At 43.7% G+C, this 135,707-nt stretch overlaps 2 long non-coding RNA genes and 1 pseudogene across 2 annotated transcripts; 1 reads left to right on the forward strand and 2 right to left on the reverse strand.

The window, feature by feature from the left end:
- Positions 1-8,675: 8,675 nt before the first annotated feature.
- Positions 8,676-102,446, reverse strand: LOC100976407 (uncharacterized). Its single transcript, XR_010112192.1, has 7 exons — positions 102,028-102,446; positions 78,788-78,910; positions 77,775-77,984; positions 25,607-25,794; positions 21,893-22,175; positions 19,897-20,394; positions 8,676-8,786 (listed from the first exon to the last, which is right to left on the reverse strand). It is a non-coding gene; the product is annotated as an uncharacterized LOC100976407 (long non-coding RNA).
- LOC112439908 (U6 spliceosomal RNA) lies at positions 48,489-48,583 on the forward strand (annotated as a pseudogene).
- Positions 65,732-75,691, reverse strand: LOC134728379 (uncharacterized). Its single transcript, XR_004671546.3, has 3 exons — positions 74,906-75,691; positions 69,327-69,400; positions 65,732-66,912 (listed from the first exon to the last, which is right to left on the reverse strand). It is a non-coding gene; the product is annotated as an uncharacterized LOC134728379 (long non-coding RNA).
- Positions 102,447-135,707: the final 33,261 nt, after the last annotated feature.

The following is a 135,707-nucleotide window of genomic DNA, read 5'->3' on the forward strand; positions in this document are numbered from 1 at the left end:
GCATTCCAGGGGAAACCCTTGACCAATAGATGCCAGAAGCCAGGAAATGTTCCTCTCTTCTGTCCTTTGGGAGGACAGTCCTAAGATATAATCTCTATAGTTCCTCAGAGAGCCAAGCAGGATGGAGGCCCACTTACCACAATAGGGACCAGTTCAATGGAGTGCCTTCCCTCCTCTTTGATATCTGTCAGTCTCCCATTCCTGCTGCATCTATTTCCCAAAACAAACCACCTGCATTCATGTACTTTTACCAGGCTCTGCTTTCTGGAAAACTAAGGCCAAGACACTATCTCTCTTGTGCTTATTCATAAAGCATGCTTTTTCTGTAAAGTGAGAAGTCTGTGTGTTATAGTTCAAGAAATTACTCACATAGGCACCAAAGGGGTGTGTGTGTGTGTGTGTGTGTGTGCATGTGTATTTAGGTAACAAGGTTCCCGCCTAGGTACTGTGGAGGCTTTGAAAGGATTCTGCTCATGGCTGTGGCACCCATCCCACTGGTCTTCAGGTAGGTTGTGCAGGTGCTGCCCTGCCCAACCAGGCTTGGCTGAAGAGTAAGTGAGGGCTTCATTCACCAAGCAGAGCACTCTGGCACAAGCTGCCTCTACACAGAGGAAGGGTGTCTGTTCCTAATTTATAAAAGGAACTGTCAGCTCACTAAGCCCTGTGCCCTAGAGGTACTTCCGCCCAAGGAGGACATATTTTCTTTTCTTTTCTTTTTTTTTTTTAATTATTTTAAGTTCTGGGATACATGTACAGGATATGCAGGATTGTTACGTAGGTAAAAGTGTGCCATGGTGGTTTGTTACACCCATCAACCCATCACCTAGGTATTAAGCCAGCATGCATTAGCTATTTATCCTGATGCTCTCCCTCCCCCTGCCCCCACCCCACAGGCCCCAGGATGTGTTGTTCCCCTCCCTGTGTCTATATGTTCACATTGTTCAGCTCCCACTTATAAATGAGAACCTACAGAGTTTGGTTTTCTGTTCCTGTGTTAGTTTGCTGAGGATAATGGCTTCAGCTCAATCCATGTCCCTGCAGAAGACATAATCTCATTCCTTTTTATGGCTGCATAGTATTCCATGGTGTATATGTACTACATTTTCTTTATCCAGTCTATCATTGGTGGGCATTTGGGTTGATTCCATGCCTTTGCTATTATGAATAGTGCCGCAATCAACATATGCATGCATGTACCTTTATAATAGAATGATTTATATTCCTTTGAGGATGAGTTCGTGTCCTTTGTAGCGACATGGTTCAAGCTGGAAACCATCATTCTGAGCAAACTATCGCAAGGACAGAAAACCAAACACCGCATGTTGTCACTCATAGGTGGGAATTGAACAATGACAACACTTGGACACAGGGCAGGGAACATCACACACTGGGGCCTGTCATGGGGTGGGGGGATGGGGGAGGGATAGCATTAGGAGAAATACCTAATGTAAATGACGAGTTAATGGGTGCAGCAAACCAACATGGCACATGTATACATATGTAACAAACCTGCACGTTGTGCACATGTACCCTAGAACTTAAAGTATAATAATAATAAAAAAAGAATGATTTATATTCCTTTGAGTATATACCCAGTAATGGGATTACTAGGTCAGATGGTATTTCTAGTTCCAGGTCTTTGAGAAATCGCCACACTGTCTTCCAGGATGGTTGAACTAATTTACATTCCCACCAACAATATAAAGGTCTTCTTATTTCTCCACAGCCTCACCAGCATCTGTTGTTTCTTGATTTTTTAATAATCTCCATCCTGACTGGCATGAGATGGTATCTCACTATGGTTTTGATTTGCATTTCTCTAATGATTAGTGATGTTGAGCTTTTTTTCATATGTTTGTTGGCCACATAATGTCTTCCTTTGAGAAGTGTCTGTTCGTGTCCTTTGCTCACTTTTTAATGGTGCTGTTTATTGTTTTTTTTTTGTAAATTTGCTTAAGTTCCTTGTAGATTCTGAATATTAGACCTTTGTCAAGTGGGTAGACTGCAAAAATTTTCTCCCATTCTGCAGGTTGTCTGTTCACTGTCATGATAGTCTCTTTTGCTGTACAGAAGCTCTTTAGTTTAATTAGATCCCATTTGTCAATTTTTGCTTTGGTTGCAATTGTTTTTGGTGTTTTTGTCATGAAACCTTTGCTCATGCCTGTATCCTGAATGGTGTTGCCTAGATTTTCTTCTAGGGTTCTTACAGTTTTGGGTTTTACATTTAAGTTATAATTCACCTTGAGTTAATTTTTGTATAAGATGTAAGGAAGGGGTCCAGTTTCAATTTTCTGCATATGGCTAGCCATTTCTCCCAGCACCATTTATTAAATAGGGAATCCTTTCCCCATTGGTTGTTTTTGTCAGGTTTGTCAAAGATCAGATGGCTGTAGATGTGTAGTCTTATTTCTGAGTTCTCTATTCTGTTCCATTGGTTTATATGTCTGTTTTTGTACCAGTACCATGCTGTTTTAGTTACTGTAGCCTTGTAGTATAGTTTGAAGTTGGGTAGCATGATGCCTCCAACTTTGTGCTTTTTGATTAGGATTGTCTTTGCTATTCAGGCTTTTTTGTTGTTGTTCCATATGAATTTTAAAACAGTTTTTTTCTGATTCTGTGAAGAATGTCAATGGTAGTTTAATGGGAATAGCATTGAATCTATAAAATACTTTGGACAGTATGGCCATTTTCACAATATTGATTCTACCTATCCATGAGCATGGAATGTTTTTCCATTTGTTTGTTTCCTCCCTGATTTCCTTGAGCAGTGGTTTGTAGTCCTCCTTGAAGAGGTCCTTCACTTCCCTTGTTAGCTCTATTCCTTGTAGTCCTCCTTGAAGAGGTCCTTCACTTCCCTTGTTAGCTCTATTCCTAGGTATTTTATTCTCTTTGTAGCAATTGTGAATGGGAGTTCACTCATGATTTGGCTCACTGCTTGTCTGTTGTTGGTGTATAGGAATGCTTGTGATTTTTGCACATTGATTTTGTATCCTGAGACTTTGCCGAAGTTGCTTATCAGCTTAAGAAGCTTTTGGGCTGAGACAATGGGTTTTTCTAGATATAGAATCATGTCATTTGCAAACAGAGACAATTTGACTTTCTGTCTTCCTATTCGAATACCCTTTATTTCTTTCTCTTGCCTGATTGAGGGCACATTTTCTAATCACCAGAAAATCCTACTATGGGCAGCAAAGGCCCAGCATCCACCTACTCTCCTGTCTCTGCTACTCACATCTTGATGCCCCTACACTCGGTTCAAAGCTAAGAGCATTTTCTGAATTAATTAAAAACTCAGAACATAGCTCAGGTCCAGAGCTAGAGAGAAAACCATATGTTTTTTTGGTTGAAAGAAACCTTACATATTATTTAAGGTTAGCCTATCCCTTTCATTTGACAGATAAGGAAACTGTCTACAGAGCCTCTTCTGTATTGCCTCCTACTCTCACCAGGCCAGATGCCAGGCTCCAGCCAGGGCACCACTCAGCAGTATGTGTGACCCAGCTCAGTTTCAGTGAAGAACTATTATAATTGACTAAATGACTCCTTTCCTAAAAGCAACTTTATGAAGATGAGTAAAATGAGAAAATGAAGCACCAACCAACATTTTGCAAACTTATATACTTTTCACTGGTGCATGATGTTTTTGGAAGAGTTTCTGTTTTCTATGAACACTAGGCAATCTCTTTTGACTTTGGTCACTAGGCACCTGTGAAATTGAGGACATCTTGTTGCATTCATATTATTTCAATGTACATTGAATACCAGGCCAGAAAAAAAGAAAGAAGAAAAGAATGGAAGGAAAAGAGATTTGTTGAATGGCCACTTGATTGTTGTGTTTTCAACAAGTCATGGACATTACATTGAGGACTTTTTACTCACTGGTAACACAGCTTTCAGTGTGTTCTGTTGTCATTGGTAATTGATCATATTTCACTCTGAAATGAAAGATGAGACTGACAAAAAATCTTGTTATAAAGCCCCTGGCTAAGAGGAAGGCAAGAAAGAAATACAGGTAAGCTAGTTTTCAAGAAATGAAATAAAGAACACGAGAGATCATGCTGTGGCCCAGGCTTAAAGAATTCTTCAATTCCCATCTGAGTTCTGTCAGTTACCTTGATGTTTCATGTTGGTTTTTCCTCATTATTTTACCCAGGTGACTGCTCCTGACCGTACATAGGTTAGGGGATTAACTGATGATGGTGACGTGCTTGGCATTCTCCATGCAAGGAAGGAGGCTGCCCCATCCCCTATTTTGGCCAAGAGCAGATAGCTGAGCTGGAGTGTGCTTTAGTCATGACTCTCCATGGTGTATATTTTGGAAACTGAAGACCCACCTGCTGACCTGGACCTTGAAAACCTCACAATTCCAGCCTCCGTTTTGTCTGATCCCAAGGAAGATGAGACAAAAAAGCCACTACACCCCTGCCCCCATCTGCTGCTGACCATTGCTGGGGATCTGCACTCTTCCTTCTGCCTGGAGCAAGTGGGAAGTGACCCTGGAGGAGTATGGTTTGAAGCATTGATGAGATTTCTGCAGATCTTCATCTGGGCAGTGGGGAGCGTGTTCCAAAATGTGAGAGACTCATTTAGGCAGTTAGTGAGGGTGATCCCATTCTCTCTGCTCAAAGTAGCAGGGAGGGAATGGGAAAGGCCCTTTTATGCAATACTGGATAGTGGTTCAGAGCCCACATGAAGGAAGGAACCCCACTTCCTGGTCAGAGTCCAGGTCTGCTGTTTATCAACCCTGTGATTTGAGGCAAGTATCTTAACATCTCTATGCCTCAGTTTCCTTATGTGGGAACTGGAGACTTAGGCTTGCTATGTGAAGCCCAGTTCAGAACACTTTACTCATATTTCTCCAATTAATCCTCACAACCATCCCAGTAGGTAGACACTATTATTATCCCCATTTACAGATGAGAAAACTGAGTCACAGAGCTGGGAAATGGCAGAGGCAGCATTCAAATCTAAGCAGCCTGGCTCCATTATCAATGTTCTTAGCTGCTCAGTAGATTGGGGAACAATGTCACTTTCTTCATAGGGTTGTTGTGAGAATTAAATGAGTTAATCATGTTGAGTGCCTACCACAAACAGTGCCTCCCCCACTGCTTGCTTTAAGCAAGTGCTCACTAGATGCATGCTACCTCTTGTTAAGCTATAATGTGGGCCTGGTGACAAAGACACTGAAGTGAGAGAGACCATAGGAATAAAGATGGTACAGCAGGTAGCAGTGAGGTACATCTGAGATGACTTCGGTCTTCCTTTCCCTGGCAGTCCCCTCTTCTCTTCAAGCAGCAAGGATGATATTATTGGGGTCCAAAGGTACACAGTTTTATCTCTGCATAAAATTCCATAAAAAAATTTTGTTCTCAGTTTGCATTAGGTGATCTGTGATCCCATTCCCACACGTTTGAAGCTCTGAGCACAGGCAAAAAGATCAAATTACTCAGGCCATCCTGCCCCAACAGGCTCTTCCTTTCTGTTTCAGCTTCCTAAGAAACACCCTTTTCTCTCAGGGACTGACCTGTGTTCTGCTCCCTGTGTTTGCTGCACAGCCCCCATGGCCAGACCCATTTTTTGCCCTGCTTTGCCCCTTGCTATGCACCAGGAGGCTGACTCTAGGAATCTCCTGCCAGCTGGCTTCCCATAGGGCTTGGTCAGCAGAAGGCACCGGCAGGAAATACAGGAGGAAAGAGGTCAGGGCACTTCTTCCTGTCTTCACTGGTGTCTGACAAAACCTGTGATGCTTTGCTGTTGTAGCTCCCATGGAATGAGGGGAGTTCGTTCACAACTCCTGTCCCCAGGGCTCTGGTAACTTGGTAACTCTATTTCCTCCTTTTGTCCTTTTGGCCCTAGGAGTGATCGTGGCTTCCCAGTGTTGCTGGTGTCTGGTGCCTTGTCACCCTTGTTTGCTCCTTATCCCTTTGCACAGCACTGTAAGACACACCTGATCCACACTCAATTTGTGCCATCTAGTTGAACTCAGGGCCCTGCCACAACCATGGCTGACACATCTACATGCCCAGGATCACTTTACCTGTGAGGCCCAGAGGTGGAGCCATATATTTTCCATTAACTTTCATTGTAAAAGTTAATCTCGCTGAAAATGTCAGATAGTACATTTTTAATATTTATTGACACTAAAATTAGAATTGATAGGTGAGCATGAAAAAGAAAACAAGTATCATACATATTCACCGCACACAAAGATAACCACTATTTTACTGTGTGCATTTTTTCCTATTACAAAAAAAATGCATATACTATTGTTTATTGGCTGAAATATTGTGAACAATTTCCTTCATCAATAAATATACTTCAACATCAATACATTTCTTTCTAATACCTCATCAAAATTCTTAATGACTACAGAGTCATATCTAAGCTTGTACCATAGTTTAATCAGTCCCCTATTAGCAAGCATTTGAGTAGGTTCCAATTTTTCCTTGTTATAAACAGTGCTGCAATAAACATCCTTGTACGATATAAAATACTTGAAAATACAACACAATCAACTTAGTCTTCCTAAACCAAAAGCCACACATATACAGCAGCAGCAGCAGGGTCACTCCCTCTCAAGAGATAATAATATCTGCCTCCCCTGCCTCCCACTGATGTTGTGAGGTTCAACTGAGAAAATGTATATGTAAGTTCTTCATAAACTGTAAAGCGTATGGGGTGGTTATTACAGTATGAGCTTATTCTTTCATAATAACCTTGTAAGACAGCACCATGGATATATCCTCAAGGCACATTGTACTGACAATTTTGCCAGACATAAAGAATTGAAAGCTTACTTTTAGGCTTTTATATATTTATTTCTCTTTAACACAACAAAGAATTGTGTGTTAGAAAAGCAGCCTTCCTGTACAAGAGTAAACTACCAGCTGGCAGTGCATTCTATCTGTTCTGGTGCATGTCAGCTCATTACATCCCCTCGAGAGGACCACTGCAAACAATTGAAGGAATTTGAGTTGCCTAAAAGGTCCCCATGGCTCTGAAAGTCCCTCCTGTAATACTGGTTACCCCAACTCCTAAAGCAGATTAGTCGTAATGACTACTTTCCATTCCTTTCCTAATAGTCTCTTCTAAAAAGCACTTTAGGTAACTCTGCTTGATGAAAAAAAATTGAGCAGCAGTTCCGTTTTTTTTAATGGGAACTTTTATGTCAAGTATAGAAGCTGCACTGACATCTCACATGAAAACCATCCCATCACTCAGCAAGAGGCACTCCATTTTGGATGGATTCTTGATTTACTTTCTGTGAATCTAAGTTCATGGATTTTCTGCTCTTGCTAACGCAATACTATTAAAATGTCAGAACACAGTTTCCCGGAGCAAGAGTCTTATATAGTTTTCAACTCTTAATGAGAGGCATCAGCCAAGTTTTTAAAATCTTGACTTGAATCATGCTTAATGCTATTTGTTAACTAGTGTGAAAAGGTTTCTATGTGTTAAAGTGGTAACGTTCTACCAAGGTAAATGATGTTCTGGGGCATGATATTCTATCTGGTTGCTTGCTTTCTATCCCTATTCGACTTTTTTACAAAAATTCAATGGAGGTGACATAGTCCTACTTTATAATGTTAAGAAGCATTTTTACTTTAAGTTCGCTCAAATTAAGAAAAGACACAGGGCCGGGTGCTGTGGCTTATGCCTGTAATCCCAGCACTTTGGGAGGCTGAAGCGGGTGGATCATGAGGTCAGGAGATCAAGACCATCCTGGCTAACACAGTGAAACCCCGTCTCTACTAAAAATACAAAAATTAGCTGGGCGTGCTGGCAGGCACCTGTAAACCCAGCTACTCAGGAGGCTGAGGCAGGAGAATCACTTGAACTCGGGAGGCAAAGGCTGCAGTGAGCCGAGATAATGCCACTGCACTCCAGCCTGGGCAACAGAGTGAGACTCCGTTTCAAAAAAAAAAAAAAAAAGGAAAGAAAAGAAAGAAAAGATACAAAGCCTCCTCTTGAACTGTTTTCTCAACTACTTGATCATCTGTGATCTGTGTCTCTTCTGGGAAGGACGGACAGGCAAAGCAGGGTCCAGTGTTCATGTGCTGAACATAACTTGCCCTAACAGCACAAGAAGCCCAAGGGCTTGTTTTCTGTGTGAGTCAAGGAAACACCTGCTACCTCCTGAGACAAGCCCAATCCACGGGTATTGGCAAGGAAAGGTATGCAGGCCTTGCACAGAGATACTGAAATTGCTTTTGTTTCCTTCCTTCCTAATTTTGTCTCTCTAGATGTCTCACTGTTTCCATGGGTTTATTCATTTCTATCACCACCACTACCCCCACTTTTTTTTACAGTTGTGTATTCAAGCAGAGAAAATGAGTTTAAAAAAACAATTATGATAGTGAAAAAAAGAACAGATTCAAAACTGCCATATATGTGAGGCCCATGGGAGTCCCTGATTAATTTTCATTTTTATCATTTAGTTCTGAGATTGGCCTATTTTGGTAAATGTGAGAGCAAGTGTGGTTATGGACTTGATTACCTTGCAACCTTAAAAACAAATAAACCAGCTTGAGTCTTTTTCTTACCATGGTGGGTTCCTGTTAGGCAAGAACTGTAACTCCATGAGCAAGTTGTCCCAACACCACAGGGGCAGACCTTCATCACATAGCAGCTCCCAAAATGGGAATTGGAGTGGATTTTAGAACACAGTCAGCTAACATTGAGAACATCATGGTTGTAGGCAAAATTTTCCGTTCCTCTATTTGTCTCTCTGCTCCGTCCTTGGGTCCATATTCTCCTACACATTTTGGATGCTTGAAATACTGATTCTGAAAGAATAATCAATTAGCAAATAGTTACAAGGAGTAGGACACTCAAGGAGTCTAGTTGAAAACAAAGGACCAGCATGATAATTGTACAAAAAGTACTTGTAGAAATTCAAAAGTGGAGAAAACGCTATATATTGGGAATGATTAGGAAAAGTTACACATAGAACAGCAAGGTGAGCTGAGCCTTAAGTAGGTAGGAAGGTTGGATGAGACTCAGCAGGGTAGATGGGAGAAGCCATGGCATTTGTGGAGTACAAGTTGACAGAGGCAAGGAGGTAGGTTTGGTCAGGTGTGTTAAGGAGACAGTGAGTCTGGTCAGAAAGGAGTTTTCAGGGAGTGGAAATGGCACCTAAGGGCAGCATATTGTTAGGAACCAGCTTATTGAAAGAAAGCCTCCAAGTGCAGTGGCTCCCGCCTGTAATCCCAGCAATTTGGGAGGCCAAGGTGGGCAAATCACTTGAGCTCAAGAGTTTGAGACCAGCCTGGGCAACACAGCAAAACCCCATCTCTACAAAAAGTACAAAAATTAGCCACACGTAGTGACATGCACCTGTAGTTACTTAGGGGGTTGAGGCAGGAGGATCGTTTGCACCCAGGAGGTTGAAGTTGCAGTGAGCCATGATTGTGCCACTGCACTCCAGCTTGGGTGACAAAATGAAAAAGAGAAAGAAAGAAGGAAGGAAGGAAGGAAAGAAAGAAAGAAAGAGAGAGAGAGAAAGAGAGAGAGAGAGAAAGAAAGAAAAAAGAAAAGAAAGAAAGAGAAAGAGAGAGAAAAAAGAAAGCCTAGGGGATTTGGATTTCATCCTATAGGCAATAGAAAGTCACGGACATTTTTGGGCAGGAGACAGGCATGGAGGAAGAGAGCTCTAAAGATGACTAATCTGATGCTAATCACCAAAACCAGTGTCAGGAGGCTCCCACACAGTCCAGCTGTGAGGCCATGAAGCCTGAGAGACTGGGATCTGCCCACTGCCAAGAATTCTGGAGGCTGCCCAGGGTCCCCTTGGGAAACACCTTGCAGAGAAAGCCTTTCCCTTTCTCTAAAAATCTCCAAATTCTAATCCCTTACTTTGCCCTTGACAGTCTGGTCGACTATGCTGTACTAAGATGTTAAGAGTAGATTATAACTTAAAGTAGGTACAAGAGAACACAAAATTGCACAGGGATGAGAAATATTAAGAAGCAGGCTCACTATGAGAAATAACTTTTCATAGAAGCCTTCAGAACATATCTAGTAACATCTAGTTTTCAATAGCAAGAAACAAAAAAACAATTCGAGTGTTCTGGGATGGGGGAAGTTTCACAAGATGCCATTTACTTCAAATTTTTCTTCAAGTGGTGTCATTGGGTTGTGGTTGGTGGCTATGACACCAAGAGAAAGCAAGTTAACTTGGATTAAGTCTCTTTTCTGCTTTCCAAATTACATAGATTTCTCAGGGTCTTTGCCTTCCCCACATCTGGACTCCAGGAATGAGTCATTTAAGGAGGCATCCCCAGACAGGAGTTTCTGTTCTCTACAGTTGTTCTAATGTGCACTCTGTACTTCGACTGCCTGTCAGACAAATCAGGGAAGAAAGCAGGAGTCTCTAAAGCAGTCATGCAAATTTCCCCAGGCTTACAGTCTCAAAGAAATTGGGCCTGGCCAAAATGACCTCAGGCATCCACTGAGGAGAAGAACTTGCTTCTAAGAACTTCTCTCCAGCCTTCCATGTTTCCTTCCATGACAGGCATCTGTGGGGTGACAATTAGGTGTGGTGGGTGGGCATTTCTGTGGGCTGGCAGCCTATTTTAACTTCCAACTGTGGGAGTAAGCTTTAACTCTGTGCTAAAATTAGGGGAATCCAGCAACTCCTGTGGTTATTTCAATCAGTTCCCACTTATTGAGTAGCAGCGGCACAGTTAAGTAATAACATGGTAACCTTGCCAAGACATAAATGAAATGCTGAGTGTTGCCCAGTTGGAGCTGAAATCACTTCAATGATCTAAGCTGAGAGCCAAACCAACAAAAGGGCTGCTGGCCTCTGGGGGTGGGGGAAACTGGGGACATGGAACAGAATTCCCAGAGCAGCTCCTCAGATGCTGGGGGCAGATTTAAGGGAGTGGGCACTGATTGGCCTGGCAATCCAAACTTCACTACAGAAATGCCAACAGCCCCAGGGGTCAGAAAGGCTCAGTTTGCTCTCCCTCCAAGAGAAGGCACGTGGGCTCTGCCAGAGGAGCCCACTGCCAGACCCAGGGCTCCTGGAAAGACCTTGGCCCCTGGTGCTTGAGTTCACACCGTGGCAATGAATATAATCATGATCCAGAGAAGCAGCTCCTAAGCCACACTATGGAGAACATTGTTCTGATTGGCTCTGCTATGAGAGGATGGTTTTCTCTAGCTGAGAGAGACAGAGGTGCCATGCCAGCTCCCAGTTCAGACTGGCAGGTGTGGTCAAGAGAAGATCAAAAGAAGGAGAAGGGCAGAACCTTGAAGAAAGGTTTTATCCAGGATGCTTAGGGTACCAAATGGCCAGCAAGCCCTAGGTCATCCCCCTTGGGTTGGGGTTAGAGCTGGGGGAGGGACCTGCAGTGACGGAGGTCATTGATAACTGTAGATTGAGCATGCAAGTTTTCAGTTCATGCAGGACTCTTTAGCTCCCCTTCCCCACTCTTCTGAAAGTCTTAGCCATTTTACTCTGATGGTTAAGTGGACCTGAGTTCAAGTCCAGTGTGCACTCCAGGAGTCAGGGCCTACATAAGGCCAGGAATGCCAGGAGACAGGATTGTTGGTGACCATCTCAGAAGTCTGCCTGCCACACATTATGATCATTTAGCCCAGGGGTAGCCAATCTTTTGGCTCCCCCTGGGCCACATTGGAAGAAGAATTCTCTTGGGCCACACATAAAATACACTAACACCAATGAAAGCTGATAAGCTAATAAAAAAAATGATGGAAAAATCTCATTATGTTTTAAGAAAGTTTATGAATTTGTGTTGGGCCGCATTCAAAGCTGTCCTGGGCTGCCTGCGGGCTTTGGGCCATGGCTTGGCCAAGCTTGATTCAGCCTGAGAACCGAGTGAGCATCAGAGGAGAAGGAAAAAGGAAACCTGTCCACAGCACTACCTGTTTTACAGTGGCTGTCAACTCTGGCTGCACTTTAGAATTACTTAGGAGCTTTTTAAAAATACCTGTATCTGGGCCCCACACCACATATTCTAATTTAACTAGTCTCAAGTGGGTGCTAGGCTCCCTCCCCATGTGATTCCAATGAGCAGCAGGCCAGGCAAATACTGATTTCATCTTTCTAGCAAAGGTTAGGTAAGGAAGGGGATTTAAGCTTTGACTAACACAAAGGATGAACATAAACTCTGAGGGGTTTCCAGGTGGAAAGGCATGTTAAAAGTCACCAGACAGATCCTGCTCCTCTTGACCTGAGAACACCATCCCTGACACCATCACCTCCACACCATCCCCGACAAGGAGAGACACCTTGACCTCTGCACCCCCTTCTCCCCCACGCACACTCGTGGCCAGGCAGTTCACAGTGGGACACAGCTGACTGCTCAAAGGTTACCTTATGTTGAGCTGATTTCAATGATCTCTTCTATTCTTATTCCCATCCTTTGAGTTTTAGTAGAAAGACATAAAGAAAATTCCACATGATGTTGTTTTAAAAAAAAATCTGAGCACCAGCTGTGTTACTGGATTGAAGGTTTGGCCCTGTTGTACTTTCAAATAACGATGATGCCTGCCCAAGTCAGAGGGACAGGTCTCAGCAGCTGTGAAGCTCATCTCCTCTCTCTGCCCCTGGAAACTCACCTGCCCGGTGTCCTAACTTGTCTACACTACAACATCTCTCATCTTCTAACAGTACCAGGGGGTTAAGAGCTTAACAGGTTTCCTTGACTTTTGTTTTAACAATTACCTTCACTGCCTTACACTAAACTTGAGGCTATATAAAAAAGTCGCTTTTATATCATTAATTAAGTAATGTTTTCATTTTACAATTTTTTTTTTTTTGAGATGGAGTCTTGCTCTGTTGCCCAGGCTGGAATGCAGTGGCGTGATCTCGGCTCACTGCAAACTCTGCCTCCCAGGTTCACACCATTCTCCTGCCTCAGCCTCCCGAGTAGCTGGGACTATAGGCGCCCGCCACCACCCCCAGCTAACTTTTTATATTTTTAGTAGAGACGGGGTTTCACCGTGTTAGCCAGGATGGTCTCGATCTCCTGACCTCGTGATCTGCCCACCTCGGCCTCCCAAACTGCTGGGATTACAGGCGTGAGCCACCGCACCTGGCCTTACAAATATTTTTTTAAAGCCTATTCTGTTTGCAGAAGTGCTAGTTTACAGAGAAGTTAATGGTGAAGTAAAGGCAGACCCAGTTCCCTCTCATGGGAGCGTTAACTATATAATCACACAAACACATGTTAGGCCACACCTGGGATCTGGGGTGTACATCAGAGGTGCCTGGTGATTTGAAGGCACATCACCCTTGCCTGAGTGTCAGGGAGGGCTTCCCTTGAAGATCTGAGGCTTTAGCGGAGATGGGGAGGGTGAGGAGGAGTTAACTCTGGGGAGGGTGGGGGCCAGAGCATCCAGACAGAGGAAGTCTTGCAGGCAGAGGCCCTGGACTGGGAGGGAACACGAGTAGGAGAAATTGAAAGGAGAGTTGTGTGACTGAGACCCAGAGCAAGGGAAAGTGGGCTGACAAAGGGGCAGGAGCCATCTTAAAGTGCATTATGACCCTAAGAACAATGGGAAGACATCAAAAAGTCTTTACTAGGCAGGGGAAAATGTTTAAATGTTAGCAGTAAACTTCACATAAGATAATTCCTCACTGGCCAATTCATACCATTATTCTGCATTTAGGTTTTAAAACATGGAAAGTTCCTTTTAAAAGCCAAAACATCCTTTTTAAATATCCAAAGGCCTCTATCATTTATTCATTCATTCTACAACTATTCTTGAGCACCCACTATGCACTGGGCCCTGCCTCTCGGTCACCGCCAATATCGAGCTTACATGCGGGTGAGAGAGACAGACAAGGAACAACAGCGGCATGGCCAGGGGTCTCTCCAGGGCTCTTGGTACTCCAGTGCCTCCCTGCACCCAGCCATCCTCAAAGCAACATTGGTATGAATGAGGCTGAGACTCACAGAGAAAGACAATAGTGGACAAAACAAAGTCGTGGCTCCCTGCAGGCTGACAGCCTAGTACAGGGAGCTAAGAACACACAACAGATGAATAGCTATACACACACCAGGTAGTTATAAATGCCATGAAAAATAAGACAGATAAGAGGAGTACAGAATGATGAAGGGCTTGCTATTTTATATACGATGGTCAAGAAAGTCTCTGGTTAAGTGTCATTTGAGCAGAGAATGTGCTAGGAAGCTCTATGGAGGAACAGCATTCCAGGGAGATGGAATCACAAATGCAAAGATTCCGAGGTGGAAGCATGCTTGCTTTGTTCCGGGAACACAAGGAAGTCAGTGTGTCTAGAGGGGTGCACAGGGAGTGGCACGGCAAAGGGAATTGCCCCTCAGGAGCAGAGGGTTATGTCAGAGGGGAGGCGCGAACCAGGTCGCATAGCACTTTCTAGGACGTAATGAGTGTGGATTCTATGTTGCCATGGGAAGCCAGCATCCTTGCACGAGGTGGTTAAGTGCTGAGAGAAGATAAATCAGATTAAGGGGCTAGAGAGAGACTGGAAGCCTGGGGAAGCTATTTGAAACAAATGGGCAGAGGAGCTCTCTCTGAGGAAGTGACTTTAGGGCTGAGTCTTGAAATATCTGAAGTAGCGACCATGCAGATTTCTGGGATAAGCCAGTTCCAGGCAGAAAAAATAGCACTGAAGTGGGAATAAGCATCACATATCCTGGAAAGAGCAAGAAGGTCAGCGTGGCCAGGGCACAATACCAGAGGAAGCAGGGGGAGGAGGCCAGCCCTGTGGAGGCCGTGGGACGGTACTTGGCTTTTATTCTAAATACACTGGGAAGATTTTCGAGGACTGTAAGTAGAAATGACATGGTATGTGTTTTTGTGAGATTACTCTGATTGCTGCATTGGGAATAGACAATAGCAGGGAAGAGGTGGAAGCAGGGAGACAAGATAGAACCCTGTTGCAGTAGCTAAGGCCTAAGATGGCAATGGCCTGGACAGAGGTGGCTGCAGGGATTAGGTTCAGGACCTATTTTGAAAGCAGAACTGGCAATACTCACTAATAAATAGGATATGGAGGTAGAAGAAAGAGAAATCAAAGATGACTTCTGTTTTTGTTGTAGCTTGCTTGTTTTTCGAGGGAACTGGCTGAAAACCCAGTAGATTTTGGTGGCTGTTCTTGACTAAGAAGAGTGTGGAACAAAGTCACAGAGCCACGGCCCCAGACAAGACCTGGATGAAGCGCTACAGCCTGGTAGTGCCAAGACTGGGAGGGAAAGAGAAGAGCACTATGAGACAGAATCCAGAAGCAAGGAGAGGAAGGAAAGGCCTTGGACCCCCTAAGGAGAAGGAGGTTGGGAGGACCTATTAGGGAACACTTCACAGCTAGGCTCCCTAGATTACTTTTGTGATCATTATAGAGTAAAACTGACTTTGTGTCTGTATATATTTACAGGTCTATGAATTTCAGTCATTGTATAATATACATATAAAACCACTACCACAATCAGGATACAGAACAATTCCATTGCCCTAAAAAACTCCCTCATGGCATCCCGTGTGTTTGTTTGTTTGTTTGTTTGTTTTTGAGATGGAGTCTCACTCTGTCACCCAGGCTGGAGTGCAGTGGCGTGATCTCAGCTCACTGCAACCTCTGCCTCCCACGTTCAAGCAATTCTTCTGCCTCGGCCTCCTGAGTAGCTGGGACTTCAGGCATGTGCCCCCACACCTGGCTAGTTTTTGTGTTTTTAGTAGAGATGAGGTGTCTCCAGTGTTGGCCAGGCTGGTCTTGAACTCCTCATCTCAAGTGATCTGCCTTCCTCAGCCTCCCAAACTGCTGGCATTACAGGCGGGAGCCACTGCACCTGGCCCATGGTACCCCTTTGATCTGTTCTCCATTCATCGTGTCTTTTTGAGGCTGCCATAGAAATTGAATCATATAATATACAATCTTTTGAGACTGGATTCTTTTTTTTTTTTGAGATGGAGTCTCGCTCTTTCGCCCAGGCCGGACTGTAGTGGCACTATCTCGGCTCACTGCAAGCTCCGCCTCCCGGGTTCACGCCATTCTCCTGCCTCAGCCTCCTGAGTAGCTGGGACTACAGGCGCCTGCCACTGCGCCCAGCTAATTTTTTGTATTTTTAGTAGAGACGGGGTTTCACCGTGTGAGCCAAGATGGTCTCAATCTCCTGACCTCGTGATCCGCCTGCCTTGGCCTCCCAAAGTGCTGGGATTACAGGCGTGAGCCAGCACGCCCAGCCGAGACTGGATTCTTCCATGCATAATGCCTTTCAAAGGCCTCTGAGATTCATCCACTTGTTGCTTTTTATTGCTGAGTAAATATATCAATGTATGGATGTACCACAGTTTGTTTGTCCATTCATCCATTGAAGCACACTCACAGTATTTCCAGATTGGAGCAATTAGGATGAAAGCTTTTGGCAGGCACGGTGACTCATGCCTATAAGGCCAAGGTGAGAGGATCAGTTGAGCCCAGGAGTTTGAGGCCAGCCTGGGCAACATGGTGAAATCCCGTCTTTACAAAAAATACAAAAATTAGCCAGGTGTGCACTTGAGCCATGGAGGTGGAGGCTGCAGTGAGACATGACCATGACACTGCACTCCAGCCTGGGTAACAAAGTGAGAAGACTTGGCCTCAAAAAAAAAAGCTGCTAAAAACATTCATGTGTAGGCTTTCACAAAAACATAAGTTTTCATTTCTCTAGGGTAAACACCCAGGAGCAGGATTGCTGGGTCATATGGTAAGTGCATGTTTAACTTTGTAAGAAACTTCCAAACTGTTTTCCAGGATGGGTCCTGCATTTTGCATCCCCACCTACAATGTGTGAGAGTTTCATTTGCTCTGCATCTTCACCAGCACTTTGTGTTGTCAACATTTTTCTTTTACTTCAATAGATAGAAGTTAAAACTACAATTAGCTATCACTACATTTGTGGTGGTAACTTAGCCTCTTAAGTTTTTAAGTGCACTGCATTTGTAGTGGTAGCTAATTGTGGTTTTAATTTATATTTCCCTTATGACTAATGATATTGAACATCTACTTAAGTGTTTATTTGCCTTCCTTATGTCCTCACTGGTGATGTGTTCAAAACCTTCACCCATTTTTTAGTGGGTTAACTGTTTTCTTCATGTTAAGTTTTGAATAATCTTTACATATTCTAGATACAAGTCCTTGGCCAGATAGGTAATTCGAAAATGTATTTTCCCAGTGTGTGTATTGACTTTTCATTCTCCAAGATAGATCTCTCACAGAGTAAAAGTTCTTAATTTTGATAAAGTCCATTTGTCAATTTTTAAAAATAAATTGTGCTTTTGGAGTCATGTCTAAGAACTCTGCATAATAACAGATAATAAGATTTTTTTCTAGGTTTTTTTCTAAAAGATTTATAGTTTTACCTATTATATTTAAGTCTATAATCCATTTGGAGTTAATTTTTGTATGAAGTATGAGGTTTAAGTCAGGGTTCTTTTTTTGCATATAGGTTTTCAACTGTTTTAATACCATTTGTTGACAACATTATTCTTTCTCCATTGAACTGTTTGTGCACCTTTGTCAGAAATCAATTGGCTGTCTGTTTTGGGGTCTATTTTTAGACTCTATTCTGTTCCAACAATCCTGAACCTTTTCCTTTGTCAATACCATACTGTCTTAATTACTCTAGCTTCATAATTAGTCTTATTGTCGGGTGGTGTGATTCCTCCAGTCTTATTCTGTTTTCAAATACTAAAATAATTGCTTTGAATTTTCATATAAACTTTTTATGACTTTACTTTTTGTTTTTTAAATGTTTATAACAGATGTATTATTTTTTTCACTGTTGTAAGGACACTTAACATGTCAACATATCTACCCTTTTAAGTTTTTAAGTGCACAATATTAATTGTAGGCACAATATTGTACAGTAGATCTCTAGAACATGTTTGTCTTGCATAACTGAAACTTCATACCCATTGAAGACGAATCCCTCATTGCCCTCTTCTCTTTATCCCTGGCAACTACAGTCCTACTCTCTTATTTTATGTATTTGGCTATTTTAGATATCTCTTATAAGTGAAATCATACAGCCATTTGTTTTTATGTGATTGGCTTCTTTCACTTAGCATAATGTCCTCCAGGTTCATTCATGTTGTCACATATGGCAGGATTTACTTCTATTTTAAGGCTAAATAGTGTTCCGTTGTGTATAAATACCACCTTTTATTTATCCATTCATCTGTTGATAGACACTTAGGTTGATTCCATATCTTGGCTATTATGAATAATGCTGCAACAAACATGGAAATGCAGATATCTCTGTATATGTTCTTAGGAGGTATGTCTATTCAAGGTTCTTTGCCAATTTTTTAGTTGGGTTATTTTATTTTTATGCTATTCAGCTGAAGGTGTTTTTAAATCTTATTTTAGATACTAAACTCTTATCAGAATATGGTATACAAATATTTTCTCCCAGTCTGTTGATTGTTTCCTTTGTTATACAGTATCTTTTCAGTTTGATGTAGTCCCACTTGTCTATTTTTGCTTCTGTTGCTTGTGATTTTGATGTCATATCCAAGAAATCATTGCCAAGACCAATGTCATGAAGCTTTTCCTCAATGTTTGCTTCTAGGAGTTTTAAAGTTTCAGGTCTTATGTTTAAATCTTTAACCAATTTTGCATTGATTTATATGTATGGTGTCAGATAAGGGTACAATTTCATTCTTTCACATGTATACATACAGTCTTCTTAATAAATTTAAAAGGCCATATACCATGATGAAGTAGGATTTATCCCTGGGATGCAAGGATGGTTCAACATATGCAAAGCAATTAAAGTAATACAGGACATTTAAAAAGGATTCAAAATTACATGATCATCCCAAAAGATGTAGAAAACGCATTTAACAAAATTAAAAATCCTTTCATGAAAAAAAAGAAACCCTCAACAAACTAGGTATAGAAGGAATTTACCTTAACACAATAAAGGCTGTATATTAAAAGCTCACAGTGATGTCAGACTCAATGGTAAAATAACAAAAGCTTTTCCTGTAAGATCAGCAAGGCAAGGATGCTCACTCTCAACATAGCACTGAAAGTATTTCTATGCAACATAGTACAGGAAGTCCTAGCCAGGCCAGAAAAAGAAATAAAAGTCATCCATATCAGATAGGAAGAAATAAAATTACCTCTTTACAGATGGCATGATCTTATGTGTAGAAAGCCATGAAGACTCCACAAAAACCTATTAGAACTAATAAATGAATTCAATAAAGTTGCAGGTACAAAAATCAGTTGCATTTCTATAGGCTAATAATGAACTATCCAAAAAGGAAATTAAGAAACAATTCCATTTACAGTAACATCAATATTTAAAATACTTAGGAATAGGCAACCAAGGAGATGAAAGAGTTATATACTGAAAACTATAAAGCATTGATGAAAGAAAGAAATACATAAATAAATTGAAAGATATTATGTATTCATGGATCAGAAGACTTAATATTGTTAAAATGTCCCTATTACCAAAAGTGGCCTATAGAGTCAATGTAATCCGTATCAAAATCCCAAATGGCATTTTTTACAAAAATAGAAAAAACAATTTTAAAATTCACATGAAGCCACAAAAGACTCCAAATAGCCAAATCAGTCTTGAGAAAGAAGCACAAAGCTGGAGACATCACACTTCCTGATTGAAAAATATATTGCAAAGCTACAATAATTAAAACAGTATAGTATTGGCATAAAAACAGGTATATAGATCAATGGAACAGAAGTGAGGGTTGAGAAATAGATCCACATATATACAGTCATCTGATCTTCAACAACAGTGCCAAAAATGCACAATGGAGAATGGATAGTCTCCATATAAATTTTAGAATCAACTTGTCTCTACTTACAAAAATGCCAGGTAGGATATTTTGATTGGAATTGTGTTAAATCTACAGATCAGTCTGAGGCTAACTGACCTCTTTACAACTTTGAGTTTTTCAATCCACGAATGGGGTATGCCTCTTCATTTATTTAGGTCTTTCTTGATTCCTGTAATTATCATTTTGTAGTTTTTTGCACAGATCCTGTGGGTGTTTTGTTATATTTATAGCTAAATATCTCACTTTTCAAAGCTACTATAAATTTTTAAAATTTGTTTTCTAATTATACATTGCTATTACATAAAAATATTATTAATTCTTCTGTACTTACCTTGTATCCTGCAATCTCATTAAACTCACTTCTTTGTTCTAGGAGACTTTTTTGTAGATCCCTTGGAATTGTCTTCATAGACATATATGACACTTGGTGAATAGGGATAGTATTATTTCCTCCTTTCCAATATATATGACTCACTTATTTTGCCTTTTTTATCTGTTGTCTTTCTTGTCTTTTATGTTCAACACTGTGCTTGCTTGAACTCCCAGCACAATGTTGAGTAGGAGTAGTGAGTATGGAGATTATTGTCTTGTTCCCTATTTTAGAAGCAAAGTACATAATCTTTTATCATTAAGCATCATGTCAGCTAGTTTTTTATATGTGCTATTTATTGTTTGAGGAAGTCCCCTTCAATTTCCAATTTTCTAAGAGTTTTTATCATGAATAGATGTTGAATTTTGTCATGTGATTCTTCCGCAGCAAATCAAATGAATGTGTGATTTGGGTTCTTAAACTGTTAATATAGTGGATTACACTTGGTCATGGTATGATAATTCTTTTTATGTATAGCTTGATTTGACTTGCTAATATGTTGAAGAGTTTTTTGTGTTTATGTTAATCAGGAATACTGCTCCATAGGTTTTTTTTTGTTATCTTTGTGTTTTTATTATCTTTGTGTTTATTATCTTTTTTTGTATGTATCTTTATAAGATGCAGATGCAGGTAAAGCAGTGATTAGAGGAAAATTTCTACATTAAATGCTTATTTAAAACGTTTAATAATGCTAGGAAAAAAGAAAGGATTTAAGTCAACAATGTAAGCTTTCACCTGAAGAAACTAGAAAGAGAAAAACCCAAAGCAAGCAGGAGGAAAAAAGCAATAAAAAATAGAGCAAAAATCAATGAGACAAAACATATGTGTTTGATATCAGGTTAATGCTGGCTTCATAATATGAGTTAGGAGTGTTTTCTTCCATTTTCTAGAAGAGATTGTGTAGAGCTGATCTCATTTCTCTTTAAATTTTAGAAGAATTAATCAGTGAAATCATCTGTACCCTGTAGATTTTTTTTCAGAAGAATTTTAACGACAAATTCCATTTGTTAATAGTTATAGAACTATTTAGGTTATCTATTTTATCTTGAGAATCCTGATAGTTTGGGCTTTTCAAGGAATTGGTATATTTCTTCTCAGTTGTTGAATTTATGTGCATAGAGTTATTTGTAGTATTCCCTGATGCTTTCTTTTTTATTGAGTTGTTTGTAGTATTCCCTGATGCTTGTTTTTTTATTGTGGTATATAGGATCTATAGCAGTATCTTCTCTTTCATTCTTGATATCAATAATACTAGTCTTTCTCTCTCTCTCTCTCTCTCTCTCTCTCTCCCTCTCCCTCTCCCTCCTCCTCCTCTTCCTTTTTCTCCTCCTCCTCCTCATCCTCCTCTCTCCCCTGCCCCACTTCATCTTATTGAAGGCCTATCAGTTTCAACAGTTTTAATGATCTTTGCAAAGAACCAACTTTTGGGTTCTTTGTTTATCCTCTATTATTTTTCTGTTTTCAATTTCATTGTCTGTTCTTCATTGCTTCCTTTGTTCCTATTACTTCCATTAAGAGATTGCTTGGGGGCTGGGGTATGAGAGAACAGAGAAAATACAAAAGTATTAATGGAGTTTTGCCCTCTTTCTGAGAGTTAGAATCTCCTGCTCCTTGAACCAGCTTCTCCTGGAGTTCTCTCTGCTCCCTGGTGCCCACTTCTGGCTTTCAGGCCACGTTGTGTTCAGAATAGGAGATATCAGAGAGGAAAAATAATAAACTCACCATAAATTCAGTGATACTCCAAATTCTGGCCTTTTTCCATAATTTGCTTGCTACTATTTAATTTTTGTGTTCCTTATACATTCTGTCCAGGTTCTATAGTTTCCTTAGAGCAACGAGGTGGAGTGTGTTTCTTTCATCTGACCCCATATTCTTTGAGCCAATTCAAAGAAGGGCATAGGACCTGATATATGGAACCATCTTATCTTCCACCATCACTATCATTCCATCTCCATGAGCTTATCTTCCACCACCACTCCATCTCCATGAGTTCCATAGAGATCCCCTGCAGGTGAGATTAAGAGGACTTCAAAGATTGGCACCCTCATGACTAGACAGATCCTGGAGAGTTTAAAAGTATTTTTTCCCTTTAGAAATCAATTCCTACTACATAAGAATGGGTAGTTTTCCCCAAAGGGGATATTTAGTGAATACCATCTTGGGGAACTATGTTCAATTGTGGTATAGGTTTCCCTGAAGGCTATGGTTGGTTTCATGAAATTATCTTCCAAGCCAGACTGACAGTTTTCGAGATGACTGGATTTTTCTTCAAGGAAAAGCAAGCTTACCTGTTCTCCAGGATCATGCATACTCCCTGTGGTCTTTTCTGATGCTAGGTAAATTTGTTCCAAGTTTCCCATGCTCTACTAAGAGTACAGGATCAACCAGAGCTGGGCATCCACATCATCCTCGTAAAGTGGAGTACCAATTCTCCTAGTGCAATTAGAGAGGAAAGCCCCAGTGGCAATACTCTTGCAGGCTTTATGGAAAGGTAAGTGTGGAGGAAGCCTAACACTAAATGAGAAATCCATACCTTTCCTACATGCCTGCCTGAACCAAATAAACCTTGTGTTACTATACAAGGACTTGTCTTTTTAATATATTTTAAAATTAAAGTCAACATGGACATAGGGTGGGTGGCTCAAATTGAATGGTCATTGTGCACCAGGCTGGTTATCTCACTGTTAGTTACACAATAAAAGAGAATCTGATAAACACAGACATAACCTCTGCCTCCACTGATAATGTAAATCATCCCTTGTATCATTTGTCTTTCCTTCAGGCTGGATACAAAAGGCATAGAAATGAACAATTCATGCCTAAACATAGAAGAGCTTGAAAGCTAGTGTATGTCAGATGTTTATTCTAGGTCATCATTAAGGGGTTGAGTGGATTTGCTTATAAACACAGGCTATTCTGTCAGTGGGGAGTGGGAGAGATAGAGTGTGTTTTGCAGTTGGAGGCAGCTCTTTTAAAGCCATATTGCAACTTTTCTGCCATGCACAGTAAGTTATACAGATAATTCTTTTTATAGGTTATGAAATGTTGTTCCCTGAGCAGTGGAAAGTATAATATGCTATAGAAACAATGCTTGTTCTCTCCACTTTGTGCAAATGCCATTTTTCATTACCCACTGAGTGAGAGCTTGCTAGAGATTGAAATGAGAGCAGGGTTGCCCTCCCGCTAATGGTCAGGCACTTCATGACACACACTCAGCAACGACCTCCATGGGAACCCGAGGAGGTCTCCCCAAGCAGCTTCCCCCAAAATGAAGTCTGAAGTGCCAAGCCCTTGAAGGATGTCACATCTTTTCATGTTACCCATTTCCACCAGCCTCATTCTCTGCCTAGGGTTTTGTGGGTTGTTGTTGTTTTTCCCACCCAGTCCAACCAAAGCAGCTAAAGAGAAAGTACCAAGACAAACAGAATGAGAACCTTGGGGACCCCGTAATGGGTACAGAGCATGAGTGTGGTAATCATTCTTTTGATTTGTGCTCAGATATGTTTTCTATTTGCTTTTGCACAGAATGCACATTTTTCCCCCTGGATTGCAAATAATCTGAACCAGGGTAAAACCATTACAAAGTGGCCTTCAAACATCATGTCTGTATTGGAACTGAATGATTGATCAGACATTTAAATACGGAAACTGGGAATTCAGGTAAATGGCACTGATAGGGTTTTGTTTTTTGTCTTTTGCTTTTTGCTTTTTTTTTTTTAAAGCATGCTCCAAGTTGTTCAAATAATCTTTGTTTGCTTGGGTTCTCTCTCTTTTTTGTTTTCTTTCTCTATCTTCATCTACCTTTTTAAAAAAAGAATTCTGCATTTTTCCCTTTTAATTATGCTCTCATTTCAGTGATTTGGTTTTATCCACAAAGCCAAAAATGAAGAAATGATTTTTATATCATTCCTAACAATTAAAACAGGGAGAAAAGATAGAATTCTCAACACCTCCCATGTCTGGTCATCTCTGCTCTTTTTCTGGGGCCATACTTCCCGGGACAATCTTCATCTTCTTACATTGTCATTGGTGTCTCCCGACCAGCCTCTTTTGAAGTTGATCGCAAGCAAAGAAAAAGTACACATAGAATGACTTCTTCAGCTGACTGTCCTCCATTCTCACCCAGAAGAGAGGGGAAGAGGAAAAGCCCGGTTGGGAAATAAAGATGAATGTGCTCCCACGGTGCTGGGCGGGGCTGTTTTGTGCTGGAGCAGGCAGGCAAAGGAATCCCACCATGGGGCTCTTGAGTCCCAGGTTAATGTCAAGTGCTGGGTTTTCTTTTAGTTACTCAAGGATCAAAGGGAAATTATTCAATAAAAAGGAACTTAAAGGGGACTTCTGTGCCCACATAAACCTTAATCAAAAACACTTGTTCAAATGTAGCTTCCTTGACCTGCCTTTTCATATTGTCTTTTCAGCTCTTATACATACACATTTGTGATTAAAATAAAGATTTTCTCCATCACCATTCAACATTTCCTTTTCCTCTCAGCTGACCAGAATTTCACCAGGGTGACATGACAGTTTGTTGCTAAGGAACTGAAGACTATGTCATAAGTGAGCATTCTGATGAAGAGGAGTGAACAGTTTGCAGCAGATTGGATATTAAGTATAAATCAGCTCTCTGTGTATGTCCCTGTGTGGTGGTATAACTGACAACAGGTGAGAAAAAGAAGGCTCAGGGCATTCCTGCTTGAAATGTGGATTCTTAGCCACCTCCTCTGTAAAAGCTACTACTCATCCCCTCAATTGCCTCTTGCTTTTAAGAATGTCCTCATGCATTCGAACTTTTCACTTCAGCTTGTTTTGCTTCTCTCTGCTCAGATCCATATTCCTCCACACAGTCGTGTCAGAGATTTATCACACTATGACCTCAGTCATATCCTCCTTTAAAAGGAGTCAAGCACAAACTTCACAAAGCCTCTAATATTCTAGGTGTTCAGCAGGAAGACTGGAACATGAAATTCCTCCCACTTGGAGCACACCCACATAAATGTTTCTCTAAAATCTATTTATCTTAGTCACGACCTATGAACACGAATAGAATGTAGTGAATGTTCCCTGTCTCTCGTGTGCCTGAGCACTGGGAAAAGTTAGAATTTATACAGTTGTAATTTCCAGGGAGGAGTGCAACAACTTCACATTTTTTTAAACAGAATCATTTAAGAAGGAGAGCATTTTAAATGTGTCCCTTCTCTTTCGCACCATTTAAAAAGATCTCTGCATCTCAATGTGGTTCTTCTGCTATCAGATATGTGGCTGATTTTGTGATTGTTAGATTAAGAAAAATGGAAAATCTGACAGCAGATGATTCCACAAATGAATGATACACATACAATAATAGGTAAGTACTCACCATGAGTAAAACAAACAAATATATACAGAAAAGGAAACAGTGATCCTTTGAGGACTGAAGATAAGAGCTTCATTACTTACATAGAAAACTGCAGGAAGATGTGATCTCGATTTGATTGAAGGGAAGTAAACTTCAGTGGTCAAATCCTTGGGTGGTGGGCCAACATTCTGCTTGAACTCTGTCTCTATCGCAGTGCGGGGCAATTTGGAGTAATGCATGTTTGTTCTGCCTAATTGAGGAGGTTGGAAGCTAATGAGTTTTCTGAACACTGCAAAGAAGAATGTTGCATATGAAAGAGAAGCCAAGGGGTACATGGAAATGAAAATTAAAATGAAAAAAAAAATGTCCTGAGAACATGGGAGAGTTCATTGTGTTGGGCTGGGAGAAGTCCAAACAAAATAGGTTTCAGAAAGAGGTGAAGCAGTTAAAAGACACTCACCCGAGCTAGAACAAAGCTATAAATGTGGAGTTTGACCCTGACCTCCCATAAATGATGCAGGCATGTGTTGACAAGCAAACAGACCTACAGCATGCCATTTGATTCTGCCCATTATTTATCCCATTACATGGGAATTTCTTTCTGTTCCCCTTGGGGTTTTTTTCCCAACCACCCCAAATGTTTAAAGTCTATATGCAATCTGAGAAGAAAAAGTAAAAGCTACCTCAATTTACCTAATTTAATCTAAATACCTAATTGAAAATGTGTAATTGGACAGACAAGCCTTTGATTAGTGCCAATATAAATTTGGATTAAAGAGATTAGGGTTATTTAGCCTCAAGACAACAGTATTTAGGAGTCTCAACACAGATTGAATTGTTTCTATTCAGGGCTCTGCCAAAATGTAGAGGGATTCAAAAAAAAAAAAAAAAGAAGGAGCAAGAAATAGGCCCTGCCCTTGGGGATTTGGGACACAACAGTCTAAAACATATCAAAGAGACACACAAGATTGCCCAAGCTAAGGGTTCCAAGAGTAGCTTTGGCCAAACACGCTGCAGAAGAGAAGAGAAATCAGAAAAGCCTCGCAGAAAGGGAGATTCTTGTCCTGATCATCAAAAGATATAGAGGTGAGAAGAAGGAAGAGGGTGTCCTTGGGCTAGAGAATAATATACAGAAATGGAAGGAGGCTGAAATACCTCTGAGATGACTAGGAATATTCTGGTTCTTTGTTGATGTGTGACAAACTACCTCAAAACTACGTGGATTAAAACAAAAATTTTATCTTTCTCACAATTTTTGTGTCGCAGTCATTCAGGAAAGGCTCAGCTGGGTGGCCTATCTCTGCTCTACATGGCACTAGGGTCCATTTCCAACATGGCTTCTTCACTCATACGTTTGGTGCTTGGAGTCTGTGGTCTCTTTCTCTCTCTCTCTCCCTATCTCCCCCTTCCTCACTCCCTATTATTTGCCCCTTGTCTAGGGCTTCTCACAATATGGCAACTTCAGGGTAGTAGGATTTCTTACAAGGCAGCAGAGCTTCCAAGAGATTGTTCCCAGAGACACAGCCAGAAGTTGCAAGGCTTCTTGTGATTTAGCCTTAGAAGACCCAAACATCATGTCTACCACATTCGAATGTTTAAGCAGGTCTTGAAGGCCAGCCTGTATTCAAGGGAATGGGAATTAGACTGTATCTCTCAATGGGAAAAATAGCCAAAAGAAAAAGTGTTGCCAACTTTTATCTACCAGAGGGAACAATTAATAAAGCAGATGGTTTAAGTGAGTGGTCAGAGCCACAGCAGGACAATCATCAGAGCGAGAGGTGGAGGATGAGTGCCAAGGACTTTGAAGGTGAAGTTGAGAGATTTGAACACTTAAAGAATAATACCTTCTTCTCCCAGCATAGTCTCTCTTGTGAAACTGCACTCAGCTGAATGGAAGAGAACACATGATCTCCTAGAGTTTCCAGACACTCAACTAGGGCGATGAAGGAGACTGAAATTCCCCATCTGAATCTCTCTAACAGGAGACTTTCTAGACAAAGCATATTTGGTTGTGAAGAATAGAAACTCATTCAAGCCAGTTTAAGAAAAGCAAGGACCAATTCAAAAGCACTGCAGGCAAGCGTAAGAGCATTCCAGGACAAGAGCTAGGGGATCTGGGCCACAGGAATTCTGACAAGTCTGATACTGCAAAACCCAGAGCCAGGGTTACTCTTCTGTTCCTGACAGGGGCCTGAAGTCTCTCATCTCTTTGCCAGCTTTGATCTCTTTCTTGACTTCATGGACAAGCTTTCTCCATTGACTGACTCATCAGAGTACACATGGCCAAAAATGGCTGACTCAGGCCTGGGTGATCTTTGATTCCTCCAGGACCAATATGCCTTTGATTCCAAGCACCCAACAGTATCTGACTCCAGGTTGTGTATCTCTTGACTTGAATTCTGGAGATGAGGCATCTAGTTGGATTAGACCAGTCCATGGATTGGTTCCCCTTGAGAGAAATGTCCACTTTTGGTTCAATCAACAATGGCTGTAGAGCAGGCTTAGGTGTTTAAAGACAAGTAATATGAAAGCATCATTGCCTAGCTCCCCTCTCCATATCAGTGAGAGGGCATAGGTAGGAAGCAATTTGAGAGAAAAGGTGTAGGATAGCTAAATGACAAGAAAGAAGGACCAGGTGGAAAACATGCGTGGGGCTGGGGCTAGGATAAAGACAGAACAGGCTGGTCTCCAAGCCATTCTTCATTCAAATTCCAAACCCCTTCCCTGATGGAGTCAGACCAATTCCCTGTTGAACTTGTCCTGGCAGCCTTGATGTATGAAGCAGTAAAGTAATAGACAGTAATGGATGGTATCAAAGAAGGTGCCTTCTTATCTGGCTCTCACAGAGGATTTTACAGTGGTATTGGGGGGTATTGGCCCTCTCTTTCTGCATTATTCTCCAGCATACATATCTATGCTCAGGTCATAAGGGAAAGACTGATAGTGTAAGTGCTTTAATAATTGTAATGAAAATTATTAGGTTTTACTTAACATGATTTACTTATAGGCCACCTGCCTGCACATAGCTCCCATGTAGAGATGGCAGAGATCCCTGCAGCAGGGATAACCCCAGGATTAGGAACGGAGGGAGGGAGGGAGGGATGGAGGAAGGAAGGAAGGAAGAAAGGAAGGAAGGAAGGGAGGAAGGAAGGAAGGGAGGAAGGAAGGAAGGGAGGAAGGGAGGAAGGAAGGAAGGAAGGAAGGGAGAGAGGGAGGTGGGGAGAGAGGGAAGGAAGGAAGGAAGGAAGGAAGGAAGGAAGGAAGGAAGGAAAAAATAACATGCACCAGGTAAAGAGGCTGGAAAGCAGGGTACTTCTGGACAGAAAATAATTAGGGTTTTTTTTTAAGAATCTTATAAAATAAGTATTGCTTAACATAAGAAGTGTAGGAAAGGGAAGAAAATTAAATGAGGGATTTAGATCCATGGAGTGCAAGTGAGCTACAAATTTGGTGAAAATTTCATTTGTTTTGAAATTTTAAAGATAATAATTTGTAAAATTTAGAAATAAACATCGATTTGGCATCTTTGAAAAAGAAATTAAGTTTTAAAAAATGAGTAAGAAAACAAATCCAGTTGGAGAAAAGTAGTAATGGCACTGCATACTGTCATAGAAGAATGCAAATCAGTATTTTCCTTTCCCCTAATTAGCAGACATAAATCAGGATAAATTTTAAATTGATGAGAGCTCTTTCAACACAGGAGAAAGACATTGACCTTCTTATCGTAAAGGTAAGTACGAAGTACATTAAAATCACCATTTTTGCAGTAATCCAGTTTACCTCTACGATAACTTTGGACTATGACACCCCTTCAGAAATGCTGTCTGCTCAAAATTCTCCAAACACAGCACTGAATGGAATTCTGCTGTGGTAGAAGAATCATGACTGGGCAGTCAAAATCAATTTGTTCCTGTGATTGACATCAGGGCCTGTGTGTCAGCCAAGCTCTCTCATACCATCTGTGCTCTGATTATGATCAATAGGTTTTTGTGATATGCCCGGGAAATGTGCTGTTTGATTACTTTTACATGGGAGAAAAGACAAAAACGTCTCAACCTGGAGTCTACTGATGTGGATGTAGAAGCTGGTTGATGAATTATTAGAATATAGAGTTTGCACTGATAAACTTTTGAACTTTCATTGAACTTGTAGATTAAGAATAGGCAGTTTTTCCAAGAGGAAAATTCACCAGACAACCAACAATTTTTCTTTCACATATTTAAGCAAGATGTTCGATCTGGTAAGGAAATAATAGTAATTTATGTCTTTGATAATTGAGAAGGATTATAGTTCTACACACAGAAAAAGCAACCATCACCCGAGCCCTGTGAGTCACAAAGCCATTAAAGAAGAAGCTTCCAGCTTAAAAGCAGATGAAACCTCCAGATTTGGAGGGTGATGTTCTTCAAGAGAGACTTAAGAGAGGGGAAAGAAATCCCCATGTGCTTGTAAAATTAGGGCCCCCTCTCTGCCTCCCTTCTGAACAAGTAAAATGACACTTCAAAGGTTCAGCTTGATAACCCACACTAAAAGAAAAGCATGCATACACAAAACCATTTCCCTTAGTGCACATAGCTCCCCTGCATATACCACCAGGCCCACACAAGCACAGACCCACACTGACCTTCAGTGGGAGGCAACCCTCCAAATAGTAGCAATGAAGCTGCCTCCTTCAACCTGCAGAGACCCATAATTCTCAAAACGTCATTTGTCCGGTAATCTGTAGGAACAGCCTGGAGCAGATTAAAGGTTAAGAAGGAAGATTGCTGACCAGCTGGAAACATGTGTTTGGTACATCCAACTAACTATAAGACATTATTTTCCTGATAAAATAGCATCAGCTGAGATCAGGTTTCTGAGAGATGGGTATTATTAATTTTGCTGCTACGACATCGAACAGCTTGCATTAAAAATACACGCTAGATTGTGGCTCTTTGGCTTGATTGGTACAACGCACCAGAGATTTCAAAAAAACGCTGACCACTCCACAGTTCAGTTGGCCTTATTAATGATAAATCCTATCACCTCCCTTTACTTTAATGCTTTGCTTCCCTAGAATTCAATTTGAATCAATCCTATGATTATTTCTAAGCATGCACCTTGCTAGTGCTCAAAAAATGAGAGGACACAATCTTATTACTATTTGTTAGTAGCTGGGGTTTATAGCATCACAGGTGTTATAATGTAAGCCTGGGAAACAGTCAACAAGAATGAGGACCACAGTCTCAAAGAGAAGGCCAGGGATGGAGCCAGCTCCACCTGGGGATCTAAACTAGGGTATCTTGGCTGCCAGTAATGGACATTTATGTAATTTTTCTCAAGTAATGGGGATTAGAAGATGTTATTATAAGAACCTATGACCTGGTAGAGAAAAGTCATCATGAACTTGGACAGATCTGTGAACCCATTTTTCTCTCCATCTCCTCTGTCTTTCTCTTATGGCATATCTACCATGTCCACATGTTTGCTCCATCCTCCTGTCTTTACCAACTTGGCTACTCAAAGTTTCTGTTTCCTCATAACTGTAGTTTGCACATAACCTCTCATGACCTTGACTCTGTCTCCTGGTGTTTAGTGTTAGTAATTACTGCTTTATTTAAATTCTAAAATGGAGAGAAAATTTTATTTTCACTACTCACATTTCATGTGACCACATTCTGGGTTACTGGGTGGCCTCTAGCTGAACTGCTCTAATGTTGATTATCCAACATGGACCAACTCCCTATGGCCAAAAGGACCAAGTCAAGAGGTATAATAAAACTACCCTTTCATCAGGAGGAAGTTCAGTTTATAAAGGGCAGAGTAGGCATTCTGAAGATCAGTCTGCCTTGTCCATGGGATAATGGGGAAAGGTTCTGTGGATGAGATAACATTTGAGATGATCATAAAAGGGTCCCATGTGTGGATAGGCAAAGATGATGTAAAAGTGGATATAGTAGCATAGGGAAAAACCAGAAATAGGAAAGAAAATATTTGTTAAGTATTTTAGTTTGGCTAGAGCACTTCTCAAGCTTTCTGTGCATATGAATCACCTGGGGATCTTGATAAAATGCAGATTCCTATTCAATGGGTCTAAGATGGGACCTGGGATTCTGCAACTTTAAACTAGTTCCCGGGTGATGCTGATGTGCTGCTTCACTCTGAGAAGTACAGCTAGAAGAAAGAGCCTTGAATGCCAAGCTAAGAAAGTGCTACTTACTCTACTTCAGTAAGTAATGAGAAGCCTTGAAGGATTTGGGAGAGAAGGATGATATAATCAGAGTGGTGTTAAAGGACAATTGATTTGGCAGTGCTTTGTGGGATAACTCAGAAGAGAACTGGAAGATCAGCTATTTAGCAATTGTAAAGGCCAGGAAAGGTAATAAGGACTAAATCAGTATGATCACAGTGGAGGGGAAGAAGGGCTATACAAAATCAGCTATACAGCCAATTGAACATGCCCTTCCCACTGTCCTTACCCAGTCTTGCTTTAGTTGACAAGAGAAGCAGCTTCTTCAGGCATCATCTGGTGACATCTTTGTCCTTTCTGGGGTGTCTGCTTTTCATTTCAAATCACATCTAAAGATACATCCTCTCTTTTACCTCTAACCCTTAATTTCATTCTCTCTGCCTAACTGCATTTTCTATTGTGTGCAACTTGCTGCATGATTTAACTATATTATAACCATGTAACTATGTTATTGCACTGTTATTTCATTGTGTACCAGTAACCAAATTCAGTAACTATATTTGTTCTGCTGAGGAGTTTTGTAGGAAGCATATCTGAAGGGCACCAGGCAATGAAGTAAAGTCTATTACCACCTTATCACCATCAGGAAAATGATCTGTTTGTTTGCAGTTCACTGAAGTACATAGCTAAAGAAATTGAAAGAGAGTTTAGGCAGTGTCTGAGTGAAGTCCAGATATGGAGACAGACGGATACCCTGAATACTAGGCTGTGGTTCAAGATCCAAAAAATGGCTATGACACTGTGCAGAAGAGAAGTTTCCAAATGATGTTATAGACAGGGAAGAAGAGCTTGGAGAGACAGACCTTATACTGTAATTCAGAGCTTCTGTTACTACCTGGCTTACACTGTCCCTACTATCCATTTAAAGCCAAGCCAAAGATAAGCTTGCTGTTAAATACAAATCCCAACTGAAATTTTCCTAAGGCCAAAGGCTTCATCATATCCCGTGATTATGGATATAAATGAAGAAACCTGGTGCTTGCCTATTGGATTGTTCATGCCATTTTGAGGTCAACCCCTGAATGCTGAACTTTGGTTTTCTAAGGCCCCTGTGCATTAAATAATCTATACAACAAGCAGGACTTTAAATCCAATCCTTTTCTTCCTAATAGGATGGGATTTTGTGCACATGTATATACTAATAGCTAAAAAATCAAACAGTTGTCACTGATCAAAACAACAATAATTTGTCCTGTGGGGAAAAAAAGAGTGAGAGAGAGAGAAAGAATAGAAAAGAAAGAAAGAAAAAGGAACTGTCCAGCCCTGGAAACTAGAGCTATTTTGATCGCACAAGAACATAATCAGAGTCAGGAACACAGTGGAGGAAATATTCCCAAAGGAAATCAAGATTAAGATGCACACTTCGGCCTCTTCCTACAAGCACCAACCTCCCAAGCCCACAGGTCATTTTGTTTGACAATGTCACATCGATTTACATTTCACAATGCACTTTTAACTTTAGAATGTTAATGTGCTGGCTGGAATTAGCTGTATCTTTAGAGAAGAGTCTGATCTTGACCATGTTCTCCTTTACAGAGACTTCCTAGTTGGTTTGTTATTTTGGTAAATGAGAACCCAGGAAGAAATTAAATCAATTTTATAGATGTGTGTGTGTGTGTGTGTGTGTGTGATGAAAGTGTCCCTGCAGGACAGACACTGGGAAACTGTGCTTTGAAGAGAACAAAGCCTTTCAGGAAAAGGGTTCCATGTTCAAAAGAAAATGAGGAAATGTGACTTCTAGCCCAGATATTGCCAGGCCCACTTCCATCCTTGGTTTTGCTCCATGTTGGAGCTCAGGATTCTGGATGTATTTCCTCTGAGTGCCCTGATGGTGGCGGAGGGCAGGGTGGGGTAGAGCAAGGCACAGCCTTCCATGCGGGGAATCTGTGCTGTCTCAGGGCTTTCCTCCAGAGGCAGTCCAGAGGGAGATATGCCAGCGTCATAAACCCTGCTTCCTCCTTCCTTCTGTGCCACCCATTTTCCTAGTCCCACTACTTCACAAGTAAATAACCATCTTCATTGGAAGTAACCTTCTTCCCTAGAGAGGTGAAGTGACTGGTCTATGGTCACACAGCTATTAAGAGCCTGTGACAGAAAGAAATCCAGCCTCTTCAGTTTCAGGTCATTGCATGTTCTTTCCTCCTACCTTGTAAGCAGCTTCAATCTTTGATGTGGGCCCTGTGTCCTGGGCCACAGGACAGACTTAGGGCTCAAACCTCCCTGGGCCTCACCTGGCACTTCCCTGCCAAGGTTGCATCCTGCCTCTCTCTGAAGAGTCACCCTCTAGCCTAGTCATTGTGGAACCTACTCCTCAGTCCCAACATCACCACAAACACCCACTGTCCCTACAAGGGACAGGAGGGCTGAGATTTAGGGACCCAAGTTTAGATGCAAATTAGAATCTTTTTAATGTTATGAGAATGATGGTGAAAAATCCTTGAGGACAAGAGTTATATTTAGTCTGCAAATATGTATTGAGAAGAATCCCCCAAAAAGTTACTATTAAAGAATAATGATAAAGATTCATGCACTTTAGTGGGGGGCAGAGTTTAGGGGTGGCATTATGAAAAGCTGTGGGAGTTTTGAAGCAGCCTTTACTCAAGAGATGGTTGTGTGCTGAGGGAGAGAAGATTTGGAGCTATTACTCACAATGCACCAGCAGAAGATTCCAAGTTGGAGAGCCTAGGCAGAGAAGTTCCATGGGGTGTGGGAAGGTGGGGGTATGGTAAGAGGCAGCATAAGAATGGCTGAGCTGAGGCTGGGCATGGTGGCTCATGCTTGTTATGCCCAGCACTTTAGGAGACCAAGGCAGGTAGATTGCTTGAGCTCAGAAGTTTGAGAGCAGCCTAGGCAATATGATGAAACACCGTCTCTACAAAAAATACAAAAAAAAAAAAAATAGCCAGATGTGGTGGTATGCACCTGTGGTGCCAGCTACTTGGGAGGCTGAGGTGGGAGGATCGCTTGAGCCTGGGAGGTCAAGGCTGCAGTGAGCTGAGATTGCACCACTGCACTCCAGCCTGGGCAACAGAGTGAGACCCTATCAAAAAAAAGAAAAGAAAAGAAAAGAAAAGAAAAGAATAGCTGGGCTGGACACACTTCACTACAGAGACAGTCATTCTCTCCAGAAGCCAGCATGAGGCAGAACCTGGCTGCCAGACAGGGGAGGTTCTTCCCCATCTAGAGACCAAAACGTCAAGTGTAGAAACTCGGTTGGGTAGATGTGAAGGATGCTGTAGGCCAGCTGGCTCAGCCTCCATTCCTAACTTCCTCAGGAAACCAGTCTATACTGTAGACACCAGAAAATGAAAAACTAATTTTCTCTTCCTCCTTTGCAGGTAGGGTTCCTGATGGGATTGGGTTCCACCAATCAGAGCCACTTGCATGAGACCTCAACTGAGAGCCAGGTCAGTGGGATGGGAGGCACAGCACGAGGCCTTTACTTTGCTAGCTCAGATCATGGCAAAATGGTGGGCTCTGCCACGGACAGTGGGGGATGCAGTTTCCCTCAATCATATCAGAGCATCATCTGGGGAACTGGAATTGTTTCTGAAAGCTCCAACCAGAATCTGCTTGTTCAGCACTTCCAAAATGTTCATAGGCCAATTAATACCTGATTATTAATGCTCTCCTATTTCAATAAACTGGAACAATTTCTGTCATCTGCATCACCATGGACAGTGGCCAAGATAACATATCTGACTCCCCAAACTGATCATTTTTTAGTACCCTCCTCTATGGGACAAAATTATTTTCAGTGAGAATCATGTAATAATCATTAATTATTATTACTCTCATGATTCATTCATTAGCTTTAAAACAATAATTTAAACAGAATAAATTTTAATTTTCAAGATATTATTCAAATCCAGTCAAATATCTCGTGTATGAACTAAAATTTGCATTTACTAAACTTTAAACACAAATTAAAATTCCAAGTGGTTGTGCAGAATGACAGAATTAAATTAACTCAGGTTTTGTGTCTTGGCTTTGCAATTACTGTGCTATCATCCTTTATCGATTATTTAAATGCAGGCATACTTAGTACAACAGGGGCTGGAGACACAAACTGTGCCTGAAGCCAGTTCGAACCATCTTGAACTGTTCTTTCTTACTGGAAGTTCTCCTAAGTAACTTTCACATAGACTATAATATTAGTAAAAGGATAAGTAATTAACTATGCTAATTTGAAGCATATATATGTATGTGTGTATATATATGGGTATATATGTATACACACACACATACACACAGATGTATATGAGTGTATAGAATTAAAATTCAATAGTCACCACAGCAATTGTTTAGAAAATGGACAAACAAAAGATTTGTGGGAGGATTATTTTATCACTGACATTGTTTAGAATTACTGGCCTAGGGATAATAAAAAGCAAACTGACTCACAGTCGATTTTATTATTGGTTTTAAATTATCTGCAGACAATGCAGCTGTGTGCATCTTGAGGGCGGGTTCACCCGCCCCTGGTTGGCAGGTGGGGCTGAGCCTGAAAAAGCCTGATCCCAAGCCTGAGGGCTCCAGAGGGTTGGGGGCTTGAGGGGAAGTGGCGTGGCAAGGGGGGATTCCCAGACCCCAGCACCCTCCCCACCAGATACCTCCTGCATACCAGGAGACCCAGCCTGAGCCGCTCATGACTCCCCAGATTCTCAAATACTGCTGAAACATAAAGATCCCCCACAAATTGCCTTTGGTGGTGAGGAACCAAGAGCCCAAAACTGCTGAAACCCTGGTACCCAGTTCTCAGTAGTGAAGAGACCCACCCACCCCATGTGATGGAAATGTGTGCCTCAGCACAATTAAACCTCATCTCCTGCCACGGGCCCTTGAGGGCACACACAAGTTGTTGAATGTATGAATGTTAACTCTGCCAATGCCGAAATTCCACTTTAACCTATACCTGGAATGCCTTCGTTCGCTGGCAGGTGAGCTGCACCTCAGGTGTCTGCAGGGGACAGGGTGAGTGAAAGCCCCACAGAGCTCTCAGCCTGAGAAGGCCCTGAGCCAGGGCACTGCCTTTAATGAGAGAAGTTTCTCTTTTCCCCTCCAAGTGGTGGCCGCACTGAGAGACATCTAAAGTTCTCTGAGAGCAGAGACGGAGTTTATTTCCGGTGTCCTTCGCGGTCCCCAGCAGTACAACTCTCATAAAAGGTTAACTTCCTAGTTCTGGGGAGAGTAAAGCTTGTCTTTTCTCCACTAGTTGAGGGACCTTTAGCATAAAGGTCCAGCCTCACAGAAGATGACTAAACACACAAGCCAATTTTAATGCTGTGTCCTGAGACCCCAAGGGAGTCCAGGGGAGACCATCTCCCTAGACAAAGGAAAGAGGCAGGTGGACAAGATGCAGGTGCACAGTGCCAGATATCCAAGGACCCTTGGAAGGCTGTGACCTTTCTGCTCTGAGCAGTAGTAGTAAGCCAGATGTCCACTAGCAGGTCCCAGAGATGCGGCCACAGCAGTAAAGCTGCATAACAGTCTACTTGCCTGGCACTGCCCAGGAGAGTGCCACTAGCCCCCATCCTGTAGGACCAGTGGGTGCTGTCCTCCTCTATGCAGAGTGGCCAGGGAGGAGGGGCAGGGCCATCTAGCCATGTGGTTCATGCCTAGGTGTCTGGGAGCAGGAAGACATGCATTTCCAATCTAGCATTGGCACCCAAACTCACATTGCTGTATTCCTGTCAAGCAGTGTTAGCCAGCCTTATATCTAAGGACTACAGGCTTTAATTACTCCAGGGAACAGCCTGGTGGCCAAACAAAGAAAGGCTTGTTACAAAGGCCCCTTTGTTGAAAGGGCTTTTGTCCCAGCAAGAGGATTGCTCCAGGCACCCCTTATAGGCCACCAGCCCAGAGCAGGGAAGTAATACTTGTCCAACTAACCCTCGGGTGTTTCAGAAGACCTGGACTCAAGTCCCCACAGCCCAGGTTTGCTGGCAACATAGTCTGCTGTAAGTCACACATCCTTTTTAAGCCCCAGTTTTCTTACCTATCAAAAAGCAATCATCAATGTGAATTTCACCCTCTTTTCTCCAGTCCCGGAGGCTGAGTGCCCCAGGCTGCTGGAGGTGCTGAGAATACCTGGACCCTACTAGCAATGCAGAGAAGTGTTTACACCCCTCTCTGGCAGGTGATGTTCGATGTGTCTTTAACCGTGTCCCTACCCTCTGTCATCCCACACACAACAAACACATATATAAGAAGAAAAGGAACGTGTTTGTAGTGGATATTTCTCCTCTTTCCTACTGAGGATCCAAGCAGCCTCCCTAAGCTGAGGTGAGGGGCAGCAGCCACTTCCTCTCTGGAGAGCCAGGAAGGACACCTCCTCTCACTCCCTGGAAACAGAATAGCAGGCTGCTGACCTTCACCCGGCCACCAGTGCTCCACCCTGAACTCAAGATTCCAGGATGCAAGACAGAGGCTTCAGGAGGAGAGAGATTTCTCCTTGGAAAGCTGGAAGAGCTGAAAGGAGAGTAGGAGGTAGTGAGGAGGGGCCTGCAGCAGGTCTCAGGGACTCTACAGGGCGTGGACCTGTGCTGTACTTTTGCCCCCTGACCCTCGTTCCTGATGCTTTTCTGAGCTTGGTTCTCCAGCCTTCTGATAATTCCATAGGCTGCTGGATAGATAGCCTTCCAACAAATTCCCTTTCTGCCTAAGTTAACCAGATTTGGGGTCTGTTGTTTGTAACCAAGAGTCCTACCTGATACTGTGTAAGATATAGCCAGAGAGGAAATTACCCCAAAAATCTATTTTTTTAAATCTGCCTGTACAAATATACTAACCACAGCATTATTTAAAACTGTGCAGATGGAAACCACTGGACAGTAGTGACATGGTTAAGTGGAGTCTGAGCCATTCTCTTGGAAAAACAAGCAATCATCAGAATAATGGGTATGAAGACAATGCAATGACAAGGGAAGTGCTGCTGAGATTGACTGACAAATGACAACAGGATAAGAAACTGAATGCAAGATGTGCCCCTCTCCCCCTACCAAGAATAGAAGCTCCTAGGAGCGAGACTTTTGATCTATTTTGTTCAGGGTCCTATCCCCAGCAAGTGGCAATGGTAGGCACTCAACTAACACTTACAGAATGAATGAATGAATGAACTATTTGCACAGGGGAGGGGTGGGTAAAAACACCTTCAAATGTTATTAGTGATTATTACAGGTTACTCAGATTTTTTAAAGCTGTTGTTCCCTTTCCTCTATTTCTAGCATTTTCCATCATGTGGTTTTATTCATTTTCCTGAGAAGAAAAAAATGTTTTCTTAGCCCAAACCACCGGTAGGTGACCCAACTTCCCTAATATTTATGTTCCCTCTTGAGAGGCCTAAGCTGCAACTAAGCAGGGTGGCAAGGGCAAAGGAACAGTTGCTCTCCTTTCCAAGTAGAAATGCTCAGCTGAAGCAGTCATTAAGGAGCCTGGCTCTGCTGCCCAAGGAAACACTTCCTTCCCATGGGCGGCGAGCGCCGGGTGACCTTCACAGCCCCTGGGCTGGATCTTGGAGCAGGAGAGTCTGTCTGGGGCAATAAAGCGTCGCCAGGTGTCCAGGCCAAGTCAAAGGCCTTCCTGCCCTCCCCTGTTCCCCTCCGGTTGTCATCTCTTGCTTCCTCACCCGGGCTTTGTCACCAGTCCATGCACACTGCAGGGTCTGAACAATGGCAGACTCAATAGCCAGAGGGAGTTCAAAGGGGTTGATCGCCCCTTCAGATTGGCATTCAGCAGAAGCAGCCACTAGCTTAGCAAGTGGGATCCTGTTCCACCTCAGAGTGACTAAGCAGGGAAGTGGAGGAGTCAGCACTCCGCAGAAGCCAGGAGGTTGGCTTCAGGCTGGCCATGAATTCTCACAGCAGGAAAGGGCAAAAGGAGATCAACCAGCCAGATGAGCTACGAGGAAATGAAATCTGCTGCAGATCGCTGGGCAGGGCCAGCTGTGCACACCTGCTAAGATCACCATCTTATGACCACCACTGGCTTGCACTCACTATGATATTCTCTCTCTCTCTCTCTCTCTCTCACACACACACACACACACACACGCAAGCATTTTCAGCATGAAAGAATGAGAATAAAATCATGCAAAGGAAAATGCCGAACACAGAGAAAAGACACACGTAAATGTACACACTTGCAAAGGCTCTGATTCACTAACTTCATGCCCCTTTTTTACCTCCCCATATCAAAACATGCTTCATCCTGGTTGGATCCAACAAAAGACCACAAGCCCCAGGTTCCAAGGCACATCCTGCAGGCATTTTTTTCCATTTTATCCATAGTGCTGCAGTGTTTAGTGGGTTGCTTACAGTTCAGGACCACCTGGGAGGAAGCCCCACTCTACATTCTGGGTCCCAGCTCTGCCAAGTCTCTTCTCCAAATTCCAAGGGTACAAAACCAGTTGGGCAGTGTCCCCTCTTAAGAGCTCTGAGTCCCAGCTCTATGTGATCCCTCCTCAAGCTGCTGACGGTCCGCATCAGCCTGGGAACACCCTCCACCAGAGACCTGTGTTCCAGCTTTGCTGGGCCCTTCCCCTAAGCATCTAGGTTCTATTAACCCCAGTCTCTTGCTTTGTTTCCTCAGCCCTTGGGATGGTAGCTGCTCCCTGCAGTTACCGTCACTGAGATGCCTCAAGCTTCCTTTTTTGCCTTTTCAGTCCTAATACTAGCCTAATAATCCCCTTTATTAAATTATCTCTGTTAAAATAACTATGGTGATCAACTCCTTACTTAAATAATGTTTACATGATCAAAAGACTTTCTGTAGTAGTATTAACAGTTTTGGTTTCCTTGGTTATTTTAACTTTATTCAATTTAAATTCATTGAATTTTTTCCAATTATGCTTTCATTTTATAGTCATTAAAAAATAAAAAAAACTGGCCAGGCATGGTGGCTAACACCTGTAATCCTAGCACTTTGGGAGGCCAAGGCGGGTGGATCACTTGAGGTCAGGAGTTTGAAACCAGCCTGGCCAACATGGTGAAACCCTTTCTCTACTAAAAATCCAAAAATTTAGCTGGGCGTGGTGGTGGCTGCCTGTAATCCCAGCTACTTGGGAGGCTGAGGCAGGAGAATTGTTTGAACTCAGAAGGCAGAGGTTGCAGTGAGCCAAGATTGTGCCACTGCACTCCAACCTGGGTAACAAAGCAAGTCTCCATATCAAAAATAAAATAAAATAAAATAATTTAAAAAGATGGTGCTTTCCTGATTGGACTTTTACTGATATAGGAGAAAAGCTAGTAGGAAAAAATTAAACCTGCTAGTGAAGACAGGTTTCTGGGTGCTTTGATGGAGTGATCCATCTCCTCGTCACCAGGGATGGGAAGAAGAGCTTTACATCTGTTATGTTTAAATGATATTCCTCAAGGAACAGTGTTCAAGAGCTACTTGATGGTTACCATCCACTGAGCTGTTCAAGTTATTGACCATTTCTTACTTAGATTCTGAGAAGTTTTAGATACAGTTAAACAGTGGAGGAATATATGGCCTTTAAATAGCCAGGAGTTCCAGAAGAAAATAAATAAATTCTGAAGAAACAGGGTCTAAGTAGGGAAAAGAATACCCAACTGGAAAGAGAATGCTGTAGAATAAATATACAGAAGGAGTTAAGCAATTTAACTATTCAAAAAGACCAAAGGGAGGCCACCACACTACAAGTTTGTGGGGGGGAGGGGTGGCGGGGGCAGCGACTATTAAAATCACAGGTGGTTGCAATAACCACACATACATTCAGTGCTGAATTTCCAATCCCTATCTCCTTACTTTGGGAGCAATTAGTCTCGGGTGAAAAATTGCACTTGTAGCTAATTGCACCTGCAATTACCTACTTCCGGGTGCAATTAGCCACTTGAACCTAATTCTGAGTGTGCAAGTGTTTAATTGCATATGTGAGGAGGTGATTCCAGACACAGTTAGTTGTGCCCTCAGTCTTTGCACCTGCAACTAATTGTGACTCATAAAACAAGTCTTCATACAAGTCAGGTTGAAGGTACATATGGTGACCCTGTTTGGGGAACCAAGAATTGGATTGGTTGGGCTAATAGAAGTACAAGTGCACTAAAGAGAATAAAGGGACAAATTATTTAGAAACTGTCATTCTTTGGATCTACGGTTACATTATCCATGTCCTTTCCTGCAATCATGCTCTTCCCAGACTACAGAACATAAAGTCAGCTGATTAAAGGCAAGAATCATGCCTTGGCTGACACAGTTCTTTGTAAAGATAGCAGTAATTCTTCTGCTGACATTGAGGAACATCCATAAAGTGCAGGTCAGAACTATGTTCCAGCCAGTTCTCCATTATTTGTGTTAATTCTGATGAGGTTATTCAAAACACTGGGCAACAGGTATTTATTGAACTAAGTCATATCATGAATCCAGAAATTAACAGACATGGCTCCTGCCTTCAATTTCATGTCAGTTCTACAAATAATTATTAAGTGTCTACTGTCTGCTTGGAAGTCGAGGTACTCATTTACTTATTAGGAACATTCCTTTGTTCTGTCTTTCTACAAATGCCTATTGATATGGTTTGGTTATTTGTCCCCTCCAAATCTCAAGTTGAAATGTGATTCCCAGTGTAAGAGGTTGGGCCTGGTGGGAGGTGATTGGATCATGATGGCAGATCTCTCATTAATAATTTAGCACTATCCCTTTGGGGATAAGTGAGTTCTCACTCAAGTTAGTTCATGAGGGACCTGGTTGTTTAAAACTCTGGGACCTCCCCCTTTTCTCTCTCTTGTTTCTGCTCTCACCATGTGACATGCTGGCTTCTCGTTGCCTTTTGCCATGATTGTAAGCTTCCTGAAGCCTCACCAGAGACAGATGTTGCAACCATGCTTGTATAGCCTGCAGAATTGTGAGCCAATTAAACCTCTTTTCTTTACCCAGCCTTGGGTATTTCTTTACAGCAATGCAAAAACAGCCTAATATACCAATTTATCAAGCCCTCTTGGAACTCACATTCAAGTAGGAAAGATAGACGCTAAACAACTGTTTATACAATTAATGTCTTCATTACAGGGGCTGGGAGAGTGCACAACTAGGGCCTGCCCTGGTAAGAGTTTATGATAGGGTGTTCTGAAGAATTGACGCTTGAGTCAAGATTTTAAAAATCACTAGGGGCTACTCAGAAAGGAGAGGGAGAGCAGGCTCTGGGCAGGGAGAATGAAAATGCCAAGGCTCTGAGGCTGAACGGAACTTCCCAGACTGAGAATAGAAAGAAGGCCAGCGTGGCTGGAGTGGAGTAAGGGAGAGAAGTGGTTGAAGGTTATGTGATGAGTGGGAGGAGTTTCCTCTAGGTTGCCAAAAATGTGCCTCATGAAAGAACCCTGCTGGAATGAAGGGCATCACAGGGCCTGTCAACCACAGCAAAGGCAGAATCCTGATGTGAGATGTTGTTTTTCGTCCCTCTTCCTCTAATCTCACCAATACCAGCCTGGATCCTGGAAGAGCCAGAAGAGAGATGAGGTAGAGAGAGAATAAAATTGCCAATCAACCCCTCCTTCCCAACTGCATGAGCCTGAGCTTCAGCCGATATCACTAACTTTGATATGGAGGTGAGATTGAAGTTTGACGTTAAGCTGAACTGGACCTTTAACACTGAAAAGAAATCTCATTATCAGAATTGAGGCTTTTCTAGTAGTTGGAAGTAATCCAGAAAGCCAAGGCATCTGCATGAGATGTCTCTAAAGCACAGGAAGTAGGGACCTGCCTGAGCATATCTGAAGCTAGGTAGAAGAAATGTACAGCCTCTTTGTGACTGTACCCCCCTTGAGCCAGCCTATTCCACCAGTAGTACATAGGAACAATGCACATGACCCCCCAGAGCTGAGGCTCCACAAGGCGGTGAAGTTCCACAAAGATAAGAAGGACTCATAGATTTGGATGGAGAGGAGGGACCAGGCATTGCAAGAGAAGAATGATGAGAACACAGGGGAATGAAGTCCATTCTCTATTGGATGGGAAGCCTCAAGAAGTCTGGCCTGGCTAGAGCAGATGTTCTGAGATGTGAGAAGCAGCGTTGGATAGAACATGAGCTAAAGACAGATGGAAGGAAGTCTTTAATGCCAGGCAATAGGAGTTAGGAGCCTCTTGCATCAAGCCTGGCTCTTCCTCCAGATTCTGAACAAGCAGCAAAATAACTTGGTTTGAGCTTAAAGTGAGAGGTTCATCTTCCTGAGCTCCCTTCCAGGGCTGAAATGGTGACCTTTTCCCCAGTCTTTCTTCTCTGTGTACTGTCTAGTGGAGATGATGAGAAGTCATCACTGTGAGGACATTACCTCCCCATCCAAACCCCTTCACCAGCACTCCTGGCCAAGATGGTACATGTGCAGTGCAAGTCTTCAAGGATTTGGGGAGAGCAGTAGAATCCCTTCTTTTATGCCTTTTTCTCTTTTGGCAAAGGCTGACTCCATGCTCACCAATTAGATTAGAGTCATGTCACTGGATTCTAGTCAGGCAGCCTGTACAGGGCTGGCCTCTAAAACATTCAACACAATCTTCCACTCATTCTCCCCTTCCAATTCATGAGACTGAAAGTAAAGGACCCTGCGATGGTGGAGACACATGATGGCAAGAATCTGTATCCCTACTCAGAGAGGAGCATCAGACTGGCGTCAGACCATAACACGAGCAAGAAACATGTGCTTGGTTAAGCCACTGAGATAGGGTGTTTACTCATCACTGAAGTGCAGCCTAGTCTGTTGTAACAGATCTATCCACCTCCCACCCCAGTGTTCCCCATCCTCCGATTTCTCTCCCTTCTGTACTCTTTCTGCAGCCACCTTGGCCTCAGTCATTTCCTCACAGCAGAGTATTCACAGTTGCAGCAGAGGCAGGGGAAGAAGACCCAAGAAGGGAAGACCTGGGTGCTTCTCTTCTCCTAGCATGCTATTGCACTGCCGCTCATCCTGGCTGTTCCTCTCTCTGGAATACTGTTCCTCTAGATGTTCACTCCTGGCTTCTTTTCAGCTGAAATGACTCTTTCTCAGAGAAAGTTGCTGGCACCACCCATCCACCCACAACTTCTCAACACAATACTCTTTACTGCCTTCGTAGCAGTAAATTATTCAAGAAATTATCTCATCTGTTTATTGTCTTTCTCCTTGTAGGATGTCATCTCCACCAGAACAAGGACTACGTTTTGTATGTTGCTGTTCCGTTAGTGCCAGAACATGCCCACCCCTGCTCAGTAAATAAGCGTTAAGTGAATGGATTAATAAGTGAAAGGCTGTAAGTACTTTGACCTCCAGGTTATCTAGTCTCACTCCCTTTACAGATGAGGAAATTGACTCTTTTCCCAGAAAAGAGGAAACAGAAAAGCAAAGGCAACTCTCCCATGCTAGCTGTTTCTGGAGTGCTGAACTTAGATGTGATTTATTCAAATGAAAACTCTTGGGGAATTGTTTCAGAGGGATCCGTAAAACAAATGTCATTTTTACCTAGAGAATTCACCCAACCTTCCAACCAATTTCAAATGTAGTTCTTCAATGCAGATTTAACAAATTTGAAATCTCTTACATAAAGCTATTTATCATCTAATGTGCGCCTGCCCTGCACCACAGTTTAAGTTACAGCTTTTTAATGGGGTAAAACATTTCAATGAAATCATCAAAATACCTTAAACCAAAACTGCTTATAAGATATTGATGAGTTTCAAGCATTGATTCCACCCCTGAAAACATCAACCTTGCTATTGGCACCATGGGCACTTCTAATAATAGCAGCCAAGGAGGTATAATGAATATCTAATGAACCATTTTGTATGTCTATGTTGCTTCTTGAATTGGAAATAAATCAATGAGCCTTACAAAATGCATATTTTAGTGATACCTCATAAACAATAATCTTGTTTTTCTATCATGACTCGAATGTCATTCTTTTTATAATACAATTGAAGATTTAATAATTTATTATATAGATTGCCTTCCCCATTTTAGCTCTAGGTTATGTGTGTATACATAATACATATACATATAGGTCGCCTTTCCCATTTAAGCTCTAGGTTATGTGTGTATATGTATATATGTGTGTGTATATGTATATATGTGTGTATATATATGTGTGTGTGTATATATATATATATATGTACACATAACCTACAGCTTAAACGAGGAAGGCAACCTAGTCCAATGTTTGATTTTTAAAATTTTTAAGTGTCCTTGTATGTAGAAGCTCTGTGGGTCATAAAAGTAAACCAAAATGCCCACGTTCCAGGAGCAAACATAGAGGCACATGAATAGTAACTAGTAAACAAGTCATAGACGCTTCCATGAATACAATACCAGAGAAGGCCTAGATCCAGTGCCAAAGGCTGAATGAAGACCAAGAGATCCGATAATCCTGCTTTACAGGCACTATAGCTGAGCCCACGCTCATCTGGGCCAGTCAGACCAAGGCTGGTTTCCTTGGGCTGGAACAAGCTCCTCTGGGAACAGCGTGGTGTGTTCACCTAGAGACCTCTTCCTGACAAAGGTTTTGGCTGTGTTGTCCCACCCACTTCCTCAGCTGAAAATGGGAAATGGGGCAAGTTGCTTCCCCTCCTGCTGGCTCAAATCCTATGACCCAAAGCACGGTCTCCATCTCAGCAACTTCCCTTCCAGAGGCCAAATATAGCCATCCCTTTCCTGGCTCACTAAAATTCCAGTCAGACTGCTGTGCACAGTGACAGACGGCCAAAGAGCATCTCACCAGCCCAGCCACAGCCCAAAATAACGGCCACTTGGTTAGCACAGACTGTGGACTTTTTCTTTTTTGTTGTTGTTGAGACTTCGTTCTGAGTTATTTTTTGTTTTGGTTTTGGATTTTGTTTTGTTTTTGTAGTTTGAAAGTAAATAGAGTATCTGAAGAAGTGGCTACACCAACTTCCTACATGAGGTTCCTGGGTTTAGTTCCAGCAGTGGTGGGTAATGACAAGAAATGTACTCACCTCTTAAATCTCCCCGGCCGCCTACCTAAAAGGAGGGGCTGACAAGCGCATTTCCTCCCCATTCTGTCCAGCAGTGCCTCCTGCACACCCCAGGTCATGCTGGGACCCACCCACCATGCTACATTTTCTCCTGGGTCTCGTGGAAGGAAGACTGGGGGAGGCTGTCCTGTGGGCTGGGTGGGGACACTTCCAGACTTGCACCCATGATGCTTCTGGGCAGTAGACAGGCCCCGGCCCCAAGCTGTCAGTTCGGTGCCCTCCACAAGTTCTAAAAGGCCTTAAATTATTAATTTATTTCTTTAAAAATACACCGTGCTCAACAACAACCAAGCCCACTTTTGATCTGCATCATGACACACAAGGCTCTTGTCAACCAGATTTTGTGCAGGCCAACAGACACATCTTATTAAATCTTACCTAGCGGGTAACATGAAATTGGAGCATGCTAAAGAGATTTAGTCTGGGAAAGATGATTGTCTTCTCCATGCCCTGTTTCCAAATGCAATGGTAATAAGCAATTTTGCAAAACTATAACCTTCAACTGTTGGAACATCTTTGTACTTTTGTTCTTCAAAGGCAGAATGTTTTCTGGAATTATGTTTCTACCTGAGGAAAAAAATATACTCCTTCAATTTCTACATGTGCAAGCATATCACACAGATATATCTCATTTCTTGTCATGTTGTATGCTGTCTCAAGATCAATAAATAATTTATGCATTTAATGCATTTATCAGCTCTCGTGTGTGTGTGTATATATATATATGTAAATCTCCTATGTGTTAATGTCAAAGATGTCTTCTATATTAACGGAAAGCAAGCAACCTCTTGGGTGTTTCACCACCATGAAATTAACTTTGCATCTTACCCATCAAATGAGTGAAAAGTGAGAACAGGTCCCTGCTCTTTATAGAAAACTAAACGCTAGTTTACAACAGAGAAGGAGTTACAGTAGGAATTTCACATTGCTTATCTGCTGAAATTTCTCCCCTCCCTTACTTTTTTTTTCCAAAGAAGTTCTTTATTACTCCAGGGCCACTTAGATTGTAGAGGGAATACGGCTCCTAAATTTCAACTTGTTCTATTTAAGTTGCCTTTCCTTTGCTTCCCACTTGGAGTATTTATCATGCTTGTCGTTAAGAACTGCTTCTGAGCCCTCGCAGTGCCAACCCTGGGACCAGGTGCATACGTTTGGCAGTCCTCACCTCCACTGCCATCCATAGGCTCCAATTTGGATTTAACCATGGTCATCATTCACACCCTCATGGCAGCAGGATCTAGGGGTGCCACCAATATGATGATAGGCAGTGAGCATGAGCACTGGCAGCAACTGCTTTGGGCAAAGTCACGTGGCTGCACCTGGCTCATGCTTGCTGTTCTGAGCCTGTCCCCTCTTTCCACCCACCTTCCCCATTTGGAAGACTTCTGTGTTTCAGCAATGCCATGAAAGAACTCCCAGACTGATAGAATCTGAGAGGAATGGATCTCAAAAATAATCTCGTCCAAACTGCTCATTTAAAAAATAAGGAAATGGAGGACCTGAGGGGTTAATTTCCTTGGCCACACTCACACAGGTAGTTGCTGGCAGACCAGAGACTGGAACTAAGTATTTGAACCCACTTCCAAGGCTCCTTCCACCATACCAATGGCTCCCAACATTTGCTGGCACAACCCACAGTCAGAAGGAAACTTTACATCCTGATCCACACACATGCACACATGTATGCAACTTACACAAACGTTTTACAAAACAATGCTTACTATGTGACACACTTTGATCTTTTCTATTGTCGTAGATTCATTTTAAAATATTCTGGAGATTGCTTAACAGCACATAGACTCAAACTGCAACCGTACAGAGAAGATTAGCATGGCCCCTGCACAAGGATAACATGCAAATTTTTCCCATATTTTTTGTACATTTACCAAATGTTACTTTTCTTTCCAGGGATAACATTTATAGGTATACAGTCCTATAGTTTGCATTTTTCTTAGTTAGATCCATCCACTGAATATTTAGGAGGATGGGGGTTGAATTAGATACAGAACAGGGTCCCTTTTAGGTCTAAGCATCATGCTCCTGATCAGGAATGATCTTCCTGTCTACCTGTCCTCAGATTAGAATGATCTGAAAGACAGAATGATCTAGTAGACAGAACACTGGACTGAGAGTCAAGGCCCAGCATCTAGTCCTGGCTCCACCAACTGCTAACTGTGTAACTTTGGGCGAGTTTCCTCTGGGTTCCGTTAACTCATCTGCATGATCAAGCTGTTGCTAACTGACAGTGTTCTGAGGAGTAAACGAAATAATGCAAATTAAAGCAATAAAAAGCTCTATGCACAAGACTTGTCCTGGAATAGCAATGATCTTCCATTCTCACATTTCAGAGAAATATGGTATCTAAAGAGGTTTCTGGATTCCATTCAAAACACCTGCATCATTATTATGAATAAATTTGGTAGATTAAAGAAAAACCATACCCTGAAACTAGCTTATTTTTAAATGTTTTTGCAGGTGTTTGAAGAGGAGGGGCTCACTCTAAATCTTGAAGATGTTCAGCCTCGAAAAAGTAGAAGTCATTGTGACCAAAGATGATGCCACCATGCCTTTGAAAAAGAAAGGTGATGAGCCTCAAATGGAAAAATACATTCAAGAAAGGTCAATGCTAGTGAGTATGAATGAACACATAGCAAAAATTTCAGGTAGAACAGCCATGCCAAGGGCTGGTGGGACAGGTGAGGCCGAGTGAATAAAAAGAAGTAGCCCCAGAGACACTCAAGGTGGTTCCAGCTGCTTTTGAAGGAGGTTTGTTTCTAAGAGGTGGCTGGGCTTGGTTTCAGCATATTCCAATTTGGGACTCATGAACTGCAACTAATAAAGATCAAAAAACTGATACAGAAATTGTTTTATAAAACATTCAATTCAAAATGCCTGCAGTGACCTTGACAAGAGCAGACGTTAGGAGGATCCCTGACAGCTGAGAACATTGTGTGAAGCCCCTCAGAAGTTAGTTGTGAAGCCCTGCGGGGAGATCTCTGGCTGCACAGGGGAGAGGATGGTGGGGAGGGGGACAGGCATCATTGTCACTATTATGGTAGGTAGGGCTGCTGCTTCTCTGCCTGAAACAGAGAAGAAGGTGTCAGGAAGATCCTAAAGAGAAGGACCCTGGCACAGGCAGACTGGGTGGAGGTGGCATGGGAGGCAGCGAGTTCTAACTCCTTAAATAGTGCTTTATCACTACTCAGGAACTGTTATGGGAAGCTCAGAGTTGTGCTTCTCACCAATAATCTTAGAGAAATCACTTCAAAAAAGAGATTAAAGAAAAGGTTACAGGTTTCAGTAAAGGGTTCCGTTTGGCCAAGTATACGATGGTTTGTAGTTGTCATTGTCCATGCCTACTGATAACTTATTTTGTGTTTTTGAATGAAAAGACATTTGTACATTCCTTAAAATAATAATATTGTTAAAAAGCTGGTGACGCTCACAAAATCGATTCCACAAATCCCAAGCAGAGCATGTGGAGGCAGCGCAAACAGGAGGCGCAGGCGATGTGAGCAGCCCTCTGCTGTCCCCTCCCCTCCCACAGGCTCCCCCCAGCTGCTCTGACCACCGAGACACCCACTCCCGCTGCATCCCTCACATCCAAAGTCTCTTCCAGTGCCCTCTGGGACCTTGGTTCCAGGGTGAGCAACGCAACCAAGCTCGTGGGGAGGGCGGAGCACTCCATCCTCTTCCTGTGACCGCAGGGACCGTGGCTCTCCCGGGTGCTCCCCAGCCTACCCCAGGTAGTGAGCGCTTCATGGCCCCAAACTCCTGGGGACTGGAAAGGGCTTTGTGTCCTTCTACCTGTATGTAAATCCCCCCCCACCCTCTCTTAGCCACCTGGTTGCCCAAAACCACCTGAACCTTCTGCTCACACCTTGGTAACTTACTGTCTTCTTTTCTGTCCTAGATCTTGCCATCAGGGTGGGCACTTTAATGTCCTTCCCTGTGGGCAGCACATCCAATACACTTGCCGTCCCTTTCTTTCCCTCCCTCACCTGGTGACACCCCTAACCTGCGAATGGCCTAGAGTGGTCCCACCTGAGATATTCTCAACCTGTATCCTGAAGCCTCATCACAGCCTCCTCTACTGAGATCCCGGTTCCCTTCAACCTGCTGCCCCTGACTTTCAATCTCCCTGAGCCCTTCCATGTCTGCTCTTCCCATTTCCTCATTCTCTCATCCCCCCCTTTTGGTTTTGCTTCCTTCCCCCTCCCACCTACACTCCAGGGCCTAGCACTTCAGCCCCATTTTTGACAATAGCCCCCTTCCTAAACCAACAACCTATGAATCTGCTTCGTAGTGCACAGCCAGCAATGAAGCAAGAAAAGAATCGAGCACATAGCCCCAATATGTTCATAAATCGCATACATTTTACTACTGGGCTGACGCTTTCTTCATTTTAAACATATCACGAAAATGGAAAGGCACAAATGACATGATTTTAGAAGGCCAATATAATAAGCATTTCAGTATTTTCTGCCCATTCCCATTGGAGCATTTTGTACAGCCCCTGAGGGTGTGTGTACTCCAGTTTAGGGACCACAGCCCTAAACCCTATCACTCTCTTCTCCTTCTGTCACATCCACCCTACAAAGCCATCCCTGAGCCAGTCTAGTCATGAGTGTCCTGTTCTCTGCCAGGTGTCTAAGTGGTGTTAGAAGACACACTCAGTCCCAGTAACCTCTGGATATACTCTTTCAGCTCAGGGCAATGTCACTGAGAGCCTTCAAGGGGCAACAGTGAAGCTAGTTTGCAAGAAAACGTGTTTCATCTTCATCTATTGCCAGCACCCAGCACAGTGCCTGGCACTTGCCTGTGACCATGAATGCATTGATCTGTGCACACATGTGGCATCCACATCGCTCTGCCTACATGGTTACCAAGGCATGAAGAGTACAATAGAGAGAGCCCTGACAGGTCAGGACATCCCAGCTGGGGCGCGTTTAGTTCTGAAGCTGTGTGAGGGTACCTTACCCTCACAGCACCTCTGTCTGCCCATAATGGCCCAAGCAATAGACTGGCCCTCAGAATGTGCCTGAGGCAGTTTAATTAAGGCCATTTTGGCACTTGACTATTCCAGGAGGTTGTATGGAGGTGGGAAATAGGGCTCTTTCAATCTTCTCTTTAATGCTGGCAGCAACCCTGGCTCAGGGCACAGCTGTACCCCCATTTCCTTCAGATGTCCCCTCACAGAAGGATGCCGCTGTCAGAGGAAAGGGGTGAGCAGGAGAGTGACAGAGCTTAAAGAGCAGCCTCCAGTGGACACAATGTAGACTGGATTTGAGCAGGGCCTCCAGGGTAAGCACAAGGAGAGGTGCTGGAAGAGCCAAGGATATGTGTTTGACCTACCTTCCTCTCTGGCCATGGAGGGCATCTCTTTCTCTCTGTCTCTCTCTGTCTCTCTCTGTCTCTCTCTGTCTCTCTCTCTCTCTCTCCACACACACACACACACACAGAGAGAGAGAGAGAGAGAGAGAGAGAAGACAGCTATGGCACTTTCTCAGGAGGTAAACATGATTTAGGCAAAATTCCCTCACTTCCTACAGTTCTTTTATCTTCTCTTTCTCCCTTCCTCGTCCAGTGTTTCTTAATGACTGGTCATGGACTGACCCCTGAATCAAAGTCACTAAAGCCCTGTTATCAGTGCAGATTCCTGGCGTCATCTCAGACTAAGAGAATTAGCAAGTCTGAAACTAGAGCAAGGGACTCTGCATTTAAACAAAGTTTTGCCCATTAAAGTTTGAGCACCACTGAAAAACTCTCTCTTCTTCTCCTGTGTTCTTCCCAACTATGCATCCCTAATCTGTGGCCTGCATCCATCTAGCCACCATTCCCCTCTGCCCCTCCACTCCTGAGGCCATCATGATGAAGCCAGTGGGAACTCCAGTGGAAGGACCCAGACAGGAATAAGATCACCTGGGCCTTCACCTTCCTTCACCGACCGAGAGCTCTTCTCTTCCTGCGCTTTTATTTTAATCTAGGACATCCCCTCACTTGGCTCCTAGAGGCCCTGTTTCATTTAATTTGGCCTCCTTGCCCAAGCAGAATCCTGGGCAAGCCTGGGAACCTAATACCCTGAATTCAAATGAAGTTGCCTGGAGGAAACTGAATGAATCAGGTAGCTAAGATTTGGCCTAATGTTGATCTATTTTTGGCCAAAGCCAACCTCCACTAATAGGTCTCTACTAATAGACTTGCAAAGATGGAGCTCTGAATCAATGCTAAACAAGAGTTATAAATCATGAAGACGTTTGCTGTCTTTTTACCTCCCAGGGATGGGAGTGAATGGGAGAGGACTCTGACCATGAAGCGCTCTAATCTAAACTCGGAGAAAATTCTCCCAGCCATTCTTCTGCTCACAGAATTTCCGCGGCACCAGTCTCCCTGCAGCTTTGACAAGTGAGCTATTTTAGTATGAGAACAAGTAGAGTTATTGTTATCTCTGCTCTGAATCAAGGATAAAAAGAAAAGGTGAGCGGGAGAAGGAGGGTGTGAGAGAGAAGAACTGGGGGTGAGGTGCGGAAAAGCAGAAAGGACTTCAGATACCGAAAGAAAAGGAGCCAGGTGCTCTTCCTGGGAAGGAAGTCACCAGCCGGCCGGTTTGTGGATTGAAATCAGCACGTGACCCCTCAGCAACCATAGTAACAGTCCCTCCCTCTGGTCTCACAGGGCTCTGGAGGGGTGAATACAGCACGATACATGCCAAGGTGCCTTGTCAGTGGTGAAGTGTTGTCTACATAGGGTGGCAGCTCCCTGTTTGACCAGGGAGCTACTGCGCCTTTCCCACAACCCCACCCAAAGACTCAGGACGGCCCAGGCCAGAAGGAAATTTAGACAGCAGACCCTCCGTCAGCAGATACCTTTCCCTGCTCTTCCTATCGGGTCACCTAGACCCTTAACAAGGGTGCTATTTTAGCAAGAAACTGAAAATAAAAAGAGAATCTGCCCTCCGAACATGCTGAACACTTATTTTAGCACACAGCCCCATGGAGGGTCAGCGCTCCACGCATGTTTTAAAGCGTTTGTGCCTGCTTATTTTGAGACCGGCAGGGCCTGAGCCACAGCTTCCTGGATTCTGCTTTGTCAGCAAGAAAGATTTGCTGCCATAGATATGCTGAGCTCCCTCTGCGGCCGCCCTTCTCCTGGAATCTGACTGAGATGAGAAGTTTATCCCAGCACTTAAAGGAAGAGACTTCCTCCAGCTCCCACTTCTGCCTCACCCCTCCGCCTCCCACTGACAAACAGGCCTGGCTGCAAGGTGTGCGTGTCACCAGGACCTGGCCACCAGAGGGCGACAGAGAGCAATGAGGGCCGAACAGTTTCCCAGAAGGAGCCAAATCCCCTGACACATCTGCTCCCTCCTCCAGCCCAAAAACTGCCAGACTTGCTAGCATTTGCCAGTCCACCGAAACAAACATCTCACCTTCATCGTACAGTTCCTTGGTAAACTCTTATTTTCTTCTTTATCAAGTTTGGATGGAAAACAAAACAATTAATTTTAAGAGCAGCACACAAGAACCTAAACATTATTTATGTCTCTAATTATCTTGTTCTGGTGGGTATTTTAGTCCCTGTCTGGTCAGCACATTAATTATCTTCATAACTACAGCAAAAGTTAAATAATAAGCACCCAAGGCTACAGCACTACTGTAATGTGCAAGCTTAAATGAACTTATAAATTTTATTAATGGATGCTTTATACAACTCCTTATATTATAAATCAAACAAGAAACCTATTTCTATCTTTTAAGGGTATGGTGAAAAAGCTTTAACATTATTGAGGATAATTTTTATTAAGTTTAAAACTCCCTTTTTCCAGTAATGAGACTGTTATGAGGATAATTTAATCTAGTTTGTCATGAGGCACCCCGGCTTGTTAAATAAGTTAATAAATGACTGTGCATTAATCAAAGTGACAAAGCTATGAAGAGCTGGGGATGGGAGACAATTCTGGTGATAGTATTAATTAGTATTTAATTAGAAACTTAGGGCCCATAAATAAAAAAAAATCATGGTAGAGACATTTATGCAAATTGCTCAGAGCCTGCAGTGGAGTTAGCTTTGCTTTAAAGAAACATGATTTTTTTTTTCTAACATACTGTACACGGCAGCACTGTGGCCACATCACGTGGCTTAAACGAGCTCTTCTTTTGTTTCCAATTTGTTCCAATTACAGGCCTGTAAATTCAAATCATTCTTTTGACTGTCTTGATTGAAATGTAGAGTTTCCACAATTTCTACTGGGAGTTCTGTTTTTTTCTTCTTTTAATAAAAAAGGAGAAGTGTTTTAAAGACATAAAGAAGAGCTTTAGATTCTTTTTCTGCTCTTTTAATTAAGATGTGTGCCACCATTTTCTAAGAACAATTGTGGATTCCATTTGGTACACAAACAATGCCTCCTTTTTCAATCCTGGTGAGCTGTAACTAGGTTTTGTTATGTGATATAATATTGAAGACTGCATAGATTCAACTGCCATCATTTTTATGATAATCATAGCACTTTTAGCTTTTCTCTCAATAATGTACTTGGATAAATGGGCAATTTTTGATGGCCCAAAAAGATAATAACCGTTTGGTTCTGAACGTCACTGCTTTCCTAAGGTACATGTTCCCCCTTTTCAGACTTTATTATTTGTTGCATTTATTCAAGAAAGGTTATCCACAGTAAAACTGCTTTTTCTATTCAACAGTCTATCTCTGTCATGGTTCATTTATGTGTGAGCATGACGGACTGAAGCCCGTATTATCCACAGCTGACAAGTGTCAGGCCGACAGTTCAATCAGCCCTTCCTCGAGATGATGCCCAGGGCCCCGTGTTTGAAGTAGGACAATAAAGCAGGCAACACAATCCGGGCAAACTGATCCGATCCCTGTATGTAAAGGGGATTCTGCTTAATAACACAGTGTGGTTTTTTTTCCCTCTCCAAACACATTAGTCCTTAAACAGTGAGTTGGCCCTTAAGAAAATCTGTGACTGACATGAAAATGCTGAAGTTTTAAGGTGGTTGGTTTATCCGTAACCTCATGGGGCTGCTTCTTTGTGCAGACTGGTTTTGTCAAAGTCAGAAAAATAATGTATTCAGTGTCTGATCATTTTTAGGGAGTTATTCGAATGGGATTTTAAGTCAGACATCCTGATGTTGACACAGGGATCATTTTCTTGTCCTTTTGTTTTACATTTGTGGAACAGATCATTTGCATCGGCTAATAAAATTAAATCTCTGAAATGCATATAAAAGTGAGTTCCCTTCAGCAACAATCCTCAATTCCCTCCACCAGCCGAGTAAGCAGAGTTGCTGGGTGTGTTTCTTTATATTGGGTCTCTCTAGAACACAGGCTATAATGCAAACATATCTTCAAAATTAGTGCTCCTTCGGCCTGGGTAACACTTAGACTCAAATGTATATTAAAGTATTTCACTACAGATCCTGACAATCAACAGCAGAGCCAAAGTCGATAAAATGCTAATAACCTGCTGCGGTCTGTTCCTTGGAGGACTGGGGTACTGCTGTTGTGCTCTCTTCCAGCCTTCAAACCATTGCAGGCGACAACGGGCAAGGGAAGGTGGCTCACCCCTTTAGAAGGGGCCAGAGCACTACATGCCTTTCATAAGGAGGAAGCCAAAGACCCTCTTAAAGCATCATAAAACCTTCAAGCCAGAAGGCACAATGCAAAACATCAAACCCAACCTCTTCCATACTTGATGAATGAGGCTCAGAGACATTTTTGTGACTTCCAACGTCAGAGAGCTTGTAAGTAGCAGTGGAAGGAAAAGGTTAACAACAACAACAAAAGAATCCTCTGAATTTTGCTTCTCTTTATATGACTTTACTAGGCTGGGCAAGTTAGTGCGGAAGGGACTGATGAAAAGCAGAATCCAGAAGTCAGAATGTGAGGAATGATGCCGGCAACTACCAAATTGACTTCTGTCAATTTCCTTCTTGCACAATGCTGGAAGTCCTAAGTAACGTATTTTCTGTGAATGTGTTGGTTCTGTGAATGTTGGTTTTTCTCCGTCTACCCTGCTCTGTCCGAATCTACCCATTTACTGCATTCTCTCCCCCACTTTGACCCCACAGACCACATCACCCAAACACCCTTGGCTGCTGGCTTCCAACTGTATTAGAGACGAGGGGAGGCACTAATGGCCAGTCAAGTGGGAAGAGAGAAGCTACACTGTGTCCTTGTCCCCTGCTTGGACTCCCCATCTCAGAAGAAGACTGTGTCCCTCCAGCACTCCTGCTTCCACCGAGAGGCTCTTCCTCCAGGGCTCCAACTATCATGGGCCCCAGTCCCTCAGTTTCCTCCCCTTGGCCCTTCGTCCTTGGGGATACCAGCTCCCCACTGGTGCTAAACTTGGGGTGCCTCCCATCTCTTGTTTGTCCACCTACCTCTGCCCACACTTCTGAAGTAGCCCCTTCTTTAAAGTCTCTAGCAGAACCATCTCCAGTGAGTTCTGTTTCCTGCTGGGACTCTGATGCATTGAGTGATTTGCATTGCTAACTGATCCTACTTCTAGTCCAGTAGTTCTTAGGATATTCTAAAATCCCACAGAGAATCTGATGAAAGCTATAGGCTCTCTTCCCACACACAAAAAAGTCACTTCTGCACATATGCATAAAATTTCAGACAACTGTGGCATGTTCATAGACACTTAAAGGCTATTTACAAATTTTCTAGGGCATCCATGAAACCCCCAATATCAAACACCCGTTTGTTCCATTTGATCATATCACGTCCTTCTCAAAAGCCTCTCCTGATGTCAAATCAACTACCAGAAAGCATGAAACCCAGACTCCTCAGAGCAGCATTTCAGGCTAAATCTGCCAGGGCCCCATTAACAAAAGAGCTGAAGGGAAAATTTAATACAGGGGAGTTGTTGCAAAGGTGGAGAAAGAGGTGAAATGACAAGGGCAATGGTAAGGCAATCCAAAGATCAGCACCAGCAGCAAGCCAGGAATGAGGCCTGGGGGTCAAAGGAAAGAGGTGATGTCACCAAAGCCCAGGAGCCAGGGCTGTCCGGGGGAGCCAAAATCATAACAGGGGTCTCTCGACAGGAGCTGGAGTCCAGAAAAAAGACCCAGCCACAGCTGGTGATGCTGCCAAAGCAGAAAGAGAAGGTGAGGACTCTCAGGGCTTCTTTTCTCCTGCAGCTCTCCAGTCTTCACAGACCACATGACTCAGCAGCTAGCTGAGCAAAAGCCTGCAGGGATGCCTGAGGACCAGGGCAGGGGGAAGGCTGCGATGAGCATAAGATACAACAGGCCAGCCCAGGCATGGTGGCTCACGCCTGTAATCCCACCACTTTGGGAGACCGAGGCAGGTGGATCACCTGAGGTCAGGAGTTCAAGACCAGCCTGACCAAAATGGTGAAACCCCATCTCTACTAAAAATACAAAACTTAGCCACGCATGGTGGCGGGCGCCTGTAGTCCTAGCTACTCAGGAGGCTGAGACAAGAGAATTGCTTGAACCCAGGAGGCGGAGATTGCAGTGAGCCAAAATCGCACCACCGCACTCCAACCTGGGCGACAGAGCAAGACTCTGTCTTAAAAAAAAAAAAAAAAGGTACAACAGGCCAATGAGTCACACAAAAGCCCTTCATGACCTGGCCTCTCCTGCTCATGCAGCCATGATAGAACCTGGGTTCTCATATCTGTTGTGCACTAACTGTGTGTCAGGCACTGGTTCAAGGAGGAAAGCTGCAGTATTCAGCCCAAGAGTTGCAAGTAAATAAGACCGAGCCTGGTGAATTGCTCAGACAGAAAAGTAGCAAGAGTGGTAAATTAGAGCGGGAGACCACAGAGGCTTGGGGAGGCTGGTGGGACGATGTCAGGGGTTTATTCCAGGGATAGGAAGAGAGAGAAACTTGGAATAGATTAATCAGACTTTAGAAAATGTGATTGACAGATTGGGAAGAAACCAAAAAAACACACCCCTGGGCATTCTGCTCTAGTCTTTAAGGGGCCAGATGTACTGACAGAAGTGGTTGTTCCTTGGAAACCCCTGGGGAGCTTAAAAAAAATCATGATGCCTGGGTCCACCCAGTGGTGTGCTAGAGCCAGTTCTTCCCAGCTCAGAAAAGATGGCTGTTAAATTTTCAGGAATTTTCAGAGCCAATTGTTAAACACAGTCATTATTAAAGATCAAAAGACATAAGCTTATAATTAAATAAGTCATTGAAAATAAAGGTAATAAATACTCAAAACTTATCACTTCATAATAATTTTACTACTCCTATGCTTTTGAGGTTGCTTACCACATCTGAATGGTGGCAACACTATATTAAGACGTGTTGTTATGCATCTCTTCCCAATTCCATGGTCAGTGCCATCACATCGACAGAAATTAGCAAACACTATAAATCAGGGCTTGATTTATCGTATTGTTGATTGTCTACATAAGAGGTTGGCAAATTACAGCCCACAGGTCAAATCTAGCCTGAAGTCTATTTTTGTATGTCCTACAAGTTTGTACAGTTTTAAAGGATTCTTTTTTTGAAGGAGGAGGAGGAAGACATCATTTGTGGTCCACAAAGCATAAAATATTTACTATCTGACCCTTTATTGCAACACTTTGCCAAGCCCTGGTCTATACTTAAGAAAATATTAATAATGCAAATTAAACTTAATGTACATTGTGTCTGTAACTATTACATTATAAATAGCACAGAAAATTGAGAAAATATTCTCCCAGTGTTGAAAACTATTAACTCATCAGCAAAGAAGTCTCTCATGTGATTAATGAACAAGTAAAATTCCAACATACATCTTCATTGTTTTACTTTCATGTTATCTGTTAATGTAAATGAAAATATCAACCAACATTCATGTTGAAACTACATTCATGGGTCAATGACTGAATTTGGACAGTAGTCAAGCATTTATTTGTAGACTGATTTTGTCAAATCATGGTTGAATTGCAGCCCTAGGTTAACTACAGACAAAAGAGTTCAGCAAAAATGCAGGAAAGCATTACCTGAGACTCAAGTTGCAGGAGAGCATTCTATAATAAAGAGTATTGTATATTTCATTATTATTTGTAAGTTATATACCATACATCCTTTTCATCAGTAAAATTATAATAAATTTATCTACATGTATACATGAACACTGGTTTTCCAGAGAGCTGGTTATTAAACTTTTACCAGCACATACTTAGCCTACTCCTAGAGTTCGCTTTAATTGTTCTGGGATGTGACCTTGGCATCAAAGTGCTTAAAACTTCCCCCATGTTACTCTGATATATAGCCAATGCTGAGAATCTCTGGCTTGGGGAAAAGGCAAAAATGCAGGCCATAGAATCCCTTAAGATTTTATTCCCTTTGGTCAGAAAGTCCACTTAAGCCTGCCCATGATGGCCCTGGGAGTGAGAATGAGGTGTGTGTGTGTTAAGAGTAGGGGAGGATAGGGGGCTGCCTCAGGAACTGGACACACTTCACAGGGTCAATTATAAATCAGTTGTTTGATTTATAGACACATCTGACCTTTATCCACCCTCTCTGAACAAAATTTTCCTGGAGCAATGTTCTCACAGTCTCCTAGACATGCTGCTATTCTTTCTTTTCCCAGAGTTACTCTCACTCTAACTCCACCAAGGACCACTTTTCCTCTTCTGTTTCTTACCTCAATTTTACCCATCCCTCACACTGCAGCTAGATATCCCATTTTCTATCAGCAATGACAGACCCATTCATGGCCCACTCCAGTTTTGTTCACCCCTTGCTAATGAAACCTTGTTTATTAGGACAGCCCTGTGCCCAAACTAACTATTGTTTCCAGGCCTCCCCTGTAGCCAAGTGAGGCCAGTGGGACACAGTTTTAGCTAACAAGACCTAAGCTGAAGTCTGATGAGGGTTCAGGGCCGAGCATGTGCTTTCCCAATAGACATGTTCAAGGCAGCTTGGTGCAGACTCTGCGCCGCTTCTCTGCAGCAGTCATTTCCAGAGCATGAGGCAACCAGCCCACAAGCAAAGGACGGAAGAGTAGAAAAGCAAAAGGAGCTGGTGTTTTGATATCGTCACTGAGCCACAACCCCAGCCCCTGGTTTCTTGCCATTGGAAGTCTCATTCTGTGAGAAAAATAAATCCCAAATTGTTCAAGCCACTCCTGGTTGGACATTCCGTGGTTGCAACCAGATGCAATCCTAAGAGAAATGCCAGTCCAGCAATCCCACAGTGATTGCCCCGTCTGTATCTGTAAACTCCTACAGATTTGTTCTGTAGCACCTAGAACAGCAATCTCCAATGAGTGAATTGGTCATTCCCCCAGATATTTCATTATAAATCAGTTGTCTGGTATTTGGGTGTACTTCCCCTCTAAGATTGGACTATTTCAGAAACTCCAGAGCAAAGGTTGATAGTATGTCAACTCTCGGAATAATGAAGGTGATTAGAAACAACATTTATGCAGATGTAGGCTCACATAGCTTTACAAAGAAGTTGGGTCTCTAACAGTGATTGGTAAATAGAGAAGATACGGTAAAGAAGGATTCCCAAGGATTTAACTTTTGTCCATGACTTACTTTTAAGGCAGAAGGAATGTGTGTAGGTACAGCATGAACTCAGTGGGTGCATGTGCTTACATCAGAATGTAAAGGGTGTAGAGCTTGGAAAGGCCACATCTTAATAGTGCATGAGTCAGTGACAAGTGTACACTGAGCTTAGCAGAGCACATTAGCAATAACTATTACATACACGGTTGCATTCTATTTTTGTATCACATTAACGGATATATTATTGGTAATTGTTCTTAATAGAATCACAGAAATGAGAGATGGAAATGCTATACAGTATGATGGAATGCTTTCTTTTACCATTGATCATTATAATAAGCCTGCTCAGTCATTACTTACCAACCATACTACAACTTTGCCAATGAGGCAGACCAAAATGAGGAGATAAACAAAATTGGTTTCCTTGCTAAATGCAAAGCCTAAGTTTTAAGATATTTTGCTGAAGTTTTAAACTGATTGTCAATTAGTCAATGAGCTATGGCAGGCAGTGTATTTCTGTGTAATTAGTGTGTGTCTTAGGGGGGTTATTTGGCATGAGGCTGAGGGCAAAGTAATTTGTATCTCCCAGGAAGTGCAATAATTGCCTCAAGCTGAACTGCTTCGAAAGTGTATTAATTCTATTAGGAAACATTTATGTTATTTTTATATGGCATCCTATATATTCACGAAATGTACTCATAGACCATGAATTATTCATTTTGGAGGCTTTGCCACATGAGTATGGTATCACTGATAACCAGGGAAAAGAGTGGGGTTATTTCTCCCCTTGGAGAAGGCACGCACTGTTGGAAAAGATGCATGTTGGGTTTTGAAATCCATCTCATTAGGAGACCACTGAATCCTAACAGGCAGAAGAGGTAGTTTTCAGAAAGCTAAGTCAAAGGTAACACCATTTGCTTGAAACTAGCTGTTCAGGAAGCCAATAGGCCTTCTGTTTGGGTTTGTTATGCAGTCTGTGTGAGAAGACATGTGAGAGCAGAGAGCTATGGTGATTACAGGCTAGATCTTGGCATATTTGGACAACCGCTTCCCCATCCCTGTTCAGGAGGTTCAGGGCACAACTAAGCCATTCATTCCTTCATTCATTCAACAAGTATTTACAAATGAATGCTCAGTGTGCTAGTTATCAATTGTTGTGTAACAAATCACCCCAGTTTAGCAGCTTAAAACAGCACGGATTGTCTCACGGCTTCTGTGGGTCAGAAATCACATATGGCTTAGCTGGACCCTCTGTGTTCCGGTCTCTCACAAGGCTGCAGTCTAAGGCCAGCCCAGGTCCTGTGGCCTCCTCTCAAGGCTCCTCTGGGGAAGGATCTGCTTCCAAGTTCTGTGCTAAGGCCTCAATTTCTCAACGGCTGGTGGACTGAGGCCCAAACTTCCCTGATGGATGTTGACCAGAGGCCAGCCCCGGTTCCTTGCCACAGGGGTCTCTCCAGTACGAAACTTGCTTCATCAAAGTGTGAATGCCAAAGAATGTAGTAGAAAGAGTCTGCTGGTGAGACATAGGTCACTATCTTTTGAAACTTAATTGCAGAAATGACATCCCGTCACCTTTGCAGTCTATTGATTCAAAGCAAATCACTGGATTCAGATGACACAGAAGGAGAGGGGACCACACATGTGCATGAAAACCCAGTGGTGGGATCTTTAGGTCCTTTGTTAGCCTGCCTGCCATGGCCAGCCTCTGCCCTCATAGCTTCCTAGTCTACCAGAGGCTCTGGAAGCTGAAAGAGAATAACAAGAGAGACCTAATGTAGGGTGGGTGAGTAGGGGAAGCCTCTCTGCATAAGTGACATTTAATTTGAAGACTCAATAATGAGGAAAAGTTAGTTAGTACAGAGTTGGGGAAGAGCATGACATGTTTGAGGAACTGAAATGAGATCTGAGTGGCAGGAACAGAGTGCACAGGGGGGAAGGTGGGACAAGGTGAGGTTGGAGAGGTAGGCAGGGGCTGAATCGTGCCAGGTTGGAGGTCAGGATGAGAAGTTTAAATTTTATTCTGAGTGCAAGTGGGAAGCCACTGGAGGATTTTAAGCACAGAGTGACATGATCCAATTTACATTTTTAAAAGATCACCCTTGCTGCTGCACAGAGAGTGAATTGGAAGCAGAGAGAGCAGTTAGGAGCCTCTGCTGGCAAAAGGTGGTGATAACCTGCATTCGGAGGTGGTGGGGAGATGGAGCGAGGCGGATGCATATGGGATGAGTTTAGAGTTTAAAAACAACATTCTCAGTGAGAATATGTGTCCATCAAGTTACCAGGTTATTTTACTCCTTCTTCTCTTTGTTCATTTTTTAAGAGAAATAAAGAGAAAGATGAAGAAAGGATCATGTAAAGCTGATGGGAAGAGAATAAGGTGGACATAGTAAGACACCCGAGGCTGAAAAGGGAGGAAGTAGCAAGTGCACAGGATGGAGCAGAGCATGGGAAGAGCATGGACCCAGCCCTGTCCCCCTAGGCTGGGTCAGCTCGGGGCTTCCATTTCCTCCTCTGTAAAATATCTGCCTTTCAGGATTAGTAAAAGGATTAAATAAAATAATAACCTCGTACAGATCCTGGAAATTTTTTGCATGGCTCCTTCACTCACTTTTTAAAATTTTTTTTAATTTTACAGACAGGGACTCACTCTGTTGCCCAGGCTGAAATGTAGTGGCAAGATCATAGCTCACTATCACCCTGAACTCCTGGACTCAAGGGATCCTCCTGCCTCAGCTTCCCAAGTAGCTAGGACTACAGGCGTGCACCATCATGTCCAGCTAACTTTTTTTAAAAAATCTTTTGGAGAGACAGAGTCTCAGTATGTTGCCCAAGATCTCAAGCTCCGGGGCTCAAGTGATCCTCCTGCCTCCACCTCCCAAAGTGCTGGGATTACAGGCGTGAGCCACCGCACCTGGCCCTTCACTCACTTTGTTCAGATCTCCACTCAGTTGCCACAACCTCCCTGGCTGCTCCAGCTGAAATAGCACAGCCCCATCTCCATCCCTCTCTAATCCCATACCCGACTCCAGTCGGCCTGCTTTCCTTTGTTCACTCTGCATTCTCAAGGCCTAGAAGAGTTCCTGGCATGCAGTGGGTACTCAGGAATATGAGCGGAGTGTGGCAGGGCGTTGTCGCTGAACACCAGCATCCTGCATCCTGGGCAGGCTGTCTTCAGTGCGGGTGTTCCAGACAGCTTGGGGAGCCTGCTTAGGACATAGGTGAGTAACAGCCACTCACACAGCTGAGTATAACTTATATAGTACCTTACAACATACAAAGGACTTTGTATGGGCCCCGTGTTTAAATCCTGCTAGCCCATCTCTGAGATAGGTAATGTTCTCATTTACAGATGAGGCAACTGCAGAGGAGAATTAACAAACTTCTCCAAAGTCCAGAAACAACAGACACTGGAAAGCAAGCCAGGGTCCTGCCTTATTACAAATGTACTTCCCAACAGGGTGAAAGTGTGTGTTCCTCCTGACTCACCAGCAGATATACTGACCTGTGTCCACCGGGATCCTGCATCCGGTCCTCAGGAGTCACCTCATTCTGCCTGCACACTTCCAGCCCCTGCTCTGAGAGGGAGCTGATATACAGACACTGCGCATGCAATATACCCAAACTGCACCCAATGGGATTGCAGCAAGACAAGCAGCTGGCTGTAGGCTTGCCAGTCAGCTTCTCCACATTCCATGGCTTCCTCTTTCCTTCAGAACTCACTTGTGCCTCACTGTACATCTTAGTTTAATTTAATCCTATAGACTCCTGGCCTGAACACTCTTTATTATTTATAAAAATAAATAAAACACCTTTGCTTTGGCGCTCATGCATTCGTCAAAAAAGTATTGAGTGTCTGCTTGGTGGCAAGTGGAACTGGTCAACCAGACAGACACAGTCTCTACCCTCAGGGAGTTCATATCTAGAAGCAAAAGCAGACTTTAGGTACCAATTATTATTTAGTTAACATTGTGGTTGATGCTATAAAGCATAAGTTCAAGTTGACATGAAAGCTTAAAAGAAGATATTGTCTGTGACCTTGTCTTGGCAGTCCAGAAGGCTTTCTTGAGGAAGAGTCACTTAAACTAGTCTGCAAGGTAGCTAGAGATAGATAAGAAAGTTGAAGAACATCCTAGGCACAGAGAGCAGTATATAAGAGAGCCCTGAGACCTGAAAGAATGTCTAGATACCACAAAAGCAAAATAAAAAATAAATGAACAAACAGAGTAAGCGCAAAGAGGCCTGGCATCAGAAGGAGCTGGAGAAGTTGCTGGCATCCAGGAGGGGCCAGACCCTACCTTACCTACTTCTTGCTCTTCTCCAGAATACACAAGCATGACAAAGCCACAACCTTGGGCTCACTTGAGAGTTTTAGCAGAAACATCACTGGCACTAATTTGCACCTAGAAAAATATATTCTTCCCTCTCAGGCAGCATCTTGATCATGTCTTGCCTTGGGAAAGTGTGTAACTTCTATCTTCTTTGTGATGCAGCATGGCTTCCAGCTGTTGTGTCCACTCAGCAGTTGCAGATTTGCAAAGTCGGCTTAGTGGAAGCAATCTGGTTGTGTCTCCTTCACAGGGAAATGCACCTTCTGCTAACAGCAGTGGGTTCTGATGCATGTGCTTCCAGAAGCTTCCACCTACAGTTGCTCTTCTTCCTCAGTTCCTCTAGGTTGCTGGTTCTCAGGGGTGGGGCACTGTGGAAACTTGAGGGCATATTTTTGGTTGTTCCAATGATTGGGAAGCACTGGTGCATTTATTGGGCAGGGGCAGAGCTGTAGACATTCTGCAATGCCTCATAGAGGTGGTCCCAACCAAGAATTGTTCAATGTCCTACATGACTTTGAAGTCCCACCTGACATACGTATAGGTGAAAAATCTATTTATATTTTTCTCAGACTATGTTTTGCATATAAACACAAAATATTTTTTGCACAATTCAATATATACTGAATTATCCAATCATGAAACTACAGTGAAAATTGGGGAAATATTTACCTTGTTTTATTTAAAATCTTCCCCAGGGTTAGTCACCATTTCCAAAAGTCACATCATGGTATCTGAGTCACCAATAGGACACACCTGAATAAAGCTGTCTTTGAAACTCTTACATTCATAATGAAGATATATATATGTCTTATTTTATACATGCCAACACTAAATAAAATGTCATCAATATTTGATTAAATGTTGTTTTACTTCTCCTAAATCCAAGTGCTTCACTATCAGAAGAGGAAAGCTTTGAGGGCTTCTTCATGAGCCCTAGTTCCCTGCTACTACAGGAGAGGTCCAGAGACTGGTAGCATCTGCATTGACTGGGATCTTGTTAGAAACAAGAATCTCAGGCACCACACAGATCCACTGAATATGAATCTGCATTTTAATAAGATCTCCAAATGAGTCATATGTACTTAAAATTTTGAGAAGCTCTCTTCTAGTTTCCACAGTCCTGAGCATTGAAAAAAGTATTCTTTGATTATAATTTACTCTCCTTTTACTTCTCCTCTTTATTACAGTTAGGACATTACATTAAATTTTTAAATTATATGTAAAGTTGGGTTAGATTATCAATGAATTTTATCTAAAGAAAGTGATGGAAGTTACAAAATCTATTTTAGTGAAAGAGAGTGCTGGGTCTGATAGGGCTGAGGATGCTGCTCCAGGATCGCTTGAATTCAATAGCTGGGTGTGAGGAACTGCAGAGCATCTAAACAAGAATAGAATACCAGAGTCAAATTTCTCCGGACTTGGCCATTTATAAACCCTAATGACCCCTACATCTATATTTCCAGCTATGAAATAACATGTCTTGCTCTCAGAGCACACTAGATATATCCCTGCTTTCTAAATAAACATTGGCACAGATTAAGTGTCCTGCTACCTCCTACAGGGTCAGGCTGCACTCACTTAATTATTCCGGAAATGTTTGTTGAACCCCTTCTACATGCAACGCAACATCACAGTGCTGTTAGTCATATAAAGACAAAGCCCACCTTTGTGGAGCATAGGACAGTCTAGAGGAGAGCCAAGATGCTCACAAACAAGTGGATAAAGAGTTAGAAAGTGGTAAGTGTCCTGAGAGAGGTACAGGTAATATGAGTCACATGAGAATGTGAGAGGGACAGAGACTACTTAGAGACTATGGAAAGGTCACCTAAAGTCAACTGAGCCTTCTGGGACTTCCAGGAAACCCATAGCTTCCCTCAGCAGCTCTCTGGCTCCCCAAGCAGCTATTTAAACCTTTTCTGCTCTCCTGAAACCTAGGTTGCTACCTCTGCCCCGTCAACCTCATCAGCTGACCTTGTTCCCTTATTCTCAAAGTAAACTAAATCACCTGGTGGGAACCCCTTCCGAGTCTCATCACTACCTTCCTGCATCCTCACTGGCCCTGTTTCCCTCCCTCCTGTCACTGTGACAGGGCTCTCCCTACTCCTGGGTAAGGCTCCTTTGCATCCCATCCCTCCTTTCTACCACCTCTTCAGATAGCTCTCTAATGTGTGTATCATTCTCTCCCTCCCCTGTAGGGTCAACATTTCCATCTCTACTGGATCCTCCATATTAACTTTTAAACCATTTTAGCGTCTTACAATATTATTATTATTATTTTGAGACAGAGTTGCACTCTGTCACCTAGGCTGGAGTACAGAGGTGCGATCTTGGCTCACTGAACCTCTGCCTCCTGGGTTCAAATGATTCACCTCCTCATCCTCTCGAGTAGCTGGGATTACAGGTGTGAGCCACCACACCCAGCTAATTTTTGTATTTTCAGTAAAGATGGGGTTTCACCATATTGGCCAGGCTGGTCTCGAACTCCTGACCTTAGGTGATCCACCCACCTCAGCCTTCCAAAGTGCTGGGATTACAGGCGTGAGCCACCATACCCAGACTTAGTGTCTCACAATATTATTTTTTAACCATCACCCAAACCCACCTTCCACTCAAGCTTCTGGCCTCTCCTCTCCTGCACAACCAAACGTTCAAAAATACAATGTGTCTGCACCCTTTATCTCCACATCTCCAACTGCAACACACTCTTCAACCCACTGCAACCAACTTCTGACCTCATCACTCCACAGAAGCCCCTGCCACCCGTATCACCATCCACCTGCTTGTTACTAAAACCAATAAACACTTCTCCATCCTCATCTCACACGAACTTGCAGCATCATTTGACACTGTCAGCCTGTCCCTTGAGAAAGCTTCTTCCCTTGGTTTCCATGACACCAAACCCTGTCTATCCTCCCTACCTCTGACCTTTCTCTCCTTCTCAGTCTTCTCTATGGGTTACTCATCTCTGAAACCTGGTGTACCTTGGGGTTCAGTCCAAGGCCTTCCTCTCAATAAACACACTCTCTGGACCTGGCCACTTATCTCCTTTGAGGACTCCTATATCTATCACTCAAGCCCAGTTTTCTCTCTTGGGCAGACTTTTAGACAACTCTATTTGTATGTTCCAAAAGTACCTAAAACTCATAATATTCAAAACTAAATTAATTCATCATCTCCCTCTCCACCTGATCGTCATCCCTTGACCTCCATATCAGTGAATGGCAACAGGGTTCACTCATTTGCCCAGGCTAGAAACTGGGACATCATCCTTGCCTCTCCCCATATCTCCATACCAAATAAGTCACCCTTAATCATGCCTTACCCTGCAGCAAGTCATCTCACATGCCAGCATGATCCCTTCACCACCCTGCTTAAAACCTACCCACAGCACCCTCGTTGCCCTCAGGATAAAGCCCAACCACAGTGAATTTCTTCTAGCACTCTACTTCCTTTTCATTCATCCTCCAACCTCAGACTACCTTGATCTTTCTAAAGTATCAGTCTGGTCAAGTAACCCTTGCCCACTTGCTTCCAGAAGCTCTGGTGGATCCCATTGCCAACAGGGCTGAACCAAACATCTTAGTGTACTAGGTTCTGTTAGAAGAAATATTAAGCATTCAGCATGGCTGGAATATTGCTCAGCATGTCTGTGGCACAGTGTCCTTCAGGAGTGGAAGAGAAGAGATGAGAGGTGCATGCAGCCAGGTCAGTGTATTGGGTCATTCTTGTATTGCTATAAAGAATTACTTGAGGCTGGGTAAATTATAAAGAAAAGAGGTTTAATTGGCTCACAGTTATGCAGACAGCATAAGAAGAGTGGTGCCAGCATCTGCTTCTGATGAGCTTCTGGTGAGGGCCTCAGGAAACTTACAATCATGGCAGAAGGCGAAGGGGGAGGAGGTGTGTCGCATGAAGAGAGCAGGAGCAAGAGAGAGAAGAGGGAGACGTCACACACTTTTAAACAAGCAAATCTCATGAGAACTCACTATTGCAAGGACTGCACCAAGCCATCCATGAGGGGTCTGCTCCCATGATCCCATTACCTCCCACCAGGCCCCACCTCCAACACAGGGGGTCACATTTCAACATGAGATTTGGAAGGGACAAATGTCCAAACTGTATCATTCAGGAAAGGCCTTGTCTGCAAAAATAAGACACACAACTCATCCTGACAGCAATGGAAAACACATCTTGGCAAGGCTTTAAGCAGGTGTGGGGTTCTGTATAGTAGCCACTTTTGGTGCTATACACATCCCCTGGCTGCAGCTCTCCTCTGGCTTCAGCCTCGGCTGTGGTGGGCAGTTCCACGTGCTTTCAGGCTCTCCTTGAGAGAGTCCAGCCACAGGCATGACCCACCTCAAGCTTAGACCAGCTACATTTTTGCTTTCTGCCTTGGGGACTTCTCCAGGACAAAAACAGTCACAAATGTGCAAACCTCCTATGGAGAACTGTGCACACACACGTGTACACACACATGCGTGTGCACACGCAATTCCCAACAGCTTCAGGATAAGAGAGAAGAAGGAGGCAAGGCTAAGTTCAATTGTCCAAGCCTGGCTGACTGAGAAATTGCAGGTGCTGCTGACAGAAACAGTGAGGGCCCCACTGGAAGACAGAGGCAGCCTAGGGTTAGAAAGTCCATGCATGGAAAAAAGAGCGGCAGGGAGGCACATCATAGGAGAAGTGGAAGTAGCTAGGGAAATTCAACCTACAGAAGAGGAAACTTAGAGAGGACAAAGAGCCTTCTCTCAGGAAGTAGAGTCCAGAAAAGGAAGGAAAGAGAAGGGTATGAGCTAAGGGCAGAAATCACCAGCAGGTGGATCACAGCTCAGTCTATGAACGTACTTTCTCATCCCTACCGTAGCTGTGAGGGAGTGTGCATCCCTACCCTAGGACTCCTCAAACAAGATGTTCAGGAGGTTGCAGATCAGATTCCAAAATCCCAAGGGCAGGTCTAGCCAAGTGAGGTTAGAGCCAACTCGGAGAGTCTGGAGTTGTTCTCTCACTTCCATTTCCCTCCCTCTCATTCCTGACGCTCCCGTCTTCACATGTGTTGTGCAGCCTCATCTTGGGTTTTGCCTCAGGGGCAACTCTGAACAAGACTGGGAAAGAGGAGGCGCTGGCTCTATGTGCCCTGCACCCACTGCCCTCTCCAGGGATCTTTTCTCCTCCCCACCAGGAGCCCAACTCGGTCCTCACTCCCCATCCAGACCTGCCACCAGCCCTGCTGCAGCCCCAGGCTCTCTAACTCTGGCAAAACATATCTTTCCTGATCTCTGGGGTTAGACACTCTAATACACTGAGCTGTGCCCTTGACTTGAAGAAAAGTGACTTTATTTGTACACATGGAGACAGACCAAAGAGCCAGGTGCAGCTAGTCAGATGGGCTTTTAGTATCCCCTCAACCACACCACACACACACTCCCCTATTCCCCTAGGACACCCCTTACCCTAAAATCTTCACAGAGCTTTTCTGACAGTGGTTCTCAGAAAGGGCAAAGACTGCTTACACCTTTTGAGTTATACAATTTTTTTCCCAACGGTATATCCTTTGTTGTCCTCTTCTGGACAAAGGTGGACCTTTGACTCAAAACATTTGTTTAGGAGAGCAATATTCACTCATACACACAGACACGTCTATATAGAGAGAGATCCGTTTGTTTTGAAATCAAATTGGCAAATTCATGATCCAATCTTCTGTAGGCAAAAGAGTTTCTTTGAACAAATTGTAAGCAAAGAGAAATTATTTCAGGTCCTTCATTCAACAAAAAAATTTTTTAAACACCTACAGTGAACTAGGCACTAACAGGGACAAAGAAAGAATTTCAAACGCATCCCTTGTGCTTAGAATTGCACTGGGAAGAAGAGACACTCAAATGTAGGAAGCCAAGTGACAACGCAGGCAGCAGGATAAGGTGAGGGCTGTATGGCTGGACAAACCCAGTGGCCCCTAAACCCTAGGATGCCTTAGAATCCTTGGGGTGTGGAGCCGTTAAAAATGCACAGTCCTTGGCTCTACCTAGGAGATCAGATTCACTAGGTCTCCAGTGAGTCCCAGAAATCTGCATTTTAAATAAGCTTTTAAACTATTCGAATACAGGTGGTCCACAGACCACCTTTGATGAACACTAGTCCAGCCAGCAGTTCTCTGTAGATGTCCAGAGGGAAAGGAAGCCCACTGGGCAGGCCCAGGAAGAGAGCTATTTTTGTGTTTAGACATGAAAAAGCTTACAAGGAATCCTTTTCTTTCCTCTGCTGCACAATTGAATGTTTTGAAGGAGAGCCAATACCTTGCCATTATCTGGAGAATGTGCAATTGGCACAAGGAATAAAAAGGGACGCATACAGCTGAGTCTAGAGCTGATGAAACCAGTTTATCTGAATCTGATTCCAGGGCATTTTGATGCTGAAAGGTGGTGTTATGACTCACTGAAGCTTTCACATCTATTGTTTTTCTTTTCCTGGGTGGCTTTGCCAAAGACCTTATAGATATCATTATTTTCAGATTACTGTTATTACACACATTCTTCTTGAATAAAATGCTACCTTGTTTTTATCTCCATAGAGCAAAATCAAGTTTCGGTTGTTTTCTTATCTTCATATGTAAAACAGTCCCAGCGGTTAAGTCTCAGATGGGAAGAAAAATTAACTAAAGCCTTGAGCAGAGATGTCCAGACTGAAGGCTGACTTAACGGTTTCCCCATGACCAAGTGGACAGGGTGGTACACGCAATTCCCTGGACACATGCCAGAAACTGGGCTTAAACTGCATCATGAGCAAATAAAGTTTGATTTAAAGAAAAGAGTTTCTGCAATTTAGCAAAAATGAATGACTGACGAGTAACACTATCCAGAAACTGACAGATTGTCAAACCCGCCTGCTACCCCTGGGTCATTTCAGCCATGGAATTTCTGGCCCAGTGAGAGCAAAGTCATTGCTTTCTCCCTTGACAGATTTCTCTGTGGAGAGTTCAGAACAGAAGAGAGAAATATCTGCAAGCTTTCTGAAAGCCATGGGGAAGCTGTGGGATGTTGTGTCCGGTGCCTGCGTCGGGCTCCATCTCTCTCCACAGCAGCTCTCATATGTATTTATGAAACCGTATGAGGCTCCCTGGTGGGTGGCACTTTATGGGTGAATTACTAGCTAAAATTCAAAGGGGTTTTGATGGCAAATAGTATTTTATTCAATTCATAAGCTTCTTCTCCTAATTCAGCATCTAGCCTTAAAAATAGACCTTTAGCAGAGGTTGAGCAAACACCTGCCTGTTTTGCTTTGGCCCAGAACCTGGGCTTGTCTCAGACCAGCTGGTTCCATATGGGCCTCTGTAATACGGTGGCCTGCAAAATACAGGATTCCCAGTTAAACTTGAATTTCATTACAAAGAACAAATCATTTGCAATATAAGTATGTCCCTGCAGTGTTGGGGATAGACATGTACTAAAAAATTTACTCTTTGCTTTTTGGAAATTCAAATTTAACTGAGCATCTTGTGGTTTTATTTGCTAAATCAGGCAGGCCTACTCTGTCACAGTGTATAAGCATCACACCGCCCTTGGTTCTTATCCAACATCCAGACCTATACTGGGGCTTCTCAGAATGGGATTCCCATGAATTTGGGATGCCCTGAGAGGTAGCGTTGGTAGTGAAAAAGGGGACCCTGCAAGGTGGAGGCCTCAAAGCCAATTATTTCTGCTGCCGCCCTACCCAAGGAGAGTGTAGATGGAAGTAAATACCTAAATGCCCTCATTAGGGTGGGGCTGGTCCAACACAGGAATTACGACACACGGCCAGACTCAGAGGCTGCCCTCTGTTCTGTGGCAGAAGGGTCCCAAAATACAGCCCACTGCTTAGCCTGACTGCCCTTCCTAAGTACTTCTTAAAGACTGCGTGTCCCAGCCGGGCGCGGTGGCTCACGCCTGTAATTCCAGCACTTTGGGAGGCCGAGGCGGGCTGATCTCGAGGTCAGGAGATCAAGACCATCCTGGCTAACATGGTGAAACCCTGTCTCTACTACAAATACAAAAAAATTAGCCGGGCATGGTGGCGGGCGCCTGTAGTCCCAGCTACTCGGGAGGCTGAGGCAGGAGAATGGCGTGAACCCGGGAGGCGGAGCTTGCAGTGAGCAGAGATCGCGCCACTGCACTCCAGGCTGGGCGACAGAGCGAGACTCCGTCTCAAAAAAAAAAAAAAAAGACTGTGTGTCCCACTTTATCTGAGGGGCCAATCAGCTCAAGACATTTTTGAGCTGCCAGTCCCGAACTGCGTGCTTAAGCCCCAAGAGCCAGCAGGTATCCGCAGAGCCCCTGCACAGGGCTGCTGGGAGTTTCCATTGGCCACGCCTTCTGACCTCAGTTCTGCACTCCCATGCTCATTAGCTCCCTGCATTCCTGGATGCTCTTGAATATTCCCCTGCTCACCCTTCTTCTCTTGCCTGGTACAACCTTGGTAGCCTGACCCCAGAACTGGGCTGCTTGCCCTGGGCACCAGTTGGCTTTGTTCCCAGGCACTACTGCTGGGATTCGCTCTGGACTCTGAAATATGCCTCCTCAGCCAGCCTGACTCCCCAGATCCCACCAGCCTGCTCTGTCCAGAGAGATGAGACATTCGGACTATTCAGTGTCCGTTCATGCCATCTGCTGGGATCATGAATTCTATACTCTGGTCACACATTACGTGAATAATACTTCCCCCATTTCCTCAAAAAGATCCTCAGACGAGCTCAACCCCCATGTGCTAGTAGTTCAGGATTCTATGACCATCCTAAGTTTACACAACCACTTGGCCTTGGCTGGCCAAGACATGATGGTGTGGGAGCCTAGGAAGACCCTTCAGAGACGGCAGCAACCTGACTCTTCTTCTCACAGTCCCCCTCCAGCTCTGAGGGCAGAGGTGTCCCAACTAATGGTCTGTCCTCCTCACACAACCTCCCCCTCACAGTTTTGGGGTCTCATCTTTGGACCCTCTCTTGCCCCATTTTCCAAACACATCATCCCTGGCTGTATTAGGGGTCTCTGGGGCAGCCGCACTATGCTTTGATAGAGGGATGAGGTAAAGTTATTTTCCACTTTATTAACCTGAAAAAGCATAAACCGACCAAGTTTAGGGGCCTGAAGCATATTCTAAACAGACAGTGTCTCCTCCCTGACCCAGTTCTCTTACAGAATCATGGGAACCCATCTCCTCGACTTAACAGCGGCAGACAGGCTGGTGTTTCTTGGCATTGTTTTCTAGGGCTGAAGCTGCAGTTTTCCTGATTTGGCCCTTGCATATTATTTAATAGTTTATCTTGACATACAGGTTTATCCCAGAAGGGGATGTTTAAAAAGTGGCATGGAGACCCTGGCTATAGACAGAAATGCAGCTTAACTTACCTTGGCTTCCTTCCTGCCAGACTCCTCCCAATTATTCTGCAGGCTTCTTTGCCCTGAGGGCAGTTTGCAGCTCCAGGGACTGGAATTGGCTTAAAAAAAAAAATTCCTTCCTCTCTGTGCCCCATGTGAGGGAGCATTGTGTTCTCTCTAAATAATCAGCCTGGCTTTGTGTGACCTAACTGGACAGGGCCCTTTGAGAGATTTTTCAGTTGCAGAAAGAGCAGTCAGTGGCATCCTACAAAATCAGAAAGTTTTCAGACCAAGGAGAGAAGTCAGTGACAGCAAGATATTTTTTTCTTTAAGTTGTATTGTGACTAATTCCTCTCTCCCACTGGTGTTTAGAGTAATTAGGTAAAAGTGCAACAGAAGATTCCAAATTTATATTTTAGATCTAATAAATAATAACATTTAATCAGATGCTCCCCATCCATTAACACCAAAATAACAAACAATTCAATGAATTATTTTAGGGTACTTACCATGTGCAAGGCATTGTCAAGGTAATTATTTCTTGCATTTACTGATTTCCTCCTGGGGATGCAGCACTAGCAAGAAGCTAACGGATTAGAAAGAAGTAGAAGGCCTCCAGCTGACAACCCACTCAGAAGAGAACATGGATCAGAATTGCCTCCCTCCACTGTGCCAGGCACAGAGCTGGGAATTCATAAGCAGAAATTACCTCATTCAATCATCTCAATAGCCCTGTGGGGAAGACAGTAGTTCTCCATTTTACAGATGTGGAAACTGAGATCCAAAGACTATGTACATAGCAGGCAGAATGATGCCTCCCCTCCTTCAAAAATTCTGAAGCCTGTGAATAGGTTACCTCAAATGGCAAAAGGGGCTTTGAAGAGGTGATGAAAGGTTTTGCAGTGGGGATGTTACTACTGACTTTCTGGGTGGGCCCAGTGTAATTGCCATGGTCTTTAATAAGGGGGTAGATAGGAAGATAAGAGTGAGAATGACAGGGATGTGACAATGGAAACAGAAATTGGAGTGATGTCGGGTCATGAGTCAAGGAATGCATGCACCCTCTAGAAGCTGGAAAAGGCAAGAAAACAGATTCCTCCCCCTCCACCCCAAGCCTCCTGAAGATGCCCTGCCCTGATAACCCACTGTGAACTTCTGGCCTCCAAAACTGTAAGATATCTTGGTCCATTTTCTGCTGCTGTAACAGAATACCACAGGCTAGGTAACTTATAAATAACAGAAGTTTATTTGTCTTATGGATCTGGAGGCTGGGAAGTGCAAGATCAAGGGGCTGCATCTGGTGAGGGCCTTCTTGCTGTGTCATAACATGCAGAAGGCATTACCTGACAAGAGAGCATGCGAGAGAGAGAGAGGAAGGGAACCAGAACTTCATTCTTTTATGTGGAGCCCACTCCTTTGATAACTAACACACTCCTGTGATTAACAGCCTTGATCCATTCATGAGGGCAGAGCCCTCATGACCTAATCACCTCCTGTAAGACCATGTTTCAACATTGTTACAATGGCAACTAAATTTCAACCTAAGTTTTGGAGGCGATATTAAACTGTAGCAGTTATACATTTGTGTTATTTTAAGCCACTGAGTTTGTAGTCATTTGTTGGAACAGCAATAGAAACTAATACAGTATGCCCCATTTGCATTCCACAATGGATTTGAGGTGGTCATAGACAGTTGCTCCAGAGTGGTAGAACCAGTCAGGACTGCATGCTATCTAACTGGCCCCTGGAGTTCTGCAAGGCAGGGGCCCTAGAGCAGGACTCAAGTGAAGTCAATGTGCCCTTAAAGTCTATGTCGTTTCTTTTTTTCTGATCTGCTTCCTCAAGATAAAATTTAGGAGCAAAATGAGTGAAATACCAGAAGAGAAATATTCTGTAACATGACATGTTTAATGAATGAGTAAAGAGTTCAGGAAATGAGTGAGTTCTGAAAATGAGTTACTGGAGCATGCTAAAGTGATCCGGGAAGACTTGATAGAGGCAATATAGTATAACCTGGGCCCTGCAGCATGGACAGATTGGAAGTAGCATTAGAGGCAAACAGGAGGCCTTGCAGCTGAGGGAATGACCTGATAGAAGAAATGCCCCTGGGAACAGAAAGGATAAACCAACCTTCCTAACCTGTATCCCCACCTCCTACCCTCACCCTATTCTCTGCCTGTGGATTCCATTAAATCTTCCAACCAAAGCCTTGGCAAAGGCTTTGAATAACATCCTGTGGTCTTCCTTACTTTACAAATGCTAAGTCTTGACCCAAAGAGATATAATTGGTCTTTCTCGCCCACAGTTACCAAACAGATCAAGTCTCCCAGGTCACTGCTCCCTAGTCATTAGGAACAAAGCGTTTTTAGTTTTTCAAAGTCAACAAGCATACTCTTTGTCTCTGTAGTGGCCAGTTTGATTCAGCATGTCCAAATGAGGAAAATTTGGATTAGAATTCCAGACTTTAACCCTGGCCAGGAAATTTTGTCAAATACAAGGACAGTGACTTGAGAGATACACTCTTAAACCATCTTTAATTTATAATTAAGTAAATTGTAAGAGGGGCAGCATGTGACTAAAAATGGCTCTAAAGCAGAAGATTCAGCCTCTCTATTCCTGTGTTCTGCTGTCACCTGCAACATAACATTGAGCACACTCTGTTACATCTTCTGTGAAATGAGAAATTGGACTTAAAATTCTCTCCATCACTTCAGATGCTTTGGGCCATGAGGCAACAGAAACCCTGATTCAAAGTGGTTTAAACATTTAAGGAAACATCCTATCCTGTATAACAGAAAGTAGAGCAGCAGGGAAGCTTAGGGGTTGACTGATTGGGTGGCTCAACAACGTCATCAAGAACCTGGGTTCTTTCTATCTTTCTCTCTCTCTCTTGCCATACCTGGGTATCAGCTTCATCCTTGTGCTGGTAGTGAGACTGCTGTTGCATCTCCAGGCATCACATTCAGACACAAAGCATCCAGAAGAAAAGGAGGAAGACTCCCCAGAAGATGTCCCTTCACATAGTATTGGCCATAATTGAGTCACATGTGCCAATATCTGAATAAATCACCGGAAAGGAGACCCTCAAGAGGTGATGTTTCAGCCTCTCCTGGGAGTACAAAAGCGGAAGAAAACAGAACAAAATCACAATTCTGTGTGGAAGGAAAATTGGGAGAATTGCTGCTAGACAGAAAATGTATAGTGACCTCTATTCTCTCAGAGGTATTTCCAGCTCTAAAAATTTCATATATTGAAAAGTATTTGTTGCCTAACATGGTATAAACCCAGACCACCAATTCACATGCCTACATATAACCAAGCACTGTGCTATTCACCCAAGAAACAGCAGTGAGCAAGAGGCATGGAGCTTCATGCAGCGGCCAGTCTAAGGGATCCTGACCACACGAAAACCATAACCACCAGTTGCATTGTAACACCTGATTTCCAACAGTGGCCCCGGGTGAGGCCTCATGGTATTGGTGATATAGATAAATGAGAGAAAATAGTTGCTGTTAATTTAAACAAGTTACATTTAAAACATTGACCAATCAACATCCCTGTCTACCCTCGGACAACCTAAAGAACTCTAGTGGTGTTACACAGTAAAAAGCGGGGTAGTAGGTGGGGTGTTACATTTTCTTAAAAGAAAATTCAAATTGGCTACTAGAGTTTTTGACCTCACATTGACCATGGGCAGACTGTGTCTTTTTAAACTCATTTCCAGAGTACTTGAATGAGGAATGACATTTTTCCTCCTAGTGTAGACCTGGTCCCGAGTTATTTCCTATGGCTACAATGACTATTCCAAGGAATGGAGAAAATAGAGATGGATGGATGTTTGATGGGAAATTTTACACTTCTCGTGAGTCTTTTTTTTTGTGGGGTTCTGTATGTTTGCTCAATTGCAATTACCTGTGTCTTTCTTCTGTGGCTGGATTAGTAACTATTCAATTCATCCAAAGAATAGAACAGTGCCACTAAAATGAGTGTTCTTCTCCCAACAGGATACTTAGGTTTTGACTGAGTAATCAAACTCTGCAAGAAATGTCACCAACATATTTATTATACCAAGTGACAGAAACAGGAGATATGTTTTGTTATATAATATATTATAACTAACTAGAAGAGTAGACCACAAAAACTTCCTTAAACATGAAAGTCACACCTGCCCATGTTCCTACGTACATGCAGTGATAAATTTCTGTCCCCATTTCACAACCAGGTTTACCAGATGACCATGCGAATAAGAAGCATATAAAGCAATAAGTATACTTGAGTGAAAGAATAAAGCATTTTTAAAGTTCCAATTTTTCCACTGAATCATTGCTGCCAATTGTTGAACTATGGGTAGGGAGAGTGGTCTGTTCTTGTTATAAGGCTGGGATTTGCCATATAAAAGTGGGCCTAGACAGCACAGTGAAGCGAATTCTATAATTTCTGCAATTACAATTAAAATCTCTGTTCCCCCTCATCAAGCTTCTAAGCAGACCTACTCACAGATGTTACCCTGCCTCATTTGAGGTCCATTTCTATTTCCCACCCTCGGTGGAGCTGCTAATAAACAGTGAAATGGCCAAACCAAGGAGAGAAAAGAGAGAAGAACCAAAGGCCAGAATCATCTACAAGTTGAATAACTTGTACTTGAAAAACAGTGGTTTAACAGTAACCAAATGAGAGTATGTGCCTGATTTGTCCATTCTCTTTCAGGCTGTCATTTCAGGTCCTGGCTTTATCCTACCTCACAGGCCATGTTACTGAAATAGAAAAGCCACATTAATTTGGTGGAGGCTTCTTATTTGATGTCCTTAAAATCACATATAGCAGTGACTTTTTTTTACAGCATCTTTCACCTTCTTGCATGAGGGTTTTCCTTAGGTGGAGGGCTCTTGAAAGTACTTTGCATTTCATTCTCCCAGGATCTCTGCTCTGACTCTTGATGCATTAGTCACAGTTCCAAGAGGGAACAGGGTAAATGACTTCATAGTCAAAACCCAAACCTAAACAGATGGTTCCTTTATCCCAAGAAAATGCAAAGACTTGTAGGTCTCCTGTGGTAATGGGATTTGGCCTGAACATTAAGGGATACCAGAGTCAGCAGGCTGGGATTCAGGCCTGAGAGCCAGGCATCACGGGCTTTCTTCTTATTTCAACTCCAGGCCAATTGACTATGTGGTCTTCCAGCCAAGTATTTGCCCAGGATATGCTAAAATGACAAATGCCTGAGAAAACCATAGGTAGGCTGACCTCATTCTCCAAGTGTGGCCTTGAACTACCAAATACATCAATTCACCGGAGGACTTGTTAAAAATACAGATTCCTGGAGCCTGCCCCTGGAACTCATTGGAAAATTTTATGCTCACTGAATTATGAGGACCACTTCTAGACTCTTCCTACTCAAAGTGTGGTCCTGACACCAGCAACATCAGCAACACCTGGAAGGTTGTAAAAGATATAGAATCTCAGGCCCTGCCCCAGACCTATGGAATCAGAACTTGCACTTTAACAAGGTCCCCAGACAATTCCTTGAAGTGTGAGAAACATTTTGCTGGCATGGTTTGGCCCTGTAACCTAGTTCTCATCAGCTGGGAAGTGAGATGCAGCTGGGAAGAGCAATGCAACAGGAAGCTTCTTCTCAACCCTAATCTGCATATTAGGATTCACTAAGGAGCTTTTCACAATACTGACGTCAAGGCCCTACTACAGGCTAATTTAATCCAACCTCCTGGATTAAGAGCTCATCTAATTCCAATGTGTAGCCAGAATTAAGAACCACTGTTCTATAGGAGCAAAACTCAGAATCAAAGCTTAAAGCCCTTGGTACTAACTACCCAGCCAAGTCCCACTCCCCTAAAAAGCAATCTGGCATTTGCTTGAAGGGATTCCTAAAATATTTGCCCTTTCCTAAGAAGAGGCAGCATCGGCCTTTTGAATGGCTACTCATTGTCCATGCTTCATAAAAATATGCTGGGCCTCCACTCCCCGGGAGCTCGAGGGCAGCGTTCCCGTTTCTGTTTCCTTTGTTAACCAAGTCCCAGCTCTGGGCTTCCTCAGGATGGGAAATGGCTCCTTCTGAGGCAGCGTTTCTCTTTGCCTTTTCTGCCCCTGGGATTTGTGATTCTGGACAAGGCATATGCCTTCTTACCATGTCATTTTCCTCATTTGCAGAGGGAAAACACAGTGTCCATTGATTCCTTTGGTTAAGCTGACTGCTGCCCCTGGCTCACGTCCAGTGACTATTTCTCTGTGCAGCAATCCTCAGCTGGGGGCGAGCCAGGAGGGAGATGGCTGCCCACTTAAAGCACAAGCCCCAAGTGCTCTCCGTTCTGTGAGCTCTCCAAATGCCAGCTTGCTCAGCTGATTCACTTTGACGCAGGCAGGTTCATCAGAAAGCCTTGGAACAGGTTGGAGAACAGAAATGCCACTGGATTCCTTTGAATTGTGTGCATTTAAGTGCAGGCTCCAGTAGATCCAGGCTCTAGGACTATAAGCCTTTCTTTTCACAGGAAACCCTCCTAATTGGTCTGATAAACTTTCTGGGACTCAAAATAGAACCACAGCACAGGGAAGTATCACCTATGTGTCTCTAATTGTTGATAATGTCTGTGTTTCTTTTAATATCTCTATATTACATGCTGTTGCCATCATTCTCCATTTCTCTTTACCCGCTACTACTAATAATATTGAATGCTTTGCTGTGTGCTGAAGCATTTCACATTTGTATTATCACATTATCCTCACCACCATTTTGAGAGGTAGGGGTTATCATTGTACCCATTTCACAGATGCAAAACTGAGGTTTAAATAAGTTCAGTAACTTATTTGTTTGTCCCACATTCCAGGGAGTAAAAGTGACAGAGACTGGCTTCATCCAGATTTATGTGATTCCAACATATGGGACCATAAAACAGGTCCCGTTCCTGTTTATAAAGGTTTCCTGATCCCACTCCCTCAGTGCTTCTTAGGGCCAGGGTCTCCCACACTAAATCTTCCCATCTGGATCTGTTTGTTTGGGGCTTGGCCATAGCATATGGTAGAGTCAAATGGATTCAGGACTAACAATGAGGATAAGGGAGTGGGGAAGTACGGAGTAAACTTAGATTCCTATTTCTGTCAGATACCAAAATTAATTCCATATGAACTAAAACTTTAAGTGAAACAAGCCGGGCACAGTGTCTCATGCCTGTAATCCCAGCACTTTGGAAGGCCTAGGTGACTGGATAACTTGGGGTCAGGAGTTCAAGACCAGCCTGGCCAACATGGTGAAACCCTGTCTCTACTAAAAAATACAAAAATTAGCTGGGCATGGTGGCTCATGCCTGTAATCCCAGCTACTCAGGAGGCTGAGGCAGGAGAATCGCTTGAACCCAGGAGGCGGAAGTTACAGTGAGCAGAGATTGTGCCACTGCACTCTAGCCTGGGAGACAGAATGAGACTCCATCTCAAGAATGACAGCAAAGACAAAAGCTATAAATTAAAATATTACAAATTTTGACTGCACAACATTTTTTGTATTATTATACTTTAAATCCTGGGATACATCTGCAGAACGTGCAGGTTTGTTACATAGGTATACATGTGCCCTGGCGGTTTGCTGCACCCATTAACCTGTCATCTACATTAGGTATTTCTCCTAATGCTCTCCCTCCCCTTGCCCCCACCCCCCAACAGGCCCTGGTGTGTGATGTTCCCCTCCCTGTGTCCATGTGTTCTCATTGTTCAACTCCCACTTATGAGTGAGAACATGGAGTGATTGATTTTCTGTTCCTGTGTTAGTTTGCTGAGAATGATGGTTTCCAGCTTCATCCATATCCCTGCAAAGGACATGAACTCATCCTTTTTTATGACTGCATAGTATTCCATGTGTATATGTGCCATATTTTCTTTATCCAGTCTATAATTGATGGGCATTTGAGTGGGTTCCAAGTCTTTGCTATTGTGAGTAGTGCTGCAATAAACATGTGTGCATGTGTCTTTATAGTAGAATGATTTATACTCCTTTGAGTATATGCTCAGTAATGGGATTGCTGGGTCAAATGGTATTTCTAGTTCTAGGTCCTTGAGGAATCACCACACTGTCTTCCACAATGGTTGAACTAATTTACACTCCCACCAAGAGTGTAAAAGCATTCCTATTTCTCCACATCCTCTCTAGCTTCTGTCTTTTCCTGACTTTTTAATGATCACCATTCTAACTGGCATGAGATGGTATCTCATTGTGGTTTTGATTTGCATTTCTCTAATGACCGGTGATGATGCGCTTTTTTTCATGTTTGTTGGCCATATAACTGTCTTCTTTTGAGAAGTGTCTGTTCAAATACTTTGCCCACTTTTTGATGGAGTTGTTTGTTTTTTTTCTGTAAATTTGTTTAAGTTCCTTGTAGATTCTGGATATAAGCCCTTTGTCAGATGGATAGATTGCAAAAATTTTCTCCCATTCTGTAGGTTGCCTGTTCACTCTGATGATAGTTACTTTTGCTGTTCAGAAGCTCTTTAATTCAATTAGATGCCATTTGTCAATTTTGGCTTTTGTTGCCATTGCTTTTGCTATTTTAGTCATGAAGTCTTTACCCATGTCTGTGTGCTGAATGGTATTGCCTAGGTTTTCTTCTAGGGTTTTTATGGTTTTAGGTCTTATGTTTAAGTCTTTAATCCATCTTGAGTTAATTTTTGTATAAAGTGAAAGGAAGGCGTCCAGTTTCAGTTTTCTGCATGTGGCTAGCCAGTTTTCCCAATACCATTTATTAAATAGGGAATCTTCCCCATTTCTTGTTTTTGTCAGGTTTGTCAAAGATCAGATGGTTGTAGATGTGTGGCATTATTTCTGAGGCCTCTCTTCTGTTCCATTGGTCTATATACCTGTTTTGGTACCAGTAGCATGCTGTTTTCATTACTGTAGCCTTGTAGTATAGTTTGAAGTCAGGTAGTGTGATGCCTCCAGCTTTGTTCTTTTGGCTTAGGATTATCTTGGCTCTGTGGGCTCTTTTTTGGTTCCATATGAAATTTAAAGTAGTTTTTTCTAATTCTGTGAAGAAAGTCAGTGGTGGCCTGATGGGGATAACATTCAATCTATAAATTACTTTGGGCAGTATGGCCATTTTCATGATACTGATTCTTCCTTTCCATGAGTATGGAATGTTTTTCCATTTGTTTGTGTCCTCTCTGATTTCCTTGAGCAGTGGTTTGTAGTTCTCCTTGAAGAGGTCCTTCACATCCCTTGTAAGTTGTATTCCTAGGTCTTTTATTCTCTTTGTAGCAATTGTGAATGGGAGTTTACTTGTGATTTGGTTCTCTTTTTGTCTATTATTGGTGTATAGGAATGCTTGTGATTTTTGCACATTGATTTTGCATCCTGAGACTTTGCTGAATTGCTTATCAGCTTAAGGAGATTTGGGGCTGAGACAATGGGGTTTTCTAAATACACAATCATGTCATCTGCAAACGGAGACAATTTGACTTCCTCTCTTCCTATTTGAATACCCTTTATTTATTTCTCTTGCCTGATTGCCCTGGCCAGAACTTCCAATACAATGTTGAATAGGAATGGTGAGAAAGGGAATCCTTGTCTTGTGACAGTTTTCAAAGGGAATGCTTCCAGCTTTTGCCCATTCAGTATGATATTGGCTGCAGGTCTGTCATACATAGCTCTTATTATTTTGAGATACGTTCCATCAATACCTAGTTTATTCAGAGTTTTTAGCATGAAGGGGTGTTGAATTTTATCGAAGGCCTTTTCTGCATTTATTGAGATAATCATGTGGTTTTTGTCTTTGGTTCTGTTTATGTGATGGATTATGTTTATTGATTTGCATATGTTGAACCAGCCTTGCATCCCAGGGATGAAGCAGACTTGATCATGGTCGATACGCTTTGTGATGGACTGCCCAACAGTTTTAAATGTAAATTTAAAGGTAAAAAACAATTGACAAATGGGAAAAGATTGTAAAATGCATGAGAAAGAATTAATAGACTGAACATATACAATGTTCTTACAAATCAGTAAGAAAAAGATGAATACTCCAATTTAAAAATAGACAAAGAGAAAAGAATAAAAAGGAGACTAATATTCATGATTGGTAAGGATGGAATTCTGGCAACAGACTTCTGCATTTTCTGCAGGTGGGAGTATGAAATGACATAACATTTCTAAAGGTCGGTTTGACAAAATGTAGTGAAACTTTAAAAATGCAGAACAGTTGGCCCAGTCGTTTTGAGGAATAGATTTTAAGGAAATAATTAAGGATATGCATAGTGACCCAGCAAGAGAATGACCTTGGAATGGTGTGGACAGAAGTTTAAAAAAAAAAAAAAGCAAAAAACAAAAACTGGCAACATCCTAGAAGCCCTGTAAGAGAATCATTGAAAATATCGCACCGCATCCCTACAATGAAAGTTCTGTAGAATCATTAAGAATAGAGTATATTTATTAAACTATATTCATTAGAAGGATGTTCACGTGGAAAGATATTCACAGTGTATTGTTCAGAAAAAGAAAAAGCCAGTTACCCCACAGAATAACCGTGTTTGTACTCAGGATATACAAGAAAGGTTTGCCTCCAGCTAATGAGAATATGTTTGCCTCCAGCTAATGAGAATATGTTTGTTTAATGAGAATATATGGTTTTTGTTTTCTTTATGTATGTTTGCATTTTTCATTAACTCTGTGATAACTGCTTTTGTAATGAGAAGGAAAAATACAATAGATGTTGTAAAAGAGGAAACATCACAGAGCCCCAGTCCTAGTTCCTGGATGGTTAAGAGTGGGTGGGTCCGGATGTAGTCACAGCACCCACTCACACTGTCCTGAGAAAGTTCTGGCCTGTGCGGGAAACCAGGTCTTGCCCTGTGAGCCCCCACTGGCCCCATGGAGGCCTGCCTTTTCCCGAGGCCCATCCAGCAATCAGTCCCCATCTTTACAGGGATCTGGGTCTCTTCTCTGTGTCCCAGACCCCAGTACTGGTCCAAGCCCTGAAGACTGCACCCAGGAAAGTGGAGGTATGGACAGAGGCAGCTGATGCCTGAGGAAGCTCCACGGGGCAGGCAAGGCCCCCACGTCCAGTCTCAGCCCCTCTTTTGGCCACATGTGGGTATTCGTTCCTCCTTTTGGTCTTCCTGAAAACACTCTTTTGACCCTCCTGCGCTTGGTGAAGATTCATAGTAACCTAAGGTGGCCCCTTCTCTGCAAATGTTGCCGGACCTTCCAGCCCATTGGCTGCTGCCTCAGTCTCCCTCCACCGTCCCGGCCCCGCCCCCCCCGACATTGCCTCAAGTTGCCCCTGGGTGGCTCGGAAGCAGATGTGCAGCCAGCAACCAGGGGGGCTGCGCCGAGGCGGGAGCCACCCCGCGAGGCGCGGGCATGGGCAGGGCTGGCGGGTGGCTGGGAAGCCATTTGCATCGAGTGCCTGGTTCCCGGAGCGGGGGACTGGGATTGTTCCTGCTGGAATCCGGGGGGTTCACCCGCCTGGGCCGCCGGCTTGCAGGGATCCCGCCGAAGCCTGTCGCCCCCAGAGCACCGGTTCTCATCTCGGGAACCCCAGGTGCCCCCACGCTACCCGGATGTGGGGCGGGGATCTCAGGGGCGGGGTCCTCCAGGGACGACAGTTCCCACCCGGCCCAGGAACCCCCGACTTCCCGGCTTAGGAAAGCTGGGCTCGGCGGAGGCCCAGGGCTGCCCAGCTCTGCCTCCTCGGGGGCAGGCGTCAGAGACAGGAGAGAACCCCCGAACCCCGCGCCAGCCTGTCCCGGGCCCCGGCCCATCGGCCCCACTGGCCCTCCCTGCACCCTTCCGGTCTCCTATTGGCCAATCTAGGGGTCTCGGACAAAGTGCAGCGACCACGGCCCCTCAGATCCCGCCGCCTCCTCGAGGCGGAGGCCCCTGCTCCAGAGCCCGCCAAGCCCCGGCGATTCGCGGTACCCGGGCCACAGGGCCCGCCATGGGCGCTGCGAGGCCTGAGGTCGCTGTATCCGGTGGCCTCTGCGGTTCCACCACCCCCACCGCGAGATGGGCGGTCTCTGGGGAACACCGCCCGCCCGCCCGCATGACCGCGCTGGCCTTGGAGAGGGAGCCAGGGGACCCAACCGGCTTGTGGCGCTGCTGGGTGCGCCCGGAGAAACCGACCCGGGACCGGGGAAAAGGGGTGGAGGCCCGGCAGTCGGGCCACCTCGGAGCTGCGGAGCTCAGGAAAGGCCAGCACTAATTTACTCAAACAGCAAAATTTAAAAGGAAATTTGAGACAGTAATAGCAGCGACATCTCAGAGAACGACAGGAAAAAAAAAGTTTTGAATCAGGCTTTCGTGCAGGGACTCCGATTTTGCAATAAGCGCTTAATTAAAAATAAAATATATTGATGCGGTAGGCAAGTCGCGTTCCTGGGAAGGTAAAAACACAGTGGACTCCCCCACACCCCAGATGCTCCACCTGCCTGCTGTAATTACAGGGCTTCAGAGAGGAGGGAAAAAACACGACAGAGAGAAATCTGCTTGCATATTTTTCTTCTATTGTGCTGAGCTCATTTGAATTATAATGTGTTGCAGGCCGGAGAAGGAAATTTTGTGCCTTGAATAATGAATCCCCCTGGAGCCCACGGTACCTGTACTTCTCTTTAGTGTCCACTGAGAATAACGTGTTCGACATTCAAGTGACAACACTGGAAAGCATTTCAAAGCCCTGGAGCCCCAGAACGCTGTACACCCCGACGGCTCTTCTGCCTGCCCTCTCTTTGGCTTCCAAATGCAGCAAGCTCTTTCTTTACTTAAAATGTGTTCATCTTTCACACGCATCCTGGATGTACCGCAGAAAGACAGTACAGATAGGTAGGCTCTTATTTCTGAAGCTGAGCTGGTCCCGCCCAGCACAAAGCTTTAAAGCTGCTAAGGCTCCAGGATATTATCCAGTTTTTAAAAATGGAAAAACTGGGAACAGGGAGGCTCAATATCTTGTCCCAGGCCCAAACAGGCTTTTCTGGAGTCAGTATCATTCAATTGGCTCAGGCTGGATTTTCATAAGAAAGGATAATAAACATTTACTAATGTAATAAAATAGACACCTTTTAAGTCACAAGCAGTATCCAAACCTTTGGGACATTCTATGGTGCTGAACAGCTATTTCATAGAGGCTTTATGTTAAGGAGCAAGTGCAGAAAAAAATCTGAAAATCTCAGTAAGATGAGAAAACGAAAGCTTTACAAAATGGTAGAAGAAAGTAGTCTCTCATGCCTAAACTTCCAAATAAGTTTTTGTTTGTTTGTTTTGGGTTTTTAGTTGAGCATTCTTTCTGGTTTGAAATAGATTCAGAAGGCTTTTTAAAACAAGTCACTTTTGGCCAAATATATTAAGGTATAACCAAATGATACCATAGATCCATTTAGAAAACAGAAAGTTCTTTACTGACATGAAAGGATTTCTAAGACATATTCATAAGTAAAAAAGCAAATATACTACTATTTGTATGGGATGAAAAAATAAAAGAAACATGTATATACATACTTGTTTGTATATGCATAGACTATCTCTCTGGGTGGATGTTGCCTTTTAAGGGGGGAAGGCTGAGGTGGGAGGACAGAGTTTCTCTCCTTTATCTAAATCAGGGGTGTCCAATCTTTTGGCTTCCCTGGGATATATTGGAAGAAGAAGAATTGTCTTGGGCCACACATAAAATACACTAACGATAGCTGATGAGCTAAAAAAATGCAAAAAAATCTCATAGTGTTTTTAGAAAGTTTATGAATTTGTGTTGGGCCACATATGGCCTTGAGGGCCACAGGTTGGACAAGCTTAATCTAAATCCTTTGTTATTTCAGTTTTAAACAATGTAAATGAATTGTTTGCTTAAAAAATAAATTAAATGTAATAAGTATTAATATCATTCAAGTGATAACACAGCCAAGGAATGACAAGGGTTAACTGATAATCCTGATTTTTACAGGTAATTGTAGTCATTACTTCTACATCTTTTATCATGTCTTTTAACCACTTGCCAAAGGAGGCGCTGATGTGGAGTTTTCTCCTCTGCCTGCCCTCTGCTCTGCTCTAACACAGGCCCAAATAGGCAGGGAAATGACCCCGCAATGGGTATAGGAAAAAATAGAAAAAGGAAACAAAGACTAGGTTTAATCAACAAGTTAACAAAGGACAGCTGACTGCACTCATTTACTTTCTGAGCTAGGACATTTTCTTCGTGTCCTGAGAACTATTTCAGGACTTTTTTTAAGTCCCTACTTATTAACATTCTAAGAGCTCTGAACTGAAATGCAGAGAACCCCAAAGCCTGGGAAAGGCAAGAACTCTGCCAGACCTTGTGGGTCTGGCTGAACCATCTTGAAATAGTTCTTTAGAGTGTGCTGTACCACTTCCAGCAGCCACAAAGGGCAGGCAAGCTAAGAATGTCATCTACATGGCCCGAGATGTTCCCCGCAAGAGCTCCCAGTCTGGCTTTTCAGATGCTCAATCCTGCAGTCCAACTGATACCCAGGATGCCCAGGGAGTGAGCCCAAAGAGCCCAGCTGGGCCCAAAAAGGAGCCATCCTCCCCAAAGAAGGAGTATGGAAACTTCCTCTGAGATAGGCTCCCCCTGCCCGAACAAAACAAAAAACACAGAAGTCCATCTCTCCTTTCACTTGTTCTCTGATTCCCTTTAGCAGAGCCCAAACCTTTCTCCACTAAGAGCAATGTTTCTCAACCTCAGCACTTTAACAATGGCACCAGATAATTCTGTCATTTGGGGGCTATGCTGTGCATTGTAGGATACTGGCCTGGCCTCTGTGTACCAAGTGAGTAGCACCCTTCCCCAAAATGTCTCCAAACACTGAGAAATGTTCCCTGCAGGGGGGGGGGGGAAATTGTTCCCAGCTGTGAGCCACTAAATTAGGCACTAAAGTCCAATAATTCTGAGAGATATAACAACCTTTTCATGTGTTTAATACAATGGTAAAATGTAAATCATGTTTATGAAAATCATTAGTAGACAAATAATATGAGAATAAGAAGTCAAAATTATTGAGAAGAGATGACACAAACTACAAATGTGCATGCTATTTGGGGTGTTTATATTAATATTTGCTGGGAGTTAGAAATATGATGGGATTCAGGTGACATGAAGATGTGCTGGATACATTCCTTTTACCCCACCCGGCCCTCTAAATGTGCTCTCCACCCTTGTCCACCTTGCTTTGTGCCTCAGGAAGGTGACCCTATGGGCTACATCGACATGCTCACTCTCTCTCTGGCTTTGGATGGGTTTGGCCCATGAGAGGAACTGGCCAATGGCAGCATGGGAGGAGAATAAGGTTGATTACCCTGGATCCCTCCTGGCCAGATTATGGTTGATTGGCTGCTCTCCTCCTCCACAGGCCATGGCTGCTACTGGTAGGCTGTCTTCCAGAGCTGCATCTCTCTCTCCAGCATGCAGGAACTACATCCCCCCTGGGCCCTGCAGGCCTAGAAGTGGTAATGGTGCCCCACTGTTGTTAGCTCAGGATACTGCACTGTCTTTTGTTCATTTCCCTAAATCCTACCCACACTTTTATAAGTCATCCTTTTGCAAAAATCTCCTCCGATTACTCAGTTTGACTGTGCCATCTGTTTCCTGCTCAACCCTGACCTATACGGATGAACAGAAAATCATTTGAGGGGACAGTGGCCATTCTGGGACAGGATTTAGGAATTCTTGGATCCCTTGACCAAACACTAAAATGCCTTGTACCAAAGCAGTTCCTGATACCTCTTCTCTATTTCTCCCCCAGTTACCAAACCCAGGCCTGAGATCTCTCACTCACTCCCTGTAACTTGAAAAAGCATTTGCCCCTATACCAAGAGTAGATGTTGTCCAGGCCATGTTTAGCCTTCTCAAAACAATCATGAGCAAGGACTAAAAAAAGAGCATCCATAAAATGGAAAGATAGCAGTTCCTTACCCTAAGAGACCAAGCTCTATCTGTTTTGTCACTTACGCTACAAGGATGACACACTTACCCCTTTGAGAGTGCACTATTTGGAAAACAAGGGTAAATGACTGTCCTCCAATGTAGCACAAAATTTCTCCTTGAGGCACAGAATACCTCTGTCTTAATTCTAATGTATCCAAGAGGAGAACTAAAATACACTGGGCACATGGGAGGAGTGGGGGTCTTCTTCACTAGCCCCTGGACTGTCTGGGTTAGACCAGGGGATACCTGCCCTTCCAGGCCTCAGCTGCCAGGAGGTGGGAAGGCACAGAGCTCCCGTATGGCACTGGCCCATGAGCACCCAGTGATCTGGAGGGCAGGTGTGGCAAGGATGGCCCCAGGGAGCCAGCTCTGCATCTGGCAGCAGTGTCTCTGGGCCAGGCCAGGACAACAACCTCGATTGTCCCTCTCAACAGTAGCCTTGCTGATCCCGGAGAAAAGAAAGCCATGGGGCCATTTGGACCAAGCCTCTGCAGGAAGAATGCTGCCCTTTCTCTGTAGCGCTGGATCCGATAGTCATGGAATCAACAGCTCAGAAGCTGGCAGCCCCCTCGGAGGCCTGGGCACCCTCCCCCATGGTCACATGGCCCAAGACACTCTGTTCTTTGTGACAGCCACTTGGCAGGGTGGGCCGAGGACCTCTGTAGACAAAGATGCTTCAGGTGCCCCTGAATCCCCTGGAAATTGATGAACGATCTCCTTTTATCTGTGCCCCAGCATGCCCAGCTCACCTGGCCCCCAGGCTCCCCACGGCCTGATGCTTGACTGTTATTCACAGTAGAAACAGAGACAGCATCAGATTCAGGGAGCAGAAGGGCAACACAAACACCTCCAGGGCTTTTGCCTCATGTGGCTAACGTCAGAGATGTTTTATGAAAACAAGATTGGAGGTCACATTGCTTCTTGGATAAAAGGAACTTTGCTTCAAAGAAATTTACTTGGTAAACAAAGCTAGGAAAATTGCCAGAATATCACCAGGCACAGCTGGCCACCTTTCAGCTGCCCAGTGTTTCCAGAGCAGGGATCTGGAGACCCAATCACTGAACCCCTGGAACCCTCAGTTTCCCCCTCTGTAAGAACACAAAGACGAGACTAAATGAATCTCAAAGCTCTTTCCAGCTCTACACTCAGTTCAGATTTAGGAACATCCTGTCTCTTGGCACCTACTAAGGAGAAGTTAGCCAAGAAGGAAAAGGGGACAGAGCATAATTCTGCAGCCGGCCTGCCCAAGTTTGAATCCTAGCTCTACTGTTTACCACCTGTGTGACACCGGGCAAGTAATTTAATCTCTCTGTGCCTCAGTTTCCTCATCTGAAAAGTGGGGATAGCTTTAGTACCTGGTTCATAGAGTTGTCATGAGGATCAAACAAAATAACATAGGTAAAGCATTTAGAGCTCACCTAGGGTAGAGTAGGCACACAATTAGCATTTGCTATTTTCCTTACTCTTTTTATTTATACAGAAAGCCATCTGAGTCCTTTCCTGTCACTAGTTCAGCCTTGCTAAAAGCTTTTGACAAGCAGGTTCTCAGGGCAGGGAATGGTATTTTTCTGGGGGAACTGAAGTCATGCCAACCTTACACTCCCTTCTCAGCTAGCATTCCCCTGTGCTGGCAAGGAGGGTTGGCGAGGAGTATGCAGTTCCTTACAAAATTATGCAGGACACGATGTCTACCAAATTAGAAAGAGCAGGGAAACACAGACGAGGGCCTGTCTACAGCCTCCTTGCAAGCCATGGGGAAGGCTTGCGACCAGGTTCTGAGCCTGTGGGAGACTCCTCCACTCACCCACTGTGCCCCCCAGCTCCTATCCAAAGCACCTCCTCTCCTCTAATCCCAGGTCTGGCTCAAGGCACTCACTGCCAGGGAGACATCTCATATCATTTCTTGGAACCCAGAAGCCACAGGCACGGCAGCCAAAGTGCTGGGCAGGAACTGAAGCTGGGTGTATGCTGAGGAATCACTGTCCCCATGGACCAAGTATGTGGGCACAGCAGGCAGGGCACGTCTATAGCCTGCCATGGTAACTCCCAGACAGCAGACCTTAGAAACCCAATCCAGGCAGGGCCCAAGAGTCCCTTCCTGCCAGCCGATGGCTAGACACCCCATTAACAAATACATGCTGGGCTGAGTCCTGGCTATGTCCACACCCCTCTCTACATCCCCCGGCACCTTCCTCGCCTGCTCTCCCTTTGTAGAAAGTACCCAGGGGCTCCCTTGCCCTCTGGCTTCTGGTTGGGTTTGGCCAAGAGAAGGCAGTAATAAGAGAAAGGAGGGCAAAAGGACAGTGAAGTCAGGTTCCCTATTTCCCCCAGAAGCCTTTTCTTCAGGCTCAGCTCCCTCCCCTTGACTCCTGGGCCTGGGAGTAACTGAGGCCTCTTCCTGTCACCCGCCCCTGTTGTTTGCCCTTGACCCTGCCCATGCCTCTGTTAGGAGGCCTAACTCTCCCCAGCTGCCCCGTGGAGCATGCCGTCTGCTTCCTGTGGGACCCTTAGATCAGCCAAGTGTTGAGCTAAGAGCTCATCCCTCCATCAGCTTTGCATCTTCTTTTTCTTTTTCATATTTGTACCACAAAAGGATACATATAACATACATGTAAGATATGAAACCAGGACCCAAGTTAAAAATATAGAAAAGTTACAGGCTTCCCTGTATGTTCTGTCATACACATGCACACACATCTTAATAACTTTGAAGCAGTCTGTGTGTTTCATGGCCAATGCTCATCACCAGAGACACACATGTGGGTGTGCACACACATACACACACAGGCACAATTCACCACAGCAAAAGGCTAGGAATAAAATAATAACCTTCCTTTTCTACTTGTCAGCCCAGAGCTCACAACTTAGCTGGCCCAAGACACCATGTGAACCTGATAGCCACACAAAGTTAGACCCCCAATGAGTAGAACACTGGAGAGAGGGAACATTAGAGTAATTCTCATCAGCCCTTCTGTTTTCTAATGGGGAACTAGGACAGAATGCCACACACCCAGGACTTCGGGGCAGCTTTTCTTCTGTCCTGCTGCGATAATCATTACTGTACACAGCCCAGCAATTTGGCGCCTCAGCAACCAGACTCCTGGTAGGTGCCTGGGCTTGACCATTACAGGGGGATATTATGATCATGATTACAGGATGACTGAGCCGTCCAGCAAAGTGACCAGTAATTTGCAATCTAATGGCCATTCAGTGGTGGGTAATATTATGGACCTTACCCTGCAATTGTAAAACAACCAGCCCTCTCTAATGTAGCATTTTTCCCATCAAAAGCCCAGCCTTTGCTTTTGATTTCTGTTAATCAGTGGCTGTGGCAGCTTTGGCTTTAGATTTGGAAAAGCTAAACAAGGGAGCATGAAATGATACACTTCTCTTTAGAGCCCCTGAATGGGAAGTTTAGGCAGTTCTGTCAAGTGGAGGAAAAAATAAGTGAAAGAAGCATCTGGAAGGCAATTTCATTTCTTAAAAGAGCAACCCCAAAACCTTTGCAGAATGTAGCAAGAGTTGCCTGGGAATCTGGGAGACCAACAAAGCCAGGCATGACAAAGAAGATAGGTGTGTACACAGGTCCAGTTGGGTCTAATTGGGTGCACACCACAGCCCATGCTCACTGTGTGCATGCTCACACATGTATCTGCATGCATGCACATGTATACACAGAAGAATACAACTTCCTCTAACCACAGGGTTGCCTGCTGGGAGACTTTCCAGGTTAGGCTTTGAGGGTCTCTCCTGTATGCTGTTCACAATTCTACCACTGGGAACAGCTCAGTTCCATCTTCCCTGAAGTCAGTGGGCGTGGGTCAGGAGAAAAGACTGTCTGAATTGGAGGTAGATGGATCAGGCCAAGTGGAACAATGGACAAGATGAGATTGTTGTCATTCCTGGACTCCATAGGGTCTAGATTTGGTGTGTCCACCTGCAATAAGTTCAGAGGGGGCTTTTAACAATGGAACTGGAAGGTAAAGAGAGATAATTGGCAAATAGCTAAAGAGGAAGATGACCAAGCCAAAAAAAAAAGAAAAAAACCAGTTCACACTATCAAGCAAGAAAACAGATACACTAGAAATAATGGTGAACATTGGGTTGACTCCTCCAATCCATTCTACCACAGATGTTTAATCTAAGCCAATCAAGCAATCCCAACGGACATGTGACTGAACCAGAGCCTGTGAGACGTGAAAGGAAATTTCCTCCCTCTTAAGAGAAAGCCAGAGAAAGGGACAGTCTCTCTTCTTCCTTTGGATATCATCACATCCACAAGTGATGCCTGGAACAGCAACAACTATCTTGCTACCAGCCAGATGAAGAAGTTAATATCAAAGATGGCAGAGGGACGAAGCACAAAGAATATGGGTCTTTCATTATGTCATTACTCTAACAAACAGCCAAGCCTGGTATCTATCCAACTGGGTCTTCAAGTTATGTAAGATCATATGTATTCTTTATTAGAACCAGTATCAGTGAGGTTCTCTATTAATTGCAGCTTAGAGCACATTAATTGAGATCAGAGCCAAAGCCAGGAGGAAAGGCCAGAGCGGACCCACAGCCAGACTCAGTGCTGATCTGGTGAGAGCTACTCACCCACTCCTCTAAGCCCAGGATCAGCCCCAGAGCAGCCTGGAGCTAGCTGAGTGTACAGGCATGGAGTTCCCAGCTCAGCTGCCACTCAGGGGTTTGAGAGGGCAGAGAGCCAGCCAGCCCATGATAAAAATCTATTCAAGGGCTACGGAACACAAATGTCCTGGCCAGTTGGGCACTCTCCCTTTCCTCTAGAGGCCTCCCCTCAGCCTCTTTCTCAGCCAGGGCCCACAGCTGCCAAACGTAGAGGCTGACTCCTGTGCTCCATGGAGCCCCTCTTGGAACGCTATATCCCCTGGATAGCTGGGGCTTTGGGGCACTTGTTCCCTTGCAAAAACTCCTCATTCCAGAGTAGTGAAAATGCACATTTATTTTTATTTTCATTTATTTATTTATTTTTGAAACGGAGTCTCACTCTGTCACCCAGGCTGGAGTGCAGCGGCACAATCTCGGCTCATGCAACCTCCACCTCCCAGGTTCAAGCTATTCTCCTGCCTCAGTCTCCAGAGTAGCTGGGATTACAGGCCATGCCATCACACCCAGCTAATTTTTTCTATTTCTAGTAGAGACAGGGTTTCATCATGTTGGCCAGGCTTGTCTCAAACTCCTGACCTCAAGTGATTCACCCACCTCGGCCTCCGAAAGTGCTGGGATTACAGGTGTGAGCCACCGCGCCCGGCCAGAAATGCACATTTGAAGGCATCTTCCCTCACATTCTCTGTTTGGCATACTGGGGATGGCAAAAAGGTTGAATTGAGTATGTTTCTAGTAGAAGTCAGTATTTCTGACTTTCAGCTTCAACGTTTCCTGAGTTCTTATGCTATTTGTGACTAATAGTCTTCCAATGAGAAGGGCAGTCCAAGGATCATCAGTGTTGACTTAATTACCCTTCAGAGATGCACAGGATACCAAGAGCAGAAAAATCTCAAAAAAACACAACTCTTTATTTTATAGATGGATAAACACGGAGGTCTAGAGAGATGAGAGAGGTGGTCATGATGGCACATACTCAGCGATTGATTGTTATTTCTGTCATCAGCTATGACACAAAGTCAAGGTAGGGGTGCCCAGAACATGGTGGCTAATGTTTCCAAATTAATAGTGCCACTTCACAGAGCCCTCTGGGGACAAATCTACTTTTTCACCTAACCATTTTTTTTAGTCATAAATCATCTGCTGGTGCATCACACTCCTCCGTAGCGAACAGGAACAAATGCAAGTGCTTGTTACACATTTTCTAATTTCAGAAAAGGAAAAGGGGTTGTTGCCTGTGAGTATGGAGGTCAAGCTGCGTGCAAGCTGTGTTAGCAGGTAGTGTGGGCACTGAGGGAGCCGGGGGCCATCCTGGTCTGCATGGACACACCTCCTCCAGAATAGGCTCTGGGAGCAGCCAGAGTCTCAGAGCTGACCCCATTCTGTCGTCTGCCTGCCCAGGAGGCGACCTATGGGCCATGGCCATGCCCACATCAGTGCTAGGCTGGGCCAGTCCCACAGAAGCCAGGGAAGCTATAGCCCACCTTGCCCCAAGAGAGGGGACACAAGACCTAGCACAATGGTTCCCAAAGCTGGCTGAACATTAGAGTCACTTGAGGGAACTTTTCCCTGGCCCCCCCACAGACCAATTCAATCAGAATCTCTGGGTGCGAGCTCAGCATCTGGACTTTTCCAGTTGGCCCCAGGTGATTCCAACATGGAGCTGGTAGACTGTAAATCCAGAGGTAAACAGTGTGGGATGGGACAACCCAGGCAGTGGCTTCCCAGGCTGAGGGGAAGGAAATACCTCTTTCTTGGGACTCTTTCTACTTGTAGTGAAGTGTTTCCTGGTCAAAGGCATCTTCGTGTGTGCTAGATATGGCATTGAATAGGCCCACTGCTGATCTGCTAATCACAGGTAAGAATTTGGCCCAGGCATGAGCACACTGCCTTACCAGGGGGCAGAGGGATGGGATAGAGTAGGATGGCAGCCCACAGCATAACTTCCTACCTCCTGGCCCATGAGATAGGGGAACATTTGGGCATTTGAGCTTCTTTATGCAGCATGGTGTCACAGGATGCCATGGGAGAGGGGTCCTCATTCCCACCTTCTCTGACTTTCTGGAGGAACTGATACAGAAGGCAGTGCTGTTTTTGGACTGACTGATCTGAATCCTGAGATTTATAGCTGGAGATCTCTGAGAAGGGGCCAGTGGTTTCAGTACAGGACTCAGGATCAAGATCAACTGGCTGCTTAAGTGTCAGGGACATAATTTAAGATGCCAGTTTCCAAGCTTGTCTCCAGAGATTCTGATGCCGAAGGTGCATCAAGCTGCATGTTTAAGAAGTTCTCCAAGTGACTTCCCAACCCCTGCCGCCAGCTGGTCCTCCCTCCACAAGAGAAGAACATTGAGATTCAAAGGTCCCAGTTGCTCAGCCTGGGAGGGCACAGCACAGCAGAGTTGAAAGACCACGGACCTAGTCCTTCCAACAGAATTGGAATAGCAGCTCTGCCACTCACTGGCTGGGAGACATTGGTGAGTCTCTTAACCCCTCTGACCCAGAAATTCCACTATTAGAAATTCCCCTGAGGCCATAGATTCCCAGTGGCATGGTTTATAATAGTAAAAAATGAACCAACCTAATTTTCCATCAACAAGAGACTAGTTGTATGAATTACGGTATAATTATGCTGCAGAAGACTGAAGATTCTAAAAGGAAAACAGCAAAACAGCAGCTGAGCTCTGCATGTGCTCCTGTAAGAAGTGGAAAAAGTGGCTGGGCACAGTGGCTCACGCCTATAATCCCAGCACTTTGGGAGGCCAAGGCAGGCAGATGGCTTCTGCTCATGAGCTCAAGACCAGCCTGGGCAACACGGCAAAACCCCATCTCTATAAAAACCACAAAAATTAGCTGGGTGTGGTTGTGCATGCCTGTAGTCCCAGCTACCAGGGAGGCTGAGGTGGGAGGACCGCTTGAGCCTGGGAAGCAGAGGTTGCAGTGAGCAGAGAACAACTCTTGGCACCTTCAGCTTAGCCCCAGGACACAGTCTTAAAAGCAAACCTGATCTCTCTGCTCCCTTCCACCATCAGATCCCTTACCAGGGCCTTGAAAGTCATTCCCAACCCCTCCCTACCTCTTCAGCCTCATCTGTTACAACAGCTCATTCTCCAACCACAGAATTTTCAATTCTTAAAAGGCATCCGGTTTTCTCTCTTACTTCCAGATCTGCTGCTCTCTTCTTCCCCTCACCCCTATTCCTGGCCACAGCCACACACTCTTCATTTAGCTAAGGTGTCATCTCCTTCCCAACATTTCCCTGGTCCCCCACCCCAAGTCCAAGTGCCCCCTTTCTATCCCCTGGCTTCCCCCATCATAGCACGTTTCTTGCCTTAGTGTAATCGCACGATACCTTTCAGTGCACCTTAAGCTCTGGGAGAGGACAGACTCGACCCGTTTCACCCCTAGATCTCCAGGGCGCAGCAAGACCATGAAGCAGATGCTGAATAAATATTTGTCTAGTGAATAAACAATAGCGCTCATCACAATGTATTAAAGATTATCTGAGCTCATTGATGGTGAACTCTGTGTGTCAGGTGATGAGGACAGAAAGCTGAATTGGACAGTGTCTGGAACATAGGGAAAACCAAAAGAAAAAAATTGCCAAATGAGAGTACAGGAAGGCTGTCTTCCTCATGCTGAACACTTGACTACCCCAAGCTCTAAATATCACCAATGAGACACAGAACATCACACAGCAGTAATCAAAGCTGATGAAATGGGTTAGAGACAACTGATGAGATTATTGTGGAGGTCAAAGAACTTCATGAATAATCCAATTCTCCCTCAGAAAAACATAGACCACTTTGAAAGTTAATACATTTTTTTAAGGTACAAGGAGTGTACCCTAAGAAAAATATTATTTGGAGAATACTAGGTATCTTTTGTGTCCATTATTAGTGTTGAGGACCAGTATTCCTCTTATACACTTAGACTGCATGCAAGAATATGAGCATTCTCTTCTTTTTCTTTAGTGCACTTATCATAATTTGCAAAAGTGTATTTGAGTGTTTGTTAAATACCCAGCACTGTCACTAGTCTTTAAAGCTGTGTAAGCAAGGGTAATGTCTGTTTTATATCCCCAGCACCCAGCACAGTGTTCTAGCACTTAGTAAGTGTTCAATAAATATTAATTGAATGAATGAATGAATGAACAAAAGAACACACAGAGAATACAGCATGGGAGCTCATTCATCCTTGGAAAAATAGTGAGCATTTGATAGGACAAAAACCATCATGAAATCACTTTGAAATACAAGGCAAACAGGAAACAGGGATAAGCCAAGGTCACTAATGTATCAGATTTTTTAAAAGAGAGAAAGAACCAAAAATATGGAACCAAAAAGAGAAATGCTATAACAGACCATTGACTGATAAATTCAGAGCATTGTTACACCACTGAACTGTGAATAAAATCCTGCTTACCTAATGCATACAGAGAGTTTATGTATTGTTTGTGTTTTGCTTAGATGGCAACACCATGGCTGGCCCCATCAGCCTCCATGTTCAACTGTCCCAATCAACTGCCGGCTGTAATTAGGGAGTGCTGGGAAAAGGACGTTGGAGAAAAATCAGCTTGCATATTTTTTTCTTCCATTGTGGCTGACTCATTTGAATGATAATGTATTGCAGTCTGGGGTGTGACATTGACGGCACTGAATAATGAGGCAGCTCTGGACTCCAGTACCTGAGCGGCCAGCCGGTTAGTGGCCAGTGACAAAACAGTAGCAGTATCTTTGGGCGATAAAAAGATGATCTCCACGTGGCAGGAGACAGATGCTGGGAAATACCCCATTGTCAGCTCCGTCAGGAGCTTCCATCACTGAAAGCTTCATTTATTTTATTCATAGTCATTTTTCCAGTTGCGAGACCTTGAGGGCATCTGGCTGGTGGCATCCTGAGGTGATAAAACACTGGGGTAGGCAACCAAGAGAGGTGCAGAATCCCTGTCCCCGGGGGATGCTTAACACCCACAGAGCCTGTTAGCTGTTTTCAAAAAACCAAGGGTGAACTTGGTTTGGCTCAGGGGACAGAACCAGATGACAGCTGGTGGGCCCTGCCAGTTTATAGGTTTTCAAATGTCACTTTATTTTTGTTAACAGAGACATCCGTTGAAAGACACCAGCATGTGTAGACACCTGGCTCTGGACACCTGAAGCCAGGTATGGTGGATGATGAGGAGGGCAGTCTCTGATTGTAGACTGCCTGGGTTTGAAGCCTGGCCTGCCACTTATCACCTGCAGGACAGTGTGTGCCTTAGTTTCCCCATCTGTAAAATGGAAAGATGATCATAACAGCACTTCCCTCAAACACCAGGTTGTTGCAAGGTTTGATTATGTATATCAGTGTCAAATCAGTGCAAAAACAGTGCCTCATCCATATTCAATGCCCACTAAATATTAGCTATTATCAGCATTGTTCTATGCAAAGGCCAGGAGACACTCGACCTCTGGGTGGCAAAGCATGACTTCAGGAGATCAGTGTAGACTCTGGAATTAAACTCATCCAGACATTGCTCAGCAACCTGCTAGCTGCATGACCTTGGGCAAGTCACTTAACTTCCTGAGCCTCAGTTTCTCATGTTAAATGGGAATACCTAACAGTAACTACTTCATAGGGTTGTTATAAGGGATTTATTAAATAATATGTGCACTTAGCACAGTACCTGGCACATAGTATGGGCTCAATAAATGTAGGATCATAATAATAATGCTAGTCCTATGCTGCTAGTATTATTATTACTACAAATCATCACAAGGAGTTTTGTCTTTAGACAGTAATAGGCTGTCATGAAATGTTCATGTGAGGACTTATCTGTCCAGGTCTTTGTGCTTGAAATCTCACTCTGGCGGCAAGTTAGAAAGTGGACTAGAAAGTATAAGTCTAGCCAGGGAGACCATTCAGAAGCTTCTGCCGTGATCAAAATAATCAAGGCAGAGGTTGGCAATCACAAAATCATCCTTTAAAATTCCTGAAATAACTAGGACCTAAGCACTCGCAGTGAACTAATTTTATTCCAGTTTGTTTTACTGCTATGTCATCCCTTTTCCTGTGATACTAGTAGAGATGGTCTAGTTCACTTGGGAAAAATGACAAGGTGAATGAAGGGATCTCTCTCTCTCTCTCTCTCTTTCCCTCCCTCCACATACCCCTCACTCCAGTACATATTGTTTAATTTGTCTCAGCTGAAATGTGCAGCTCAATGCAATTAATAATATATCACAGCAAGACTTCTTAAAACCTTTCTGGAACTAGACACAATATTAATACACAGACAAATCATGTCAGTGACTTGGGGTTGGGGAGTAGGGGAGGAATTGACAAGGGGTAAAGATGCTTTGAATCTGTACCTAGACACCAACCCTGAAAAAGGCACCTTGGGTACCAATCCCCTAAGTCTTCTGGGTCCAGAGCCTCAGAAACCTCCCAGGAAACAGACTGGAGCCACTTCCCTGCCCCCAACTTTGGTGTCTAGCCCCGCCCACTTTCATTCAGTCGACCAGCATTTCTAAGTGTTCTTTCACACAGGAATTTGGGGGCACCCACTGGCTCCCCACCATCTGCTGAACCTCCCTCTTCCCCCCAAGTGACAAGAGTCACCTTCTCCATCGATCCTCGGGCTTGTCAGCTGCGCCGGATGCCTGAATGGCAAAGCCCGCCGAACTGGAGCCCAGACAGTGCTCATCATCCTGTCACCAGGACAAAGGGAAGAAATCCCATTATGTCACCTTCCACAAGCGAGAGACAGCGACAATTTCCCCCATAAACACTGCACTGACACTGTTATGATGTATCTCAAGCACTTCTAATCAGTATGGAAGTGGAGAGACTGCGGAAGCTCTTCAGCCTGAAAGATGCCATTCAGCAGTAACTGTGGTCTCCTGTTGTTATTGAAATGACCTGGCTGGGAGCAACCACCACTCTGCACCCATCACATCAAATATAAATATATATATATGGCATTTTCTGTCTTCTCAGAGTGCATGCACACTGTTCATTTACTCTGGGTGAGCGCCAGAAGTCAGAAGTATTTTAATTCAGTTCTCATTTTTTCGCCTGTTTTTACCCATAGCCCTCTCTGTGTTTTCTGACTTCCAAATTTAAAAAGGGAAAAGCTTTTTCCTTCTCCTGAAAGTACTTTTCTTTTTCTAGTTTTGAAGAGAGAGAAGACTTTTATTTTTATAACTTCCTCTTGCCAACAGCAGCATTGGGCTTGAGTTTCTAAAGTGTGATCAACACTATTCAACTGTGAAAGTGTTTTTAGTTTAAAACCCATTTGCTGTCTCCCTGCAAATTATTCATTAATTCCAAAGGGGGACCGGGTACATTGCAGTGAAGCAATCTGGTAAATACCACTTAAACCATAAGATCAAACTTAATATCACCACTAATGGGACAAACTGACATCACGTGCTTCCTAATATGATGTAGTGAAGAGGATAAAACAGCACTTCTGTGATATTCCTGCCAAAACATGCACAACCTGAATCAAATCGTGAGGAAATACCAGGCAAACCCAACCTGAAAAGGCTTCTACAAAACAACATCTCTAGCCTTCAGAAATGTCAATGTTGCCAAAAACAAAGCCAGACTGGGGAACTGTTCTAGATTAAAGGAGACTGAAGAGGACTGCAAGATAGATCATAGTATTGCATCCATATACAATGTCAAGAACTCAGTGATTGCATTGTGATTTTCTAAGAGAACACCCTTGTTCTTAGGAGATATATGCTGAGTATTTGGGAGTAAAGGTTGTGATGTCTGCAACTTATTCTCAAATGGCTTAGCAAAAATAATAAAAACGTATATACGTATGTGTATAGGGACATTTACAGAGAGAGAAAATAAATGTGGCAAAATAGTAACAGCCAGTGGATCCACCAGAAGGATCAATGGTTGTTTGTTGCACTGTTCTTACAACTTTTCTGTAGAGAGAACCATTTGATTGTCTTTCTAACAATCAAATGCAGGAGTCTCTGGCTTTCTCTGTTCTCACCCATAGACATTCCAACTGCTACTTCTGGTCAAGTAGACAGCCAAGTTTATCTCCATGAGCGAGTAAGAGACAAATGCCGGTGCCCAGGAGGATGGGCCCCTCAACCATACAGTCACTATGTGTACCCTACCCGCAGGTCTGACAAAGAACCAAGGCCTGCAATGGTTCTGAGGTCCACCAGGCAGCCATAGGAGCCAGTTGTGAGAAGGGCAAGTTCCACAGGCTTGGGCTCTTAGCTGAAAGAGCTCCTTTCAGAATTTTCTTTTTCTTCTTTTTCTTTTATTGCCTTCCCATAGAAGATTATAGATAGCTGAAGTTTGTGAGTTGGATTACTTCCATCCATAAAATAAAGACTATAAAATCTTTCCACCCTAATCAGAAAAAAGCATCCTTTTGTCCCACTATATTCATCAATATGTCATATTTAACAGTTACAATTATTGACAGGCATATAAAACATTTTGTGACAGAGAAAATAGCTTCCTATAAAGTGTTTATTCTTTTTTATTGATAATAAGTTGACTTCTCTAGCCCTACCAAGAGAATACGGACCACTAACAAGAGATCAAATCCATTTATATGACTTCCTACAATCACTCCTTTTACTCTGGGGTTCTGGTCTAGACCCTGTCTTTTAAATTTCAGCATCAGTGAGAGCTTGGAGCCCCAAAGCAGGGTCATATTACTTCTGTAATGAGGAAAGTATAATTCTAATAGCATCATTTACTACAGCCTTTCATTTTTCTTCTTCAAGACAGACTGTGCTACTGTGTGCCTATGATTTAAATCTTTAAAATAGAAAAACTTCAACTGCAGAGGAATATTAATCCAAGGATCTGTCTGCATGCAATGCCAGGTGGGTACTCTATATAATAATAATAACGATGTACTAATAATAACTATAAATATAATTGCTACTTTTATTTAATACCTACTGTATGCCAGGTATTTTACAGAGGCCACAATTTACAGATGTGCTCTGCATAAAGGCGTCTGGCTGCAAGGCACGTGAGGACTGAAATCCACTCGCAAATTCTTTGTCTTTGTGGCATCTGTAGCATCCCAAAGCAAGGGGTGTCTTTTTGTGATCTGTTATGATATGCGCAAGTGCATGTCTTGCTAATTTACATATCATTTCTGGTCACTAGGACATCAATGCATTATCCCAATAAGGAAAGCCACGTTTCCCTGATTCAAAATGTATATGCTTTCTCTCATGCAACATTGCCTTTCTACAGAACGAAAATCCACAGATAGAATTATTTTTTTAATTCTAAGGGAACATCAATCAGACATAGAATTGATTCTGTTAGAAGTGATGGTTTCATGTCACAAATGTTTACCTGCCCTGCACAAGAAGCAGTTCAGCAGCATCCGTGGGGGCAGTGGAGTTGAAACCTGAGGTGGTCCTCAGGAGCGTACATGAGAAAGATGAGAATGACATGGGCAAATAATTACAGCCCCAAGGAAGATAGGAGTTCAACAGAGGGAGCAATTTTACCTCTGAGAAGTTTAAACGACATTTGAGTGAAGCCTTGAAGGATGAGAAAATTGTACAGACAGAGATGGTGGTAGGGGAAGAATTCCAGCAAAGGCAAGAAACCTCCATCTGTGAGAGGAAATAGAACCCCCATTATTGCTCTTCTGGCCTCAGCCTCCTAGCCTCCTGACCTCCTTCCTCTCGGAAGTGGCTGGGTCCTTTCTCTCTGCTTTTCCCTCCCCAGCCGAGGCCCCGTGGCCTGTTGCTTTGCTCCATCACGCTGGCCCGGTGCCACAGTAAGCTCTGATGGACCCCCAGTCCCCTTCCCTGCGCCCACACCAGCCAGGTGAGGTATGCGAGAGAAAAGTGCCACCGTGGCGCCCATGGTGCCCTTCCCAACTCCAGCGTCCACCTGTTCTGGCCCTTCAGTCATGCCTCCCAGTCCCTGGGAGCTCTCTTCCCATTCCTCGTCACCGCCAACTCAAAATGGAGGCGTTCCCCCAGGGCGCTCTCCTCCATCGCTATCCTTCATCCCCAGCAGGGCGGTGGCTCCACCTCCCAGCTCGCCAAGGCCTGAGGCAGGCCCTCATCCTCCCCAACCCTCACCACCGCCCCACAAGTGTGTTTCCCACATACCCTCATCTCCCGCCTCCTGTCAGAGGGGAGGCTGGGCACCACCTCCACCCATCGCTCAGGGCCTCCCCTCTCTGGCTCCCTCAGAGGTGTTACTGGGGTCATTATCTCTTCTTGCGTCCATTGTAACCTCTTCTTTCACTTTCCTTTAGTCAACCAATTATTTATTGTTTTCCAAGTGCCAGGCACTGCTGTAGGGGCTCAGGATATAGACAAAAGTGGTTGCTGGTTGAAGTTGATAATCCAGCTCACCTTCCCCCTTGCCTCTTCTGCCTCAGCTCTGGATGGGCTCCAGGGTCTCCAACTGTGTTCCCAGCCACCAATGCCTGCGACTTGCTTTGCTCACTCCAGCCTCCCAGGCTGCGCCTCTGCACCGGCCTTGCCTGGACCGTCATTCCCACCAGGTCCCTCCATTGCCTCCCTGCCTCCCACCGCTGCACACTCTCCTGTGTGCTCTGGCCTGGCCTGCAGCTGTCATCATTCACCTGTTGCAAGATGAAAGAAACACCTGCCTAACTTTCTGTCTCCACTACTAGACTGGATGATCCTCACAGCCCCAAACTGTGGCTCCTTGGTTCTTTGTGTCCTTGGCACCTAACAAAGGACCTGGAACAGCCTCTCCATGCATGACAACTGAAGCGTTCCATGCTTACATACAATCATTATCTTAGTAGCTTTCATATATAACTATGTGCCAGTCACTGTTCTAAGCACAGCTCTGTACACATTATCTTATCCTCTCAACAATTGTTGAAGATAAGTGCTCTGTAATCCCAGCCCTTTGGGAGGCCGAGGCAGGAGGATCAAGAGGTCAGGAGCTCGAGACCATCCTGGCTAACACGGTGAAACCGTGTCTCTACTAAAATTACAAAAAAGTAGGCGGGCGCCTGTAGTCCCAGCTACTCGGGAGGCTGAGGCAGGAGAATGGCGTGAACCCGGGAGGCGGAACTTGCAGTGAGCAGAAATCATGCCACTGCACTCCAGCCTGGGCTAAAGAACGAGACTCTGTCTCAAAAAAAAAAAAAAAAAAAAAAAAAAGATAAGTGCTAAGGTGACCTCTACTCTTACAAAGGAAGATACTGAGGGTTACAGAAACTAAGCAACTCACCCCCGTTCACACTGCTGGAAAAGCGGTGAGCCAGAATTCCAGCCTTATTCACTGCGAGCACCAACTCTTAACCATCATTCACTAGACCTCCCCACAGAGTAACATAACATGACATAACATAACATAAGGAATGTTGTGTAGACAAGTGATTAGTGGTGGAAAGGAGCTAAAATTTGAATGCCTACTTTGTGCCAGTACCTCGATCCATCCTCTTAATTCTTACACTGCCTCTGTGCCATGTACCTACTTGATATTACCATGTAGTAACTTGTCAAATTTGACTGATAGGCTCAGAGAAGTTCAGAAACTCAATCAAGGTCACACAGTAAGTAAGTAAATGGTGGTCCTTGTTGAATCCACGGCTCTCTAATAACAAAACACTCTGTCCAGCACAGGATTCAATGCTCCCTGGTGGGCGCTGGGGTCTCAGCACCTTCTGGGGGTATGTGGGCTGAGTCCAGCACTTTGGGAGGGTGGGGAAATTCTCTCAATTTCTGCAATGTAATCAACTCCTTTCAAAGTTCTTTTCACAGGAGCTTGAAAGGAGAACAAAGCTGGCCCAATTCTTCCTCTTTTCACATTTAAAGAGTTTTGTTTTGTTTTGCTTTGCTTTTTGTGCCTCTAATTCCTATTGCTTTAAATACTAAAGTGTGCACTAGACCTCACTGAGTTTTTAACACAGATTTCTGGTGGTCTAAACTCCACCCACGGTCTCTCTGCCTCTGGGAGGCATTATTCTGCCTGCATAATCCTCATCATCATCCTCAAGACACTGAGCTGATGAATGGCCACAATTCCATTCCCCACCTCCACGCCATTTTAGAAAGAAGGAAGCAGAAAGACGAAGCAGCCTCCAGAGAGGCTCAAACTTGAAAGAAATAAAATGTCTACAAGACGAAGACAGTTTAAAATGAGCAGGACAGAGAGAGCATTGACAAAACACGTTATATCTGTGCTGCTCGGAGGAATGGGATGGAGTGGGAGACATGGTCTTCGGCTCACAAGGACATCAGTCTGGTCCCAGAGAATAAAGAAGCTGTTCTCTTTGGGGAAGCAAGGACTGAGCATCCCCTAAGCCTCCGCTTTGGTTCAAGGACACCAGCAGCAGGATGCACTAGCCCATGGTGTGAGAATTTGCTTCCCCACATTCCTAAACACTCTCACTCAGACTCCTGTGTCCTCTCCACCCAACTCTGAGGGTCACTCAACCCTCTAGATCGTGAGGCCCTGCTCTGCCTAGGGTTAGTCAGACTCCTCTGCTCCAGGAAGTGAATAGTTTTCCTCATTCCCACGAAGTAAAAATGTCATGAGAAATGCAGGGGCTGTGCTTGTTGAGGCAAGCCCAGTGGCGATATTCACAAGTCATGTCCAGCACAAGTGGGAGCTCCCAGGGGCCAGGGGAACGAGGCTGAGATGGACCCAAACCCACCAACTGGGAAGGCTCCACTGTGCTCGCAGTTTTAGTCAGGCTCAGGGACTGCAGTGTTTCTCAACCTTGGCAAGCATGGGACTCACCTAGGGGGAACCCTAAAACACAGATGCCTAGGCCCCATCCCCAGGGATTCTGATTCAGCAGTTCTGGGGCAGCACCCATGAATTTACATTTCTAGCAAATTTCCAGGACTGCAGCTGCGGCTGCTGCTGCTGGTAGAGATGCATCCTCCACACTTGCACTACTGCACCCTGTCCCTCAGCCTAGAACTCCAGGGACTAATAAGATATTAAAACATTGCAAAGGCCGGCCTTTGTACAGCTTGTGCACTGCCTAGAGGCACCTGGATGAGGAGATGAGGAAGGTGGCAATTGAGTTCATGCTCCACCAGCCAAGCTGCGTGCTCTGCCAAGAAGCTGTGTTGGCCTGGAAAAGAGGGCTTATGTGTCCAGAGACAGCACCTTTTTCTAACTCATCTATCCAAAGAGAATAGCTTTTTCTAATTTACACAAAAGCATACATAGGCAGTGATGACCTTAAATAAATGTCCCTTATTCACCAATACACATAAAAGAGCATCAAGTGCATACACACTCTGAGACCACCGGAAAAGTCACAAGGTCACAGAACCTTCCCAACCTTAGTTCTTGCTTGACACTGAAGCTCTCAATCAAATGAGAGACAAGTCATTTCTGCAGCCTTAGGAATAATCAAGGCATGTGGTGCTCTCTCTTCCCGCACATCCTCAGAGCACTAGGCAGGAATGCTTGCACAGAAGGAATGTTCTATAGCTAACACCCGTGGCGGCTCCTAGCAGTCACCACTTCGAAGCACCTTTCATATCCCAGGAAAAATGCTCCCAGACAGCTTCCCCCAAGCAACTGGCCCAGTTGGCTAACAAGCCCTTTCCTCTCCATCCAGTCTGTCCTCTGCTGCCACAGCAGGCGGAGCCTCTCAGCTGCAGTTCATCCCTCTGGGAAGCCTGGGCAGTCTTCTGCCAGCTGAGCTGCATGCCAACCAAGAGTCGGCTATGTGTGTTCCCAAACCTACCAATGCCAGCTGTGTGTGTCACTGTGATCAAGTAATTTAATTAACTATCCTGTAAACTGGTAAAGCACACACACAAAAAAAAAAAGAGAGAGAGAGAGAGAACTTTTTGTTTCCATGAAAATTAAGTTGATTGCTTTGGAAAAGCTCAATGAAGGCAAGTTTCCAAAAAAGATTACTGTCAAATTAGATAGCAATGGAGGGAGACAAATGTAAAAGATTGAGGAGAGGCATGTGAACATCTAAAAGAATTCCAGACTCAGATTGTTTACCAAGCATTTTAAGTTCTCCATCTAAAGACACTGACGTTAGAAATCATAGACAAGGTATTTCAAGAATGTTTTATACCAGAAGGATGGGGGAATCTGGAATAAGTAGAGTCCACACTGAAAAACGAGGTTTGGTCCTAAAGCAAAAGGATGGGAAATAAATGCGTGTTCATGAGTTTTAAGTTAAAATGCGTTTAAGTCAATATAGGTACCAGAGAAAGAGTGTTGGGAACAGCTGCATCAGGGGGCCCAGGTCACTCTGCCCCTTTTCAGTTGAATGGCCTTGGACAAATAACTGTCCCAAGCCTCGGTAGACTCACCTGTGAGTGGACAGAAAGCCAACTCACAGGTGAAGAAATGCACAGTGCATGAATATGGGTGGCTACCTGCTGTTTTTGCCAGCCAGGTCACTCCAGAGTAACTACTCTCCCTTTCTTCCCTGAGGAACCACCCCTCCCCAACCCTCAGCCTCAGACCTCCCAGGGGCAGAACACCTGGCTCAGGATGGGCAACCTCCACACACCACCTGCCTGGCCACAAGGACTGCTTTAAGAGTGGCCCATGGCTCATGTCTGGCCAGTCCAGACCAATAGGACTCAATTCTCTCCAGGATTTTATATCAAGGAGTTGGCCTTGCTCTGCCCCCGGTTTGGCCATTGTGATAATGTGGCCCTGAAGCTGCCTGGAGAGCTTCGAGAAAACTGGAAGGTACAAAACCAGAAGAGGAGAATGGGGGTGGATATGGGGGTGGGGGAGTGAACAGCATTTGAACCCTGAATTGAGCCAATCCTGAAGCTACACTTTTTATTACGTGAGCTAATACATTCCTTTTTTTAACCTTAAGACAGTTTAATTCGGGAGTTTTTGTTTATTTTCCCCAGAAGCCAACCCTAAGGCAAAAACTCAACTACAAGTAGTTAATTTGGGAGATGACCCCAGGAAACACAGGAGGAGGAAGAGCGGGGTGTGAGCCAGGGGAGGGAAGGAAGCCAGTGCATTTTCCCTTATTCCGCCAGTGCCACTGGGAGAAGCTGGAGCATAATTCTGGGGAGGAGCTCTGGGAAACTGCAAATCACACCACCCTGGAGTTGTCCCACCTGAGGCCAAGGGAAGCGGTCTTGACCCACCAGGTTCCATCTGTCATTAGTTGAGGGCTGCTCCAGGGTAGGGTGAAGGGCATTACCTCCCTACCACTCTGGCCAGACCCGCAGATAGGCAGTGGGCTTCTGCTTCCAGAAAAGGCCCTCAAAGAGTTGCAGGAGATGGCAGCTGGAAGTTGAGTTGGTAGACACAGAAATGATGGGCCCAAGAGGGTACGGTGGGCACCAGCAGCATCTGCTGTGTCTGGGTTCTCCATCACTTGCAATAGAAAGACCTCACTGATAACATCATACTTACATGCTTAGCAGCATGCCTGGGATGTAGTAAGCATAAAAAATTGCAATCATCATTGATATTATTATTATTATTATTATAGTTACTGACCAGTAATGAGCATTATGAAGACTCAGCTTGTTATATAATTATAAGTATTGTCTTGTTTATTGAAGAATTCTTCAGGTAGAGGTAAAGAAGTAATATCTCAAAGAGTCCCTCCTCAGTCTCTCAGGTACTCATGCCAACCACAGCTCCAAGTTCATAACACTCCACCCATCAGCTGGGCCCTCCCTGTGGCAGAAGACCTAAGCCAGGCGGGGCAAACCACAGAGAACATGAGAAGCCAGGTGGGGAGGGGGTTGCTATAAAGTTGGAGAAGATGAGCACAAAAGAGATCTTTTTGTCTCTTTTTCATTTTCCAATCTTGGTTGCAGTTCCTGCTTTTCATCTTAAAGCCTAGATGGAGAAACTGATATAATGTTGAAGACTACGACTCATTAATAATTAATTGTTTAGAACAAACATACTTAAATATTTCAAGGGTTTGGCCTGAGAGGTTTTGCTACAATAGGCCAAAGATCTGTCAAGAAGAAAGATTTGGCCTTACTGAGATCACACCCAGTTGATCTGTGTGGGTCTTGGGATGTGTCCAGAGCAGGGAGCCAGTAGAGCTTCAGGTTTGGGCAGGGGCCCCTCACTCCCAGGCTGGGAGGGGAGGCTACCCTCTTCCTGCATTCCAGCAGCTCCTGAGTCCCATGGTCACATGTTCCAGGCCCTTTTTACAAGCATTTTACACCCCTGTGAAGTAGGAACTATTTCTTCCCCATTTTACAGATGAAGAAACTGAGGTGCTGAAAAGGCACACAGCGAGTGAATTGCAAAGCCAAGATTTGAACCCAAGCATTCTAGCTCCAGAGGCCGCCATGCTCTATATATTTTAAAAAGTCGTGCTTTGAATACGTGGTTTATACAAGCCCAGGTTAGGTACAGGCCTTCTCCACACCACCAGGAGATTGGGGATGTGCTCCCATAGTTCCCCTCTACCCACTGCCTCCCTCTGCTCTGCCTGAATAAGGTAAATAGTGAATCTGGTAGACTTTGTCCTTTTAAGCATCCTTTTCATATGACATGTTCTTCAAGGGCCACCATTCTCTCAAAATTTTCTCCTGCAAGCCCCACCTAAGTAAGACAGGGTCTATTTCATCAGCCTCATGAAGTACAAATGCTGCCGAAAAGCTGTTAAGTCCCATTTTTTAAGAAATGGGACTTTTTAAAAACAACACTTTTTCAAGGAGGTCTAGCGGGGAGAGAAGGCATTAGCAGGAACTCTAAAAGTAATGGGGAACCACATGGCATTGACTGCATGCAGAATTGGCCAGACATGAATTCAAATGGCAGCTCTACTCAGTGACATTGAGAAAGTGACCCATTCTTTCAGAGCCTTGGTTTTTTCTCATCTGTAGATTGCAAACGATAGTGTCTATTTGACAGGGTTGTTGCAAGATTTCAGTGAAGTAGCCTAGGCAAGGTTGGTGCCAAGCACAGGGCAGGGCACACAGTGGGTTTCCAATACATGCTCATTCCCTTCTTCTCTTTTCCTAGATGAAAGAAACAGGGCATGTGGAAGGTTAATTATCCTCCAATTCCAGGAATAATGGAAATGGTTTTGCTGATGTCATGGGAAGAAAAGCCTCACTTGGGAATGGATGCTGTCTGGGGAAGAAAGCGCAGCTCAGCATCTATACATTGTGTGTGGATTACTTAGCTCAGGTTTCCTGCAAATCACTACTATGAAAAGATGGCAGTTGTTGATTTGGCCAGGGGAGGAGGGGAAGGGAAAGGATTCTTTGCTCAGATCCCCACATCCTCGGCCCACACGCTCACCTCCTGGGACTCCAGCTTTGGACTGAACATGAACCCTGCAGTTTGTGAGTTTGTTTGCTTTGGGCAAATAATGACTTCCTGTTTCTTAGAAGACAGAGCAAAGCTTCCCAAGCTTCTCTGCCAGGCAGCAGCTCTAACCAAACAACAGGAATGCATGTGGGGTAAACAGAATGGAGACATGGTGATGAGGCCCGCCCACTGAGCAGCCCTAAGAAGTGGAGCTGGGGTTTGAGAAATAGGGCATTTCAGCTTCCCCAACCTCCCAAGTTTTAATGAAATCCCAAGAGCAGTTTTTAGGACTCCAAAGTCTTGCCCACACACACTGCATCTGCACCGTGAAACTCTCACTGGACCTCCAGAAGCTGGCACAACTATTCCTCTGCCTCCCATACCACTTGGCAGCTCTTCCTACCCACCGGGCAGTCTGAAATCCTCTGTCCAAAAAGCATGCCAATCTCATTTCCATCTCCAAGTCCCATAAATTGTCCCACTTGCTTTCCCATCCCTCTCATATGCTCAGCTCATCCCTCACTTCCTACAGGAAGCTCTGCAGGACTGTTCCTCTGAGCTTCCTGTTCACAGCCCTCAGCACTCGGTACTGTTCACTAAAGTTAGTCTCATTTCCACAGCCCCAAATTGTAAGTTTGTCTGAGGGCAGGGGTTTGAAAACTAGCCAATGTGTGTGAACAGCTTTACAAGCTTGATTTCATTTAAATCTTTACAACCCTTGTGAGGTAGGCAACTTGCATTATCCCCATTTTACAAACGAGGAAATGAGAAGGCTCAGGAAACATAAATAACATGCCCAAGATCACGGAGTTAGTTAGTGGCAGAATCGAGCAATGATGCCGTTCTGATTCTCGCATCTAGTCTCGTGAACACTACGAGATGTTGCTTCTTAGAGCAATGTTTGTTAACTGATTGATTGACTAAACCAGAGGTTCTCAAAATGTGGCTCCCAACCAGCAGCATCCACAGCATCTAGAAACTTGCTAGAAATGGACATTCCTGGGTCCCACCCCAGACTTACTGAATCAGAAACCCCGGGGCTGGGGCCCAGCAATCTGTGTTTCTAAGAGCCTTTCAGCGTTCTCTGGTGTGTGTTGTTGGTGTTTGAGGCTACCTGACTAGACCAGGGATTAAATTGTAGACTTGCAAGCCAAGAAGTAAAATTGAAGCTATAATTTAGGTACTTACCTGACAAGATAGAAAACCAATTCTCACAAAATTTTATTGATGAAATTCAAAATATGATAATAATCATTGAGTAAGATTTTCTTATAATACAGGTCTAATAATGAGAAACATGAAATTCATTTGTGGGGATAACATTTTGCTTATTTGGGGTTCGAAGTCAGTGTTCCCTATGACCAAATAATTGCAAATGTTCATGTGTAAAAAAATCTTTCTTAGCTCCCTGTACAAAGCAGGCAGCAGACCAGATTTGGGCTGCAGGCTGTTGTAAGTGACCCCTGCACTAAACCATCCCAGCTGAATCAGTAACATTTGGTACACTTGGGTCAATTCTTGTCTAAAGAGGGCAGTCACTATAAACAACCAGTTTGGTGATTCTACACCCCCAATCCCACTCTCCCCAGCCCTCAGAACAGTTGCTAAACTGAATTGACAGGTTTGACCAGGCATTTTGGCATCCTAAGCAAGGCTGTGATAAGTCAAGCAGTCCTTGCCTTACATAGCTCCCCAATAGGGAGAACAACTGTCTAGCCAGGTGGCTGAGCAGCTGCAGGAAGCCCTCAGCCCTGCTCCCGCCACCACCTGTGGCTTTCATCCCTTCCTTATCTGTCCCCTCCTGCACTTCCCTAGGGCCACCCCCACAGAGCTTGACTCTCCCTGCTTGCCCAAGGAAGGTGGGTGTCTGGAGAGGACAGAAATTGACCTCCCCTCCATTTTTGTCCTTGGCCTGGCTTTTTCAGCACCTGTCTGAACTCGCAGCTGGATGGGAGATTATAGAGAGCTGACACATAGAAATAACAAGAAGCTTTAAAACTTTTCTGGTTCCTTAAAAAGATGGGTGGACATAACAGTTGGCTGATGCCCTTGGATTAAATTATGTCCCCTGAAACAATATGTTCAAGTCCTAACCCCTAGAACCTGTGAATGTGGCCTTCTTTAGAAACAGTCTTTACAGATGTCATCAAGTTAAGATGAGGTCATACTATATTAAAGTGAATCCTAATCCAGTGACTGGTGTCCTTATAAGAAGAAGGAAATTTGGACATAGAAACACAGCAGGAAACAGAGAGAACACCATAGGAAGACAGAAACAGATATTACAGTGATGTTTCTACGAGTCAAGGAACCAAAGATTGTCAGGCACTGTCAGAAGCTAAGAGAGCAGCATGGAACAGATTCTCCCTCAGAGCTTCTGGAAGGAACCAAGCCTGCCTACACCTTGATTTTGGACTTCCAGCCTCCAGGACAGGGGGAATAAATTTCTGTGGCTTTAAGCTACCCAGTCTGTGGTGCTTTGTTACAGCAGCCCTAGGGAGCTAATACAACTGATAATAAAGAAATGGTGAAATACAGTGAGAGACGTCAGAATCATGAACAAGAAAAAATCATTATGCTTTCAAAAAGCCTTAGCATATGAGACTTTGCTTCTGATAAAAAGTTAAGCAAAAAGAGCAGATTTCAAAATCAATTCTGCAATTTTAAAACTTGCATTTTTACAACATTGGTGCAAACCAAAGATTAGATGAAAATGTAACATACTCGTTGCAGTATTTATCTCTGGGTAGGGAACCAAAGTGAACATGGATTCTTATAATTAGAAAAAAATGATAATTAAAAAACAATTAAATAAAAGTAATAATCCATGTTTACCTTGGACAAGAAAAACAAAAACTGTGAAAGCAAAAGGCAGTTGTCTAGAATCTGAGCAGTTGTGAAGTGGGTCTCAGATAAGCCTGAAGACTAGATTGCTGAAGGGGCAGCTGGAAGCTATTAGGAGAGCAGCTAAAATAAAATCAGATGCCAAGACTGCTTCTCAGCCTGTGCTGCACTTCAGAATCATCTGGAGAGTTTTGTTTTTAGTTTTTTTGTTTTTTAACAAACCAATGTCCAGGTTTCACCCCAGGCCACCTGAATAAACCAGGGGAGTCCAGTTAGGATTGTATGAAATTTAAATAACATTTTAATTACTCTTTGCTTTGAGAAAATCCTGTATGAGAAAACCTGAGTTTAGCCAGATCAGTGAGGGGAAATGACAGTATTCATAATAGGTAGCATTTTTGGACATTTTCTACATGCTGAGATTATTCCATATTATTTACATGTTTTATCTCCCTTAAACATCAAAATAATGTTATTATTATAGTTACCATGATTATATCCATTTTAGAAATTAAATAACTGAGACTCAGAAATGTTAACTATCATGGCCAGGATCACATAATAGGTAAGTGGTATACAGGAAGTCAAATTCCTCACTAACACACTGTATTCCATCTTTAAATCTTAGAACATGATTATCCCAAGCTGCAAGTTTGGTAAAGAAGGTTGTTAGCTGCTCAAATCCGGGTCAGTATCTAAAGCCCTACTTTCCCCTGAGATTTTCACAGCATGGCCAGCATATGTCAAAGCACCTTCTTTTGTGTATCCAATTGATTTAAAAACTCAAAGTCCATTATGCACCTGGGAGAGATTCATGCTGTCAGAACTGAAGGTGGTAGACTTCTATCCTTAAAGATCTTTGCTAAACTGTACACAATTCACTTTTTATGGTGAATAACCAGATAACTTTCTCTATGGTCTCAGGACCAAAGACTGTGAGACTTCTCCTGAGAACCTTCTTCTCATTCATCATATGGACCTAAAACTCGATATTATCACCTTACCGCTGGCTTCCACTTCTCTTTTCTACCTGCATTTCTCCACTGTCCTAATTTCTTCATCCATTTATTACTGATTCTATTTTGCCTTTTTTGCATTGTATCTGGTTTTATATATCACTTAAATCAGTGACCTTGAAATTGGCTGCACTTCAAAATCATCTGAGGAGCTTTTAAAAATCCTGATGTCCAGATGACACCACAGACCAAGGGCATCAGGACCTTGGAGTTAGACCACGCATCGATTCTTTAAAGTTCCTCAGCAGGTGATGAGCAGCTAAATATTTCAAAATTCTTCCTGGAAAAATATGGGGAAATAAATAAATAACAATATAGCCCTAAACCATCTCAAGTTTCAAACAGCTAACTTACAGTCATTATACTCACAGATCATATTTTTTAAAATGTTTTCTCTGCCCCTTGACCCTGAAGCTTTTGTGTTGCCATGAAGGGCCACAGAATTTTGCTGCTTCTGTTGATTCCCTTTAGGTCTCCTCCTCTGCTGTCCTTCAAGCCAAGCAGCCTGCTTCCTCCCATTCAGAAACCTCCTACCACTCCCCCCATATTTAGGGACCCCCCTCCCCACCATTTTCCAACATCTGTGCCTCAACCAGGAACTTAAAGAGAAACCCAAAACCACAGCAAACCATTCTTCTGTAATTTGCTGAGCTGCCAGCCTAAAAAAGAGACTAAATATTCCCTTTTTGCTGTTGTTTAAATGAACTGTGAAACAAACCAAAGTTGTGGTTTTGTTTTCCAGAAACAGTTTAGTAAACTAGTTTAATGCAGAAGTAAAGACAATATACTTATAAAACTACATAATTCCAAAAGAAAAAAATCCTCAAAGGGAAACTTACGTTCCATTCACTTAGAATCAGATACACACATACATGAATAAAATGGGGAGAGGGAGGGGGCAGAGCTAGCCCAAGTATAAGAATGGCTAATCATTGAAAAGCATAACAGACGAGTTCTGAAAACAGAAGCATAAATGTTATCTGCACAGTTGGGGTGACAGCTCAGTGCATAACTTTTCATAAATATGAAGCTGCCATCTACCTTCATGGGAAACCCTGCCATCCTTCATGCCCTTGGCCTTCTCTCCTGTTCCGTTCTGTCACATTCTCCTCAAGAAGTAAAGCTTAAGCCCAACTCACTGTGGACCATTCATCATATAGAAAGTACTTGTTGGTCATCAACTCTGCCCAACTCTGCTCTGGAAGCCATGAAGGAGCCAAATAAAGTAAAATTTACTCATGCGAACAGCAGGTGTTAATGAGTATCTACTATGCCACGGCTCAGGCTGGGAGCCAGAGATGCAGAGATGAAGAGGCGTGTAGACAGAGTCTCCATCCTCCAGGGCTCAGTTTCCTTGGGGAGCACACCTGGCATAGCTAAAAGTCAAAGACTGTGTTAAGTCCTTTAGCAAAATTGACTGAGTGTCTTCTAGTTGCCAAGCCTGCTCTCAGTTCTGAGACAGACAGTCTGTGCCCTCAGGGAGTCTCCAGGCCAGTGCAAAGCCAGGCTGACAGCCCCCGTGAAGTTGGTAGTAAAGGCACACCTGGGAAGTTAGAGAAGGCAGACCCAGCTTTCTCCAACCTTGTCCTTGGCCTTTCACTCGCATGTTCTGTTCTGGCTCCTTATGCCTTTCATCAGTTCTTCAAACACCCAGGCTACACTCAGGGCCTCTGCCCTGCCATTTCTCTCTCTAGATAACTGTCCCCCGACCCTTATGGGTGTGACTTTTTCCTTCTCATCTGTCATGTCTTGGCCCAAATGTGTTAATCAGATCATCCTCAGCGACCTATGAAAGGAGAGCCACTTTCATTATTTTCTGTATATATTGCTTGTTGGTTTCTTTCTTCATATTGCCACAGTTTTAATGTATTTTATGTATTTGTCTCTTTACTTGGATTTTTGTCTGTCTCATCTCTTGAAATACATGCTCCATAGAACCATGTACACCTTGACTCCTGTATCTCAGCACCTAGTATAGCACCTGACACATATTTGTTAACTGAATGAATGAATAAGGTGATATAAATCTGAATACCAATACTCATAGTTTCAAACATTTAAACAGTGCCTGTGCCAGGTTCTAGATGCATTATAATTATTAACTCGTTTAATAATACTTAAGCTAAATCTTGAAAGACAAGTACAGGTTGCCAGGTGGAGAAGGTAGGTAAGGGTGTTCCAGGCAGAGAGAACAGCACATTCAAAGGCCTGGAGGTGTGAATACACCCAGCACAGTCAGGAGCTGAGAGTAGGTGGGTATGGAAGGATGGTGGAGTAGGGCAGTAAAAGTGGTCAGAGACAAGCTGAACACAGAAGAGGCAATGAGACGTTTTGGGAGGCAAAGACGTGATTTTGTGCTGAAGCCAAAGTAGAATCACTGGGGGAAAGATTTGGAGAGTCCCTTGTAATTTTACAGCAACCAGTGCTGATTGTTCACCTGCCAGCCCAGGGGCCTTGGTTTTCTCCTTGTGCTTTATAGGAACATTTCTCCACCCCAGGCTCCACTTCCAGCAAAGATGCACATGGTGACTATTGTGATACTGAACTTTATGTGTCCACTTGACTGGGCCACAGTGTGTCCAGACATTTGGCCAAGCACTATTCTAGGTGTGTCTATGAGGGTGCTTCTGCATAAGACTAACATTTGAATCTGCAGACTGAGTAAAGCAGAGTGTCCTCCCCAACGTGGGGGATGGGGGGCACTCCACCAATCAGTTGAGTGCCTGAATAGAACGAAAAGGCTGACTCTCCTCTGAGTAAGGGAGAATTGTTCCTGCCTTCAGACTGAAATGGAAACATTGGCTCTCCTGGTTTTCAGGGCCTCCAACTTGGTTTGGAACTACACCATCAGCTCTCCCAGGTCTCTAGCCTGCCAACTTACCCTACAGATATTGGGGCTTGCCATTAATAATCATTTGAGCCAATTCCTTAGAATAAATCATTTTCTGTGTGTACATCCTGTTGGTTGTTTCTCTGGAGAACACTGACTGATTCAGCCATTCCTCAAATCTTAACATCAGAGTGATGGGGCAAAGTGGGAGGGAGACCACTCAAGGGGCTCAGAGGAAGAAGAAAGGAGCAACATGGGAGTGATGAGACAACAGTGGAGAAGGCAGAACCAAGCAGCCAGAGGCCACCTCTGCCTCACCCCTGGGCCACTCATGGGCCCCAAAGCCTGCACTCAGTGGATGAATGCAATCCTAAAGGCATCAGGGGAAGGCTCAGCCAAGCATTGCCCAAGAGATTCAAGATGGCAGCCCCTGTCCTGTATCATCAATGAGTTGGCATCTGGCCATTGATAAGAGGGGACTTCTGGCCATTGACCACGGCACCAACACGAAGTGCCCCCTGACAGTTTTTCAGCAACACCCTGTAGATGCCCATCCTCTACACCCCAACCCCTTCCAAGGACAAGGCTCCCAGCAAGAAGGAGTTTCCCGGCATCCTTCACCATTTTCTGCTGTTCTGTCCCTCACTCTACTGTCTCAAGCATGTGGGACTGTGGCTGGCAATGGAGTATCCCAGAAGGCATGGAGATAGAAAGGGTGCTACTTAAAGGGGCAATTGGGGTCAAAGTCTCTCAGGGTCTGAGGAGGGGCTGCCCCTCTTTTTCATTTGAGACCTAGAATGGCAGACCTTCTGGTATGGATTAAGTATGCTGTTTGTCTTGAGTAGGGCCATGGGAGATAATTACAACAAAACAAGATAGCCAGGAGAGGGACCTGGCTAAGATAAGAGGGATCTGGTATAAGAATACTGTGTTTTGAGTCAGCAAACCTATGTTCCAATTCAATTCAGTTCTGGCACTTGCTCACTAGATTGCTTCAAGCAAGTTAATTTGGTATAAAATATGTCAAATAGGGCTCATAATACCTACTGTGTTAAAGATGGCCCCCAATTCACTACTCTTCTTGCAGTTTATTTCTTCCACTAAAATCTCAGCCAGGCTTTGTGACTTGCTTGACTGACAGAATGCCAAGGAGATGACACTCACTATCAGCCATGGATAGATCATACATCATCTCAAACTTCCACCCCTGTCTCTTGAAACTCACTCTCTCATGCCCCCTCTCAGGACCCAGTTGCCATGTGCTGAGAAGCCCAAGCCACATGGGGAGGCCACCTGCAGACATTGTGGGCCATCAGCCCCATTGAACTTCTGGCCAACGGTCAGCTACCAGCCCTGCTGAGCAGCCCCACAGCACATGCTAGGCATGTGCATGTGCATTAAATTGGGGGAAGTTTGCAATAAAATCACTGGAGCACCTCACCTGTAAATTAAGTGACTCCCATGTGAAATTCATCATTAAGATTATAGAAAAGCACCTTGTAAACCATAAAGTGCTCCACAAATGTGAAGGGTCATCATTAATATCACGAGTTCCTGCACTTCCCTTCCCATCCTGTCCCAAAGGGCAGCTGTGGGCCCTTGTTTCACCCCATGGCAATTTTCTCTGTGCCCAAGCACTCAGATTTTCCAGGAGTGCTGTTTTTTGTTTGTTTGTTTGTTTTGTTTTGTTTTTTTGAGATGGAGTTTTGCTCTTTTTATCCAGGCTGGAGTGCAATGGAATGATCTTGGCTCACCACAACCTCCACCTCCCAGGTTCAAGTGATTCTCCTGCCAGATGCAGTTTTAAAGGAAGTCAAGATTGCAGAGAGGTCCCCCAGAAGCCCCTGGGGTTGCTTACCTGAGGTTCCTGACCTATATGCCTGCACTCTCATCCCTACATCTGCTCCCAGCTGACATTTCAAGCCCTGAGTTTCCCAGTACTCAAATATATCTGGATATGGGGATACAAACTCCTCTGTCCACTTGTGCCCTCAGAACTGGATGCTCTAAACTGTCCCTGAAGCTAACGCTCTCCAGCCAGTCTCCTACCATGGTGATTTACTGTCATGGTGAACCACAGAGTCCTACGTTCAAACAGAGGAACACAATGACAGTAGAGGGGATATATGGCCATAATTAGCTTACTATGGTTTCTTCTCTGATGACCTTAATAAACCCACTGCAAGAGAATTGTGGGACTAATTCTTCAACACAGTTTGTTCACTGACATAGATCCTTTGGCCTGAACCATCTTCAACAGAGTCTTCCTCTTTTTCAGTACTCCCAATATGACATCAAACATGAGAGAGTGTTAATGACAGACATTTTAAAAATTCACTCAACTTGAAATGTTCTGGTCATTTAGAGTAGAAATAAATGAAAAGATCTTTTTCATCTAGAATCCAGTCCTTTGGATGTAAAATTAATAATTATTTCTGGATTCCCCACTAGATTAGTATTTGAAGTTGGGCTACTCTTGTCACCAGTCCCTTAACTGGTCAGTGCAGACAAAAGACAATGTATCACTCCTGCTGCCTCACAAACCAGACAGCATCAACCGCTGCCTCCTCATACCCTGCAGAGGGCGATGCCTATGGCATCATTTGTCCAGAACACTCTGGCTATCTGTGCTCCCATGTGGCAGCTGAAGGCTGCAAACATTTCCCTGGTCAATTCCCGCACCAGCTGGCTTCCAGTTAGCTTCTGCCAATGTCAGCATTGGCAGGAGACTGGAAACAGGGATGAAGTGAGAAGACATCTTTTTGTTCCTTCTGGTATCATCAGTGGCAGCAGCAGTAGCAGACCAGGGGGACACTCCTGGGTTCCTGGGCAGTAGTGGCAGCAGCTTTCGCAGCTTAGTGCTTATGGTCTCTGGCTCTTGCCACAGGATCCCAGGGTCCCCGCAATGTCAATGAGAGCACAGGCTTCTGGCTTCCCTAAGGTGGCAGCAGCAGGAGCAATAGCAGCAGCAGCAGGTATACCCCAGCAGTTCAGGAGTTCAGTAATCCTGAGTTTGGGGTAACATTATGCAAGCATACCTCACACATATTGCAGGTTTGGTTCCAGACCACCACAATAAAATGAATATCACAATAAAGCAAGTCACATGAAATTTTTTGTTTTCCAGTGCTTATAAAAGTTATGTTTACACTATGTGGCAGACTATTAAGTGTGCGGTAGTAGCATTATGTCTAAATAAAAGTATATACCCTAACTTAAAAACACTTTATTGCTAAAAAATGCTAACAATCATCTGAGCCATCAGTGAGTCATAATCTTTTTGCTGGTGGAGGGTCTTGCCTCAATGTGGGTGGCCTCTGAGTGATCAGGGTTGTAGTTGCTGAAGGTTAGACTGGCCATGGCAATTTATGAAAATAAAACTGCAATGAAGTTTGTTGCATCAATTGACTCTTTTTTTTTCATGAAAGATTTCTCTGTAGCATGTGATGCTGTTTGATAGCATTTTGCCCACAACAGAACTTCTTTCAAAATTGGAGTCAGTCTTCTCCAACCCTGCCACTGCTTCCATAAACAGCTTCCATAAACAACTTACATAAACAACTAAATTTATGTAATATTTTAAATATCTTGTCATTTTAACAATGTTCATGGCATCTTCACGGGGCGTATATTCCATCTCAAGAAATCATTTTCTTTGCCCATCCATAAGAAGCAACACCTCATCCATTCAAGCTTGATCATGAGATTGCAGCAATTCAGTCACACCCTCAGGCTGCACTTCCAATTCTAATTCTCTTGCTATTTCCACAACATCTGCAATTATTTCCTCCACGGAAGTCATGAACCCCACAAAGTCATCCATGAGGGTTGGAATCAACTCCAAATCAATGCTCCAAACTCCTGTTAATGTTGGTTATTTTAGTCCCTCGCATGAACAATGAATATTCTTAATGGTATCGAGAATGGTAAATCCTTTCTGGAAGGTTTTTGATTTACCCAGATTCATCAGAGGAATCACTACCTATGGCAGCTATAGTCTTGCAAAATTTATTTCTTAAATAATAAGACTTGACAGTCAAAATTACTTCTTGATTCATGAGCTACAGAATGAGTGTTGTGTTAGCAGGCATGAAAACAAGATTTATCACTTTGAACATCTCTATCAGAGCTCTGATAGAAGTACACTGTCTCTGACCAGGTACATTGTCAATAATATTTTGAAAGGAATATTTTTTCTGTGCAGTAGTTCCCAATAGCAGGCTTAAAATATTCAGTAAACCATGCTGTAAACAGATGTGCTGTCATCCAGGCTTTGTTCTTCCATTTATAGAGCATAGGCAGCGTAGATATCTCATAATTCTTAAAGGCCTCAGGATATTTGAAATTTGGTAAATGAGCATTGGCTTTGATTTAAAGTCACCAGCTATGTTAGTCCATAACAAAAGAGTCAGCCTGTTCTTTGAAACTTTGAAGCCAGACATTGACTTCTCTTCCTTAGCTATGAAAGTCCTAGATGGCATATTCTTCCAATACAAGGCTGCTTCATCTACTTTGAAAACTCTGTAATGTAGCCACTGTCATCAATGATCTTAGCTAGATCTTCTGGATAACTTGCTGCAGCGTCTCCATCAGCACTTGCTGGTTCACCTTGCACTTCTGTTATGAAGACAGATTTTTTCTTTAAACCTCATACACCAACTTCTGCTAGGCTTCCAACTTTTCTTCTGCAGCTTCCTCACCTGTCTCACCCTTCTGAATTAAAGAGTGTTAGGGCCTGGCTCTGGAATAGAGTTTGGCTTAAGGAAATGTTGTGGCTAGTTTGATCTTCTAACCAGACTACTAAAACCTTCTCCATATCAACAATAACGCTATTTCACTTTCTTATCATTCATGAGTTCATTGGAATAGCACTTTGAATTTCCTTCAAGAACTTTTCCTTTGCATTTGCAGCTTGGCAAACTCTTTGTCCCAAGAGGCCCAGCTTTTGGCCTGTCTCAGCTTTCAGCGTGTCTTCTTCACTGAGCTTAATCATTTCTAGCTTTTGATTTAAAGTGAAAGATGCAATCTTTCTTTCACTTGAACACTTAGAGACTAGTGTGGGCTTATTAATTGGCCTAATTTCAATATTGTTGTATCTCAGGGAATAGAGAAATGGGGAATAGCCAGTCAGTGGAGCAGTCAGAACACACACAACATTTAACAATTAAGTTTGCCGTCTTATATGGGCAGGGTTCATGGCACCCCAAAACAAATACAATAGTAATATCAAAGATCACTGATCACAGGTCACCATAACAGATATAATGATAATTTAAAAGTTTGAAATGTTGAGGGAATTGCCAAAATATGACACAGAGACATGAAGGAGAACATGATGTTGGAAAAATGCTGCCGACTTGCTGGAGACAGGATTGCCACAAACCTTCAATTTGTAAAAAATACAACATCTGCAATGTGTAATAAAGTGAAGCACAATAAAACAATTTATTTCTATATTCCCTTCAGCCTAAGATTGGTAGGGACTTCCTGCTTCCTGTGATTCCTAATGCCTGGGTAACTTCATTTTTCTTCCCCCCTCCCCCGACCCCCTGCCTTTGGCCCTTCTGACACCTTTTATCCAACAACAACAGCAAAATCCCTGCATTGAATTCTCTCTGTTTGATACACCTAGAGTGGTTTTTATTTCCTTTACTAGACCTTGCTATTACGCAGTAGTCTAAGCTCCTACAGAAGACAGTTTATTCCCTACTTAATATTCATCCCCCCGTCTTTCTTGTAAATGGAATTCCAATTTTGACCAGATCAGCCAGGTTTCCAGATAAATACTCACTTTCCCAGTCTCTTTTGTAGCCAGGGGTGACCATGTGGTGGTTTTTGGTCAATAAAATATAAGTAGTTTTCTGGGATCTCAGGGAAGGTTTTTGCTTTCCTGATAAGATGAAACAGACAGGACTAACACCATCTCTTTTACCCTGCTCTCTGCCTTGAGCGTAGACATGGCATTTGGACCTGCAGTAGCCCTCTTGCATCTGAGTCACCAAACATGAAGACAAAAGGCAATGCTCAAGCAATGATGTAATGGAAGAATAGAAAGCCTGCGTCCATCGTGGCATTGCTGAGCAGCTAAACCACCACCTTAGCCTAGGAGTCCGCTTCAGTCCCATTCTGTAATCGTCCTACATTCTGGAGCTTTTCTTATAAGTTCCACCTCTTTTCAGTAACTGCTGTCATAATTTGATTACATAGGAACATTGGAAAGTGGTCCCAGCTTCTGCTCAGCTTAGTTTTCATGTAGACTTATACTAGAGGGGCTTCTTCAAAGAGGGGGAAAGAGGCAGATTCAGAAATGAATAAAGGAGCATTCCCACGAGCAGGGGAGCTGACGAGAGGGTGTGTCTGGGCAGAAATCCGACAGGAGCATCCCACATAGTATCTAACCTCCCTGTTCTCATTTTAAATTGCCCTTTATAAAAAGCTCACCACACAATTCTCATTAGAGCCTCTGAGATAAGATGGAGTAGGTCAGAGGCAGATTATTTGAGTCGTGGCCAATAATACAATATCACAAATCCTTTCCTCTCACTCTACTTTTTTCCTCTTCTTCTTTTTTTTTTTTTCCAAAATTGGCTTTGGAGCCCCGTTTTTCCAAAGAGGTGAGCTGAGGATCCCTGCTGACCACTGTTTCTCTTGGCAGCAGGTCTAGTTTGATCAGTACCCAGTATTGCTGAGTCTCACTCCCTGGGAGACACCCACCGCCTGGCCATGCTTTAATTAAGTGGACATCTTGTTCCTGGAGAGGTTGTGCAGCTGCTGTGTTTTGCTAGTATCTTGAAGCCAAATTAGAAATTTAAAAATCCTTCGCGTTTATTTGCTGAGTTTCTTGACCTCTGGCGGGAATTGCCCCCCCTTGCCGCCCTTTCGCCCCCCTCCAGCCATTGTTCTTTAGGAAGTGTGGCCAAGTAGGGAGGGCAGCTCCCTTGAACTGGTCACCTGCACGTGACTTGTTAATGAGTGCCCTATTTGTGAAGAAAGGGAGGGAATGAGGAGAAACCTCATTTCTGTCCTTCGATTTGTTTTTTAATCAAATCAAATTCTTAATTACATTTGGCTGGAATGAAATTATGCCTGTGAAGAGCTTCCAGATGGAACGAGGCAAGTGACTTTAGCTGAACTCCACAGCCATTTTGGTCCATATAAGAATGTTTTCCCCTAAAGGGGCTGTCAGCCTGGTGCTTTCGGTCTGAGGGACAAAGGGCACTTCTTCACCATCTCTCCTTCCAAATGTTGCTTAGAGATGTCTTTCCTGAATAGGTTGGGGAACTTCTAAGTTTAGGGATTCTCTAACAAGTCAGCTAGGTAAGGACTCTGAAAGGCGGTCCCGTGCAAAGGCATGTGGGATTTTACAGATGCTGACCTGCCCCGCAGCAGCTGTGTAACACTAGGTAGTGCATAACGTCTCTGAGCACCACTTTTCTCAGTAGATTTCTCTTCATAGGATTATTGTGAAGATTAAATCTTATGGTTGGCTGGGTGTGGTGGCTTATGCCTGTAATCCCAGCACTTTGGGAGGCTGAGGCAGGCAGATTGCTTGAGTCTAGGAGTTCAAGACTAGCCTGGGCAACATGGCAAAATCCAGTCTTTACTAAAAATACAAAAATTAGCTGGGTGTGTTGGTATGCACCTGTGGTCCCAGCTACTCAGAAGGTGGGTGAGAAGATCACTTGAGCTGGGGAGGTTGAGGCTACAGTGAGCCAAGATTGCACAACTACACTCCTGCCTGTGTTATAGAGCAAGGCCCTGTCTCAAAAGACAAACAAACAAACAAACAAAAATATGGTTTGTGCATGATATTTATTTCTTCTTTTTTTCTTATTTTTCATCTTTTTTCCTCAGAGAGAAGCTACCCATAACACAATTAAAATAAATCCTGAGAGGCTGCTTCATTTAAAGAATCTTTGGGCCACGCATGGTGGTTCATGCCTATAATCCCAGTGCTTTGGGAGACCAAGGTGGGAGGTTTATGCCAGGAGTTTGAGACCAGCTTGGGCAACATAGCAAGATCCCATCTATACAAAAAATAAAAAAATTAGACTGGCATGGTGGCACATGCCTGTAGTCCCAGCTATTAGGGAGGCTGAGGTGGGAGGATCCTTTGAACTAAGGAGTTCAAGGCTGCAGTGAGCTATGATCGTGCCACTGCACGTCAGCTTGGGTGACAGAACAAGACTCTCTCTCTAAAAATGAACAAACAGATAAAAAAAAGAACCTTTGTTTTATAATCCACTGTTTTCAGGATTTCATAAAATGGTCCGTAAACAATCTTATCCTAAAGATAACTAACATCTTCATCTCTATCCTGGCCCCAGCATCACATGTCCTGAAGTTCTGCTATCCTCAGCCTTATGATGGGGTTTATACTGCCTGAATATTCTCTTTCCTCCTGTCTGTGAAAGGTCTATTCAACATTATCTCCTAGAAGTTATTTCCATAAGGCAAACACAAGTTCAGCTAAAGGGAGTCTGGCTAACTTGATAGGATAGCCTTTGGGAGCCCAGGAAGGATGCTTAGAAATTCCTTCTTGCTCCATCCTGAGCCCACTGGGCAGGTAGGGAGAGGGAAGGAGGGAAGAGAGCAGATCTGGTCATGTGGGGCAGAGGAAACTCATATTTTAACCATTGGATTGCTGGGATGTGATGAATTAACCACCTAATCCAAAATTGAAGCTGTGAGGCTCAACCGTATGACCAAGTTTACCCAACACTCAATTTAGATCCCAGCAGACAGGGAAGATAGCATGGCACCTGTTGCCGAGACCTTCAGAGCAGGGCGGCAAATGTCTTGGCAACCAAATTGGCCATTCTATTTCCATGGCACATGTCACCATAAGCACATGTAGAATTCCCGGAGAGGACTTGAATTGGAATACACTTTTAGGAGAGCTTCTTTTAGATTTTTATCAGACGCTCATACCAAATCACCCTAAGTGGCTTATCTGTCTCTCCCTTAGCCCAAGGGTTATTGCCCAGAGAGCTTCTGAAGTCAAGCCTGCTCCATTTGCTCAGGGAAAAGAAGAGATTCTACTTTTTCCCTTTTCCCACCATGTTCTTCACTCCCTAGCTCTCAGTTGAACTAAAACATTATGAAACATTGTGCTTCTTAATAAAATTGTTATGAAAAACTCTGCTGAGATACAATTGTTTGCCAAGCATAGCTACTTTGGGGCCAGCTATTAATCATTAGGTTTAATTCACTGATTCATTAAAAAGAGGAAGTATATATGAGTTTTTGGTTTTGGGTTTTTTGTTTTTGTTTTTGTCTTGGAGACAGGGTCTTGCTCTGTTGTCCAGGTTGGAGTGCAGTGGCACAATCGTAGCTCACTGCAGCCTTGAACTTCTGGGCTCAAGGGATCTTCCTGCCTCAGCCTCCCAAGTAGCCCCAAGTAGCTGGGAATAAAGGTATGTACCACCATGCCCAGCTAATTTTTTTTTTCATAGAGATCGGGTCTCACTATGTTGCTCCAGATGGTCTTGAACTCCTGGCCTCAAGCAATTCTTCCATCTCAGCCTCCCAAAGCACTGAAATTCCAGGTGTGAACAACTACAGCCAGCCTGTAATGAGTTCTTGTACTTCAAAAATGCCAGAATGGTTCTCTGACTACTATAGGATGGCTTACTTATCCAATTTCAACCACATTTTTCCTTACCTTTCTCTAACATAGAGGCTAAAGCTAAATACAGGTGGTCCCTGAATTACTACGGTTGGATGTACAATTTTTTAATTTTATGATGGTGCAAAAGTGAAAGATATTCAGTGGAAACCGTACTTCAAGTACCCATACAATCATTCTGTTCTTTTACTTTCAGTACAATATTCAATAAATTACATGAGACATTTAACATTTTATTAAAATATAGGCTTTGTGTTAGATGATATTGCCCAATTGTAGGATGATGTAGGTATTCTGAACATGTTTAAGAGAGGCTAGGCTAAGCTATGATGTTTGGTAGTTTAAGTCTATTAAATGCATTGCCAACTCATGGTATTTCCAACACACGATGGGTTTACTGGGGGTGTGATCCCATCCTAATTCAAGGAACATCAGTACTCAGTTTTCCTAGCCACGTTCCAGCCAGCAATGGCCATGTTCTGGTCAGTGGACGTCACAGGGAAACACTTCCCTTTCCAAGTAAAAAGATAAAGGGTCTCAAGGAAAAGACTGGCATTCCCCCTTCTTCCTGTCTGGAGCAGTCTTGCAAACAGGAAGCTTGAAGCTGCATGCTAAGAATGATGGAACAGGATGATCCAAAGCAACTGACAGCATCTCAGAGCAGCGGGATCAGTCTTGGGCTGTCCACCTCCACACTTCTTGTTATTTGAGGAAAATAAAGTCCAACTCATCATTTAAATACCTTATAGTTGGATCTTCTGTTAATTGTAAAAGCAAAACAAAAACAAAATCTTCTTCCTAAATTGTACAGGTATGATCACACAGAGACACCTAAGATCCAGCATATTTCTTCACTTCTGATAACAAAGAATCACAATTAAAGTGTTATTACTTGTTTTGGTGGTGTGGGGAAAGGCACAAAGAGGAAGACTCCAAAATCCCCCACAATTTCCAGAACCGGGGATAGAGCTGCTGATATTGTGTTGTTTGAATTACAGACTTCCTATTCCTTTGTATTCAGGGATTTTTCAAATTTTGATATTTAGAAGGCTGGATGAGACTCAAGTCTCCTGACACAAAAACATGAATGGTTTCACTTCTCAAACATTTCAGTTGAATGTTTGCCAAAGTTTTTATCTCAGGGAAACTATTTGCTGAGTTTCTAATATTATGTAAAATACCAAAGTAAGACTTCCCCCAGGGGATTATATTACTATTTAGTTTTATATTTCTTCTGATGCCTCCAATAAATCATGAACTTCTTCAGAGATGTCAGAGGGCAGTCTGTCTCTTTGACTGCAAATGACAAGCCATGAATAATGCACACAGCTCTTTCACAGAGAGGCTCCCAAACCATACAGCCTATTGCCTTTGTCTCTGGCTTGCTATTGGACAGACTGCTTCCATGGAGCCTGGTTTCTGACTTGCTGGATGAGCTCTGGGCTGGTCAACCATTATGAATCCCTGGGGTCAAGCACACCACCACAGTATCTGGGGTATCAAGAGGTGGCTCCAACTTCCAAAAGAATGAAACTAGAATACTCCAGAGAAGGCAGCCAGTGTGTTCTAATCTTCTCAACTAGACTAGAACCACCTTGAGGGCAGTCTTGGTTCTCTAAATTTCCTAAGGTAGTGCCTAGATCTTAATAGTGGCCTTATTAATATTTATTGTATGGAAGGATGAACATGTGGATGGATGGATATGTGGTAGGTGGGTGGGTGGGTGGATGGATGGATGGGGTTACCCTAAAACTTAAAGTATAATAATAATAAAATAAAATAAAATAAAAAAAGAAAAATTAGCAGAAATAAGACTACCAGTATCTAAGATCATAAAGAGTAGAGACAATAGTAAATAAAAACTTGTTTACTGAAGAGTAGCTCAGGAGAAACTTCATTAAAATGGCAAATGGAGAAAATATAAGTATAGCATTACTTTACATAGCAAAAGGACAGCTTAGAGAGCCTACTCACTTGAAGGTAGGGCAGGCATAATACTTTCTCCAATGTTCTTTATCCTAACACATATTTTCAACATGCTTTCTCCCTCTTCATTTTTTATTGAATTACCAAAGTAACCGTGTACACTTTTTTTGAGACAGGGGTCTCACCATGTTGCCCAGGCTGGTCTTGAACTCTTGGCTTCAAGTGATCCTCCTGCTTCAGCCTCCCAAGTTGCTGGGATTACAGGTATGAGCCACTGTACCCAGCTTAGGAACAGCGTATACTTACCATCAACACAAATACATTAGAATCTGGCTTTCCCTTTAGCCAACCTTTTGAATCTGCTTTTAAATACCTCATTAATGGCCTCCAAGGTGCAATATCTGTCTAAAACATCTTATTCTCAGATTATATGATGTTTTAACACTTCTCACCACTTCTTAAATTTGCCGTGTTTCTTCTTTCTTAGTTTCTACTTCTCTGCATTCTCTTACTCCTTCACATACCCCATCCTTACCCTACTTTTTTTTAGGTTTGCTGCCTCCTCTGAGCCCACTCCTTCCCATTCAATAAGCTTTTGTCACATTCTGCCTTCATCCTCTTCTCTGCTCATGCTACAGTCCTCTGGTGATCTCATTCACACCTCTAACTTCAAGTATCCTTTTGGAGTAGATGGTCCCCATGTGATGTCTTTGACCCCAAAGTCTAGACTGTATGTCTTCATCCACCCTTTAATTTATCAAACATTTATAGTGACCTTGTCATGCATGATGTTACTAAAAATTAACTACCAAGAAAAACTTGACTTCCTTTAATGAATCAAAGTTTAGAGAGGAGACATAAGTAAACAACAATAATGAAGGATAACAATTGCCACCATAGAGGAGTACCCACCAAGGAGACCTCAAAGGAAAGGCCAAGTGGCAGGTGGCCGAGCGGATGCAATGGCAAAGGGCATTCTAGGCCGAGAGAAGAGTAAGGGTATGAAGACTCAAGAGAGCTTATATTTGTCACCTAGTAACTATCAGTTTCCTGTCAAATGCCAGGCACCCTAATAGATGTTTTCACAAAATAATATTACCTCACATTCACTCAGTGATTATTAAATACCAGGCACTTTTCTAAGTGCTTATCATAGAGTATCTTACATAATCTTCATACAACCCAAAAAGATAAACATCATTACCCTCATTTTACAGATGAAGAAACTAAAACCCATCTGCAAAGTGAGCTCTGTGACTTAGTTAAGGTTTGAAACAGCAAGCAGCAGAGCCAGGGTCTTAGGACTGTGTTAGCTCCATGAAGCAGAAATTCCTCAGGTTAGCAAGTAGAAGCAGACCTTATTATAAGGTAAGCAGGATGTCTCCTAGAACTCAAGAGTAAGAGCCATGAGAAGCTAGAACTAGGTCTGGAGAACCAGCAGATCAAGGCAGCTACTTTCTTTCTCCTTCCCTCATCAGATTGTGTGTCATCCCTGCTCCTCACTAACTAACCACCTGTTCCACCCTCCTGCCTCTCTCTGCAGCTGCAGACCGGCCCTCTCGCCTTGCTCATCATGCTCCATCATATCATCATGGAGGCTCAAAAATGGCTTCCTTGTCCCCCCAGACTACAGCACCCTTACAAGTCCAATATACACAAAGACTGATCATAGTCATGTCTACTAATTCCAAATTCTCATGAGAGAGATTTGGATTCACCAGCTCCCATCAGGTAACAACTCCTGACCCCATCAACTATAGCCAGGAGCTGGCAGAGGTGGATTAGAAAGTACCAAACATGGATGCAGGAGAGGCAATTCTCAGGGAAAGATGCATGGATTGGGCACACATCCTCAAAACATGTCTTTTTTTTTTTTTTTTTTTTTTTTTGAGACGGAGTCTCACTGTATCACCCAGGCTGAAGTGCAGTGGCACCATCTCAGCTCACTGCAACCTCCACCTCCCAGATTCAACCAATTTTCCTGCCTCAGCCCCCCCAACTGGGATTACAAGTACCCACCACCATGCCCGGCTAATTTTTGTATTTTTAGTAGAGACGGGGTTTCACCATGTTGGCAAGGCTGGTCTCAAATTCCTAACCTCAAGTGATCTGCCAGCCTCAGCCTCCCAAAGTGCTGGGATTACAGGAGTGAGCCACCACGCCCAGCCAAAATATGTCTTTTATAGTTTAGGTTCCATCCCAGGTGTTCTGAGTTCAAGTCATATTTTTTTCTCTATGCCACACTACCTTATCTTAAACAAAGCATATCTAAAATCAAGCCATGCCCCCTTAAACAAGCCCCTCTTATTTTCCTAATTCAATTACTGACTTAACATCAGCTCACCCTTTCTGTTTAACATTTCAAAGTTAACTTCAATGTTTCCCTTACTTTAATACCCTACACCTAACATTCTGCCCTAAAAATATTCAAAAAGTCTTCCAGATTAGTCACTTTTTCCAACCCCAAAGATCATCTGCTGTTTCAAAATGCAACAGTGACTATCATGACTTGTAAACCAAAGAGCCAGACCAACATTTTACTCAGAAAGCCCAAGAGTAAAGCTGTTTGGTGAAAGCTGGATTAAGCTATTTTAGGCTGAATCAAGAAAATTGTAGGAACAATTGTTATTAATAGTATACAAAAGAAAACTAGTAGCAGATGCAGGATGACACAGTGAGTAACATTTGTAAAGTGAGTAAAGTGAAAGGATGGCATTGGGTTTGGTCTATTTGGTTAAACCTGAACTGATGAACTGAGAAGGAGATAAAAGAAAAGGAAGAATGAGCAAGTGAGATGGTACCTGGGGATAGAAGACAGCAAGCTAAAGACATGGGTGACAAATGGCAAGAAACTCACTAAGATTAATGAAGATCTCCACAAAACAAATATGACCAATCTGAATTAATGTCTCCAGCAGCATTCTGGCCTCCCAGGGCGAGAATGGCCTGAATTAATGCCAGTTTCTGTGGTGTAAATACTCCCACCATGGCCATTTCAAACTACCATTGTAACCTCACTGAATGAGAAATTAGGAAGAGATGCTTGCAACTGACTTTCATGAGCCAGTGAGACCTAGTTCCAGCACACCACTGGGTATCTCTAACCTCCCTGGCTTTCAGCATGGCCTAGAATGGCGGGAGCTTCAGCTCACCCAAATTAGAACCCCTTCAAATAAAGAGCTCCTCACTCAGCCAAATGAAGTGATTCTGGGGTCTTTCTGTTAGTTAAAAAAAAAAAAAAATCCTATCCTATTCCAAGATCAAACATCTCTCCAATCTTCCCATAAATCAGTTTGTGACCTACTATACATTTTAAGACATGACAAGGCAAACTTTGAAAAGGGCTCTTGAAGAACAGAGGAAAGGAAATCTCTGTTGGCATGAAAGAGTTAGAATTTGATCTGGATTTGGTGGATGGGGAGTACAGGAGGGGAACGGGCAATTGCAGACACGGGGACTAGATGGAGACTCTGAGGCGGGGAGGAATGGTCTGTTCGGGAGTGATATTTAAGTGGCAGGAATGGAGGTAGGTGTGCCTGGCTGTAGAGAGGTGAGCTGGATCACCCTGTGTGGGCCACTCAGGCTTATGCAGCATTGTCTAGCCACAGAGAGATTTTGTCAAAGCTGCACGAAGGGGATGACTCTGGAAGCAGTGTAGTTTTTGGATGGGGTGGCAGGGCTGTGAGTGTGCACATGTGTGTATGTGTGTGTGCATACATGTTGGGGGAATGGTGAGGGTAAACCTGAGAAAAATATTAGCAAAGAGACAATAAAGACACACGAGACTTTGTATTTGAGAGAGAGGTAACAGTAGGAATGGAAAGAAAGCAATGGATTTAAGTGAATTCAGTCAAATAAAGAGATAACTGATCAAGATGATAGAGGGGATAAGAAACTCTATAAACACTCATAATAAAAGTGATTAATGTGTGGAGTTCAGGTGGGAGCTGAACACTATGGAACACAGAAGTGAAATCCTTACTGCATCATCTTTTATGTTTTTGGATTTTTGAACAACATAAGTTCATTTCCTATTTTATAAATGTAAAGATTTCAAAATAAATTTACAAAGACAGAGAGTGAACAGAAATGTCTGATCAAGTTTCCTGGCTTTATTCAAAAGAGCTCAAGGTAGATCTCTAAGACATCTTCGGATGTGAAATTTCCCCAGGTCCCTCAATCACCAAGGCCAACTCTTAATGGGCTGCAATGACTATAAAATATCTGTGCAGGAGTTAGGGATGGGCAGGGAAAGACGCAGGGTGGGTATGCATCTGTGAATGAAGCTTCTTGACTCACCTATTGAAAATCACAATTCAGAGTCCAACAGCCCTTTCTCTTTAAACTTCCTCCCCAAAGTCTTGAATCTATAGAAATATTATTTACCTCTTTATTTGACAAAAACCTCTTGAGTCCACTGCTTCCTTTTAATTCTCCCTGCTACCTCTCTTAAATCTAGGTCTCATGACCTTGAAATGGTTTATTTACTATCTCTTTGCCAACAGTCTTATCACTTACATCCCCATCACACCCCCAACACACATGGGTACACACATACACACACATGTGCACACTCACAGCCCTGCCACCCCATCCAAAGACTACACTGCTTCCAGAATCACCTCCATCAAGTGCACCTTTGACAAAGGCCCTTTGTGGCCAGACAATGCTGCAAAGGCCTGGGTAGCCCACCCAGGCTGACACAGCTTGCCCCTCTACACCCAGGCACACCTGCCTCCACTGCTGCCACTTGACTCTACCACTCCCAAACAGATCATTCCCCCCCGCCTCAGGGTCTCCA

This window comes from Pan paniscus, chromosome 4, assembly GCF_029289425.2.
Source record: "Pan paniscus chromosome 4, NHGRI_mPanPan1-v2.0_pri, whole genome shotgun sequence".
Classification (NCBI taxonomy): Eukaryota; Metazoa; Chordata; class Mammalia; order Primates; family Hominidae; genus Pan; species Pan paniscus.